Source organism: Canis lupus, chromosome 11, assembly GCF_003254725.2.
Source record: "Canis lupus dingo isolate Sandy chromosome 11, ASM325472v2, whole genome shotgun sequence".
NCBI classification, from domain to species: domain Eukaryota; kingdom Metazoa; phylum Chordata; class Mammalia; order Carnivora; family Canidae; genus Canis; species Canis lupus.
Genome location: NC_064253.1, coordinates 20,465,441 through 20,587,627, shown reverse-complemented (window position 1 = coordinate 20,587,627; position 122,187 = coordinate 20,465,441). Strand labels below are relative to the sequence as shown.

Sequence of the window (122,187 nt, the reverse complement as noted above, 5' to 3'; positions counted from 1 at the left end):
CATCCATCCTATCACCGGATGCCTAGTGTCTATGTCTTATATATTATTGGTGATGTTGACCTTGATTACTTGCTTAAGGTGGTTTGTCAGATTTCTCCATTGTAAAGTTCCCTTTTTACTGAATAGATACTTTGAGACTATGTGAATTGTTGCTTCAGACTCATCCACTAGTTTTAGTGGGTCTTGTCTATAATTATTACTGTGATGTTTTGCAAGTGGTGATTTTCTATTTCCCTATCTCCTTCTACACTAATTGGAATTCTATAAGGTAGAGCTATCTCTTTCCCCCCATTTAAAATTTATTTTATTTTCTAAGATGTTATTTGTTTATTTGAGAGAGAGATAGCACAGGTGCAAGAGAGAGCAAGGGGGAAGGTGCAGAGGAAGAGGGAGAAACAGACTCCCTCCTGAGCAGGGAGCCTAATAGGACCTCCATCCTAGGACCCTGGGATCAAGACGTGAGCCAAAGGCAGACACTTAACCAACTGAGACACTCAGGTGCCCTCCTTCTCCTCCATTTTTTAATCTTAATTTTTTGGAGATGGAATTAGCTTTATTTTTTTAAAAAGATTTACTTATTTATTTGAGAAGAGACGGGCTGAGGGAGAGCGAGAATGTCCAGCAGACTCCAGGGGCTGAGCACAGAGCCCTAGAAGGGGCTCAGTCCCATGACCTGAGATCATGACTTGAGCTGAAATCAGGAGTTGGCATTTAACTGACTGAGCCACCCAGGCGCCCCTGCAATTGGCTTTATTAAGCAATTTGTGAATTGGTTAGCATCCCATCAAGCAAGTAGAGAGAGGCTCTTTCCCTATTTATCTAACTGATTATTTATACTGTGGATTTAGAAGTTTATTTTGTCCTCTGAGTTAAAGTCCAATAATATCACCAGTTTCTTTTGTTGCTCAAATTGTTCCACCTTTGGCTATGAGGAGAGCTCCTTCAGGATAACTTCTTTCTTCTTTCAACAAATCCTCATCGAGCATTTTGTTTGTTCTTAGCATGTCCTTACTTTCTGGAACCACAATATGTTCCAGGTTTCATGTTCCAGGTTCACATCTCCCTGATGCATCTTTGGAACCAACCACATCTCCAAGGGGCCTGCCCTGGTTTTTAACTGAAGAATGGTGTTTACAATCCATGATGTGGGTGTTGTCTTACTATATTTTATGCATTTTGAGTACTAGTGTTCTAACATAGTGAGACAAGGCATGGAACCTTTCCATTAGCTGGAAGAAAGAAGGAGTTATCACCTTCAACCTTTCTTATCTACCTACCTTTACTTTTATATGACTTCCTCAGAAGCAATACTTTCTCTAACAGATGGGTGAGGCAGTCTTTAATTAAAAATTGTTCTTGGGGGATCCCTGGGTGGCGCAGCGGTTTGGTGCCTGCCTTTGGCCCAGGGCGCGATCCTGGAGATCCGGGATCGAATCCCACGTCAGGCTCCCGGTGCATGGAGCCTGCTTCTCCCTCTGCCTGTGTCTGCCTCTCTCTCTCTCTCACTGTGTGCCTATCATGAATAAATAAAAATTAAAAAATAAATAAATAAATAAAAGAAAAAAAAATTGTTCTTGGGGTGCCTGGGTGGCTCAGTTGGTTAGGCGACCAGCTCTTGATTTCAGCTCAGATTATGATCTCAGGGTTATGGGAATGAGCCGAGTCAGGCTCCACATTCAGCATGGAGATCTCTCTCTGCCCTTCCCCCATGCCATGCTCTAAATAAGAAAGTAAATAAGTAAATATGTTTTAAAATTTAAGAGGGAGAATGTGCGAGGTGGGGGATCACAGAGGGAGAGGGAAAGAGAGAATCTCAAGCAAACTTCCCACTGAGCATAGAGCCAGGTGCAAGGCTTGATCTGAAGACCCTGAGATGACAACCTGAGCTTAAATTAAAATAAAATATATTTTTAAAAAAACTTATTATGGCCTCCTTTCCCCTACTATATATAAATTCAGAATGGGCCAAGTAGCCATTTTCTGAAACCAGATTGAGTTGTTGGCAAAAACAAATATTGTGTCTACCGATGACCATACTGCCACAACTTGGATTAGGGTGGCTTAATTGAAAGAAGTTGGCCCAGAGATGCCTGAGTGGCTCAGCGGTTGAGTGTCTGCCTTCAGCCCAGGGCATTATCCTGGAGTCTTGGGATCGAGTCCCACATCAGGCTTCCTGCTTCTTCCTCTGCCTGTATCTCTCTGCCTCTCTCTGTGTGTCTTTCATGAATGAATAAATAAATAAGTCTTTAAAAAAAAAAAAGTTGGCCCAGAGTACTATTTCCAGTTGTATTTTTGGATGCTGCCCTGCAGGTTTTCACACCCTGGGCAAATTGTGCCATAAAAAGATTTAGATGTGGTACACATGCATGAGTGTATGTAATAAAGAGGGAGAGGTGCATCTTTAAAGAGGAAAAGAGAAAGCAAAGCCAATATGATACCTAGGCTGCAGACATTCCTTTTTTTTTTTTTTTTTTATGATAGTCACAGAGAGAGAGAGAGAGAGGCAGAGACATAGGCAGAGGGAGAAGCAGGCCCCATGCACCGGGAGCCTGATGTGGGATTCGATCCTGGGTCTCCAGGATCACGCCCTGGGCCAAAGGCAGGCGCCAAACCGCTGCGCCACCCAGGGATCCCGTCTGCAGACATTCTTAGATGAATTTTAGGAGGGGATACAGGGGAGGTTGAAGACCTAAAAATTGCCAGTGTTCTTGAAAAGTACCCTGAGGGGTACCTGTGCTTGCTCTTAGTCTGTAATATCAACCATAACCATGAGTAAAACACCTGTTTAGAAGGTACTGTACAATAATGTATAGATAACACTTCAACACTGGTTTCCTTGGAGCTCACTATCTCGCTGGGGAGACCAGGCACACACGGAAATGTGAACAATGAAAGGGACTTTGAGTGAAACGTGACAAATTGAACCCATGTGTTTGTTACCATTCCTCCTGAAATCCAACCAAAATGGCAGAAAAAAACATAAACCCATAAGGCAAAGAGAAAAGAACAAGAGGTGAAACATGAGAAATGACAACTATTTCAGAAACTCTAAAGTTGATGGAACAGTGGGTGCTGATACAAGGCCAAAGCATATGCTAGCAGTGAGGGAAAAGCAATAGGAAGAAGCCAGTTTGTGCCACAGAACTCTAGAAATGTCCCAAACTTGGCACCATATGCTTGTTCAACAAGGTTCAGGGAAGGCTTAAAGACAAAAAGACTGGAGGAAAGTTTATGTAAGAATCTGCACCTTTGGGGCAGGGCCTGGGTGGCTTAGCCGGTTAAGCATCTGCATTGGGCTCAGGTCATAATTCCAGGGTCCTGGGATCGAACCCAGCAGGGAGCCTGATTCTCTGTTTCTCCCTCTGCTGCTTGCCATGTTTGTTCTCTCTCTCTTCCCTTTTCTCAAGTAAATAAATAAAATCTTTAAGAAAAAAAAAACAATCTGCACCTCTGTACACAACTCTTCTGTTTATGCTGTATTAGTGATTTGTTTCATAACCCCTTTACTGCAAGATTTCACAAAAAAATGGCAATGAGCACCTGTGTTTAACCTGCCCTGATTAAGAAGCATTATGTTAATTTGAAATTAAATAAAGACAGGGCACCTGGTGGCTCAGTTGGTTAAGCCTCTGCCTTTGCTCAGGTCATGATCCCGGGGTCCTGGGATCAAGCCCCTTGTTGGGCTCCCTGCTCGGTGTGGAGCCTGCTTCTCCCCCTCCCTCTGGCCCTCCTCCCTGCTCATGCTCTCTCTCTTATAAATAAAATATTTTTAAAAATAAACAAATAGAATAAAAAGATGGTTTCTGTACTAGGGAAATCCATTATAAAATCCAGGATCACAAAGCATGTAAGCCAACGCCATTAGATATTTGCGCAATCCCTAACTAGTTAGCTATCCTAAAGGGAATCATGAGTATTTGGACAAAGGAGAAAACACTCATTCATCCAAAATTTAACAGCTATTACTAAATACCCTGTCTCTGTCCTCCAAGAATTCACAGGACTATTAATAAACAAGTATAGATATTGTTTAAGTAATACAAAGAAGTTGATAGAGAGCTTAGAGTCTGAAACAATTGCTAGGAAAGTTTGGATTAGCCTTTCACAGGAGGTATATTTGAGTGAGAAAAAATTGGTGGGCATGACTAGAATCCTGTTTGTGTGGGACACCAGCAGGTTCAGGCTACAAAGGGGAGAAAGGGATTGCTATATTCCCAAGGCTATTACATGTCAGGGTATTATAAAAATTGTATTTTATCTGGGAAACAACAGGAGAGACTCACATTCAAAAAACATTTAAAATCTTTTTAAGAATGTCAAGCCTGGAAGCAGAGAAACCAAGTGAATGACATGATCTATAAGAACAAGCCAAGCTGGGACGCCTGGGTGGTTCAGCAGTTGAGCGTCTACCTTTGGCTCAGGGCTTGATCCTAGAGTCCCAGGATCAAGTCCGACATTGGGCTCCGTGCTTGGAGCCTGCTTCTCCCTCTGCCTATGTCTCTGCCTCTCTCTTTCTGTGCTCTGTGCCTCTCATGAATAAATAAATAAATAATTTTTAAAAAGCCAAGCCCCGAGTCTTCACTAAACCAAATTGTGACTCAAATTCTATTATCTCAGTTTGTTTGAAATAATATTACTAGATCCTTTAGAAAATATCAAAAAAGGAGAAAAGAAGGAAGCAGTAGGACCAGGAAGAGAAAAATTAGTACAGAAGTAATGAAGAAATTGATAAAATCCATGATGTCAATGGTGTGGGTAAATATTTATGTATGTGTCATTAATACTCAATTATATGAAATGCATAGCTTTAATTAATTTAGCACCTTACAATCAACATTTTTAAAAGTTGTAAATTTTATTTAAATTCAATTAATGTATAAAGTATTATTAATTTCAGAGGTAGAGGTCAATGATTCATCAGTCTTATATAATACCCAGTGCTTATTACATCACATGCCCTCCTTAATGTTAATCATCAAGTTACCCCACCTCCTCATCCTCTCTCCCCTCCAGCAACTCTCAGTTCGTTTCCTACGATTAAGTCTCTTATATTTGTCTCCCTCTCTGATTTCGTCTTGTTTTACTTTTTTCTTTTCCCCTATGATCCTGTCCTGTTTCTCAAATTCCACACGAGTGAAATCATATAATGATTGTCTTTCTGATTGACTTATTTCACTTAGCATAATTTCCTCTAGTTCCATTCACATCGTTGTAAATGGTAGGTATTCATCCTTTCCGATGGCTGAATAGTATTCCACTGTATTTATATATTACATCTTCTTTATCCATTCATCTGTCGATAGACACCTGGGCTCCTCCCATAGTTTAGTGTTTGTGGACATTGCTGCTATACACATTGGGGTGCAGGTATCCCTTCAGATTACTACATCTGCATCTTTGGGGTAAATAGCCAATAGTGCCACTGCTGGGACACACGGTAGCTCTATTTTCAACTTTTTGAGGAACCTCCATACTGTTTTCCAGAGGGGCTGCACCAGCTTGCATTCCCATCAACAGCGCAAGAGGGTTCCCCTTTCTCTGCATTCTCACCAACATCTGTCATTTCCTGACTTATTTTAGACATTTTGACTGGTGTGAGGTGGTATCTCATTGTGGTTTTGATTTGTATTTCCCTGATACCAAGTGATGTAGGACATTTTTTTCATGTGTCTGTTGGCCATTTGTATGTCTTCTTTGGAGAAATGTGTATTCATGTCTCCTGCCCATTTCTTGACTGGATTATTTGTTCTTTGGGTGTTGATTTTGATAAGTTCTTTATAGTGTTGGATACTAGCCCTTTATCTGATATGTCATTTGCAAATATCTTCTCCCATTCTATTGGTTGTCTTTTGGTTTTGCCAATGGTTGCCTTTGCTGAGCAAAAGCTTTTTATCTTGATGAAGTCTCTCCATCCCTACACTGTGAAGAGTTTTTTTTGTTTTTGTTTTTTTATTTATGATAGTCACACAGAGAGAGAGAGAGAGGCAGAGACACAGGCAGAGGGAGAAGCAGGCTCCATGCACCGGGAGCCCGACGTGGGACTCGATTCCGGGTCTCCAGGATCGCGCCCTGGGCCAAAGGCAGGCGCCAAACCGCTGCGCCACCCAGGGATCCCTGTGAAGAGTTTTAATCAAGAAAGGATGTTGTACTTTGTCAAATGCTTTTTCTGTATCTTCTGAGAGGATCCTATAGTTCTTTCCTTTCTTTTATTAATGTAGTGTATCACATTGATTGATTTATAAATGTTGAACCACCCTTGCAGCCAGGAATAAATTTCACTTGGTCATGGTGAATAATCCTATTAATAAACTGTTGGATCCTATTGGCTAGTATTTTGGTGAGAATTTTTGCATCCATGTTCATCAGGGATGTTGGTAAGTAATTCTCCTTTTTGGTGAGGTCTTTGTCTGCTTTTGGGATCAAGGTAATGCTGACCTCATAGAGTTTGGAAGTTTTCCTTCCATTTCTATTTTTCAAAACAACTTTAGAGTAATAAATATTAATTCTTCAAACGTTTGGTAGAATTCCCTTGGGAAGCCATCCAGCCCTGGACTCTTGTTTGTTGGGAGGGTTTTTTTTTTGTTGTCGTGTTTTTGGTTTTGGTTTTTGTTGTTGTTGTTGTTGGGAGGTTTTTGATTACTGTTTCAATTACCTTACTGGTTAGGAGTCTGTTCAAGTTTTCTACTTCCTCCTGTTTCAGTTTTGGTAGTTTATACATCTCTAGGAATGCATCCATTTCTTCCAGACTGCCTAATTTGTTGGCATATAGTTGCTTATAACATGTTCTTATAATTTTTTGTATTTCTTTGGTGATCTCTCCTCTTTCGTTCATGATTTTATTAATTCAGGTCCTTTCTCTTTTCTTCTTGATAAGTCTGGCCAGGGGCTTATCAATCTTATTAATTCTTTCATAGAACAAACTTTTGGGCACCTGGGTGGCTCAGTTGGTTAAGTGTCTGCCTTCAGCTCAGGTCATGATCCCAGGGTCCTGGGATGGAGCCCCACATCAGGCTACCTGCTCAGTGGATAGCCTGCTTCTCCCTCCCCCTTTGCTTGGGCTCTCTCTCTATCTCAAATAAATAAATAAAATAAATCTTTTTTAAAAAAAAAAAAAACAAAAACCAACCAGATCTTAGTTTTGTTGATCTGTTCTGTTCTCTTGGTTTCCATTTCATTGATTTATGCTTTAATCTTTATTATTTCTCTTCTCCTCCTGGATTTAAGCTTTATTTGCTTTTCTTTCTCTAGCTCCTTTAGGTGTAAGGTTAGGTTGTGTATTTGTGGCCATTCTTGTTCTTAAGAAAGGCTTAAGAACAATATATACAAAGGCTTGTATATATTGCTATATACTTTCCTCTTAGGACAGCCTTTTATGCATCCCAAACGTTTTGAACAGTTATGCTTTCATTTTCGTTTGTTTCCATGAATTGTTTAAGTTCTTCAATTTCTTGATCCATTCATTCCTCAGTAGGATGCTCTTTAGCGTCCATGTATTTGAGTTCTTACCAAATTTCCTCTTGTGATTGAGTTATAGTTTTGAAGTATTGTGGTCCGAAAATATGCAGTAATGATACCAATCTTTTGGTGCCAATTGAGACCTGATTTGTGAAAGTATGTGATCTATTCTGGAGAATGTTCCCTGTGCACTCAAGAAGACTGTGTGTTGGGGATCCCTGGGTGGCTCAGCGGTTTACCGCCTGCCTTTGGCCCAGGGCATGATCCTGGAGTCCTGGGATCGAGTCCCACGTCAGGCTCCTGGCATGGAGCCTGCTTCTCCCTCCTCCTGTGTGTCTGCCTCTCTCTCTCTCTCTGTCTATCATAAATTAAAATAAATAAATAAATAAATAACTTTTAAAAAATAAAAATAAAACAAAAGAAGACTTATGTTCTGTTGCTTTAGGATGGAATGTTCTGAATATATCTGTGAAATCCATCTGGTTCAGTGTGTCATTCAAAGCCCTTGTTCTTTTGTTGATCTTTTGCTTAGACAATCTGTCCAATGCAGTGAGTGGGGTGTTAAAGTCCCCTACTACTATTGTATTATTATTGATATATTTCATTAATTTTGTTATTAATTGGCTTATACAACTGGCTGCTCTACGGTAGGGATTAGATATTTACAATTGTGAGATCTTGTTGGACAGACCCTTTCTGATATAGCATCCTTTCCCATCTCTTCTTACCATTTTTGGTTTAAAATCTAATTTGTCTGGTTTAAGGACTGCTATCCTAGCTTTCTTTTTATGTCCATGAGCATGATAAATGGTTTTCCACCCCCTCACTTTAAATATGGAAGTGTCTTTGTGTCCAGCATGAGTCTCAGCATATCAATGGGTCTTGCTTTTTACACAATGTGATACACTGTGTCTTTAGATTGGGGCATTTAGTGCATTTACATTAAGAGTAACTATTGAAAGATGAATTTAGTGCCATTGCATTACCTGAGAAGTCCCTGTTTCTGTATATTGTCTCTGTTCCTTTTTGGTCTATGTTACTTTTAGGCTCTCTCTTTGCCTAAAGAATCCCTTTTAATATTTCTTGTAGGGCTGATTTGGTCATCATATATTCTTTTAGCTTCTTTTTGTCCTGGAAGCATTTTATCTCTCCTATTTTGAATGACATCCTTTTTTGGCAGCATCTTTTTCTCATTTAGCATCCTGAATATATCATGCCAGTCAGGTTACAGACCTCTTGTCCCAAACTGTTTTCAGGATTTTCTTTGTCTCTGAGATTTCCAAGTTTCACCGTTTAATGTTGGGATGTTGATTTACTTTTATTGATTTTGAGGGGGTTCTCTGTGCCTCCTGGACTTGAATGCCTGTTTCCTTCCCCAGATTAGGGAAGTTCTCTGCTATAATTTGCTCTAATATACTTTCTGCCCCTCTCTCTCTTTCCTCTTCTTCTGGGACCCCAATTCTTCTAATACTGTTTTACTTTCTGGTATCACTTATCTCTCAAATTCTCCCCTCGTGATCCAGTAGTTGTTTATCTCTCTTTTTCTAAGCTTCTTTATTCTCCATCATTTTGTCTTCCACATGCTCCATTCCTCTAGCCCTGGAATTCTGCAGTTCTCAGTGTTCAGTAAACTTGGTCTTGGCTGGATACTCTCACGGACCTTCTGAGGGCGTGTCTGCCCGGGGGCGGGGTGGGGATTCCACCACTCTCGCCAGGGGCCCGCCTAAGTGGGCTCGGGAAGGCTCCAGGTGGCTTTTGTTCACTGAAGGCTTCCCAGGCGGTTTTAGAGAACTTAGTGATCAGTTGATTTTTAGAGGACGAGCGTGTAAAGAGTGGCCGCCCAATGTCCCTGGAGCCAGGAGCTTGGCGCCCTACTCCTCAGGGCACCCTCAGGGAAAAGCAGTCCCTCACTCCTGTCTCCCTAAATCTGTCCCGTCCCTACTGCGTGCTCACCCAGCCCTTGACCCAGCTTTGCTGTCTCAGGGCGCAGCCCCATTTGGAGTCCCCAAACCCTGCAGGTTCCTGTGGCGTGCTGTCCCACGGGAGGAAGGGGGGCTCGCAGCTTCTACGGCTTGCTTGGCTCCAGCTCCAAGAGTGGTGGAGGACTCTGCCGAGGTCCACAGGGTATGGCCACCCCAGGCTGAGGCTCGCTGATCCCAGGCGGTTTCCCGCTCTGAGGCCGGGGCTCCACCGCACTCAGGCACCGCGCCTTCCTGTGATCCTGAGGGTCCTGAGACCACACAGTCCCACCGACGGTTCTGCCCTGAGCAGATTCTTCACCATCTGAGCACCTTACAGGCAGAGAGTGCCTCACCTGAACCAGCTTCTAAAAGTTCTGATTTTGAACTCCACCGCTCCAGCACTTTTTAGTAGCCCGTGGCTGGAAGCTCCCCCACCCCCGTGGTTCATCTTCCCTTATATCACCTCAGATTCACTTCTCTGCGCTTCCTACCTTACAGAGAGTGATCACTTTTCTATTTGTGGAGTTGCAGCTATTTTTTTCTTAGATCTCCGGGTGAGTTCACAGAAGTTCAGAATGATTTAATAACTAGCTGAATTCCTGGGATCCTATGAAACTAAGGTCTCTTACTCCTTGTCATCTTGGACTCCCATCCATAATCAACATTTGAATGCTCAAGAAAAATGGTCTCTTTATAGGTTGTTAACTTTATTGTTTTAAAACCTTTAACATTAAGTTAAAATAGTGAGAGACATTATTGCAGTTGTCCAGAAGATAAATAAAGATCACTCCTGGGGACATAGGTCATCAGAGCCTTGACACAGTGACTTGTCCCCACCACTAAAGCCAAAGAGAATTCACCCTTTTATGGTAGAATCTATATTATGTGATTTTGTGTTCTTCCTTATAATTTATGCAAATTGCCAAGATATTTATACACACCTGACACATTAACAATGAGGGTGGAAAGGAGGTGACAAATATTAGAGAACTTAGTGATCAGTTGATTACAGTGGATAGGTGTACTTAGGAAAGTTTTCAGATCTGTTGCTGGATGAATACTGAAACAAAAATATCCATTTTAGTACAATTATAATAATAATAGCAACTATTCCCTTGACAGATACCTCATGGGTATCTGATAATGTTGTCTGTAGAGTTCCATGTGACTAAATTGCTAACAGTTTTCATATTTGAGTAGTAAGATTATAGATGACATTTTTTCTTTCCAATTTCTCTTTAAAACTTTAACATGGATGGAGCCAGGGCATATGCTGCTAAGTGAAATAAGTCAGTCAGAGAAAGACAAATGCTATATGACTTCACTCATGTGGAATTTAAGAAACAAAACAAATGAGCAAGGGGGGGGGGGAAGAGAGAGAGAGAGAGAGAAAGAGAGAGAGAGAGAGAGAGAGACAAGCCAAGAAACATACTCTTAACTATACAGAACAGATTGGTGATTACCAGAAGGGGAAGGGGTGGAAGGATGAGTGAAATAGGTGATGGAGATTAAGGACTGCTCTTGTTATAATGAGCACTTAATGATTGATTATAATAAAAACTTAAAACTTTATTGAAGTACAGTTGATAGAATAATCTGCATATGTTTAAAGTGTATAATCTGACATACGTGCACACTTATGAAGTCAACACAAGAAAGATAATTAAATCTCATCCCCAAAGCTCCCTTGTATCCTTTAGTAATCCTTCCCACCCATTCCTTCTAGCTTACTCCACTCCCCCCCACCAATAATCCCCAGGCAACCACAAATATAGTTTCTTTAACTATAGCATAGCTTGCATTTTTTTGTATTTTATATAAATTGAAAAATACAGCATGTTCTTTTTTTGGTCTACCTTATTTCCCCCGTGTAATTATTTTGGGAGTCATTCTTTTTTTTCTTAAGATTGTTTTATTTATTCGAGAGAGAGAGAGAGAGAGAGAGAGACAGAGACACAGCAGAGGGAGAAGCAGGCTCCATGCAGGGAGCCCGACGTGGGACTCGATTCCGGGTCTCCGGGATCATGCCCTGGGCTGAATGTGACGCTAAACCACTGAGCCACCCAGGCTGCCCCGAGAATCATTCTTTTTTATTTTATTTTATTAATTATTTATGATAGTCACAGAGAGAGAGAGAGAGAGAGAGAGAGAGAGAGGCAGAGACAGGCAGAGGGAGAAGCAGGCTCCAAGCACCGGGAGCCGGATGTGAGATTCGATCCCGGGTCTCCAGGATCGCGCCCTGGGCCAAAGGCAGGCGCCAAACCGCTGCGCCACCCAGGGAATCCCCGAGAATCATTCTTATTCTTACATCTATCAACTATTCCTTTCTTTTTAGTAATGAGTAGTATTTTGTTGCATGGATATATCAAATTTGTTGATCTAGTCATATATATATTATATATATATTTAAATATATATATATTTAAAGATTTTATTTATTTATTCATGAGAGACACAGAGAGGCAGAGACACTGGCAGAGGGAGAAGCAGGCTCCATGCAAGGAGCCTGATGTGGGACTCAATTCTGGATCCCGGGATCACGCCCTGAACTGAAGGCAGGCGTTCAATTGCTAAGCCACCAAGGTGCCCTGATCTAGTCATATATTAATGGACATTTAGACTGTTTCCATTTTGGGACTCTTACAAATAAAGGTATTGTGAACATTCATGTACAGGTCTTTGCATGGATGTATGTTTTCATTTCTACCGGGACAAGTCCCAGCATGGATAATGAAATATACTATGAACCCTAAAGCAACCAAAAAAACGACAAAACAAAGAGCTATAGCTAATAACCAAACAAGGAGATAAATGAATCTAAAAAAAAAAAAAGAAAGAAAGTAAAGGAGAAAAAAGACAGCAAAAATCAAAAGGAACAATTAGACCAAAAGATAAGATGGTAGATTTAAACCTAGTCACATCAATAATCTCATTAAATATGAGTGGTCTAAACATTCCAATTAAAAGGTAGGGATTATCAGATTGGATGAAAGCGTAAGACATTCTGCCAACCAGAAATGCACAAATAGACATGCCAACACCAATAAACAGAAAATTAGAGAGCACGTATTATAAAATGAATTAGATTTTTAAAAAATATTTTATTTACTCATGAGAGACACAGAGAGACAGAGAGGCAGAGACATAGGTAGAGGGAGAAGCAGGCTCCATGCAGGGAGCCTGATGTGGGACTCAATACTGGGACTCTGGGATCACACCCTGAGCCAAAGGCAGACTTCAACCGCTGAGCCACCACTGAGCCACCCAGGCATCCCGAATAAGATTTTTTTTTTTTGTAATGAAGTAGATTTAAGAAGAAAACATCACCAGGGCTAAAGAAGATGATTTTATGTGATAATATGATCATCTTATCAAGAGGACATAATAATCCTAAATATGTATGCACCTTATACTAGAACTTGAAACTATATAAAGTAAAATTGATAGAAATAAATTCATAAGTATAGAGATTTCAATATCCATACTCAATAATTGACAAAACAAGCACATGCAAAACCAGGAAGGATAAGGAAAACAAACAACTCAATTTGGTATAATTAGCATTTATAGAACACTACCCAATAATAGCAGAATATACCATCTTTTCAAAGTGCGCTCAGAACATTTACTAAGATATATTTACCAAGGTAGCCCATATTCCTGATCATAAGTCAAGTCTTAAAAAATAGATAAGTATTTAAGTCATGCAAGGTATATACAAAGCATATATGACCATAGTGGAATTATTTTTTTAAGATTTTATTTATTTATTCGAGACACAGAGAGGCAGAGACACAGGCAGAGGTAGAAGCAGGCTACATGCAGAGAGCCTGATGTGAGACTCAATCTGGGGACTGTGGGATCACCCCATGAGCCCAAGGCAGACACTCAGCCGCTGAACCACCCAGGCCTCACGACCATAGTGGAATTAAACTAGAAATCAATAACAGAAGTATTTTTAGAAAATCTCCCAGGGCATGGAAACTGAATATTACACTTTTTAAAAAATATATTTTATTTATTTATTTGAGAGAGAAAGAGACATGAGGGGGGGGGGGGCGGGGGGAATGGGCAGAGGGAAAGGAAGAAACACGTTCCTCACCCAGCAGGAAGCCCTATGCAGGGCTTTATCCCAGAACCCTCAGATCATTATCTCAGCCCAAGTCAGAAGCTTAACCAACTGAGCCCTCAGGCACCCCTGAATTACACTTCTATACAACCCATGGATCAAAGAACTCAAAAGGAAAATTAGGAAGTATTTTTAACTAACCAAAGATGAAAGCAAAACATACCAGTATTTGTGAGATGCCTCTAAAGCAGTCCCTAGGGGAAATTTGTAGCATTAAGTATTAGGAAAAAAGAAAGTTCTCAAATCCATGATTTCAGCTTGCACCTTTAAAAAGTAGGAAAAAGAAAAAAATCACAAAATAAGCAGGAGAAAAGAAATAAGTTCAGAGCAGAGATCAATGAAATAGAAAATGGACAAACAAGAGTCAATAATCCAAATGATCCTACAAGATTAGTCAAATTGATAAACCTCTAGCCAGAATGCTCAGGATAAAAACAGAGAAGGTACAAATTACTAGTATCAGGAATGAGAAAGATGACATTACTACATTTCCATAGATATTAAAAAGATAATAAGAGAATAGTGTAATTTTATTAATTTAATAAATGAAATGAAACAAAAGTTACTTGAAAGCCAAAGAAGTTTCACTCAAGAATGAACAGATGATTTAAATACTCATATTTATAAAGAAGTTGAATTTTCCCACAAACAAAACTCCATTCTTAAAGTGTTTTTATGCTTTTTTTTTTTTTAAAAGATTTGTTCATTTTAGAGAAAAAGAGAGCATGTGTAAGCGGGGGGGAGAAGCAGTGGGGGAAGGAAAAGGAGGAGGGGAAAGAATCTCAAGCAGAATCTGCACTGGGCATGGAGCCTGTGTACGATTCTCTCTTCCTCTGCCCCTCTCCCTCTCTAAAAATTTTTTAAAAATTAAAAAAACCAGAACTCTACTCAGAATTGCTACTGAACAATATATGTTGAATACTTTGTTAAAATCTTCCACATAAATAAAATAATCGTATAATTTCTTTGAGTTTTATTTTTTTTCTCTTATAGCTATATGGTTGGTATTTTCTACTATTTCTCCATTCTGTGCAGTTGATGTACATTCTGGAATATAAAAATAGAGCCAGAAAATTCACTTTTTAAAAATGGATGCATCTGATTAAATACAATGATAGAGTATTAAAATGTTACCTATTGAAAAATAATTCTAGGAATTTTTTTCTCTTATTGCTGAAAGAGAAGGAAATTCTTTTTTCTTTTTAAAGATTATTTATTTATTTATGAGAGAGAGACAGAGATACAGGCAGAGGGAGAAGCAGGTTCCATGCAGGGAGCCCGATGTGGGACTCGATTCCAGGTCTCCAGGATCACACCCCGGGCCGAAGGCAGCACCAAACGGCTGAGCCACCCGGGCTGCCCTCTTTTCTTTTTTTTAAAGATTTTATTTATTTATTCATGAGAGACACAGGCAGAGGGAGAAGCAGGCTCTATGCAGGGAGCCCAATGCAGAACTCAATCCCCGAAACCCATCACACCCTGAGCCAAAGGCAGATGCTGAACTGCTGAGCCACCCAGGCATCCCAGGAAGGAAGTTCTTCTTTGCAGTATATTGCCAAAAAAAGTCTCCATTTTTTATCCTCAGTCCCCCTTTATTGGTTTTTAAGTAAGGTCCTCATTTTGTATTGAAAAGTTATTATGATCCTTTACAGAACAAAAAGCATATTATCATCTGGTTAACCAAATAACATTTATTCCAAAATAAGAAAAGGAACCTTCTTGTAAAGTTTATTAAATATCAGTTTGCATCTTAGTACTTCTTCAATTATTGTATAAAGGGATAATCTTTCTTTTACTTCTTCCTAGGCAAAATTTCAAAGAAAGCAAATAAAATTGGCTCAACTACTATGGAGGACAATTTGGCAATATCTATCAAAATTAAAAATACCTTTTGATCTAAAGGTTCCAGTCTAAGGATTTATTGGAATAGTTGCCCATTATATGCTGTAATTAGTTTCAGTTGCTGCTTAGTTTGTGATAGTATAGGCTTGGCAACAACCTATATGTCCACCTATAGGGGATTGACTAATAAAACAACTGTGGTACTTGCATATAATGGAAAGCACCATATATTGCTAGTAGGAAGAATGAAGCAGTTCTTTATGTAATGATATGTGATGATGTATAAAAGCAGAAAAGAATGTTCACCTTTAGCCCAGAGAGGTGACCTATACCCTGCAGTTTCGATAAGGATCAAACATGGGCTGGCTGCTACATTCTTAAGGGGTCTCATGACTCCCTGTAAATCTCACCGAAAGTTAATATTGAGCTGAATGATAAGCACCAGAGAAAACTTCCAAAACTAGTTTTATGAGTAGAAATTCGAGGAAGACATTTGGTATCTAATACTTCCTGCACATCCCCTCCCCCTTGAGCTCTACACATATCACCATTGGCTTCATATAGTAAAAGTGCAGCTCCCTCTGTCCACAGGTCCCGTACTCATGCTACAATAAAAGCACGTTTTTTTTTTTTTGCACTGAAAACATCTCAAGAATTCTTTCTCAGCCATTCACTTGCTGTCCCACATCAATAAGGAAGGATTCCAGGATATTTTAAACAAGAAAAGGACCTTAACAGTATATGTAGTACATTATCTTTCCTGTAAAAAAGAGGCATGAGCATATTTTCATGTTTATTTATAACATATCTTGGGAGGGATACATTAGAAAATGCTAAATGATTGCCTCCAAGACTACCGAAGTTGAAGGGTAGGGATGGGAGCAGGAATTATTTTTCAATCTTATAGTCCTTTTTGAATTTTGCATTTATACATTTCCTCATGTATATACATATATAGATGAGATCTATTTGAATAGTGAAGCTTAAACAATAATAGGTGGTCAGTTCAGAATTTTTTCTTTAAGATTTTATTTATTTGAAAGAGGGAGAGAGAAGCCCAAAGGGAAAGGAAGAAGCAGGCTCCGGGAGGGAGCCCCATGTGGGACTTGATCCCACGAGTCTGGGATCATGACCTGAGCCAAAGGCAGACGCCTAACCGACTGAGCCACCCAGGCGCTCCAGTTCAGATTTTTAAAAAGAAAAAAAGAAACAAAACAAAACTTCTATTGATGCTGGGGAATTACCAGTCAGGGCTGATAAAAACATTTTCAATATGCACATTCCTTATGATAGTTTATCACAAAGCTCCTCGATAACCTTAAACCGAAAGAAAAAAAAGAAAGAAAGAAAGAAAGAAAGAAAGAAAGAAAGAAAAGAAAAGAAAAGAAAAGAAAAGAAAAGAAAAGAAAAGAAAAGAAAAGAAGAAAAGAAAGACTTAAACCGGGCACCTGGGTGGCTCAGTGGTTGAGCATGCCGTCAGCTGTGATCCAGGGTCCTGGGATCCAGTCCTGCATCAGGCTCCCCACAGGGGAGCCTGCTTTTCCCTCTGCCTATGTCTCTGCCTCTCTCTGTATATCTTTCATGAATAAATAAAATGTTAAAGAAAAAAAAAAATCTTGAATCTTATCAAAAGCAATCTCTAAAATGCTTTTTTCAAAATCAGTAGAAAGTCAAACAAAACGAAACACAGCTTCCTGAGGCCTTTTCACACAAAGAAAACCGGTAAGAGGCAGGAGATTATAAAATGTTTTTCAAATAATGAGCCAGAGGTAGACTCTCTGCAGTTACCAAACTGGGTTCTATGAGACCCTTTGAAAATTCCGTCTGGTCTGTAACTATTATTTTACTCTCAATTAAATTACAGCTTGCCCCGACCGTAAGGACGTTAGGAGACGAAGGAGGAGTGTTGAAATGATATCCTAAAGAACAGTAGTAGTGGCAGAAGATGTTCGGATGACGAACAGGGGCTGGCGAGGCTCCCTGGGTGAAGTTCGAGTGAGGGTCTAACTAAGCCCCGTCCTGCGGCCAGTCCCCGCCGGGGACTTCCTTCCTCGGCCGACCTGCTGAGGGCTGCCGGACTGGGGCGCGGACCTTAGCCCCCGGGAGGCCGGCCGCCCGACCTCCGTCCCCTGGGCCCCAGAACTGGTAGATCCGGCTCGGCCCGTCCCCGCCCTTGCGAACCTCGGTAGCGGCTACGTGCACGGGAGGGGGCGCGCGTCGCGATCTGCAGGCTGGGTCCTGCCCGACCGCCCCGCCTCGCCCTGCGCGGCCGCCGCGCCCGCAGCTCGGGCCTAGGCCCAACGGGGCCGGTGCTCCCGCCCGCCCGGGAGGGCCCGGCCCGCCAGCCGCGCACGTCACCACCCCCGCGTCGCCTCCCGTCACCGCAGGCCCGCCGGCCCCCGCAGCCAGCCCCCCGCTCTCCTGGAGGGGAGGGGAGGGGCGGGGCGGGGCGGGGCGGGGCGCGGCGTCGTCACGTGACGCCTCGCCCCCGCCCGGCCCCGGTCACATGGGTGGCACGGCCGCTGCGTCAGTCCCAGTCCTGGCTGCGGGAGCCGAGCCGCCGTCGCCGCCGCCGCCTCCGCCTCCCGCGGACGGGGCGGGGATCCCGGTGCCAGGTCCGCGTCGGCCCGCCCCTGCCGCCTCAGTCGGCCGTCCCGGGCTGGGCCCGACCGTCATGGAGCGGGGCGGGACCTCCGCATGTTCCGTGTAAGGCGCGTCGCCGCCGCCGCCGCCGCCGCCGCCGCCGCCGCCCCCGCCTGCGCCTTTCCAGACCTCCCGAACCGCCGCCGCCGCCGCCTCCGTCGCCGCCCGGAGCCCGGAGCCCGGAGCCCCTCGCCCTTGGCAGCCTGTCGCCGCCGCCACCCCACCCCCCTTCCCGGGCGGGCTCGAATGCGCGTCCCGTGAAGGTGCAGGCCCGGCGCCGCCGCTGCCGCAGCTGGGAGATGGTTCGGGCCTAGCGGAGCAGCGATCGGAGGTGAGAGGGGCCGACGGAACTGACTGAGGGCCGGGCCGGGCCGGGCCTGGCCGCCGGGTGGGGGCGGGGGTTGACGGGAGAACCGGGTCCGCCTGCGGTTCTGGGAGACCTTCCAGGCCGGGGCTGCTCCATCCGGCTTCGCTTCTCTCCTGCTCGTTTCACCTCCCCCCTGCCCCCGCCCTCGACAAGAAAAAAAAAAAAATAAAATAAATAATAATAATAAATAAGGCTAACCCATCCTAACCGAAATTCCCAGAAATCCTCCTTTTGGCCGTTTCTCCTTTCCGCTTTCGTTTCTCAGTCCATTCCTGCCCTCACAAATGCCGTCGACTGATTTGTTACTTTTTAATACCCTCCTCAATTGGAAGTTATTTCTAGTTAAAGAGAAAATAGGCCTAGATGCTGGCTATCATTACCCAACTAGTTCTCGCTTTCCTTCTCGCGATCCTGCGCACGTCTCCCTCCCCCCCACCCCCACCTTCTCTGCAAAAAAAAAAAAAAGGAAAAATTTCCACCTTCGCGTAGCGAAGGGGATTAACTAAAAATGGGAACGTGGAGGGGGGGTTGTAATACTTGAGTACCCTCCCCCCCTCCTCCTAACTTCGCCATCGGTCTGTTAGCTAGCTATCCCAATAGCTCATATTTGGATATTGATGTTTAGGCCTTTCCTCCAGCTGCCTGTGCCCGGGGTTAATCTCGTAATTGACGTCAGTGCTTTGTTCCTTCCACTTTGCTGTTCCCTTCCACTCTTTGAGGATGGATCATGGGGTATAGGACTTTGAGGAGTGTCCTTACTGCCTTTTCTCTCACAATGGATAGCATCTATAGGAAGTTGAAAGTACTAAGCTGAAATGCTCGTGTGTGGAGTTGAACTAAGACGAAGAGTTCGATTTACGGTTCTCGTAGTCAGTTGCAATTCAGAATCGTGCGATCTCTTTCCTGATGGCCTTGTGGAAATTTTAAATTAGGGCCGGTACCTTTTTCAGGGACCGGTATCTGTCTTGACGGAATCTAAGCTCTCCGTGCCCGTGAATAAGATGTTTGTAAACGTGACGTTTAAAATAGGTGTTGATTTTTGGGGACTCAGGTATTTAAAAGCTCAAAGCTTTGTTTCCATATTGATTCTGCAAAAGCTTTGAAAAGTGCTTTTGTTATTCAACTCTACTGTGACATCAAAATTGGAATATTTATGAGAATTTTCTTAATTAGGCATTTGATAAAGAGGCTTTGTGGCCTCTGAATCTGCTTGGAATCATCTTTGGTCATATGTGCATAAAGAAGTATTGGCAAGTGGCCACTTGGTTTTTAACAAAGCTGGCTTCTTTAAATTTCTCGTGTTGGTTTTCCTTGTTCGTCACCGCGTCTTTGGTTCTCTAAACATAAAAAAAAAAAAAAAATCCTCAAGAAGTTATTTTTAATTATCTTTTAGAGTCACTTTACTTGGACTCGATAATTTTTTATTTATTCATTTTTAATATCAGCAGTTTCATTCAGTTTGTGGTGGCTTGCCTGCTAATGACTTTGGTTTTTGTTAGCTCTGCAGGAACGGTAGGCAGATTCTATTTTAAATAAAATTTTGCGTCAAATGGGGACAAGATAGGATGTCTGTGAATGGCCTAATCTTTACCGTCTGTGTTAATTGGAAAGTGCTCTACAGTTTTGGGGTGTAAAGATGATTGTACGGTGCTTTGCTGAAGCTCTGTGATTAAGAATTCCTAAAGATAGAATATTTTCATTCATGTTCACTTTCTACTTGTGAGATGAAATAACATTCCCTGTGTTCCTGAGTTATTGTATGCCTTTTGTAACAGTTGATACATTCTCTTGTGTTGTAATTTTCTTATAGGTCCGTTGTAGTATGTTTAGAACAATAACTATATTTATATCTTCCGGATCCCCCCAGTATTTAACACAGCTATTGAATTTGAGTGTGATATCCAACCTAAGATTTCATAGGAGGGTATTCTAAAGAAAACTGTATGAGCAAGTGGTCAGTATTACAGGGGAAAAAGTGACTGTCAGCTGCAGAAGATGACAGAAGATGAAGCCTTCTAAAAGTTTTTTATCTTACCTTTTTTGAAGAGTTAAGGTAAATGTCATGGCTTTATGTGTACCTGAGAGGAACAAAGAAAACAGGTATTTCTTCTTTTGTGGCCATCTACTACTGATTTAGAATGGAGTCCAAAATGTATGAGGCCTTCTCTTTGTAGTATTTTTCATAAAATCAAAGAGGCGTTCTTGCAAGTATTGAAGACACACATCGACAATGATCTAGAAGTGCTGTGTGTATTATAAAAGTTGATGACTTAGGTTTTATTTTTTTAATTTTATCTCTATTCTCCAAGTATCTTACTATGAAAACTTTCCTTGTGTCAACTATACTCAAAAAAATTTTTTTAACTTTCCAATGTAATGTAAAGGTTTCCCAGCTTTTAAACTCCCAATCCTCACTTTATTTTACTCATTTCCTTTTTCATTTCCTCTGATAAGTGGAGACGATTATATTTGATTTCTGGGAGGGTGTGTCCCCATTTCAGTTATTGTGAAATAAGGTGTAGTCGGTGATTAAAGACTGCTTAAAGCTAACCTCGCTTTGCTGCTTTTTCCTTTGCTTTAAGAAAAGCACCCCAACTTGTAGTAAGTTTTAAAAATACTCATCATGGTTGTTTGACGTGATCTCTAGTGTAGTACATGGAAGAGGATGTAATAAACATGACAGTTACTGAGTTTTGGCTGATTATCTGCATTCCTGTTTGTCTTGATGTTCATTTTCACTGGCATCATGTTATAAGAATTTTAATGGTCTTGGTGAACAGAAAATATTAGAACCACTGAATTCATTTCCAAAATATTCCAAAAACATTTTAACATTGGGACTACTTATTAATTCTGTTTTTGAAAGAAAAAATGATTTAAAATCTACCTTCTTCAAATGGCTAAAATCGAAAACTCAAGAAACAACAAGCGTTGGTGATGATGAGAAGGAACCCTTGTTCCCTGTTGGTGGGAATGCAAACTGGTATAGCCACTGTGGAAAACAGTATTTCATCAAAAAATTAAAAAATGGAACCATCCTGCAATTCAGTAATCGTACCACTGGGTATTTACCCAAAGAATATGAAAACACTAATTCAGAGGGATATATACACTTCTGTGTTTATTGCAGTATTATTTGCAATAGCCAAACTATGGAAGCAGCCCAAGTATCCATTGATAGATGAATGGATAAAGAGGATATGAGTGTCTGTGTGTGTATGTATGTACACACACAATGGAGTATTACTCAGCCATAAAAAGAATCCAGTCTTGTCATTTGCAACAACATGGTTGGAGCTAGAGAGTATAATGCTAAGTGAAGTGAGTCAGAGAAAGAAAAATACCATCTGATTTCACTAATATATGAAATTTAAGAAACAAAACAAAGGAAAGAGAAAAGAAGAGAGACAAACCAGAAAACAGACTAACTCTAGAGAATAAACAGACGGTTACCAGTGGGGAGGTGGGTGGCAGGAATGGGTGAAATAGGTGAAGGGGATTAGGAATGTGCTTGTCTTTAAAAAAAAAAAAATTCCCATATAGTTAACATATAGTGCACTTGCACATGGTACTGTGCAAGAGGAGTACAGTTGTTTAGATGAGCACCTGCATAATGTATGGAACTGTTGAATCACTATGTTGTATACTTGAAACTAATACAGCATTGTATGTTAACTACAGTAGAATTAAAAAAAAAATCAGTAGATACAACCAAAAAAAAAAAAAAAGTCTATCTGCTTCATCAGCTATACTTTATTTAAAATCTGTAACCTGAGGAATATTCTGAAGGAAGGCATTTCATGTAACTGTGCCTCTTTTGGAGTGCCAATGAACCATGGTGGGAGCTTTTGGGTGAGTAGACAGAGCTTATTATTGGGTACCATTTTAAACTAATTTTTTGGATTATTTCCTAGGATGAGTAAAAGAACCTAATGCATTGTTTTTCCAAAGTTATGTGTGTGTGGCAGGGAAAATGAGGGATTCATGTGAATAGATTGCCCTGGAAAGCCAGTATGGTTTCACTACCAGGTAGTGTCATGATCTATCCTGGGACTACGTTTCCTGGGGCTGCTTTAGGGCTGAATGGGTCTCTTGATTTTGTTAAATAACTTTTTTTTTTTTTTTTTTTTTTTTTTTTACTCATGACACACACACACAGAGGCAGAAGGAGAAGCAGGCTCCACACAGGGAGCCCGATGTGGGACTTGATCCCGGGTCTCCAGGATCAAGCCCTGGACTGAAGGCGGCGCCAAACCGCTGAGCAACCCGGGCTGCCCTGTTAAATAACTTTTAACTTTGACTTTTCTTGTCATTATTATGGTAGTGATAGTTTTATGGAGAGGTGAGTATAGGCCAATGCTCTGGATTGACAGGCCTTCCCACCCCTTTGCAGTTGCTTCTATTTCTTCCATCTGGAATATCACTTTTTTTTTTTTTTTTTGGAATATCACTTTTCCTCTCTTGTTCTCTACATGTTAAAGTTTTGTTGTCTTTTATTTATTTATTTATTGCCTTTTTAAAAAATTTCTTTTTTATTGGAGTTCAACTTGTCAACATACAGCATATAACCCAGTGCTCATCCCATCAAGTGCCCCCCTCAATGCCCGTCACCGTCTTTTAAAACTCAGTTCAAGTACCATTGTCTTCCTAAAGCTTTGCTTGACTCCCCTCACTACTCCCCTTAACATCTACCTTCTTTGAATCTTTCCATCACTTTGTATCTTTCTTGTTTTGTTAACTATGGACTATAGCCTGCTGGGTAACACTAACATAGTGTATCAGGGAAGACATAACTAGTAAAATAAAGACTGTATAATACTATTTTAGTATGTATTTCTAAAAAAAATAAGGATAAAAATGATAATCTAATCTTTCACTGAAGAAATTAATACCAATTTCTTAGTATCAACACATATCTAGTCAGTATGCAAATTTCCCTGATTACAATTTTTGTTTAACAGTTTGTTTGAAATAGGATCCAAATAGAGATCATATCTTTTTGTTCTTTTTTTTTTTTTTCAGGATTTTTTAAAATTAAATTAAATTTTATTATTTTTTATAATAAATTTATTTTGTTCAATTTACCAACATACAGAATAACACCCAGTGCTCATCCCGTCAAGTGCCCCCCTCAGTGCCCGTCACCCATTCACCCCCACCCCCCACCCCCTCCCCTTCTACCACCCCTAGTTCGTTTCCCAGAGTTAGGAGTCTTTGTGTTCTGTCTCCCTTTCTGATATTTCCCACACATTTCTTCTCCCTTCCCTTCTATTCCCTTTCACTATTATTTATATTCCCCAAATGAATGAGACCATATAATGTTTGTCCTTCTCCAATTGACTTATTTCACTCAGTATAATACCCTCTAGTTCCATCCACATTGAAGCAAATGGTGGGTATTTGTCGTTTCTAATAGCTGAGTAATATTCCATTGTATACATAGACCACATCTTCTTTATCCATTCATCTTTCGATGGACACCGAGGCTCCTTCCACAGTTTGGCTATTGTGGACATTGCTGCTAGAAATATCGGGGTGCAGGTGTCCCGGCATTTCATTGCATCTGAGTCTTTGGGGTAAATCCCCAACAGTGCAATTGCTGGGTCTTAGGGCAGGCCTATTTTTACCTCTTTGAGGAACCTCCACACAATTTTCCAGAGTGGCTGCACCAGTTCACATTCCCACCAACAGTGTAAGAGGGTTCCCTTTTCTCTGCATCCTCTCCAACATTTGTGGTTTCCTGCCTTCTTAATTTTCCCCATTCTCACTGGTGTGAGGTGGTATCTCATTGTGGTTTTGATTTGTATTTCCCTGATGACAAGTGATGCAGAGCATTTTCTCATGTGCGTGTTGGCCATGTCTGTGTCTTCCTCTGTGAGATTTCTGTTCATGTCTTTTGCCTTATTTCATGATTGGATTGTTTGTTTCTTTGGTGTTGAGTTTAATAAGTTCTTTATAGATCTTGGAAACTAGCCCTTTATCTGATACGTCATTTGCAACTATCTTCTCCCATTCTGTAGGTTGTCTTTTAGTTTTGTTGACTATATCCTTTGCTGTGCAAAAGCTTCTTATCTTGATGAAGTCCCAATAGTTCATTTTTGCTTTTGTTTCTTTTGCCTTTGTGATATCTTTTTGTTCTTATCCTTAGTCCTATATAATTTGTTGTTAAAGAGGCCACATCTTTGCTCTATGAGAATTCTCAGTCTAGACTGTGCTGATTGCATCCTTGTGGTTTCATGTAATATGTTCCTCAGTCCCTTTTTTCCCCTATTAGTTGTTACATCTAGAAGCTTGATCTGATTGAGGCTTGAATTTTTTTTTTTTTAAGATTTTATTTATTTATTCATGAGAGACACACAGAGAAAGAGAGAGAGGCAGAGACACAGGCAGAGGGAAAAGCAGGCTCCATGCAGGGAGCCTGATGTGGGACTCGATTCCAGGATTCCAGAATCACGCCCTGGGCCGAAGGCAGGTGCTAAACTGCTGAGCCACTCAGGGATCCCTGAGGCTTGAATTTTTAAGTAAACTGTGCTGAATATGGGGCTCGAATTCACGACCCTGAAATCAAGAGTCACATGCTCTACTAACTGAACCAGCCAGGCACCCTGAGGCTTGAATTCTTTTTTTTGTTTTGTTTTTTTTTAATTGCAAGATTACTTCATGGGTGGTGTTGTGTACTTCCTCTATACTCTTAAACCTTCAGCCTGGTTTCTCATCCTGCCAGTGAAATTGTTATTACCAAGGCCACCTGTGACTTCTGTATTTCCAAATTGTATAGTCATTGCTTACTTCTTTACCTCTTTCTCTACTTTTATAAATTTTTTAAAATATTTATTTATTTATTTATTTATTTATTTGAGAGAGGAGGAGAGAGCATGAGCAGGGATGGGGAGGTAGAGGGAGAAGCTGACTCCCTGCTGAGCAGGAAGCCCAATTTGGGGCTTGGTCCCAGGGTCCCAGGGTATTGGGATCCCCACCTGAGCTGAAGGCAGATGCATAACTGCTTAATCACCTGAGCCACCCAGGTGCCTTCTACTTGCTTTTGTTAACCATTTCCTTCCTGATATTTTCTTCCTTGATTTTTATGACTGTCCCTTTTCTGCCTTTCTGCCTACCAGTTGCTTATTTTTGCAGACTATTCTACTAATCCCTTGGTATTGATAATTCTGGATTTTAGCCTTGGCATTCTATTTTCAGTCTTCTGGATGATTTTTAAAAATTTTATTTTTTCATGAGAGACCCATAGAGATAGAGACATAGGCAGAGATAGAAGCAGGCTTCCTGTGGGGAGCCTGATGTGGGACTTGATCCCAGGACCCCAGGATCACAACCTGAGCCAAAGGCAGATGCTCAACCACTGAGCCACCCAGGTACCCCTCTTCTGGATGGTCTTCTCCATTTATGTTGCTTCAGCCACCATCTCTAAGTGTTTGTGGGAACCGGAACTCTTTCATTCAACTGAATACCTCCCGTTAGATTACTCAGTAGGCCCTTTGTCTTAGTTAGGAGAGTGACATATATAAGCAAAAAAGAATTTATTGAGAATGTATCAGGTATCCAGTGAATTCTAAGAATGGCAATCAACCCATAGGAGGATGGCTAGTACTCAGGAACAGGTGGATCCAGAGCCTGTGAATGTGGTTAGGAGTATCTCTTTATTGCTCATTAGATGCTCCTTGTGTGTTCAGTTCTCCTTTGCTACAGACCAACTTTAACACTAATGTCTTTTGAGTTATAAATTTTACGTCTTGGGATCCCTGGGTGGCGCAGCGGTTTGGCGCCTGCCTTTGGCCCAGGGCGCGATCCTGGAGACCCGGGATCGAATCCCACGTCGGGCTCCCAGTGCATGGAGCCTGCTTCTCCCTCTGCCTCTCTCTCTCTCTCTCTCTCTCTCTCTGTGTGTGTGACTATCATAAATAAATAAAGAAAAAAATATTTAAAAAAAATAAATAAATTTTACGTCTTTTGCTATCAGAAAAAGACTGCCATGATTCTCAGTCCCACTTCCAGGAAAAGGACTCATTAAGTTACATGTTCATCTCTGGACCATAACTTTGGTTAGGGGGCTACGCCGTAATAACATGCTCTAACTGCAACATTTCAGAGTGAAGTGGAGTAAAGGACACCCTAAAACATAGTTGTCCCCCTCATTTATCCCATGGCTGTTTAGTACATACACAGTCCTACTTTTTCTTACATATATATTTAGTATTTTTTAAACATAATCTGACTATCTGTATATACCAGCAAATTACTCTCATCTCTTCAATGGAGACAATGCAAATTCTATCTGGCTAACACATCTAGAGGTCATTGTTCTCTGAGTCCAGATTTGAAAGGTGATATCCTTTGTTAATTGGGCCTAGATATGCTTTGTCAGTGTCTGAAAATTGTGGGCTAAATACTAAATTTAATCATTCCTGACCTAATATACAGTTGTTGAAGAAAAAGACAACAGACAAAACTAAAACTCTTAGGAGGGGAGGAAAGGAGGGAGGAAGGTGCCATTGTTCCAAAACTTATACCATATCTTGCTGGGCAAGTGCAGTGTAAGGTAAATGGCAAAACCAGCCAGTTACATGGGTCTTCATTTGCTGTCCTACTTCCTTGCAAATGGGGTGAGTTCTTTGGTAAGCCAAATGAAGATTTTCATTTCTGTCAACTAGGATTATTTTCCTTGGATATTAAGGTTAACCCTGAAGACATCTGGAAGGAGTTTTATGGGAAGGCAGTTCTGTGTTGCCTTAGCACAAGGATCAGTAAAATATGGTTAGGCCCAGTGTTGCCTTTTGTATGACCTGTGAGCTGAAAATGGTTTTTACATTTTTATTTTTAAATCTTATTTATTTATTTTTTAAAAAGATTTTATTTATTCATGAGAGACAGAGTGAGAGAGAGGGGCAGAGACACAGGCAGAGGGAGAAGCAGGCTCCATGCAGGGAGCCCAACATGGGACTCGATCCCGGGTCTCCAGGATCACGTCCTGGGCTGAAGGTGGTGCTAAACCACTGAGCCACCTGGGCTGCCCTGGTTTTTACATTTTTTTATTTTTAAAGATTTTATTTATTTATTCATGAGAGACACACACAGAGAGGCAGAGACATAGGCAGAGGGAGAAGCAGGGAGCCCGACGTGGGACTCGATCCCGGATCTCCAGGATCACACCCTGGGCTGAAGGTGGCGCTAAAGCACTGAGCCATCTGGGCTGCCCAGTTTTTACATTTTTAAATGGTGGGAAAAAATTATAGTATTTTGTGGCCTGTGAAAATGATAGGAAACTCACATTTCAGTGTCCATAAATAAAGTTTTATTGGAACACAGATGACACACCCATTTGTGTTTGTAACGTTTGTAGCTACTTTTGCTACTCCTATGACAGAGTAGACTAGTTGTGACTATAGGGCCTCAAAGCCTAAAATATTTACAATGTGGCTTTAAAAATGTTTGTCAGCTCCTGTCTTAGCATGCCTGTGGTAGATACTTGGGTTTGAGGATTGTTTCAGGATTCAATAGTTAGTCCCTATTTACTGTGGTGGTAGTTAGGGTTTTTTGATTGTAGAATGTGTGTGTATGTATATGAATAGATATAAATAAATTAAAAATATATAGGGGCACCTGGGTGGCTCAGTATTTCATGCATCGAACTCTAGATTTTGGCTCAGGTTGTGGTCCCAGGGTTGTAGGATCAGCTGCATTGGGCTCCACACTCAGTGGGGAGTCTACTTGGGATTCTCCTCTCCCTGTTGCTATGCCCCTTTCCCACCTCACACAGGCACGCTTGTGTTCTCTCTTTCTCAAATAAATAAATCTTTTACATATATACACATACACACATACACATATATGTATGAAACAGGTGTGATCTGGACATTGGCTTAGCTTTTTTAGTTAGGGATTCAAACTTCATGGAACCCTTCAGTTGTACCCTAAAGGTGAGGTGGATAGGGGCAAGAATTTTACAGAAAAGCTGGAGGAGATGTAAGGCTAGAGCTGATTAGATAGTCTCTATAAGTGTTCATCATGTAGAAATTAGCTCTAGTTCTAGTGCTTCTCAATCCCCAACCCCCAAATCCTCCACTTTCCCTGCTTTGGGGAACACACCACTGTCCTTGCTTTTTCAAGAAACCTACAAGTTGTTCTTGATTCTTTTGTTTTACTTCTGACATCTGGCTGGCCCCAAGATTCTACTTCCTTAACATCTTTGAATCTAAACCCTTTCTCTACATTATCTACATTCCTAGTATTACTTCCTAAATTCAGACTTTCGTTTCTCACCTTGATATTCCAACAGCCTTCTTGTTAGCTTCCTTACTTCTAGTAAAATAATCTACTCCACCCTGTATCATAGCACTCTTTCCCTCTAAATTACAAATCTGATTTTGTCATTTCTCTTCTTGAAACTTCTTAGTAGTGTTTCATTTTCTGTAGTATTCCTCTACCTAGGGATTCTTCAACATTAATAAGTTTTTTGTAACTTCTGAAGTACTGCTTTGTAACCAGCTACTCCCTTGGGAGTTTGTTGCTGTGTTTAGATTTTGTTTGTTATTGTTTTGTGCCACGTTATAATGCATTATACTAATGATTTCGCTGTGGCTCAGACAAGGAAGGATGGTGAGTAAAACTGGATCATGTCATGGTGGGTTGTTAATATAGGCAGGCCAAACCCAAAAGAACCCTGGCATAGTACTTAGCCTCATGTTTTCACTGTGAAATGTATCTGGTGGACCCTATCTATGTAATTAATCAATATGAAACAGTTTGCAGTCTCAGTGTTTTGTTCCAAACCTCAGCAGTGATTATACTAGACACATATTTAATGTAGATTTCAGTAAGGTACTAAACCACATATGGACAAGATAGATTGCCACAAGTGAGTCTTCTTTAAAATTGAAATTGAAGGACTGCTACCTGGTATGTTAGTATATGGTTGTATTTCTCTAATCTGGGAAATAAACATTTGCAGTTATTAAGTCCATTTAGTATAACATATTTACAAGTATTTACTGCATTAGTATTATTGAAGTCATGTTATAGAAGAGGTTTAATAATATTGAACCCGACCTGAGACTGTATATTTCCAGGGTTGAATACATCATTGCTCTAGTTTCTGCAAAACAACATAATGTTACATTAATGTTAATTTAAATGTGTATTTTATTTTTAAAGTTTGTTCTGTATAAGAGCTATAAACATAGTGAGTTTATACCTAATTTTTATTTTACTATTATTAACATAATAAAACCCTCATCCAAGATCTAGGAGATTTCATTTTCTTTGAAAAGATATCTTTATATCTTTCAGATATAGAAACAAACCCGACAGGTCTAGTCTGATCCTATATATCTCTCCAGTCTTATCTTTTATTTTGCACTCCTCCAACCCTATTTTCCAACTATACTTGATCTACCTCTTTTCCCTGGATGTGTTGTGCTCTCTCTCCTGGGCAGTTGCACTTGTTCTTTCTGCTTAGAATTAACCTCCCTCCCTTTCTTCCTTTCCTACTTTTCCTTACCATTTTTCTCTAGTCAAGCTAGCTGCAACCAAATCTTGGAGATGAGGGATACTTTTACTTTTTTATATTCTTAGCATTAGCGCAGTGTCTGGCACAGTGTACATTCTGGTTAAGCTATTGTTGAATGAACTAAAATGTTAACATTGTACTGTATACTATAGGTCTTTACTGAAGAGATAGGTTGTGTTTTTTTTTTTTTTCTTAAGATTTTTTTTATTTATTAGAGAGAGAAAGAGAGAGGCAGAGATACAGGCAGAGGGAGAAGCAGGCTTCATGCAGGGAGCCCGACATGGGACTGATCCCGGGTCTCCAGGATCACACACTGGGCTGAAGGCAGCGCTAAACTGCTAAGCCACTGGGGCTGCCCTTTTTAAAGATTTTGTTTATTCATGAGGGACACACAGAGAGAGGCAGAGACAAAGTCAGAGGGAGAAGTAGGCTCTCTGCGGGAACCCAGTGTGAGACTTGATCCTAGGACCCCGAGATCACAATCTGAGCCAAAGGCAGACTTTCAACCACTGAGTCACCCAGGTGCCCCTGAAGAGATAGGTTTTAAAATGAGGATTGTAAAGCCTTCAAAATTCCTTCTGAATTCTGTTTAAATATGTTAAGAAGTCAGTTAGAAACTATTTTGAGGGGTGCCTGGGTGGCACAGTCTTTTAAGCATCCAACTCTGTTTTGGCCAGTTCGGGATCTCAGTTTCATGAGATCGAGCCCTGCATCTGGCTTTGTTCAGCATGGAGTCAGCTTGGAACTCTCTCCCTCTTCCTCTGCCCTTCCCCACTGTGTGTGCACGTGCACACACTGTTCTCTCCCTCTCAAATAAGTAAATCTTTTTTTTTTTTTTTTTTAAGATTTATTATGATAGACACAGAGAGAGAGAGAGAGAGAGGTAGAGACACAGGAGGAGGGAGAAGCAGGCTCCATGCCGGGAGCCAGACGCGGGACTCGATCCTGAGACTCCAGGACCGCGCCCTGGGTCAAAGGCAAGTGCCAAACCGCTGAGCCACCCAGGGATCCCAAATAAGTAAATCTTTATTAAGAAAAATAAAAAAATATTTTGAAAGTGGGTTTACTCGTATAACTCAAAATTTGATCTTTTAAAGTTTTTTTAAAGATTTTATTTATTCATGAGAGACACAGAGAGAGGCAGAGACACAGGCAGACAGGCAGAGGGAGAAGCACACTCCGTGCAGGGAGCCCGATATAGGACTCGATCCTGGAATTCCGGGATCATGCCTTGAGCTGAAGGCAGATGTTCAACCAACCGCTGAGTCACCCAGACTTCCCAAAATTTGATCTTTCAAAGTAAATATTCTTTGTGTCATAATAAATAACTCCTAATTCATGTTTCTATTCCAATGAATAAAGAGCAACAGCCTTAAGTGGCTTTAGCCTTTCTTTTTAAGTTATTTATTTTTGAGAGAGAGAAAGGACGAGCAAGAAAACGAGCTAAGGAGAGGGGCACAGAGAGAAGCTGACTCCCTGCTGAGCAAGGAGTCTGATGTCAGACTCAATCCCAGGACCCTGGGATCCTGAGCAGAAGGCAGATGCTTAACTGACTGAGCTACCCAAGCACCCTGGCCTTAACCTGCTTAAAGCAATATTCCTGTTTACGTTTTAATAGAACCTTATTAACAGAATGTAGGGTGGTTAGGACTGGGACTTGAATATATTATTTTTTCATTCAGTACATTAGCATTTCCCTCCAACATTTTTTTTTTAAATTTTTTTTTTTTTTTTTTTATTTATGATAGTCACATTGAGAGAGAGAGAGGCGGAGACATAGGCAGAGGGAGAAGCAGGCTCCATGCACCGGGAGCCCGATGTGGGATTGGATCCCGGGTCTCCAGGATCGCGCCCTGGGCCAAAGGCAGGCGCTAAACCACTGCGCCACCCAGGGATCCCCTTCCAACATTTTTTATAGTGTTCTAAGGAACTAAATATATCTCAAGAAATCCAGGTACTTTATTATCGGTCTTTCATATATGCAAATGATGAAATTATTGAGATAACTCCTTTTTAGTGTAAACTCCAAGGAACCTTTGCTATATAGTGTTTTTAAACTTTTGATTAATGTATTATGTGCATTTTTAGGTAAAAAAAATTGCTTTTATTTTACAATTTGGACTTACACTATTTTCTTTTGGCTTCCTCAGGTACTACAAATGAAAGCAGTCTCATAGTGTTCTGTTGAACAGATAATTTCTTTCTGGATGTTGTAGACTGAAACATTCAGTTTTTACACCTTCTTAGTTTGCCAAGTATGATTCTGAGATTTTACAGTCTAGCACTTACATTTGGTGAACATTTGAAAGTACAGGGTTTAAATAAAAATAGAAATTGATCATTTCTGTACATGTGTTTTTTTCTTGAACATATGTTGTTTAACTTTTAGATAAACTCTTACAGAAAAAGTGCTTTAAAAGCAACAGATAATTCATTTAGTATCAGTATTAATGCTTTTATTGGATTGATAATATATTGAATGTAATAAATGGAAGACCTGTCTTCTTGGCACGAGATATAACCAAAAGTCTTAGGGAAGAAATGGGAGACTATCTGTGGGTAGAAAATGAGGGGTGACCTCATCTTCTGAAACCCAAATTTTAATGCGTATTCTCACTGACTGACTCTTGGGGCATAATACGACAATTGCGACCTTTATTCATCACATATTTTTAGGATCTGTTGTATGCTTGCTGCTGTATGAAGCAGTGGAGGGGAGATACGGTGGTAAGTCCAGTGATATCTATAATTCTTACTCTCTAGCAGCTTGTAATAAGGAGGTGACTAGGGAAGACAGATAGAATAACAATAAATAATCCTAATGTAAGGCAAATGATAAGGGCCAGATGAGATACAAAGAAATGCTTTGAGAAGTAAATTATTTTAGTGACAAAGGAAACTTGGAGGCTTTTTGAAGGAATGTGGTAAATTTTGAAATGTATGTATTTAGAAATGGGGAGAAGGAAGGACATTCTAAGTAGAGAGACTAGTTTGAGTAAAGATCTGGATCTGAACATGTAGTTTATTTTCAGCTTCAGATAAACCCTAAAGGTTTTATAGAAATGGCTAAGAATTGAACTGTGAATAGTTTTAAATCCTGGGACGAAAACTTTGGACTTAGATTTTTCATAGAGCTTGGAGTTGCTACTGACTTTTAAGCAGGAGAATGTGTTAAGTAGGTCTGTTTTTAAGAAGATAAAGTAATTATCGATGCATACATTACAGAAGTTTCCAATAAGAGACCTTTGTGGGTTTTGAATATTTGCATACTTTTAAAGTGAGACACTAAGTCAAAAGGTTGTTTTCTTCTTATAAAAAGAACTGTAAACTCTCAATTTTAACCATTCTCTCCACCCAGTTATTCATCTTCAAAGATAAAAATAGACTTCTCAACTTATTTGTCCATATGCTTTTAGAATTTGGTAGTAACAATTTTTGAGATGTTTAAACTAGTTAAATTTGGTTTACATAGTTCTCAAATATTAGTAACCAGATGTATATTTGATTTGGTTTTGATTCTGAAATAGCTACATGGCATGTAAAACTGCAGGACTACTGGGAGGAGGAGCATTTAGTGTAATTAGTGAGAGAGACATCTACAGTCAGCTGGTTACAAATAATAGGAATACTCCTTTTCTTTTTTTCTTTTTTAAGATTTTATTTATTTATTCATAACAGAGAGAGAGAGAGAGGCAGAGACACAGGCAGAGGGAGAAACAGGCTCCATGCTGGGAGCCCAACATGGGACTCGATCCCGGGTCTCCAGGATTACACCCTGGGCCGAAGGCGGCGTTGAGCCACCGGGGCTGCCCGGAATACTCCTATTCTTACGCTCACTCTTACATGTGAGCATATTTGCATATATAATAAACAATCCTTGAATCAAGGTTTGAAATTGTCTGATTTTATTTTATTTTAATTTTAAATAGGTACCACACCCAGCATAAGGCTTAAATTCATCACCCTGAGATTAAGAGTCTCTACCAACTGAGCCAGAGAGGTATCCTGTCTAGTGTTTTAAAAAGAGTAAGTTTAAAAAAAAACAAAAAAAAGAGTAAGTTTATAGTCATCAGTTTGGAAACTACTGTTTCAAATTAGTTAATGAACAATTGAATGGCTGCCTAATGATATAATAAACATTGATTGTGGTACTGTGTGGGCCTTAAGATGAGGAAATAAAGTTTTGCTTTATCAGAAAAAGTTTCATAGAGGAAGTAAATGGAATATAGTTATAGAATATATATATAGAATATAGAATTATATATATAATTATATATATAGAATATAGAATATATATATAGAATATAGAATCAGAGTTGTATAGATTGACAGATAAATAAGGAAATGTGTTTCAGTTCTGGTTGATCTAAAATAATGCAAATGTTAAGTATTTACTGAATTAAAATTTTTGCAGATGGTATCTGATTTTAGTGTAATATGAGTATTAATTCCAATTTTGAAATATTGGTATTTGTGATATTAGGTAAAGACTATCATGATCTTTAGGCATTATTTTGTAATAAGTGAGATAACTGCTGCTTTCTAACCAGACCACGAAATTCATTAGTCTGCTAGGTTATGTTCTAGGTATGCATTGCAGAACACAACATACATTCCCTGATTATCCTCTAGTAATAGAGGAAATACTCATGAACATCAAAAGAAGTGTAATTAATTGCGATTAAGTACTATGAAGGAAAAGGGAATTGTCTACATGAACTTCCTGAAGCTGAAAAGAGCACTGTAAGTTCAAGAAGCCAAGAAAATAAAAATAAAAAACCTTTGGTGGGAACTCGGAAGGGAAGGTAGTAAAATACAAAATAAATTTGATAAGATAGGTAGGAGTCACATCAAGTAGAAGTTGGGTCATTGCTTTGTAGGCCATATGAAGGACCTTAATGTTTATCCTAAGGTAAATGGAGAGCTTGTTAAAATTTTTTAAGCAGGGGTTGGGTGACACAGTCTGGTTTGTGTTCTAAAAAGATCACTTTGGCTGCTGTATGAAATATGGATTAGAGAGAGAACAGGGGAACCAAGAATCCAATTAGAAGGCTGTAGCATTTGTTTAAGGTGTAGATAAACTGATGACTTGTTTTGAGCAGTCGCTGTGGAGAAAGTAGTAAACAGATAAATCCAAAATATATTTTGGTAGGCTATAGTTATGGATTGGAGATGGAGAGAGGTTAAAAGGAAGATTGAACAAAAGCATTTGTTTGGTACAGTGAGGATTACTGCACCAGGAGTTGTTGGCAGTAGGGGAAAACCAGTCAGGGAATCAATCTGGGATGTATTAAGATTGAGATCCCTCAAAGAACACGATCAGACAGGTTCTCTATCTCAAAAGAGAAAAGTGTGGTATAGTGTGTATTTGAGTATTCGTAGCATAGGGTATATAGATAGCTTTTTAAGCAGTGAGATTGTAGGGAGAGAATGGAGAATCAGAATAAGACCCAGGGCTGAGCACAGAGAAGTACCAACTAACAACTAGTACTACTACTTCTTTCTTTCTTTCTTTCTTTCTTTCTTTCTTTCTTTCTTTCTTTCTTTCTTTCTTTCTTTCTTTCTTTCTTTCTTCTTTCTTCTTTTTTCTTTTTCTTTTCTTTTCTTTTCTTTCTTTTCTTTTCTTTCTTTTCTTTTCTTCTTCCTTTCCTTTTCCTTTTTCCTTTTTCCTCTCCTCTCCTCTCCTTTCCTCTCTCCTTTCCTCTCTCCTTTCCTCTCTCCTTTCCTCTCTCCTTTCTCCTTTCCTTTCCTTTCCTTCTTTCGAGAAGTACCAACTTCCAAGAAGTCTGGTAGGTAGAATGAAAGGAGACAGAGGTGATAGGAAAACTGGGATGGCTGGAGATACAGAATCCAGGAGTATATAAGGAGCAAGCTTGGATATTTATGTCCTGCATTTGATGCTGTGTGGCAGTCCAAGTTGAGTGAGCTTCCGAGTATCCAGAGGAATGCCAGTGTTTGCTGCAGTAACTTCCTCAGCCCACGAAGAGGGTGAACATTTGACTTGCACTTGAAGTAAATTGGATTTTTTTTAAAGATTTTATTTATTTATTTGAGAGAGAGGATGAGCGGAGGAGAAAGGCAGAGGGAGAAGCAGACTCCCCACTGAGCAGGGAACCCAACATGGGGCTTGATCCCAGGACTCTGGGCTATGACCTGAGCCGAAGGCAGACACTTAACCGACTGAGTGACCCAGACACCGCTAAGTAAATTGGATTTTATATATAAGGAATTTGCGGGCAGCCCGGGTGGCTCAGTGGTTTAGCGCCGCCTTCAGCCCAGGGCCTGATCCTAGAGACCCGGGGTTGAGTCCCACGTTGGACTCCCTGTGTGGAGCCTGCTTCTCCCTTTGCCTGTGTCTCTGCCTCTCTGTCTCTCGTTTCTCATGAATAAATGAATAAAATCTTAAAAAAAAAAAAAAAGGAATTTGCTGTACAAGATACAGCTGAAGAAATGTATGATATTTGGGAAATATGGATCTTTCTGTCACATCTGAGTGGGGAACACGCTCAAAACTAGAAGAACAGCTTATGTGGTCTGTGAAGATTTCTTTAATGCCAAGAATATGTGTGATCACTTTTCAGGATTCGGTGTTTGTAACAGATACTTGGTGGTTCTGTACTAAAATGTCAACAGGGCGCTTTAGAAGATGGACACAAAAAAGAAGGAACACCAATTGAATGAAGCTTCTCAAGGAGAAATATGGCATCAACACATATTCACCAAATCAAATGTCTTCTGCATTTTTATTTTGGACTAAAAGCCAGAAATGACCACCATCACCTTTTTTTTTTAAATATTTTATTTATTGGGGATCCCTGGGTGGCGCAGCCGTTTGGCGCCTGCCTTTGGCCCAGGGCACGATCCTGGAGACCCGGGATCGAGTCCCGCGTCAGGCTCCCGGTGCATGGAGCCTGCTTCTCTCTCTGCCTCTCTCTCTCTCTCCCTGTGTGACTATCATAAATTAAAAAAAATATATATTTTATTTATTCATGAGAGACATACACAAAGAGAGAGGCAGAGACACAAGCAGAGGGAGAAGCAGGCTCCATGCAGGGAGCCTGATGGGACTCAATCCCAGGACTCCAGGATCATGCCCTGGGCCAAAGGCAGGCGCTCAACCACTGAGCCACCCAGGGATCCCCACCCATTTTTGTTTTTAATTGATGCTGAATATTCTGATTTCTTTGAGATTCAGAACAACTGTGCATGATCTTGGCAAAGTGGAGTGTGGGAAGTTGGAAACAATAGAATGTTGAATATGGTTGGATACATTTTGGAAAGCAATTTGTCTATATCTGTTAAAACTGCAGATGCTCATGTCTTGTACCCCAGCAATTCCACTTGTAGTTGTCTATCCTAGAAAAACTCTCACTCATTGGTATAGTGAGAAATGCACAAAAAAATGATCATTACAGCACTATAATGGCAGAAAAAGGGGAAACTGGAGAGTGGTTAAGTAAATTGTATGGATACATAATGAAAATAAATGAGCTATAGCAATATGTATCAACACGGATATAACCTAGTGACATAATGCTAGGAATTAAAAAGGCTTGGTCTTTAGCATATACCCTTTTTAGAAGTTGTAAAACAAGCAAAACTATTCAGTGACTCCTTTAAGGATACGTACATAAATTATAAAAATATAAATGGATTTATGGGAATGATTATCACCAAAATCAGAAGAGCAGCTACCACTTGTAAGGTGGAGGGATCACAGGAGATGTGATCCAATGAGGCTACAGAGTAGCCTTTGCCTATGTTGGCAATGCTGTATTTTCTAAGATGGTTCATGGGTAACCACAAGTGTTTATTGCTTCAGGTAGTTTTTTATATCAATGGTTGCAGAGGAAGTAGAGAATCACCAAGAGTCCTTTTGAGAAGCTTGGCCATGAAGGAGAACAGAGAAGAGAGAGAGTGGTAGCTGGAGAGAGATGGGGTCAGAAAAGTCTCTTTTTAAAGAATATGTTTGAATGCTGCTGGAAAGGATTCGTTATAAGTTGAAATTGCTAGAGAGAAGTCAGGGACTGTTAAAGGTCTGGAGGAAGATAACAAAATGGGCAGACTTTTTCTTTCACAGGAAAGAGAAGTTCTCTATTTTAACCAGAGGAAAGAAGAGAATGGATGCAGATATTGGTAGTTTGAAAGTTGATGGCTGATGGATGAGATTTCTCTCTTATCTTTCCTTTTTTTTTTTTTTTTTTGATAGAGGGAGAGGCAAGCTGGGAGGGGCAGAAGGAGAGTAAGAGAGATTGGAACCCAACACAGGGCTCTATCCTACAACCCATGAGATCATGACCTGAGCTGGTATCTCGAGTCGGGCACTTACCTGACAGTGCTCCCCAGCTGCCCCTCTCTCTCATATTTAATGTTCTATTTTTAGTTTTTGTCAAGTAAGACAAGGTCATTTGTGGAATGCAAGTTAGGGGAAAGAGTCCTAGGAAGATACTGTGAGGAATAGGAAAGATCATTCATCTGTGAAAGATAGTGAAATTTTGGGAAGCTTTCAGGGCCTCGTTCAGGGTGAGTTATGAAAAATGATTATGAGAGATTCAGATAATATATAAAGATATGATGAACAAAGCACAAATAGTATGGAATTCCCTTTGTTTCCATGTGTTTCATGATAGTATTTTAAACCCAAAGGCTATAGAAGTCTCATGACTGATTCGGGGGCAAAGATCCTTCTCTGCAAAATAGTTTTGGGACCTGGTGTTTCACTGCTAGTGGCTTTGATCTCCAGGCATACAATCTTAGTTTCTCTGCCTTTCAGGAATTAACTTCTTCAGATTCTCAAGATAGAGAAATCCTACCAAATGAGGCCAAGAAGGGTTTCGGTACTCATGAGGGTTTTGCTTTAATACAATACATTGTGATAAGGTTACAGTTTAATAGCATTTCTTATATACTGAATCCTGAAATGATTGTGATCTTAGCTCAAGTCTCATTTAGACTTTTGGAGTTTAAATCATTTAATAGTCTGGTAGTGGAATGGCTCTGTCAGCAGTTTAGTTCTAAGACAGTACTTGAAAAAAAAAACATAGTAATAGGTTCTGAACACCACTAAGAGGTAAGTTAAAGGTCACATTTTTAAAAAAATATTTTATTTCTTTATTCATGAGAGACAGAGAGAGAGAGAGAGGGAGAGACACAGGCAGAGGGAGAAGCAGGCTCCATGCAGGGAGCCCGATGTGGGATTTGATCCCGGGACTCCAGGATCATGCCCTGGGCCTAAGGCAGGCGCCAAACCGCTGAGCCACCCAGGGATCCCCTAAAGGTCACATTTTACTTAAACTTTTTGTAAATAAAAAAATGTAAGGGGTGCCTGAGTGGCTTAGTTGATTAAATGTCCAACTCTTGATCTCAGCTCAGGTCTTGATCTCAGGGTCATGAGTGTGGGGCCTATTTAAATTTAAAATGTAATAAAACTAATAATGTGTTTTTTGAAAGATTATAGAAGATTAATTTCTGGTTCATTTGGGAATGCACATTAAAATTTTTTACTGTGTGCTTTACTGTAATTTTTTATTGTGGTAAAATGTATATAACACAATTTATTTAAACCATTTTAAGTGTATAGCTCAGTGGCATTAAGCACATTCACAATGTTGTGTAACCATCACCATTATCAGTTTACAGAATTTTTTATCATCCGAACAAACTCTATACTTGTTAAATGTAGTCCTCTATTCCTCCTTATCCCCAGCCCCTGGCAACCACAATTCTACTTTCTCTCTTTCTGAATTTGCTTTTTCTGCGCACCTCATGCATGTGGGATCATATAGTATTTGTCTTTTTGTTACTGGCTGATTTTACTTTGTATGATATCCTCAAGGTACATACATGTTGTAGCATGTCATTCTTTTTTAAGGCTCAGTAATGTTCCATTGTAGGTATATCCCACATTTTGGGATGAATGGATTTTGTTTTTTCCATTCATCTTTTGATGGGCATTTGGGTTAATTCTACCTATTGACTCTTGAGGATAGTCTGCTATGAACATAAGTGTCCAAGTGTCTGAGTCCCTGCTTTCAGTTCTTTTGGGTATAGATGTAGGAGTGTAATTGCTGGATCACATGAAATTGTATGTTACACTTTGAGTAACCACCACAGTGTTTTCCACTGCAACTGCACCATTTTACATTCCCACCAGCAATGCACAGGGTTCTAATTTCTCAACATTCTTACCAAGAGTTATTTATTTATTTATTTTTTTACTTTTTGAAAATAGCCATCCTAATGGGTGGTTATATGGTATCTCATTGTGGTTTTGATTTGCATTTCCCTAATGACTAATAATGTTGAGCATCTTTTCACGTATTAACTGGCCATTTTTTTTCTTCCTTTTCTTTTTAAAAAATTTAATTCAGTGTAGATAACATACAGTGTTACATTTCTTATTAGCCATTTTTATATGTTCTTTGGAGAAATATTTAAGTCCTTTTCCCACTGTGTTATTATTTACCTTGGCACTTTTTTGGAAAATCAGTTATAAATGTGTGTTTCTGGACTCTTGGTTCTGTTTGATTTATATGTTTGTAGTAAGTTTTGAAATTGGAAAGTGTGTATCTTCTAGCTTGCTTTTGCAAGACCGGTTTTTTGTTTTGTTTTGGTTTGGTTTGGGTTTTTTTGGCTGTTTATGACCCTTTGAATTTCCATACTAATTTTAGGATCGGGTTGTCAATTTCTGCATAGAAGTCAGCTGGGATATTGATGGAGATTGTGTTGAATCTGTAGATGAGTTTAGAAAGTATATCCATCTTAACAATAATTAGATCTTCCATTCCATGATATGAGATGTCTTTGCATTTATTTTGGTCTTCTTTCATTTCCTTGATTTTATAGTTTTCAGAGTATGTTTGTTTTTTTGTTAATTTCTGAGGGCTCTGGGTGGCTCAGTTGGTTGTGACTGCCTTCAGCTCAGGTTATGATCCCAGGATCTTGCTCAGCACAGAGTCAGGTTCTCTCTTTCCCACTCCCCCTGCTTGTGCTCTCTTTTCTCTGTCAAAGAAATAAAATCTTTAAAAATTTTTCATTTCTGAGGATTTTATTCCTTATGATGATACTGCACTTTCAAGTTCAAATCCTAAGAGACTATAATGTTTGTCCTTATTTATATCCTTTATCTCTTGAGTAACATCTGATTGTTGTTTTAATGGTATGAGACCTCATTTGTTTCTGATAGGGAAACACACAGTTTAAGCAAAAGGTGAGGAGCCTGAATTATTTAAGGGAATGCACTGGTGTTCAGCCCATCCGTAAGGCCTTGAAGATGGAGGAACAGTTGACAAATGGTAGTAATCAAGGATCCTTTTCAAGTTAATATTCGTTTATTCTTTTTTTAAAAGCAGCTTTATAGAGATAAAATTTCATAAAATTCCCTCATTTTTAAGCCTACAATTGAGCAATTTTTAATCATTTTATAGAATATGCAGCTATCATCACAGTTTATTTGTAGAACATTTCCATCACCCCAAAATGATCTCTTGTGCTTGTTTGCAGTCACCTTTCGTTCTTTGTTTTATCCTTTATGCGTGTGTAGTCGTAAGTACCCAGTACATTCAAATACTTTTCTCATTTAATCAATATCATCAGAGTAGTGTGGACATTTTATGAGAGACAAAACTGAAATTTAGGGAACTTACTCAAACCTAGTATATTATATAACCAGGACTAAAAATCTGGTACCCTTAACCTGTTCCAACTACTAAATTACATGCCTCACCTGTTTATAATTCAGTTAAAATATGGAATTTACATTACTTTGTTAATTAAGAGGTAATTGCCTGTGTTGGTTTTTGATTACTAGACATTTTATATTTTAGAATGTTTATTAGCCAGGATACCATGCTACATCTAGATTATCAAATAAATCCATGATTATAGCTAAACCACTTGAATCACCTACAATTTAAGGTACTGTGTATTGGGAGATAAAGGGTCATCTTGAGAATTGATACCCTAGCCTCTTGATGGTGATTACAGAGAAATAAAGACCTCTCTTTTGCCCCCAAATATTCATCCAGCAGATAGTTATCACACATGTATCATATTATTGAGTTATTCTTGATGTTCTTCTGAGATTGCTATTCTTTTTTTTTTTTTCTTTAAGATTTTACTTATTTATTCACAACACACACACAGGCTGAGAGGCTGAGAGGCTGAGACATAGACAGAAGGAGAAGCAGGCTCCATGCAGGGAGCCCGATGCGGGACTTGATCCTGGGACTCCAGGATCACATCCTGGGCCAAAGGCAGGCGCTAAACCACTGAGCCACCCAGGGATCCCTTGAGATTGCTATTCTTAATCCCTCTCTCATTGCCTGCCTTTTTCCCCAAGAGGTCCTAAGGATCTTCAGAGAAATTTAAATGGCTGAGAAGTAACCTCTTTCTAATTTGCCCAGTTCTACTATAAATGCAGTTTGACTTGGCTGGAGCTGCTAGTCGTGGGTGGATGAGACTTTTGTAATAACTGCAGTGGGTGGCAGGGGCTGCCAATGAAAGCCAGCTGTTTCCTTCCTTAAATACTCCAATCCCATGTTGTCCCTAATAGAACTCATTTTTGGTCTTTTTGGATACCAAATAACTGAGAATTAAAGATATAGATAGCACAGTATCTGTAGCATTGGAATTTAAAATTATTTAGATTAATTTAGTTACCTCACAGAAATAAAGAATGGAAAATTCCAGAGAGGCTGAGCAGTTGCAGATCAGGGTGAAAGGAAGGAGGCAGACAGAAGAAATAAATCATGAGACTTGGAGAGATAACTGACAAATTTCCACAACTGCAGTATGCTTTACTTACTGTGAAGGGATTGAGGAGAGTTTAGGCATGGCTTGCCAGTAGAGTTTGGGAATAGTCTTGGAGAAGGAGGCAGAAGATTTGAAAACAGGTAGTCAGTTAAGTTAGAATGCACACTTAAGTATAAGATTTAATTCTATATTGGTATTCCTAAAAAAGTAATAATAATAAAAAATAAATTGGTATTCCTTAGTTAAGATATGTGACAAATTGAGAAAGCATAGGTACCACATAATCAAAAGACTGTCACTTTAATAGAGAAATGGACAAAAGATGTGAATACATAGTTTACAGAAAAAGAAATATAAATAGCTAAGTGACACATGAAATATGTGCAATCGGGGATCCCTGGGTGGCTCAGCAGTTTAGCGCCTGCCTCTGGCCCAGGGCGTGATCCTGGAGTCCAGGGATCAAGTCCCACGTTAGGCTCCCTGCATGGGGCCTGCTTCTCCCTCTGCCTGTGTCTCTGTCTCTCTCTATCTCTCATGAATAAATAAATAAAATATTTTTAAAAATATGTGCAATCTAATTATCAGGAAATTCGGAAGAATGCAGTTATTAACTGTGAGATCGGCAACGGCTATCTCTGTCATCCACCATTTTATCCCTAGCTCCTGGCACGGTGCCTAGCAATAGTAGATAGGCTCATATATTGGTTGAGTAAATGAAATAAACAAATGAAGTTGGGTTTTTACCCTCTTGGGTTGGTGGCACAATTTAAAAAGATTCCTAATGCCTAGGATTGAGAATGGCATGATTAAAGAAAGGGCAGTCTTGTATTTTGTTGCTGGGGTTGTCTGTGATACAGTTTTTTTGAAAAGCAGTCTGGTGATACATATTAAAAGGGTATAACATGTACTCTTTGACTTAGCAATTGTACACTTAGAAATCTATCTGAAACTAAAATAATTTCACATATAAACATTCACTGTAATGTTTATGATACTAAATTTTGGATATAACCCAATTATCAGGGGTTTCTGGTTAGATGAATACTATATAGTCAATAAAATAATGAAAATTCATATATATTGATATGGAATTATGTTCATTATGTATTAAATGAAATAAGAATTATGTAGTATTTTTTGCATGATATGACTGTATGTGACTCCACATTATTGCTTATTTCAGGGGATTGAAATTGTTGATTTTATTTTTTTTTATTTTTTATTTTCTTAATTTTTATTTATTTATAATAGTCACACAGAGAGAGAGAGAGGCAGAGACATAGGCAGAGGGAGAAGCAGGCTCCATGCACTGGGAGCCCGATGTGGGACTCGATTCCAGGTCTCCAGGATCGCGCCCTGGGCCAAAGGCAGGCGCTAAACCGCTGCGCCACCCAGGGATCCCATGAAATTGTTGATTTTAGATTTCAACTTTATATTAACCATATTAGAGTTTTTAAGCAAAGAGTATACTTTTATATTTGGAAAAACAAAACCATTTAGGTTTATCTCTTTGAAAAATGCATAAGTGGAAGAATATTTTTCATTCACATTTACAGAACCAAAACATTTATTGAGGACCAAGAAAGAAGATATAGCTAAGTAGGGAGACATGCTATATCTTGTGTATGAAAACTGTATATTCAATTTTCTGGTGTTTAGCTTGTCAGAGTATTCGTTGTCACATTTTGATGTTAGTTGAGTTAGTTGTATCTAATTCTTATCTATGTGTTCAGCACCTAACAATTCTACTTATGAAGTTGGGCAGCCCAGGTGGCTCAGTGGTTTAGTGCTGCCTTCAGCCCAGGTCGTGACTCCGGAGACCTGGGATTGAGTTCGACATCGGGCTCCCTGTGAGGAGCCTGATCACTCCCTCTGCTTGTGTCTCTGCCTCTCTTTCTCTTTGTGTACACGTTCTCATGAATAAATACATAAAGTATTTTTAAAATATAATGAAGGATCAGTCATATTATATATATTGTGTTATATCTACTTATTGTCACATAACAGCAATTATGGAAATCCCTTCAAGTTCATGGGCAGAGGTCTGCTTCTTTTGTTTTAATAAACTGGCTTGTTTAACTGTTAACTATTTTTCTGTTCTTGGTCATGTAGTTATTTTTAGTTGTTTTGCCACTAACAACAGTGCTTCAGTAAATATTTTTATAGCTTATGGCAATATAAGCCATAGCCTTTGGGATATAGCCCTGCAAGTGAGGCTCCTGGATTGAAGGGTTTGTGTATTTTTTCTGAGTTTGAAACATTGCTTCACCATTTTAATGACTCATTTTAGGAAAAATACTTGGCTTTTACTGTTGTTATTAAATAGAACATTTTATTTTATTTTTTTTCAAATTATTTTTATTTACTTTTTGAAAGTAATCTCTATACTCAGTATGGGGCTCCAGCTCATGATCCCAATGGGCTCAATAGTTGCATTAGTTGCATGCTCCACTGACTGAGCCAGCCAGGTACCCCTAGAACATTTTAAATAAAACATTTTTTTCTCGGGGATCCCTGGGTAGCTCAGCGGTTTAGCGCCTGCCTTTGGCCCAGGGTGCGATCCTGGAGTCCTGGGATCAAGTCCCACGTCGGGCTCTGGGCATGGATCCTGCTTCTCCCTCCTCCTGTGTCTCTGCCCCCCCCCCCCCCGGTCTATCATGAATAAATAAATAAATCTTAAAAAAAAAACATTATTTTCTCATTGAATTTGATTTGTGAACTATTAAAATCCCATATATCTTTGAGTTCATTTCTGGTTTCGGTTTTGGAGATAATTTCGTTCATTTCTGTGCACTACCATGCTATTTTGATAATGATGATTTTATAGTAAATTTTAATATCTACTGTGACAAATTCTTGTTTTCTCTCTGGTACTAAGTATATGATCAATACTTCTTGCATGTTTATTAAGTTAATAAGTAAACTTAATAAACATAATAAATATTAAATATTCAGTCTTGGCTTTAGATAAATTTGACAAGCCTATTTACTTTAGGGAAACTGAAGCATGGCATGTTGATGGTTTGCCCTACTAGCCAAGAATGATATTACACTTTCTTAAATGTAATAAACAGTGATGTAGAGGAGGAGTTTAGAATTGAATGATCAGTTTGAACATGGTAGGCATGAAAGAAAACTTGAAGCCCTAGAGAAGAGATAGTTTGATTGTAAATCCCAAGGCTGAAAACTGCTGGAGAGTACCCATAGTGCTCTACTATATAAATTTTTATCACTCTTTTCCTTCTTTTATTTTAAAAAATTTCAAACCCATAATATGGTATATGTCCGTATTCCCTTCCATCTGGTTATACCAGTTGTCAGTATTTTTACTGCAATTGCTGCTGCTCTACTGTTCGCTTCCTGTCTTTTGTCCCTCCTTCCTGTTCTCTCTCCTTCCTCTGCCCCCGAGTGTGTGTGTGTTTGTGTGTGTACACACACACACATTCTGTTTCTTTTTCTATCGCTCACTCACTGTCTACACATACTAGATCTATATTCAGATGGCTACCGAACCATTTGAGAGTTGCAGACATGATGATATTTCACCTGTGTATGTTTTGTACATTGTAAGACCCCAGAACATTCTCCTACATAACCAGTTATAATTATTATAGTTCAAAAACTAAACATTGATATAGTTATCTGAAATACTGTTCATATTCTGATGTCCCCAAGTTTCCCTGTAATGCCCTTCACAACCATTTTTTTCCTCTCCAGATCTAGTATGTGAATCATACATTATTGCCCTTACTCGTCGTTTTTCCTTGCATGTAGAAGAATATAGAAGTAATCCCCAGCCTCTTTTGTTCGTTTTCATGATACTGGCTTTTTTTTTTTTTTTTTTTTTTTTATACTGGCATTTTTGGAGAGTCCAGGCCAGTTTTGCAGACTTAAGGTTTGTCTGCTTATTCCTGATTGGATTCAGATTAAATTTTTAGCAGGAAGAATACCTAGGTGGTGATACGTCTGATCAGTTGATTTGAGGATATTGTTTATTGTACTTCTCTGTTTTAAAGATTTTTTTTCTAAGTTTGTGGGGTGATACTGAAGATTCCATTCCCCCCAACTTTTTTCCCAATACTTCTAGCTTTGGTTTATTTTTTTTTTATTTTTTTTTCATTGATGATTCTTAGTGGTCACAAAGTGATTTTCTAATTCTTCTATTTCTTCTGCATTTATTAGTTGACATTCTTCTACAAAGAAGGCCTTTTGCTCCCTGCTTTATCTCTCTTCATTTTATTTTTACTGTGGACTCAAATATTTGTGTGTATTTGTGTGTGTGTGTGTGTGTGTGTGTGTGTGTATTAACTAGGCTCCACACTTGCATGGGATTTGAACTCAACCCCAAGAGCAAGAGTAGCCACACTCTACTGACTGAGCTAGCTAGGAACCCCTCGGGGAGCCTTTTTTTACTCATTTGGTTATATTCCATTCTTGTCTTTATTTTGATGCGTGTGTTTCTAAATCTGACCAGTGAGAGCACCTTCAGGCTGGTTCCTGTGCCCTTTTGCTATCTCCATCTGTTTTTATACATTTTCTTGCTGTTAAAACAAGATGTTTTAAGGTCTTTTTGTACTTCCTCTACTGCAGTCTTCGAATGAACTATTTGTCCAAGAAGTTTATTTCACTTTAGTAGGAAATGATAATAGAAATCAGAATTTGCATGCTTAGGGTGCTTCTTTTTTCTGGTATGTCGCTGCTCCTAGAATTTCAGTATACAGAGATGGAGATTGTATCTGTCTTTCTGGAAGTAGATAGATCGATAGATATATTTTTAAAAATATAAGCATGTGTTCATAGTGCTACTTCTGGTTCCCAATGCCCAAAAGTTCTTTTCTCTTTATTCTTTTGTATATTTGTACCCCTCTTCTCTCACAGTAACATGCCTGGATCCCCAAAAATTTCAGTATATTTACTCATTTGCTTCCTCTTGTAGCAATGCAATTGCTACACCATAGAATATTATTTGTAATAAATGTATCAGCTTAAGTACTTCATGGGTACTTAAAACCGTTTACCTTAAGTAATTAAAAAAATTTAGATGGAGAACTCTCTTTTCTATTTGCTAATATTCTTTTAAAAATTATTTTGTCTGGTGGTCCCACAGATTTTGTTTTGATGAGGCAGTTAGCTAATTTTAATGGAATCCTTTTTCAGTGTAGTAGTTGCAAATGTCCTGAGGTGTACATGCTGTAAAACAGGTTTGTCCATACAACACAGGTGTACTTCAAATTGACTCATTTAAATTTTAATTTTAGGGGAACTCAGGTTTGATCACTTGATTACTGGAATTATTACTTTGTGTGAAACTTTATCCTAGGCAGAAATACTCATGTTTAAAGACACAAGAGAAAAATGCGGATCTGATAAATTAGATGTGAAAATAAGGCACATCAGAAAGAAATTAGAGAACAAGAGCTATACCTAGGATATTAGTTATTATAAACAGTCATTTAATTTTGTTCTGCTTCTTGGCAGTCTTTTTAGAATGAAATATTCAGTCAGATGACTTACATTGCTTAAGAAAAGAAAACACTATGAATTGTAGGAGGAATTTTATTGTGGGAATCATATCTGTTCCTACAATAAATGTACAAGTGTTCTTGCATGAGTATTTTAGTGGTTTAATTAAATTATAGGCATTTCTTTTTCAGGAATTGAATTTAGGAAATACAAGGAAATTAATATTTAGCATACTCTTTAGACTCTTAGGATACGAATAACCTCATATGCAGTAGCACCATAGCTGTAGAGGTCTATCTGAAACCTGATTGTTAGTGATACACAGTTATTAGTTGGTTCAAGTGTATTATAATATATATGTTCTTTGGTTTTACTCTTTGAATACCAAAATGTAGATGTTTTCTAGTATTTATTAAAGAAAGAATCAGGGATGCCTGGGTGGCTCAGTTGGTTAAAGGTCATGATCCCTGGGTCCTGGGATTGAGCCCCCAGTCAGGTTCCCTGCTCAGCGGGACTCTGCTTCTCCCTCTTCCTCTTCTGCTCCCCCTACTTGTGCTCTCTCGCTCTCTTTCTGTCAAATAAATAAAATCTTAAGAAAGAATAAAATACTTTAAAAGATTTATTTTAGTGAGAGAGGAAGTGGGGTTGGGGATGGATGAGAGGGGCAAAGAGAGAATCCCAAGCAGATATGGGACCGATTTCACAACCCCAAGATCATGACCTGAGCTAGGATGCTCAACAGATTGAGCCTCCCAGGTACCCCAAAAGAATCAAATAATTTTAGTGATTCTGTATAGTGTTCTGTACCAGGGAGGCCAAAGAAAGCACATACTATTTCAGTACCTCAAAATAGCTTATATTCTTGTCTAAATTTATTTTAGAATACAGACAAATTGAAAAACCTGAATATACATTTAGAGTACTTAGAATATTTTTTAAATATTAGATTGCTTTGATAGATGTTTATTTTTTTATTTTTATTTTTTAAAGATTTTATTTATTCATGAGAGACACAGAGAGAGAGAGAGGCAGAGACACAGGCAGAGGGAGAAGCAGGCTCCATGCAGGGAGCCTGCGTGGGACTTGATCCCAGGTCTCCTGGATCACACCCTCAGCTGAAGGCAGCGCTAAACCGCTGAGCCACCAGGGCTGCCCAGATTTTTATTTTTGAATGTTTACTTGCACTGTTCTTACCATATAAAAATCTCCGAGTATATTGGTTTTACTGTCCATTCTCTTGTTTGTTTTAAAATTTTATTTATTTGAGAAAGAGAGAGAGAGTTCACAAACAGGGTGAAGGGGAGGGAGGAGGAGCAGAGGGAGAGAGAGAAGCAGACTCCCCACTGAGCTGGGAGCCCAACGTTGGCCTCAATCCCAGTACCCCGAGATCAACACCTGAACTGAAGGCAGATGCTCACCTGACTGCACCACCCAGGCACCCCTGCTGTCCGATTCTGATTGTAAAATTACAGTTTCTTTCCAATCTTGATTTACATTAATTTTCTGGATAGATTTGATTCATGAATCATAAGGCTAGAAATGCTCTACAAGTATAACCTGGTTTTTCCCCTTTGGTCTCCAGCAGGAGTTTCCCCTATGCCCCCCTTTAAACAAAACCAAGACAGATGATTTACTCTATTTCCAAGGAAGAATGTTGCAGAGTCCCTGGTAATCCCTCATCCCAGGGTTTGACAACTTTTTTATTATCTAACCATAAGTCCCTGCTACTATAAATAAACTATCTTCTTTGGTTTGTTCTTAGTACAAATACAACATGCTATAATGTTCATAGAAATGACACCCTCATTTTCCCCTCCACCCCAAAAGACTTTCTTTTTCAGTACAATTTTGACTACTATTACTAACCCAAGTTAATTTTAGATTCTATTACTGAAAGCCTCAGTTTTGCCATTTATTGAGGTATTAATTGAAATATTAATGTATTTAGAGCAGAAATGTCGTTTTTTAGGGAATCTAGAGCAACAGCAAAGCTGAGGTCAAACTGCCATAAGGATGGACACCAAGGAAGCTGTGTTTGGGACAAAAAGAAATCAAGATAAGGTAGATGCAAAGTAGAGAAAAAGCACTGGACCCCTGGGGGGGAGGGAGTGGTAGGCGGGAGTGGGTTTGTGTGCCTCTAATGGCAAAGAATAGTTAGATTTCTGAAGAGGAAGCCGTGAAAGGCTTATAGGAAATATTAAGGATTTGGGTTTAACTACATCTGTCTGAATGTATAAGTTTTAACTGACTTTTAGTTAGCTTGACTACTTTAGAAATTGCTAAGGTTAAGTGTTTCAATGGGGTGGATCCTAATACTCTGGGCTAGTGTTTCCTGTCTCTATAGTTGTGCAAGACACTATTGATATTAGTTGATAAAATAATTACCAATACCCAGCTTCAGCACTAGGCCTGTTACTACTTGGAAGTCGAAAGGGACTCTCGAATGAAACATTAAACTCACAAAATGAGTACAGAACATTTAATTTTTCCTATCCTTTTTGTGATACAAAAATTGTGTTTCTCTTCTTAGCAACATGAACCGTGAAGACCGAAATGTGCTGCGTATGAAAGAACGGGAAAGGCGGAATCAGGAAATTCAGCAGGGCGAAGACGCCTTCCCACCTAGCTCTCCTCTCTTTGCTGAGCCATACAAAGTTGTAAGTCGTCCTGTGAATAGTTTTTTTCCCTTAACAGTGTGACATTTTTGCTTTTTTAAGTGTTTAAACTTGATTTTTATAGTAGAAAAGAGTTCCTATCATATATGCCATTTAACATTTTTCTTTTCCTCTAAGTAAGAATGTACTTTTGGGGGGTAAACTTGTCATTGAAGTATAACATACATACAGAAAGGTACACAAAACCAGTGTTTTAGCTGAAAGAATTTTCACAATATGAACAACCTTATATAATCAGTACCCAGATTAGGAAACTGAGTATTGTTAGCATACTGAAGTTGGCCTCAAACCCAAACCTCCACCCCTCCCCCTGCTGCTATCTAGTATTCTTGAAAATGTGGTCCAGATTAGCTCAGACAATAATCTCTGCATCCCAGGCATTTCACCTTTCTGAATTAAATTAAAATTTTGAAGATTGGTGTGTATCATCTGCTATTTCCTAGGTTCTTTTGCGTATAACATTAAAGACAAATATGTCAGATTCTTTTGTTTCTCACTTATTTCTTGCCATTTGCTTACTTAGGTTTTTTTTTTATTTTTTTTTTTAAAGATTTTATTTATTTATTCATAGAGACAGAGAGAGAGGCAGAGACACAGGCAGAGGGAGAAGCAGGCATCATACAGAGAGCCTGATGTGGCACTCAATCCAGGGTCTCCAGGATCACGCCCTGGGCTCCAGGCGGCGCTAAACCGCTGCACCACCAGGGCTGCCCCTGCTTACTTAGTTTATTAAGTATCAGCAACTGCTACTGTGTTTGAATAAATGTGTCTTCAGTATCAGTCTGGTTCCTTTTTCTGTTATATACTAAATTTATGGCTTTTTTTAATGTGCTTAATGAACCATATCCATTTTAGATTAAGAGCTTGTTGTCAGATGTTCAATGAAGTGAACCAGTTACTATTTTTATAACTTATCGTTGTACTTGATTTGAGATCACATAAAACACTGAATGGTATCATCACTTCTCATGACTCTGATGTGGCCACAAATGTCTCTAATATTTGATTTGGCTTTGGATTTCATTTGATCTACCTTTAACATTTTAAAAGCTTATACTGTGTATAATGGTATTGCAGCAGTAATGACCATTTTTGGTTTACAGTGTGAGACTGAGAGTGTTAGACCTTATAACATTTGGTGTTTGTAGAAGCCATTTATGAGATCTATAAAAGCCATTTTTTTAGAGTTTTTAAGGATTTTCATTTAAAGGCAGTTACACTGACATCATTTATTTTTATTTTTATTTTTTTTAAAATTTTTTTTAAAATTTATTTATGATAGAGAGAGAGAGAGAGGCAGAGACATAGGCAGAGGGAGAAGCAGGCTCCATGCACTGGGAGCCCAACGTGGGATTTGATCCCGGGTCTCCAGGATCGTGCCCTGGGCCAAAGGCAGGCGCCAAACCGCTGCGCCACCCAGGGATCCCCACTGACATCATTTATATGAGTGTAACATAAAACCTAGGGTTTGGGATTAGGAAGTAAAGGCAATTTAAAAAAAAAAATACAAAACAGGAACTTGGTCCAGAATCTTTGAATCATACTACCATTTATTTTGTTATTACATTGTAATCAATTAGATTCCTGATCTTTTTTTTTTTTTAAGATTTTATTTATTTATTCATGAGAGAGAGAGAGAATGAGAGAGAGACAGGTAGAGACACAGGCAGAGGGAGAAGCAGGCTCCAGGTAGGGTGCCTGATATGGGACTCTATCCCGGGTCTCCAGGATCACGCTCTGGGCTAAAGGCAGCGCTAAACCGATGAGACACCCGGGCTGCTCTTGATTCCTGATCTTGATGTTATCTACAAATTGCTATGTATTTTCCTCTCTTGTTTAATAGAGGTCAGACTGATTTTTCAAATAATCTAAAGTCATTATCAATTCATGCCAACCTCAAAATAAATTGTAGTTCTGTCTTGATTTCCTCTTTAATGCAATCAGTAAGCTTAGTGTCTTTCATGTTTATGAATGTGAAAGAGTTCTTAAGCTTGTAGATATTTTGGACTGTTTTTTATTATCCAAGACTGATTTTTAAAACTTCAAGTCTCTACCATTGACTTCAAAACTTGGAGTGTTTCTTGGTCAGAATTAATAGAGTTAATATTTGAAACTTTATCAATGGATTTTCCATCCTTTTTTTAAAAATTTTTATTTATTTATGATAGTCACACAGAGAGAGAGAGAGAGAGGCAGAGACATAGGCAGAGGGAGAAGCAGGCTCCATGTACCGGGAGCCCGACGTGGGATTCGATCCTGGGTCTCCAGGATCGTGCCCTGGGCCCAAAGGCAGGCGCTAAACCGCTGTGCCACCCAGGGATCCCGGATTTTCCATTCTTAATTTGTGATTGACTTTTATTAACGTAGTTGGTCATAGTAACAGAAGGAATTAAAATTTCATTTCTCCTTTTAATTATATCATTGAACTCTAGGAATATAATGTTTTCCTAGATGGCCAGAATAATGAAGAGTTGGCTAATCTCACCTAGAACTTAACTACATAAGGGCATATTACTTCTCTGCTCTTCAAAAGATTTTTATTACTGTTCAGTATATTTATTGGTGAAATTTTTTCCCCTCTTGGAATCTTGTACATACTTCTCAGTGTCCTATAGAATATTTGTGTCTATGCATGAATGTTTTTCACTTTCACTGCATTTTTTTCACTATAAAAATTAGGTATTTGGAATTTGCTTTTGAGATGTTAACCTTAAGATAGAAGATGAGGCCTCCTGTTGAAAAGCCTCCTTGAATTTGAAGTTAGGAAAGTCTGTTTAGAAGCATTATTTCCATTTATGCTAATTATATTGTTTTACTTTACAATTTTTTTGTAGACTAGCAAAGAAGATAAGCTATCAAGTCGTATTCAGAGTATGCTTGGAAACTACGATGAAATGAAGGATTTCATAGGAGACAGATCTATACCAAAGCTTGTTGCAATTCCCAAGCCCACAGTACCACCAACAGCAGATGAAAAATCTAACCCAAATTTCTTTGAACAGAGACATGGGACCTCTCATCAGAGTAGCAAATGGACTCCAGTAGGACCTGCACCCAGTACTTCTCAGTCTCAGAAACGGTCTTCAGGCTTGCAGAGTGGACACAGTAGCCAGCGGACCAGTGCAGGTGGCAGTGGTGGCACTAATAGTAGTGGCCAGAGGCATGACCGTGACTCATACAGCAGTAGCGGAAGCAGTAGTCGGAAAAAAAGCCAGCATGGATCAGAACACTCCAAATCACGCTCTTCCAGCCCTGGAAAACCCCAGGCTGTTTCTTCATTGAGCTCTAGTCATTCCAGGTCTCATGGGAATGATCACCATAGCAAGGAACATCAGCGTTCGAAATCACCTCGGGACCCTGATGCAAACTGGGATTCTCCTTCCCGTGTACCTTTTTCAAGTGGGCAGCACTCAAATCAGTCTTTCCCACCTTCATTGATGTCAAAGTCCAGTTCAATGTTACAGAAACCCACTGCCTATGTGCGGCCCATGGATGGACAGGAGTCCATGGAACCAAAGCTGTCCTCTGAGCCCTACAGCAGCCAATCCCATGGCAACAGCATGACTGAACTGAAGCCCAGTAGCAAAGCACATCTCACCAAGCTGAAAATACCTTCCCAACCTTTGGACGTAAGTCTCACATTTAGAATTTTTTGTTTGCTTTTTTAATTTATACATTTGTTTTAGAGAAGGAGAGAGGGAGAGAGAGAAGGAAAGAGAACCTCCAGCAGACTCCCATCACCTCGAGATCTGGACCTGAGCTAAAATCAAGAGTTGAACGCTTGATCAACTGTGCCTCCCAGGTGCCCCTGGAGCCTTTAATATTATGACTCTGTGAAGCAGTTGACTATGAAATTATATTTGAACTTGAACTGTGTCTCTGTTTAAATAATAAGATATATATAAGTTTAAAAAAAAGACTTGTGGATTGACTCCCAAGTGGATCGGTAGACCAGTTAGCTTCCCCTATTGGACAATAGAAGAAATGTCACTCACTGTTTTGAAATATTCACATGATAATCAGTTATCGAATAAAAGTATTATCTTTGAAATCAAAACTTTATTTTATTTTTTTTTAAAGATTTTATTTATTCATAGAGAGGCAGAGACACAGGCAGAAGGAGAAGCAGGCTCCATGCAGAGAGCCTGACGTGGGACTCGATCCAGGGTCTCCAGGATCACGCCCTGGGCCGCAGGCGGCGCTAAACCGCTGCGCCACCGGGGCTGCCCTGAAATCAATACTTTAAATTTCCTCCTTTTGATTATACAAAAGAATACATCTTGACTTCTTTTTTTTTTTTTTTTTAAAGATTTATTTATTTATTCATTCAGAGAGAGCTAGAGAGAGGCAGAGACACAGGCAGAGAGAGAAGCAGGCTCCATGCAGGAAGCCCGATGCGGGACTCGATCCCTGGTCTCCAGGATCACACCCCGGGCTGCAGGCGGCGCTAAACCACTGCGCCACCAGGCTGCCCCATCTTGACTTCTTTTGTTTAAAAAAGTTATCTTCTGTATTCTCATTGGGATAATTATGAGCGTGATGTGGGCCGTGGATCATTGTAGGGAATATTGGGATTTTGGGAGGGGGCATCCATCAAAATGGTAATATTGATAATTTTCAATGCCATGATCTTTTTCTCTGGTTACACTTAAGGGTTTGAGACAGCTGCTCTAGATTCATAGTGGTGGTTTGAAATTTACAGTATTTATAACTGCATACCAAAGCATCAGAATAACCAAAGAAATTGAGGATTGACTGTGAAATAGTTGAAGTTTTATCTTTTAACGTAAGTCTTAAAAGTGGTGTCTATAACTGATAATCATAGTTCATAGCTTTTTTTATTTTATTTTATTTTATTGACTTATTTGACAGAGAGAGAGTGCACACACAAGCAGGGGGAACAGCAGGTAGATGGAGAGAGAGAAATAGGCTCCCCGCAAAGCAAGGAGCCCGATGTAGGGCTCAATCCCAGAACTCTGGGATCATGACCTAAGTGGAAGGCAGGCACTCAACCAACTGAGCCACCCAGGTGCCCCAGTTCATAGCTTTTAAAACAGTGGCAGAAGGGATCAAGGATAGGTAAAATGCTATTTTGAGAACATTTAAACATTTTTCTAGTGGCCTTGAGAAACTCATGTTCATGGCAGTTGTCATCTAATTATTTCTCTCAAGAAAACAGTGAAGTGTAGTTATTTGTACTTTTTTCAAACAGTGTGATTGTTGGAGGTAGACTTATGTTCAAACTCTAGCTCTTTAATTCCTGATTGTGCTTTAGAATAAACAACTTTTCTGTGATTTTAGAAAAGTAGTGTAAAATGTCCATCATGTTCCAGACAAGTGTTCTTTCAATAATAATGGTTTTATTCTGATTGTTAGTTTATGTGAAATGATGTTTTTCAGTATCATGGTATATTTTGTACATAAACTCGAATTTTTGACAAATTGCTCACCTGCAAAATGACATTTAAAAATTTATTTCTAATCTAAATATAAGAAAGATAAAATTTTAAAAAAAAGGAAAGATAAAATTTTTCAAAAATTTTGGAAAATACAAAGTTCTTCAAATCCTGTATATTTGTTGATTAAATCTTTTTAGAGCTTGAAAAATTTGTATTTAAAGAAATTTGTTGAAAGATTCTAATTAGTGTTGTGATTTAGAGTTGTGGGATCATAAATATGTCTTTAAATTTAATTCGTTTTCTAACAATGTTGCTGAAATTGTGCAAGAAATGATAAAAATCTAAATAATAAATGACTCTAAGTCTAACGTGTATTTCTTTTCCTTTTAAGGCATCTGCTTCTGGTGACGTAAGCTGTGTGGATGAAATTCTTAAAGTAAGTTGTTGTTATAATACTTTAGGTCTTTTTTGTTTATGATACTCTACTATATTCTTGTCCTCTTTTCCCTGATATTTCACAAAGGTTCTAGGGCAGCAGATTGCTTACATGTGAAACCATATTACATCTATGAAAAATAATGCTGCTGTGCTTACTTTCATACTTAGTTTCTGAGTCATTTGGTTTATGTACTCTCTGCCCTCAAAGAACTGGTTTTGTTTGTTTTTCATTTTTAAGTGAAACAAGTTCCAGTCATAATAGTTTGCCTTGAAAAGAGAAAGAAACCAAATACAACAATACTTTCTAAGGCTTATCAGTAAATTACCAGTCCAATTATTTCACTGAAAATAGCTTGCTTTGTAATTCATCTGTACACACTGGTCAACTCCTACAATGAAAGACCTCCTCTGAATACTGCTCATTTTGAGTGTTGGATGGAATATTTTTAAAATTGATACATGACCGAAATGTGCATTCCTCTTTTGGGAGAAGAAAAAGTTGTCTGTTGGAAAAAGAGAAAAGTCCAGTGGGTTAATCAGTGGCAGTGACTGCTTTTGGCTCAGCAGTGAAAAACTGTCAGTCATACATTACTTGTGTTTTTACATAAGCTCCTGAGTTTTTTGTGTGTATATCTGCATTTCACTGTGGATACTTATGAAAGACTACTTTTGTTGCTACTTATGCACTTTATTCCCTCCTTCCTTTCTTCAGCCCAGCACAGTCTCATTTACCTCTGTCATTCTGCTGAAGCTGTTTCTGTAAGGTCCTGATCTTCCCCTTCAGTGGTGGCTTATTTGAGTTCTTTGCTCTTTCTGCTATTTCATCGAATTTTTAGTTTTTCCTTCTGGAAACCTCATTCTTCCTTCGTTGCTTGTTGTTATGCTTTATTTATTGTTTTTATTTCCATCTACCTTTCTTGTCTCTCATTCTCTGCCTTTTGGGAACCTTTGTGTCTTCTTTTACCTTTTAAATATGGTTCTTTTCTCTCAGTTTCTTTCTGCTCTGTCTTGATTTTCCTCCATTGTTAACGGCTTCACCTGTTAGGTAACTGTTTGGTCTTTCTCTCCTTCCTGGCCTCCTCTGAGTTCTAGTTTATGTCTCTTCTTTGCTTCGTAGTTGTGTGTCCTTTGCATTTCTCCTTGCTTCTTTGGACTCAGTGTATCTAAAGGCAGATTTCTCAGACTTCCTTCTCTTAGTAGTGCCTCCTGTGCTTATAACTGCATGTACACTTCGAATATTCCTTGAAAATACCATTCCTTTATTTCCATTTTTGTCACCTTGAGCTTTAAGAATTGTAATGTTATAGTCCTCACTTTGCTCATCTGTCTTCTGCATTGCTACCAGATTCTCCCTTTAATCCATTATGTTCCTAAGTTAATCTCCACCTTAGAAATTTCAGTGATTCTGTAAGCCTCATAGAACTTTGTAGACCTTTCACAGATTGATTCCAGCCTCTCTTGCTGTTGATTCACCACTTTTGTCAAATTGTCACACACTTTCTTTCCCTTTTACCTTTTTAAAGTAAATTTAAGTGAAATAGGTTTCTCCTTTGTCTTCATATACAGATTCTGTTTTTTCTTAGAATTCCAGTGAAATCCTTCTTTCCCCTGTGTCAGACCATCAGATCACAATAGTAACTCTTTCTTTTGAATCTCATACAGCATGCATTTCTCAGTTGCCACGTATATAAAAAGTGTAACGGACTGTTTATCATTTCTCTCTGAAACCTCAGGAACGCATAGCATTGTAATACCTGGAAGAATCTTTTTCTTGCATTTAATTATCTCTTTGATGATACTGACCATTTATTCTACATTTTATTTATGCAGGGCTTGGCACATGGCCTTGGATGTAGTAGGTCATTTAATTTAATTTAATGGAGTTAAGTAGATTTTCCTTTGAAAGTACTTTGGTATTTGAGGTGTAAAATGCCATCACTGAAAACCTGGAGTGTTTGAGTTTGTTTCCTTTCCCTGTATGCAGTACATAAGGAACTGCAGGCCCAAATTACTTTCATGTTTTCTTGATGTTTATAATCAATACTGTTTCTAGGAACTCCATAATGAACTTAAAGAAAAAACTTTTAATCTAAAAATGACATATGTTTATTGTAAGAACAAAAAAGGTTAATTTGCAGCTTTCTAATAAGGAAGCACCTGCCATGTATCAAGCTCTTTGGATACAGTACTGATAATGATAGTGTTGCACCTTTGAGCTGACGTTCTTGCTGCATATTGGAAATAATTATGCAATATTTCAGAAAATGAAATGCTATTAAAAAAATAAAGCATTGTAAGAAGAGAAAGCGCAATTACTGTTTTATGAGATTCCAGTAGTAGAGATTGTATCAAGTGCCCATGTCTCTTTCCCCTTCTGTTGTTCTGTTGCCCAAAGGTAACCAGAGATTTTTTTCATATATATTTTTTCATATTTAAACATTTACTAGGACATGGACTATCAATTAATAGTATTTTGAGGACATCGTTTCACATCAGTAGTTAAGTCCCTTATTTTACTATCTGCTTGGTGTTCCATTGTATGGCTTTCTGGTAATTTATTTAATCTGTGCTATGGATATTTAGGTTGTTTCCATTTTTTAAGTGTAGGCCCCTTGAACATGTATCTTTACATAACTGGGTGGGTATAACCACAGGGTAAATTCCTAAAGTTAAACAACCTTTAATTTATTGTATTTTCTTAGTCTTCCTAATGGCTCACTTTGAACCACATGACAGAAATAAAACCCTCCCTCCTTATTCTAGATCTGATGTTTCTCTTTGCTCCTCTAACATATATATTGTGATCTTATCCAGATCTCCACTTGAACATAGTTGGCATGTGATTAAACAAAGTGTTGAATGAAATCATACTTAAGACCTTGCTTGTCTGTCTTCCTTCTCATGTGTTTTTAATCTCTCTCTTCTGGTTTCCTCCACCTGACCAAAACTTGCGAATGGGCTCTGCAGCCAGACTTCCTAGGATGAAATTTTGTGTCCATTTGTGTCCACAAATATGTGATCTTTAATAAATAACTTCTGTGCTTCAGTTTCATCACACATAGAGTTAGGATAATGATGGTCTCTACCTCCTAATATCATTGTGGGAGCTAAATGAGTAACAGACATGCAAAACGGTATCTGGCCCATTAAAGGTCCACAAAAAATGTTAGCTCCTTTTCTTATCACTATCCCCTCCTCCTGTTCTCACAGCACGCTCTTCCTCAGTAGCATTATACTGTGCACCTTGTATTTGATTACAGGCTGATTTCTGTGACAATTCACAGGTTTCATCATCTTAACTCTAAGCTTGAAGCCAGGGAGGGTATATTATTTATCTGACTACTTCCTACCCCATAGTACCTTGCACACAATTGTGCTTAATTAATATTTATTGATTAAATATGTATACTTTTGGAGGAGCTATCATGAAACCAGCATTTATAATAAAAATCTGGTTTTTAGCTATGTAATTTTTATCCTTGAACTGGTTGAAAACAAACTGTAATAATTACGTTTCAGGAGATGACGCATTCATGGCCTCCCCCTCTAACGGCTATTCATACACCATGCAAAACAGAACCTTCCAAATTTCCTTTTCCAACTAAGGTAAGTAAATAACATGTGTCTTTGGTACTGTTAGAAAACTCTAAATGGCTTGACTGAAATCATATAAATTCAAAATTGTCTTGCCATTTCCATTCTAGTGGGAGACAGACAATAAGTGAATAAATACATAAGTTCAAATAGTGGTAATTGCTGTGAAGAAAATAAAACAAGATAATGGAATCAAGAGTGACTTGGATTAAGAGGTTCTTGAAAAAGCTTTGAAGGCAATTGGGAAGAGAATTAAAAGGCATCGGGGTTTATTGCAACCTGTTACAATGTTCTAGGCTGCAGGTGGTAAGGGCTTCTCAAACTTTTGTCTGAGGACCCCTTTTCCATTGGACGTAACAACCATACTAATGTGCTGTGGAAAGAGGTTCCACAAACAACAATTCCAAGTGTGACTGCAATTAGAAGATGTGTTTTTCTTTAACATTAATTTATATTTACACGGATCATGCAAGAATATATTCTCCTTGTGGGAGTTTGACCAGAACTCCTAATAATAGCCTTCCCCAGTGTTGCCTCCTCCATCTTACCAGAGCAACTTCCACGCATACCTTTGCAAGTCTTTTCACATGGATTTGCAGACATACGCATGTGATCATTGTATGTAAGCACTCTCTCATTGACTTTGTTTCTGCCCAGATCTTTTGTTCTGGTTTTTTAATCAGCAACAGGTCTTAGAGACCATTCCATGTTATTGTGTCTTTATTATAAAAAGATCTTAGATTACATATAGAGGTATTTCACTTCTTTATTTACATCCATAGTATAAGTGTATCTTAGTTCTATTATTTTCCTTTGGTATTTAGGTTGTCAAGTTTCATTTCTGTAAACATTGCTTTTGTGGGTATCTTTTTGATGCCTTCTTGTGTGCATATGAGTTTCTTTTGGGTAAAGTAAGAAGTAGAATTGTTGAGTATTGAGACTATATACTTAATATATATTCTCAAATTTCCTCTGTATCAGTTGTACCAGTCACCACTCCCCATTTGTATTCCCTCTTATTCCTCACATGCACACCACCGTTTATTACTCTAAGCACTAATCTTTTGAGTGCAGAATGGCATTTCATTTCCTAGATTGCTAGCAAGGTTCATCATCTTTACACATTTGTCATCTGTGTGAGTAAATTTACCTGTTTCTTCAGCCTTGGGGTTGCATCCTTCACCTAAAGAGTTTCCGGAGGATTTGTTTTTGTGTTTGAATTGTGGATTCTAATATTTTCTTCTGTGTGCTGCTACAAATACATCTCCCAAATTAGAGGCCTTTTAAGTATTATGGTCTGGAAGGTTTTAATTTTGTTTTTTTTTTTTGTTTTTGTTTTTTTAAGATTTTTTTTTTTTAAATTTTTATTTATTTATGATAGTTACAGAGAGAGAGACAGAGGCAGAGACACAGGCAGAGGGAGAAGCAGGCTCCATGCACCGGGAGCCCGATGTGGGATTCGATCCCGGGTCTCCAGGATCGCGCCCTGGGCCAAAGGCAGGCGCCAAACCGCTGCGCCACCCAGGGATCCCTGGAAGGTTTTAATTTTGATAAATAAGTAGATCATTCTCTTCTGTGAAGCTTTTACTTTTTTTTTTTTTTTAATTTTTATTTATTTATGATAGTCACAGAGAGAGAGAGAGAGAGAGAGAGAGGCAGAGACACAGGCAGAGGGAGAAGCAGGCTCCATGCACCGGGGCCCGACGTGGGATTCGATCCTGGGTCTCCAGGATCGCGCCCTGGGCCAAAGGCAGGCGCCAAACCGCTGCGCCACCCAGGGATCCCTGTGAAGCTTTTACTTTTTATAATGTCTTGTTAAAGAAGGTTTTTCCTTCCCCAGGATCATAAGCATACCCTTTTATTTTTTATTTTAATGTAATTGTAATTTTGTTTTCTATGTTTATCTTTAGCCCAATTTATTTTTGTGTATAATGTAAGGGAGACATGTAACTTTCTGCCTCTATGTGTGCCATCACATTCTTTTACTTTTTAAATCAACCTTATGGGTGCCTAAAAAATGCACATGTATTTAATGTACAGGTGTGTAAGTATATGCACCTGTGTAACCACCATCCTAATCAAGAATTAGAATATTTCCATCACTGCCAAAAGTCCCCTCATGTTTCTTTGCATTCTACCTCTCACCCCCATCATTGGCCCCTCAGTTACTGACCTGTTTTATGTCTAGAGAAGTTGTACTTTTTCTAGAATTTCATATAAATGGAATCCATACCATATGTACTCCTATTGTATATATGTTTTCATTCTTTTGCTCAGCATATACTTTTGGAATTCTTCCATGATTATGAATGTATCAGTAATTTGTTCGTTTTTACTCTTGAGTTTTCTTTTTATTTGTGTTGTATGAAAATATCAGAATTTGTGTATCTATGACCTGTTGATGAACATTTGGGTTTTTTCCAGATTTGGGCTATTAAGAATAGACTATAAAACAAGCCTTTGTGTAGACTTAAGTTTTCTTTTTTCAAGGATAAATATTGGGTTATATGGTAAAAAGTAGAATTGCTGAGTCATATATTGAATTCATGTTAAATTTATACTACAGTAAAAACTATTTTTCAAAGCAGTTGTGTCATGCTCCTGCCTCACTCCACTCACATCCCTCAGCAGTATTTGATTTATTCTATATCCTTTTCTACTTTTGGTATTGTCTTTTTAGTTTTAGCCATTTTCCTGGACATGTAAAGGTGACTCATCCTGGTTTCAGTTTGTAGTTCCCTGACAACTAATTATGTTGAACCTCTTCTTATGACCTTATTGACCATTCTTTTTGAGTATCAGTTCAGATCGTATGCCTGTGTGTGTGTATGTGTGTTTGTGTGGTGGTGGTGGCAGGAGTAGGAGATTTTGTTTCTGGTTTTCTTTAATATCTTTGGTTCTGGTATCAGGGTAGCTGTAGCTCTTTAAAAGGAGCACAGAAATGTTCTCTTCATCTCTGTTTTCTGTACGGTTTGTGGAATTAGTTTTCATCCTTCCTTGAACATTTTAATATACTTCCAACAGTGATGCCTTCTGGGCCCATCGTGTTCCTTATTAGAAGGTATTCAATTATAAGTTCAGATTTTTCCTTAGACATGGAGCTATTCAGATTTTCTTTTCCTTGTGTTAGTCTTGTAATTTTTCATTTCATCTAAGTAGTCAAATTTATTGACAAAGTTATTTATAATATAAAGTTATTCTTTTAATATCTGTGTAGGATCTCTAGTAAAGTCATTTTCTCCCTGATAATCAGGGATTTGTATTTTCTCTTTTTTCATTTTCCTTGATTAGTCTAGCTAGAGGTTTGTTGCTTTTATTGATCATTTCCAAGAACCATCTTTTAGTTTTTTCAACTATTTCTTTGGTTTTTCCTTTATTGCAGTTGCTTTCTTTCAGCTTATTGTGAGTTTCATTACTTTCTTTTAACTTCTTCAGATGGAAGTGTAGGTCATTAATCATAAACATTTCTCGTTTTCTGTATTTAAAACTATCAGTTTGCCTCTGAGCCCTACTTTAGATGTATCTCACAAGATTGTGATATATTGTGTTCTTATTACCATTTAGTATGTCCTATTTATTTCCTGTGTGACTTCCTCCTTGATCCATGGGTTATTTAGAAGCATGTGGTTACATTTTCAAATATTTGAGGATTTTCCACATACTGTTTTATTACTGATTCTGATTTATTTGTATTCTTGTTAGAGAATGTAAACAGTATAATTTCAGTTTTTAAAAATGTACTTTAATGTTTTACGGCCAGTACACAATCAAGTTTCTTGGTGAGTATTTTATGTATGCTAGATAGAATATGTTCTGTGTCTATCAGATCAAGTTGGTTGAGAGTAATTAGTTGTCTACATTTTTTACTGTCTTTCTGTTTGTCCTATCAAATAATGAGAGTGTTGACATCTGCACCTCTATTTGTGGGTTCTTCTGTTTTCCTTTCTCAGTTTTGGCCATTTGGGATTCATGTATTTTGACGTTTTGTTATTAGGTATGTACACTTTCAGGATTATGCTTTCTTTCTGATAAATTGATCCCCTTTTTTCATTATGAGATGTCCATCTTTATATCTGATATTATGCATATTCTAAAATCTACTTTAGAATTTTGATCTTCATATAGTCACTCCAGGTTTCTTTTAATTTACTGTTAACACAATTTAACGTTTTCTATTCTTTTTATTTTTAATCTATTGGTGGCTTTATATTTAAAGTGAGTTTCTTATAGGCAGCATTGTTGGGTCTTGGTTTTGCAGTTTGCCAATCTCTAGCATTTAATCTTGGAGTGTTTAAACCATTTCTTTTTAATGTAGTAATTGATATTGTAGGGGTTTTTTTTTGTGGAGTTTTTTTTATATTGTAGGGTTTAAATATACCATTTGCTGTTTGTTTTCTCTTTGTCTCAACAATTCTTTCTTTGTTCCCTTTCTTGAGATTGTTTCAGATTAAAATAATTATTTTTAATATCCTACCTTGAATTATTTAATAGGTATACATCTTTTTTTAATTGCAAAATTAAAGCTTGAGTTCATTAGAAGACTTTGAGCATAAGTTCATAGTTCTGGCTTATGAATGCAAGTCCATTCATAATTTTTTTTAGGTAACAGTTTTACTGAGGTATAATACACCATATAGTTCAGTAACTTAAAATGTACAGTTAACTGGTTTTTAGTATTTTCATAGTTGTGTAATCATCACCACAAATATTTTAGAACATTTTATCACCACAAAAAGAAACCCTATACTATTTAGCAGTCACTTTTTTATGTCCTCCAGCCCCCTACCCTGGCCCTAAAGCCATCACTAATCTACATTATATCTCTATTTATTTGTCTATTCTGAACATTTCATATAAATCAAATTAGACAATATGTGGTCTTTTGTGACTGGGTCTTTTACATCTAGCATGATGTTTTTATTTTATTTTATTTTTATTTTTTATTTTTTTTAGCATGATGTTTTTAATTAGCAATAATCGCACCTCGGATAAACCTCATTGGTTCTGAAACTGCCACTGGGCAAAGCACTAGCACGATGTTGTTCCATATTATGGCTAAATATATTCCATCGTATGGATATATCACATTTTGTTTATGTTTAGCAGTTGATTGACATTTGGGTTGTTTTCAGTTTGGGGCTATTTTTTTTTGTTACATTTTAAAAATTTAAATTCAATTTTCCAACATAGAATTTAAGACCCAGTGCTCACCCCATCAAGTGCCCTTCTCAGTGCCCATCACCCAGTTATCCCATCCCCCCACCCGCCTCCCCTTCTGCCACCCTTTTTTTGTTTCCCAGAGTTAGGAGTCTCTCATGGCTTGTCTCCCTCTCTAATTTTTCCCACTCAGTTCTCCTTCTTTCCCTTATATAGTTTGGGACTATCATGAAAATTGCTGCTGTAAACATTAGTGTGTAGATGTAGATTTTTAGTTCTCTTGGTTATTCCACCTAGGGGTGGAATTGCTGGGTCATATAGTAACTGTGTTTAATCTTTTGAGGAACTGTCTGATAATTTTCCAAAGTAGTTGTTCCATTTTATATTCCCATCAGTAGTGTATGCGAGCTCCAGTTTCTTCAAATCCTGGCTGAGTAGTTACCCTTCTTTTTGACTATAGCTGTTTCAGTGGGTGTGACATGGTTTACCATTGTGGTTGTGATATCCCATTGAATCTCCTTGGTACCTTTGTGGAAAATAAATTGACCATAAATGTGAGGGGTATTTTGTGTACTCTGAGTTCTTTTTCACCGATGTATCTGGCCTTATGGCATTACTACACTGTCAGGAGTACTATAGCTTTGTAGTGAATTTTGAAATAGGGAAGTATGAGTTCTCCAGGTGTGTGTGTGTGTGTCTGTGTGCCCGCTCTAGGGTTTACAGCATCACATAGTACGATTACTTTAATACATCATTTCGCATACAGGTTAATTGTAACAGTTTAACTTCATTTCCTTTTTATTTTTTCTGCTTTTATCATACATGTTGCTGTCTGTATGTTATAAACCGCACAATACATTATTATCCCTTACATTTTAAACAATCAAGTAGGGACGCCTGGGTGGCTCAATGGTTGAGCATCTGCCTTTGGCTCTGGTCGCAATCCTGGAGTTCCAGGATCAAGTCCCACATCAGGCTCCCTGCATGGAGCCTGCTTCTCCCTCTCCCTATGTCTTTGCCTCTCTCTTTCTGTGTCTCTCATGAATAAATAAAATCCTTAAAAAAACAAACTATCGGGCAGTCCTGGTGGCTAAGTGGTTTAGCGCCGCCTTCAGCCCAGGGTATGATCCTGGAGACCCGGGATCGAGTCCCACATCAGGCTCCCTGCATGGAGCCTGCTTCACCCTCTGCCTCTGTCTCTGCCTCTCTCTCTCTCTCTGTGTCTCTCATGAATAAATAAATAAAATCTTTAAAAGAAAAAAAATAAACTATCAAGTATATTATTTTAAGTAGCTTTATTGAGTATTATATTCAATAAACAGAACATGTTTTAAATTTGATATTTTGACTTATGTGTAAACCCATTATGACAGTACAATTAACATATCAATTACTCCAAATATTTCTCTTAAAAATTTTTTTGGGGGGATGGGTACCTAGGTGGCTCAGTCCCTTAAGCATCTGACTTTGGCTCAGGTCATGATCTCGGCATCCTGGGATTGAGCCCTCTGTCGGGCTTCCTTCTCAGTGGGGATCTCTTTGTCCCTCTGCCCTGACCCCTGCTTGTGCTCTTTCTCTTTCTCTCTCTCTCTCTCAGATAAATAAAATCTTGAAATTTTGTAAAAAATTAATTCCTCTATAATTAGTATAGTGCTGTATTAGTTTCAGGTGTACTGTATAGTGATTAAACAATTCTGTACATTACTCATTGGTCATCATGATAAGTGTACTATTAAATGCTTTCACCATTTAACCCATTCCCCCCACCTCTCTTCTGGTAGCCATCTGTTTGTTCTCTAGATTTCAGAGTCTCGGTTTTTTGTCTCCTTTTTTTGTTTATTTGTTTTCTTAAATTCTACATTTAAGTGAAATCATATGGTACTTTGTCTTTCTCAGACTGACTTGTTTCATTTAGCATTATACTTTCTAGACACATCCATGTTGCAGATAGCAAGATTTTATTCTTTTGTATAGCTGAGTAATGTTCCATTATATGTATATATTACGTGTGTCACTACAACTATTTTACATATATGTGTATATATGCATATGTATGTATATATGTGTGTGTGTGTATATATATACACACACACATACATACACTACATCTTCATCCCTGCATCTATTGATGGACACTTGGGTTGCTTCCATAATTTGGCAATTGCAAATAATGCTACAGTACATATAGGGGTGCTTATTATCTTTTTGAACAGGTAGTTTCATATTCTTTGGGTAAATACCCAGTAGTGTGATTATTGGATCATAGAATAGTTCTATTTTTAATTTTTTGAGAAACCTCCACACTGTTTTCTAGAGTGACTGCACCAGTTTGCATTCCCAGCAGCAGTGCACAAGGGTTACTTTTTCCTCCACATTTGCCAGCAGTGCTTGTTGTGTCTTGTATTTTTTATTTTAGCCATTCTGACAGGTTTGAGGTAAGATCTCATTGTGGTTTTGATTTGCATTTCTCTCATGAGTGATGTTGAACATCTTTTCATGTGTCTGTGAGCCAACTGTATGTCTTCTTTGAAGAAATACATGTTCTTGTCTTTTGTCCATTTTTTTAAATTTATTTTTTGGTGTTATGTTGTATAAGTTGTTTATATATTTTGGATACTAACCCTTACTGGATATATCATTTGCATATATTTTCTCCCATTCAGTAGGCTGTCTTTTTGTTTTATTGTTTTCCTTGCTATGTAAAAGCCTTTTATTTTGAAATAGTCCTAATAGTTTATTTTTACATACTTGGAAAAATGTTACTATAGCCACTGTCAGAGAAATTATTGCCTGTACACTCTTGTAGGATTTTTATGGTTTCAAGTCTCACATTTAGGGCTTTTAATCCATTTTGAGTTGGTTTTTGTGTATAAAATAAAAATAAAAATGGTGTGAAAGTGGTCCAGTTTCATTCTTTCACATGTAGCTGTCTGGTTTTTCCCACATCATTTGTTGATGAGATTGTCTTTTTTTTTCTTTTCTTTTCTTTTTTTTTTTAACAGATTTTATTTATTTATTCATGAGAGACAGAGAGAAAGAGAGAGGCAGAGACACAAGCAGAGGGAAAAGCAGGCTCTACACAGGGAGCCCGATGTGGGACTCGATCCCAGGTCGCCAGGATCATATCCTGGGCTGAAGGTGGTGCTAAACCACTGAGCCACCTGGGCTTCCTCTTCTCTTCTCTTCTCTTCTCTTCTCTTCTCTTCTCTTCTCTTCTCTTCTCTTCTCTTCTCTTCTCTTTCTTTTCTTTTCTTTTCTTTTCTTTTTTTTCTTTTCTTTCTTTTCAGATTTATTTATTTATTCTAGAGAGAGAAAACTTTTTTTTTTTAATTTTTTTTATTATTTATTTATGATAGGCACACAGTGAGAGAGAGAGGCAGAGACACAGGCAGAGGGAGAAGCAGGCTCCATGCACCGGGAGCCCGACGTGGGATTCGATCCTGGGTCTCCAGGATCGCGCCCTGGGCCAAAGGCAGGCGCTAAACCACTGCGCCACCCAGGGATCCCAAGAGAGAGAAAACTTTTGCATGAGTGGAGGGAGGGGCAGATGGAGCCACTCTTAAGCAGACTCCCTGCTGAGCACAGAGCCAGATGTTGGTCCCAACTCATGAGATCATGACCTGAAACCAAGAGATTTGCACACTCAACTGGCTGAGTCACCCAGGCGTCCCCCACCCCATTGCATATTCTTGCACTTTTTGTTGTAAATTAATTGACTGTATAATCATGGGTTTATTTCTGGGTTCTCTATTCTGTTCCATTGATCTATGTGATCAGTGTGTCTTTTTGCCAGTGCCATGCTGTTTTGATTACTATAGCTTTGTGTAGTATATCTTGAAATATGGGATTTTGATACCGCCAGTTTTATTCTTTTTTAAGATTACTATTCAAGGGGCAGCCCGGGTGGCTCAGCGGCTTAACGCCGCCACCTTCAGCCTGGAGACCCGGGATCGAGTCCCACGTCAGGCTCCCTGCATGGAGCCTGCTTCTCCCTCTGCCTGTCTCTCTGCTTCTCTCTCTCTCTCTGTCTGTCATGAATAAATAAATAAAATCTTTTTTTTAAAAAAAAATTGCTATTCAGGGGCTTTTGTAGTTCCTTACAAATTTCAGCTTATCTGTTCTAGTTCTGTGAAAAATGCTATTGGTATTTTGATAAGGATTGTGTTAAATCTAGATTGCTTTGAATAGTATAGACATTTTAACAATATTTGTATTAATCCATGAGCATGGATTATCTTTCCATTTGTTGGTGTTTTCTTCAATTTCTTTCATTAGCGTTTTGTAGTTTTCCTAGTACAGATCTTTACCTCTTTGATTAAATTTATTACTAGGGGGATGCCTGGGTGGCTCAACGGTTGAACATCTGCCTTTGGCCCAGGACCTGATCCTGGGGATCTGGGATCGAGTCCCACATTAGGCTCCCTGCACGGAGCCTGCTTCTCCCTCTGCCTGTGTCTCTGCCTCTCTCCCTCTCTGTGACTCTCATGAATAAATAAATAAAATCTTTTTTAAACAATTTATTACTAGGTATTTTATTATTTTTTGGTGCAACTGTAAATGAGATTGTTTTCTTAATTTTTCCTTCTACTTTGTTATTAGTGTATAAAAATGCAACAGATTTCTGTATGTTGACTTTGTATCCTGCAGTCTTACTGAATTCATTTATTAATCCTAGTAGTTATTTGGTGCAGTCTTTACAGTTTTCTGTATATGGAATGTCATCCACAAATAGTGAAATTTTGACTTCTTCCTTACCAGTTTGAATATTTTTTTCTCTCTCTCTCTTTCTTTCTTTTCTTTCTTCTTTCCTGATTGCTGTGGCTAGGACTTCTAGTACTATGGTAAGAGTGGACTTGTCTTGTTCCTGATCTTAAGGGAAAAGCTTTCAGTATTTCCCCATTGAGGATGATGTTTGCTGTGGGGTTTTCATAATATGGCCTTTATGTTGAGGTATGTTTCCTCTAAGCCTGCTCTATTGAGGGTTTTTATCGTGGATGGATGGATGGATGTTGTACTTTGTCACATGCTTTTTCTGTGTCTTTTGAAATATTCATATTTTTTAATCCTTCCTCTTGTTGGTATACCCCAAATATTCCTTGATACTTTGTAATGTTCTCTTCCTTGTAATCTCTGCCCTTCCCATCCCTAGGCAACCACTAATTTGATTTCTGTCACTAAACATGTACAATTCAAAAACTAAATAGAATGATTATACATGTACTCTTTTTGGTTGGTTTCTTTCACTCAGCACGATTACTGTTTATTAGAGCGCAAGCAAGCATGAGTTGGGGAGGGGCAGAGGGAGAGAGAGAAGGACAGAAGCCGACTTCCCTCTGAGCAAGGAGCCCCGTGTGGGGCTGGATCCCAGGATCCTGAGGTCATGACTTGAGTCAAAGGCAGATGCTCAACTGACTGAGCCACCCAGGTGCCCCTCAGCACAATTGTTTTAAGATTCATTCATCTTATCAAATGTTTAAATCATTCTTTCTTATTGCTAAGTAGTATTTGGTTTCATAATTATACCAGAGTTAGTTTACCTGTTTAACTACTGATGGACATTTGGGCTATTTCTGGTTTGTAGTTAAAAAATAAAGCTACTGTGAATATTTGTATACAAGTCTTTGTATGGGCACATGCTTTTATTTTTCATCAGTAAATACCTTCAAGTATAGAGTGAATGTACATTTAACTTTTAAGAAACTCTCATATAGTTTTCCAAAGTGATTGAACCATTTTATATTCCTACTAGTGATGAGAGTTTCAGTTGAATCACATATTACAAGTGTTTGGTATCGTTAGTCTTTTTAAATTTTAGGCCTTTTAGCAGTTGCATAAGAGTGCTTCATTTGGTTTTGATTGGCATTTCTCTATGACAGATAAGGTTGAACACCTTTTTATGTACTTGTCATTTGTGTATCTTCTTTGGTGCACTGTTTAAAATCTTTTGCCCATCTCTTACTGGATTGTTGTCCTCTTTTTATTGAGCTTGAGAGTTTATATTTTCAGGAGGCAGGTCCATTATTGGATACAGGATTTATACATTTTGCCCCCAGTAAGTAGCTTCCCTTTTCATTGTCTTAGCTTTATCTTTGGAAGAGGAGAAGTTGCTAATATTGATGAAGTCTAATTCATCAGTTTGTTTACAGATCATATTTTTGGTGTATAAGAAATTTTGCCACAGTCTCTTGTGTTTTTGTTTTGTTTTGTTTGTTTTTATTTTTATAGTATTAGGCTTTACATTTAGGTCCATGATCCATTTTAAGGTAATTTTTATATATGGTGGCACGATATGGTCAGTTTAAATTTTTGTGTAATATACCCATTTCCATCATCATTTGTTTAAAAAGCTTGTTTCTGGAGGCTCGTGGGTGGCCTAGTCAGTTAAGTGTCAGACTCTTGATTTCCAGCTCAGGTCATGATCTCAGGGTCTTGAGTTTAACACCTCCCCTCCCTCTTATGGGCTCTGTGCTGGGTGTGGACCCTGCTTGAACTTATCTCCCTCTTCCTTTGACCCTCACCCCCACCTCTTAAAAAAAGGAAGCTTGTCTCTGTATGGAATTGCCCTAGCAATTGCAGTTGATCGTGTATTTCTTTTTTTTTTTTTTAAGTTTATTTATTTATTTTTAAAGAGGGGGATAGGGAAGGGGCAGAGGGAGAGGGAGAGAATCTCAAGCAGACTACCCCACAATGAAAACAGAGCCTGATCCCCTTTCCCATGACTGAGCCGAAATCAGGAATTGGACACTTAACCATCTGAACCACCCAGGCACCCCTTGAAGTTTTCCAATTTTCTTGCTCTTCTAAAAAACTGCTTTTGTTCCATCATTGTTTTTCAGTTTTATTGCATTGATTTCCATTGTCATCTTTATTATTTTCTTATTCTGCTTTCATGTGGTTTAATTTACACTTCTTTAAAAAAAAAAAGTCTTTTTTTTTTTTTTAAGATTTTATTTATTTATTCTTGAGAGACACAGAGAGAGAGAGAGAGAGAGGCAGAGACACAGGCAGAGGGAGGAGCAGGCTCCATGTAGGGAGCCTGACGTAGGACTCACTGGATCCCAGGTCTCCAGGATCACGCCCTGGGCTGAAGGTGGTGCTAAACCTCTGAGCCACCCAGGCTGCCCTAAAAAAAAAAGTCTAGAGGAAGCTAAGGTCATTGATTTGAGATCTTTCTTACTTTCTCATACAAGCTATTAGTGCAATGAATTTTCCTCTTAGTAAATGTTTTATTTGCATACCACAAATTCTGAAATGTGTTCTCTTTTTTATTCAGTTCAACGTACTTTCTGATTTCTTCTATATTCTGAGGATTGTTTTGGAGTATCATTAAGTTTTCAGATATTAGGAGATTTTCCACCTATTTTCTATTACCGAGTATATTTTGTCACTTGTGGCTTAATTCCATTGTGGTCAGAGAATGTTCTTTGGGTTACTTGAATCTTTTTACATTTATTACAGCTTATTTCATGATCCATAATATTGTTTTTTTTTTGGGGGGGGGTAAAAGTTTTGTATACACTTGAATATGTATTTTACTGTTTGGTAAGTGGAGTATTTTGTAAGTGTTGGTTAGATCAAGTTGGTTTATAGTATTAGTCTTCTATGTTTCTACTCATTTTAATTCTACTTGTTCTATCAATTGAGAATTATAGTTAATAGCCAATTATTTTGAATTTATGATTTTGAATTATTCATTTCTTCATAGTTCTAGGCGTTCTTTTTTTAAGGTGCATAAACATTTGGGATTGTTATTAGTTCTAGATGAATCAAGAACTTTACTGTTCTGAAAATGATCCTTTTAATCCTGATGATAATCTTTACTATAAAATTTACTTTTTCTGATATTAATATAACCAGCCTAGCTTTCTTTTGATTAGTGTATATATTGAATACCTTTTTCCATTCTTTATTTTTAACTTATCTATGTTCATTTAAAATACATTTCTTTTAAGTGGCATTTGCCTTTTAAAAAAAAAATCCAGCCTGATACTCTGCTCTTTTATTGGGGCATTTATTTATTTGGGGCGTATATGTAGGCTATTTACATTTAATGTGGTTATTGATGTGCCTGGGTTTAAATCTACCATCTTACCTTTTGATATCTACTTGTCCTATCTGTCCTCCCCCTCTTTAGCTTTCTTTTGGATTGAGTATTTTTTATATTTGCATTATAGTTTTGGCTTATTAAATTTAACTGTTTTATTTTATGTTTGCTCCAAGTCTTATAGAATATGTCTTTGTCAAAGTCCTTCTTCAAGTAATATACCATGCCTTTCTGTTATATAAGAATTTTGGGATCCCTGGGTGGCGCAGCGGTTTGGCGCCTGCCTTTGGCCCAGGGCGCGATCCTGGAGACCCGGGATCGAATCCCACATCGGGCTCCCGGTGCATGGAGCCTGCTTCTCCCTCTGCCTGAGTCTCTGCCTCTCTCTCTCTCTCTCTCTCTCTCTCTCTCTGTGACTATCATAAATAAATAAAAATTAAAAAAAAAATGCTATTAAAAAAAAAAAAAAGAATTTTCAACATTGCACTGTTTCTCTCTTCCCAGCATCTGTTCTATTGTTTCATACATTTAAGTTATAAACCCCACAGTGTTTGTACTGTTTTTCATTTAAACAGTCTATTATATTTTGAAGAGATTTAAATAATAAGGGAAGAGAGATTTTGTTTTTCTTAATATAATTACCATTTCTTTGGCTCTTTATTTTTTTGTGTTCATCCAGATTTCTGATTGATGTGTTTTCCTTCTACCTGGAGGACTTCTTTTTAACGTATCTTTTAATACTTGTCTGCTTGTGATGAATGCTTCCTGCTTTTGTGTGTCTGAAACTTTTACTTGACCTTTTTTCTTAAGATATTTTTTTTACTAGAAATAGAGTTCTAGGTTAAAGATGTTGTCCACTATCTTCTGGCTTGCGTTGTGTCTGATACATAATTTATTGTCCTTTTTTTCCTTCTCTGTATATAATGTGTCTTTTTTCCTTCTGGCTGCTTTTAAGATTCTTTTTGTCTCTGTCACTGATTTTAAGCTGTTTGGTTTTTATGTGTCTTGGTGTGGTTCTTTTCATCTTTTTTGTGCTTGGAATTATTTTTAGTTTCTTAGAACTTTGGTTTTATAGTTATTATCACATTTGGGAAAAATGTTTCATATTATTTTCTCAAGAGAATTTTCTGTATTCCCTCTTTCCCTTTTCTCCTTTACTTTTGGGGCTCCAATTACATGTATATTAGGCCTCTTGAAGTTCATAACTGTTCAATTTTTTCAGTCTTTTATCTTTTGTTTCATTTGAGGGTAGTCTGTTACATCTTCTCTTTTGGTAATCTTTGCTTCTGCAGTGTCTAATCCGCTGTTAATCCCATTTAGCATATTTTTGATCTCTGGCATTATGGCTTTCATCTCTATTAATTTGATAGTTATTTGTCAAACATTTACTTAATAAGTTCTTAATATGTTCCAGGTATCATATTTAACAATGTATTCTTTATTGATGATACACTTTTAATTAGAAAGCTGAGGGCCAAAGAATGATTGCAGAGGCACAAAAGATACTGGAGACGGTGAACATGTAAACGAAGATTTTCTTTTGAGGCATTGTCTGTAAAAGGGAACAGAGAAATGTGATGGTGCCAAGAAGGGTATAGTGATGTTGTCAGGTGAGTATTTTCATAAGATAAGAATATTTTACCATATATACATACATCTGTAATATGTATATATGTTGATCATGATGTTTTAGTAAAAAAGAAAAACAAATGATACATGGGAAAAACAGAGGGTAACTTTAGGAAATCTCCAAAAGAGAAGTTGAGATTCAGTGCTCAAGTAGAGAATATTGACTTTAGAATAGAGCACAGTTAAGTCATTTTCTGTCATAGAGGGAAAGCAGATTAGGTGGGTATAGTTGGGAGATAGGTTGGTAGATTTTCCAGTGACAGTTTGAAGCCTACTAAAGCTTTTAACTGCCCTTGCACATATTCAGTGTATGTTTGAAACAACAACTGGCCGTGTTCTAGGTGCTTCAGAGGTATAGCATTAAGTCATTTGGATGTTACCCCTATTCTAACTAAGATTGGTATTTTAAAAAACAATTAGGATAGTATGTGCCAATGCCTAGAATAGTTACTGGCGCATATAGCTGTTCAGTAAATGTTTGTTTACTGAATTTGGATATAAATACTCAAGTAATGTGGTTAGATTTTTGGTTTTTCTGAAATACATCAGTTAGCTACTTAGTGATCATTACTTTGATTGGGTTGCTTTTACAAGTTGGGTTTTGCTTTTTTATACCCCATCTCACTCTGACTTTCAGTGAATATACCTTTGTGTGTGAATATAGTTCATGGCTTTATACAAAGCTTTAATAGGTATTTATTCTCTGGGTGTGCCAACCATATGAACGAAGTCCACTGAGAGGACGGAGAAGGGAATAAATTTTGATACGTAGGGAATTTGGAGATGGCATCCTAAGATGATGATACCAACTGGGCTTAGAAGAACTATAAGATGCTAGAAGCACATGGGAAAATAAGGAGCACAATAGGAAGATTTCACACTCATTAGCAGATCTGAAAGATCAGTTCACATATGGCTTGTGGTGAGTGAGAAATTGAGTTTAGGAGTATGTTTGGAGAGCTGGTTTGGTGAATCCATGCCATTGACTTAAACATCCTTGATCTGTCCAATTTACAAACACCATCATACATACATACAAAGAAATAGATCCCACTATTCCATGTGATTCTCTAGCCAGTCCTCCTCCCTAGAGTTAAACTTCCTGAAAGAGTAGTTCCTCATTGCTCTTTGTTATTCTTTCCTCAGACACTCCTCAATCTAGTCTGGTTGATCTTGCTTTTTACCCCTGATACCTCACCATAAGGATTTTCATTATGACCACATTTTGTAAATCCAATTAATGTTTTTCATTTTTTATCTTCATTTGGCTTCTCATGAGCATTAAATACTATTTTAACCTATTTCTTCCTTGTCTTCCACTATACGTTGCTCATCCAGAGTTACTTTGCTTCTCTGACTTTTCCTTTTTCTCCTCTATCTTTGCCTCTACCAATGTAACTTTTCTAGGCATTGTGCTCAATGCTATAATAGAATACAAATGAAATGTGTTTTGCTTCAGTCTGCCCAACATTGGTTGTGGAAATAAAATAATACAAAAGAATGAAAAAATTACATATTACTGTTTATGTGGATGCGTAGTTATACATACCATGCTTAGACCTAGATTGTTTTGTCCTTTGTATCCTATTCCTCTTTACTTAATGTGTTCCACAAATTTTTATCTTAATAAAATTTTTTATCTTAATTCCAGATACATATATCCAGCTGCATAGTTGACAGTTCTTAGATGTTGAGTTTCAAGTCCTTTGAGACATCTTCCAGGGAAAATTTGTGATTCTCCCTGCTAGCTCCCAACCAAAAGCATGAGAAGACAAACATAATTGTCTTTTACTGTTCCCTGTCTTAGTGAAGCTAGGAAAACCTTGTTGGAATTATCTTTAGTACTTACCTCTCTTTCATACCCAATAAACTGTCACCAAGTCCTAATGATCTTACCTCCTTGAATGTGCTTTAATTCTATTCATTTTTCTCCGTCTTTATTCTCACTACTATGGTAAGTCAGTGATCTCCAAAGTGGAAAGCATATACTCCAGTGTTGTGTGTATTAGAGATTGAGGGTGGTGGTGGGGGAACAGGATGAAACTTTATTATTTTTCAGTTCTCAAATTCTCTATTTTTCAGTCTCAGAAAAAAAATCCAAGTAGTATTGCTTGTCTTGATCTGAGTGGCAGCTGGTCACATTTTATTTCTGAAGTATTGCAAGAGAAGGTTAGGTCTTCTCATTATGGAAAAGTTGATAGTTGATTGTTCTCATTGATTTGCTCTTACTGGCTCCAGCATATCACAGTTTTAAACGGGCTTGGTTAAGATGATTTGCAGATTATTTTAACTGGTTTTAATTCAGCTAATCTTCACTAAATGTGCAAATGGTTTAAAAGATAGACCTGCAGTGAAACTACCCAGTGGAAAATAACACTAAAATGCATTTCTAAGCAATCAAGAAAATGACAGAGCTGAGATTTTTCTTCTTCTGGTATGAGCTCTTTATCTGTCACTGTACAAAGTAGAAACAAGGATGCCCTAAGCTAAAAAAAAAAAAAGAAAATATCCAGATTATCAACAGTAGTTTGAATGTGCATATATGTCATTAGCCTTGCTTTTAGTGTATAATGTACCTCGAGATACTAACAAAATTATGAGGGCATCATGATTCATAGTCACTGGTATTTTGAGTTGTGTGATAATTCAATTCAGTCCTTTAACATTTAAGTTTAGTAAGTTGTATTAAAAACCTATTTTGAGATTTCTCCCAGTGTTCTATATCTTTGTCCAAAAACTTGGTCTTTCTGCTCTAGTGAAAAATGAGTAAAATCTAGTAAAGAGAGAATATATTAAAATGCATTTCTTTGTCTGGAACCACTTTTGAGGCAGTTTTAGAAAACGTAGCTGAAGATTCAAGAAACAAATACTAGAATAAATCATTCATTGTATAAAATTAGCTATATAGAGGTCGATGAAAGTGCAGGTGCTTCTAATAATCTCAATTTGTGATTTTTGTTAGATTCTTTTCCAGTTATAAAACATTTGAAGAGCTACTACTTTGTGCATCTCTCAAAGAAAGATAAAGATAACAGAGACAATATAAACTCTCAAGTATAATGTAAATAATTTATCCTCCACCCTCCTCTTTTTCCCATGGAGAATCTACATAGTAATAGTACTCTTGAATCTTTTTTACAGTAATATAGAAGTTCATATCTTTTTTAAAGATTTTATTTATTTATTTGAGAGAGGGGACATGCCCATGCGCACTCACACACCCATGAGTCAGGGAGTGGGGGGGAGGGGCAGAGGGAAGAGAGAGGAAGAGGGAAAGAATCTCAAGCAGAGCTCCATCCCAGAACTCTGAGATCATGACCTGAGCTGAAATCAAGAGTCAAATGCTCAAACAAGTGAGCTACCCAAATGTTCCAGAAGTTCAGATTTTTTACACTAACATAGAAGCACTGGTTGCTTTGTGACATGTTACCTTATGTGAAAATGAGTTAAACCTTCCCCTTAACCCCCCTTCCTCTCTGTCCCTCCCACAAGTCCCCAGTTTTACTAAATAGATGTGGTTGTGTGTATATATATATAAAGATTCTTTAATGTAATCTCTAAAGTCTGCATGCTATAGGATCTAGCCTTTTTAGTCTTGAGTCTCATTTCTCACTACCCTTCCTCCTGTACCTTTTCCTCTCATGGACTGCCTTTCGGTCCTTTATATACTAGTTGTGCTCCTATCTTTTCTGGCTTTACACGTGCTGTTCTCTGTACCCTGAACACTTTCCCAGTTTACTTCCTACCTACACTTCAGGTCTTAACATGAATGGTACTTGCTCAGGGAAGCCTTTGTTCATCTTCCTGGCTAGATCTGTCTGTCTCTCCCTCTCTTGCTCTAAACTCACACATTCACTCACATGCTCACGTACACACAATTATAAGCTCTTATATAATATACTGTATGTATTGCCTTTCATTGTGTACTTACCACAATTACCATTTTACCTTTATGTGCATGAATAGTTGCAGAGATAGTCATTGACATTATTCAGATGAGTGTTAAGTTCCATGAGTTACAAGGCCCTTGTCTGTTTTTGCTTATTATTCTTTTTTTCCAGTTCTTAGATATATGAATGGATAACATGTAAAGAGTTTGAGTTTCATCCCTAGGAAAAACAAAAAGAGCCATTGAAGGCTTTATGAAAAAAGAGTAGTGGTAACTCATACTAGGATTTGGGCTTTAGAAAGATTAATTAGAGGCTATGGTTGAGTGAAGGAGAAAGATTAGAGCCAGAAAGACACACCCACTAGATGGCCTATGTAGATTTAAAAAAATGAGGATGGGGTGCCTGGGTGGCTTTGGCTTGGGTCATGGTCCCAGGATCCTGGGATCCAGCCCCATCGCTGGCTTCCTGCTCATTGGGGAATCTGCTTCTCCCTCTCCCTCTGCCCTGCTTGTGCTCTCTTTCTCTCAATTAAATAAATAAAATCTTTTTTTTTTTTTTTTTTTTTTTTTAATGTGAGGACCAGAAAAGTCTTTGCAGTGTAGGTGGAAAGGAGATGGTGTTGCATTAGTAGATGTTTTGGAGACAGATCCACTAGCATTTGGAGACCAGCAAACTGACTTTTGTCAGAAGTGTGAGGAAAAGGGGTCTGAGATTAATTGAAAGTTTGGGCTATTAACTTTTAGGCCATTTACCACTAAATGAATATAAAATAATTAGCAATTCAAGGAAGTAGAAGATTATTTGCATCTTTAACACATTTCACAGGCATGAGCTTGGCCACTGCTCTATTTGCAGTTTTTTAAATAGTTTGATTGAAATACAATCCACATACTTGCCTCCCACCCATTTAAAGTGTACAATTACATGGTTTTGAGTATATTTATAGGTATGTGAACTATCACAACAGTGAATTTTAGCGTATTTTCATCACCTCAAAGAGAAACTCCCTCTTCTTCTATTACCCACTGTCCCTCTGTCTCCCTCCCAGCCCTATGAAACCACTGTTCTTTGTTTCTGTAGATTTCCTTTTTCTGGACCTTTTGCAAAAATGGAATCTTAACCATAAATGGCCTTTTGCACCTGGATTCTTTCACTTAGCCCAATGTTTTCAAGGTTATCCCACATTGTAGCATGCATTAGCACTTCATTTCTTTTTTTTTTTTTTGTGGCCAAATACTTTTCCATGTATGGTTATATATCACGTTTTGTTTATACATTCATCAGCTGATGAACATTTGAGTTGTTTTGAGCTTTGGGCTATTGTGAATAATGCTGCTGTAAACATTTGTGTACAAATTTTTGTGTGGACATAATGTTTTCTTTTCATTTGGCTATATAGCTAGGAGTAGAATTACGAGGTCATACAGTAACTATATGTTTAACTATTTGAGGGACTTCCAGAATGTTTTCCAAAGCTAGCTGCACCACTTTATATTCCCACTAGGCTTTCATTTTCTCTTCATCCTTGTCAATACTTGCTGTTATCTGTGTTTTTGATCCTAATCATCCTAGTAGGTGTGAAATGATATCTCATTATGGGTTTGATTTGCATTTTCCCTGTGACAAATGATATCAAACAACATCTTTTCATGTGCTTATTGACCATTTGTAAATCTTCCTTGTAGAAATGCCTATTCAAATCCTTTGCTTATTTTTTACTGGGTTGTCTTTTTATCATTGAGTCGTAAGAGCTCTTTATATATTGTAGTAAGTAGTCTCTTATCAGATATATGATTTGCAGATATTTTCTCCCATTCTGTGGGTTGTCTTTTCACTTTCTCAGTGGTGTCCTTTCAAGCACAGAAGTTCTTAATTTTGCTGAAGTCCATTTTATCTGTTTGTTTCTTTTGTGTTTTATGCTTTTGGTATCATAAGTATAAGTTCTTTGCCAAGTCATTAAGGTTTGACTCTAAGTTTTCTTCTAAGAGTTTTTTGAAGTTTTATCTCTTACATTTAGGTCTTTGACCCATTTTGAGTTATTTTTTTAGTACTGTCTGAGGTAAGCATCCAACTTCATTCTTTTACATATGGCTATTCAGTTGTCCCAGCACCATTTGTTGGATGCTCTTCTCATACTTGATGAAAATCAATTGACCACAGATGTAGGTTTACAGTGTTTTTTTTTTTTTTTTTTTTGTTATCAGCAAAACTGTATATTTAAAAATTCATAGTATGTGGATTTCTCTTTCACAGATAATTCTATCATTAAAGTAAGATTGTGCTTATTTTTAAGTGGGTTTTTAGGGATGTTTGTGTAATTTTAATACTACATTGTGTACTACAGACTTAACCTAGAAAAATGCACAATTTGCACATGTATGAAACAGGTGTTGTGATCATGAAAGTTGACTTTGGAAAGCCATGTTTGTTTCACTGACAGTGACATTTGGGCTTGCTTTTTTACTAGTGCTTCCTGAGTGCTAGACACTGTACCAGTGCATGGCATACAAAGAAGTACATGACAATCTTTTCCTCAATTTGCTAATTATAAGATATTGGGAGTGGAAAAAGGAAGGTAGTAAAATGACATGTGAATACCATGTGAGGTTTTTAGTTCATGAAAGTGGTATCTTTGAGTCTATATAGGCTGCACAGCTATTTTCTAGTGTAGGTTTTTATTTTGATTGATTGATTGATTCATTCATTCATTCGTTCATTTTAGAGAGAGCATGCCGGCAAGCTGAGTGGGGATAGGCAGGCAGAGGAGAGGAAGAGAGGAAGAGAGAGAATCTTTTTTTTTTTTTTTAAGATTTATTTATTTATTCATTCAGAGAGAGCGAAGAGAGAGGCAGAGACACAGGCAGAGGGAGAAGCAGGCTCCATGCAGGAAGCCTGATGTGGGACTCGACCCCAGGTCCCCAGGATCACACCCCGAGCTGCAGGCAGTGCTAAACCGCTGCGCCACCGGGGCTGCCCAGAAGAGAGAGAATCTTAAACAAGCTCCATGCCCAGAGCAGAGCCTAACACAGAGCTCTATCTGATGACCCTGAGATCATGACCTGAGCCAAAATCAAGAGTTAGACACTTAATCAACTGAGCCACCCAGGCACTATTCATTCATTCATTCATTTTTATTTATTTATTTTTAGTTTTCTTAAGACCAAGAGTTTTCTTTTTTTTTTTTTTTTTAAAGAGTTTTCTTAAGACCAACATTTTCTTAAGACCAAGAATCTTAAATTGAAATCATTTGCTTTCCCAGGGCTCTAAATTAGGATAAGAGTACCATGGGTGCTGCTGAAAGAAATGAATAATAAAGAGGAACTATTAGGTAGCTTGATGCTTTTTTTTTTTTTTTTTTAAGATTTTATTTATTCATGAGAGACAGAGAAAGAGATAGAGAGGCAGAGACACAGGCAGTGGGAGAAGCAGGCTCCATGCAGGAAGCCTGACGTGGGACTCGATCCCGGGTCTCTGGGATCCTGCCCTGGGCTGAAGGCAGCACTAAACTGCTGAGCCACCGGGGCTACCCGCTTGATGCTTTTTGTAATGAGCTTTGGGAAAGTTTATTGTTGACCACATGATTACTGAGGCTGAGCAAATGTGATTGTGAAATTCTTCCATTGTTTTTTCTTTTATGTGTTCTTAGGAACTCAACAGGATCTTTCATTGAATTAGCTGGAATTGAATAGTTTAATTTAAAGCATATGTCACTAATGAACGTTTCTCTTAATGCCACTGTATAATTTTATGTCCCTTTTTCTTAGGAATCTCAGCAGTCCAGTTTTGGCCCTGGAGAACAAAGTGAGTATTACTTTTCCTCTTGGTTTTCAAGTTAAGCTTTTTATTGAGCATTTATTTCTCAGGCTCACATGATATATTGCTTTCATAATTCCTTCACTTACCTTATCCCAGTTTTTAGTATCTGTTGATTAGTAATGAGTTAAACCAAATCTTGATATACTTAAAAAATGAAGAGTTACAGATCATTAGCAATCAAAATTAACTATTTTTATTAAATATTTGAAGTAATAGTTCAGAATTCATAAATTCAGTTTGATGGGCCCCTCTTAAACCCAAGAGCCATTCTTCTGTCTTCCTGTCTCCTTTGTGAAGAGTTGGTTCTTTGAGAGTTAAACTAATAAGCAAGAAGGGGTTGTAGCTTTCCGTAGCTCTTCTCTTCCTATGTCTGTATTTATTCCTTTTTCCCAGGCCTTTCGATCTGGGAAGAAAGTCCACTGTCCATCTTCTGTCTTTTGGTTTCTGAGAAGAACTTAAGGAAACTATAGCCTTAGAGAATTTAAGTGTGGTCTCAACAGACACCAGAGACTAGGGGGTAAGGTCAGGAACCTTGCAGGTGTCTAGGCTTCCCCCATATAGCTCTGTAACAAAATAAATGGTCTTTTTGCCAAGAGTAGTAACTTCTTTAATAAGGTAGATTTACACTGGTTCTGCCTTAAAGCTATAGTTGTAGGAAAAAGTGACCTGCCATTATTGGTATGTAGAAAATAGCTATAAGCTAGAAAGTATACATTTTCTCTCTTAAAATGTTTTAAGAATGTCTCATTTTTAGTTCTGTCCTCCTCTCCCCATAACTAATAGTAAATGGGATCATAAACTGCCCTTACTGTTTATTGCTGTGTTTTCCACTTTATTTTATTTTTTAAGATTTTATTTATTTATTCATGGGAGACACAGAGAGAGAGAGAAGCAGAGGTACAACCAGAGGGAGAAGCAGGCTTGCAAGGAACCTCATGTGGGACTCGATCCCAGGACCCCAGGGTTACACCCTGAGCTGAAGGCAGGTGCTCAACCACTAAGCCACCCAGGCATCCTTCACTTAATTTATTTTAGAGCTGTGTCTGTATCAGTATAAAAATTCTGGTTCATTCTTTTTAACATGAAAGTTGTGTTATATTATATGAATGTACCATAATTTTAGTACCTCCTGATAGACATTTGTTTCCAGTTTTTGCTGTTACAAACCATACTGTGATAAACGTCTCTGTGTGTGTGTGTGTTTATGTATTTTTCCAGAAACTCCTGTAAGGTAAACATTTTTTTTTCATCATAATTGCTTACATCAGTGTATACGTGCATTTCCAGTATCAGTAGGATAATATTACCAGATTGCCTGCCAAAAAGATCGTATGAATGTATAGTCCTACAAACAGCTTCTGAGCATGCCTGTTTCTACCCATATCTCATATTTATTGGACTTTGTAGTGTTGCCAATTTGGTGGAGGGAAGAATTCTGACTCATTGTTTTGATTTACATTTCTTCCAGGGTATATTGCTACATATTTTATAATCTATATAGCCATATTGTAGTTGTTAATTTTTGCATTCTTTTTGTTCTAGAAAGATACAATCCTTCTAAAACTTCAAATGGACACCAGTCTAAATCGTAAGTTTATTGCTTAATAAGTTTGTTTTGCTAAAAGTCTATCTGTAATGTGTACATATTAGCACCACACTTAAATATGTGTACTTAATCTTTTAAGGAAGGGGCAGGCAAACTTTTATGTAAAGGGCCAGATAATGAACTATTTTAGGCTTTAGGGGCTTAGATGGTTTTTTTCCCAGCTAGTCAGCTCTGCCATGGTAGTATGAAAGCAAATATAGGCCGTGGGTGTGGTTATGTTCCCATAAAACTTCTTTATGAACAGATAGTAGTCTATATTTGACTTGGAGGCCATAGTTTGCCTATACTTCCTCTGAGATTATAGTTTTTTCTCATCTCTTAGAGATGTATTTGTGTTTGCAGGTAGGTTGGTAGTTTGTTTTTAATAAAGACCCAAAAATACAGGATTCTTCTTAGTACGCCCTCCATTTAACTGCTGTATATAGTATTTTAAGTCAGCATAGCATAATTGTACCCTCTTTAAGTTTTCCTCCTTCTGTAAGTGGAACAGGGCGGGAATATATATCAAAATGTAATTAGGCTAATATATTGGACAATAATAAATTCCAGCTTATGGGATGAGCTCCTCAGTTCCTGAGACCACATGTTGACTCGCTTGATTAAAATAAAAATTCTGAAGAAATTGTGGTCACAGTGCTAGCTTCTCAGCTCTAACCCACAATCTGTACTGATAACCTCTTCTGCTGAACAGAGGGAGAACTGCGTGAGAATGACCTTATGTGAATGCAAGAAGTCCCTCTCACTGCTGAAGAATTAAAATTATATTCATATTTATCATATTTATCCATATGCAAAGAACTGGTAAAAGCCTACCATATATGTGCGAATCACTTTGGTTTGCTGAGGAAACAAAAGCATGCAGGACCTTGAACAGTCTGGTAAAAACTTTGACATATCCACATGTGTGAACAGGTTCATTGAGCTGCCATTATTAAATCACAAGGGCTGAGAGAATTCAGAGTAAGTACATTTCCTTACAGGATATCAGTCATAGAGATGCACTAAGCCCTGTCCAAAAGAAAACTCTTTTTTTTCTGTCCCACTTAATTGGGCCAGCCTTAAAACACTTTTCATAATTCTGTAAACATCTGGTTACTTTGTTTCAAGGTGATCTTTTAGGGGATAATCTGACTTTGGGGTCAGATTTAGAAATTGAGGTTAAGCTTTGAGGGGAAACTATTAGTAGTTATTGGAGTGAAAGAAGATTTCCTTTCCACTGATTGGAGACTGTCATGAAATTTTAAGAAGAAAGGTAATGGAACTACTAGTAATGAGAAATTAAACATTTTTCTAGTGGTTTTTCTATTAATTTTTGCTCTTCTGTAAAAAGGCAAGGAGTGTTTTGTGGGTCATTACTCAGGTTCTCTATTTTAATGTTGATTTTATGGCCTTAAGGAAAATTTAAATCTGTAATTTTACTTTGAAAAATGAACTTCAGAAACTATCAGTTTATGGTATTTATTTGTGTTTTTTTTTAATTGATTTGAACTTTGATCACGGAAGATGAGGCTGGAGCTTATTTTTCTTTTTAAAGATTTTATTTATTTATGAGAGAGAGAGAGGCAGAGACACAGGCAGAGGGAAAAGCAGGCTCCATGTAGAGAGCCTGATGTGGGACCTGATCCCGGGACTCCAGGATCAACGCCCTGGGCCTAAGGCAGGCACTAAACCTACTTAAGCCACTCAGGGATACCCTCATTTCTATTTTATATAAGGTTCTTACTCCAAATTATTACTTCTCCAGAGGGCAGTCATCTTTCAAAGCAAGGCATTTAGGAACCAGTGCTTTGACTTTGTGTTCTGGTTTTCACAACCACTTAGTTGTATGAATCTCTTTGTGGAGCATGAGGAACAGTGAAAGAGAATTGCTGAAACTTTCATTTTATCTTCCTTCTTTTTAGGAGTTTTATCTCTCTAGGGGACTGTTGGGTATGAGTATGGTAATTTGTTTTACTATGAATGAATGGGTATGGATACAATTAGAGAAAAATAGAGATAACTGAGTATAAGAGTTTGTAGAAGGTGACTTATTTAAATTAGAAAAGATGGTTACATGTTTAACTTACGGAAAAGTGAGAGCTTATGAAATGTTCACTTCCTCCTTTCTCAGTTTTTACTCTGGATGTGAAGCACACCAGACAGAGTAAGACGTACTGGTTCTTTTCCTTGTTTTTTAATTAAATCTTTGGCTGCCACCATGATTATTTCTAGAATGATTAGTAAATATTTAATACTGTGGTGTGCCATGATAAACTGTTACAAAAATACTAATTCTTTCTGCCTTTTCCCTCTAGTATGTTAAAAGATGACTTAAAACTAAGCAGCAGTGAAGACAGCGATGGGGAGCAGGTGTGTCTACTGCTTTATGAGTTTGCCAGTATCATACAGTATTGATTTGCATTGTATTTTTTAAGAATTATAATTGAATGATACATTTATGATTCATTTATTTAAAATGAATTACTTAAATTAAGTTCCTTAACTTATGACAGTGAAATGTTGTCATGTTCTGGTCTGTCTTTAAACCTGCTTTTTTTTTTTTTTTAAACTGGCTTTTCCTTACTACTTATGGATCAGAGTGTACTCCTGAAGTATAAGATTGTTGCCAAGAAGAACTATTAACAAAGCTTTTCATCTTAGCCTGGAAGTTAGTTATTCTTTACGTAAAAACGGTGTGTCCTAAGTGTTAGGTAAACTAACACTTGATTGATGTATACATTAGAGCTGCTAGTGTTCCTTTTAGGGGTTCATATATTGTTCACATTAAGCAGATAGAGTCCTACTTATTCGTTCACAGATTTCCTCTCGTGTTTTATTTTTAGGATTGTGATAAGACAATGCCAAGGAGTACACCAGGAAGGTATGCATCCTTTTATTTTTAGTTTTCTTTGGAGCATTGTAGTAATATAATAACCTTATAAAGTAAATATGGTTGGAATGGCGATTGTAAAATCTTGTAAATTAATTAAAAATCATTGAATTGTACACTTAACATGGGTGAATTCTGTGGTATGTATATTATACCTCAGGAGAACTGTTTTTAAAAGATAAGTGCTAATGGCTGAGCAGCATATTAGAAACTTTTTAAGGAAGCATTTTACTTATAAATGGAAGTTCTGGATTCATAGAGCTGTAATAGCGTAACAAACCATAAATATTTTAAGTGGATTGTCAGATTTGGATGTTTTCCTGCTATCGCTGTAAAACAACTTTGGTCATTTATATGTTTTATGTCTTTTTAGTAACTCTGAACCTTCACACCATAATAGTGAAGGAGCTGATAACTCCAGGGATGATTCTAGCAGCCACAGTGGATCTGAAAGCAGCTCTGGATCTGACTCAGAGAGTGAAAGTAGCTCCAGTGACAGTGAGGCAAATGAACCATCCCAGAGTGCATCTCCTGAGGTGAGAGGGAGGCAGGGGTACCTTCCATAGGCCTCTCACAGCCCCTGCTGATGGCCAGTTAAGACCTGATTAGGAAACAAGGTTAAGAAATTGAACTGTGTGTCTTGGAGAAAACTTAGGTACTTCAGTTTCCTTGTTATTTGAGCACATGTTCAGTCTACATTAGGAATTAGTTGAGGTCATATTTCAGGTCCCTAAAATACTGGATTTCTTTAGTCTGTGCTTCTTTTTCTGTCTCAGCATGGTAATTTATATTATGTAGTTACTTTGGTAAAAAGGAGTATTAAATTATACAGTTTTACTGTAGGTTGATAAAATATGGTTAAAAATCTCTTATCAGTACCTAAATCATTTGTTTACTTTCTGGAATTAAGTATACCCCCATTGTCATTTACCCCCATTTACCTTTCAAGCTGGGTTCCTGACAGGAATCTTTAATGTTTGAAGGCCATATGTAACATCAAGCTTAACTTCTTATTCAAGTGATGAGAGCTCTGATGGTCAATATTCAGCCCTTTGCTTTAGTTCAGTCAGAAGTGGGAACAACAAATGCCTTTATGGCCTTAGACATTGTGCTTTTTTTCTCTTCCTTGAGATTGTTAAGGAGGGAGAAAGCTTCAGTATTGAAAAAAAACATATTTATTTCTCTCTTTTTCAGCCTGAACCACCACCAACAAACAAATGGCAACTTGATAATTGGTTAAATAAAGTGAACCCACATAAAGTGTCACCAGCTTCTTCTGTGGACAGTAACATCCCGTCATCTCAAGGCTATAAAAAGGAAGGCCGAGAACAGGGCACTGGGAATAGCTATACTGATCCAGGCGGACCTAAAGAAACAAGTTCTGCTACTCCTGGACGAGACTCCAAAACTGTACAAAAGGGATCAGAAAGTGGGCGCGGGAGGCAGAAGTCCCCTGCACAGAGTGACAGCACAACACAGAGGAGAACTGTAGGCAAAAAACAACCCAAAAAGGCTGAGAAGGCAGCCACTGAAGAGCCCCGGGGAGGCCTGAAGATAGAAAGCGAAACCCCCGTAGACATGGCTACCAGCATGCCTTCCAGCAGACACAAAGCAGCCACCAAAGGCTCAAGGAAACCCAATATCAAAAAGGAGTCCAAATCTTCCCCTCGACCATCTGCAGAGAAGAAGAAATACAAGTCAACGAGTAAATCTTCCCAGAAATCAAGGGAAATCATAGAAACAGATACCTCATCCTCAGATTCGGATGAAAGCGAGAGCCTTCCTCCTTCCTCACAAACTCCTAAGTACCCTGAGAGTAACAGGACTCCCGTGAAACCCTCCTCAGTGGAGGAAGAAGATAGCTTTTTTCGGCAACGAATGTTCTCTCCTATGGAAGAGAAGGAACTTCTTTCACCCCTCAGTGAGCCTGATGACAGGTATCCACTTATTGTGAAGATTGACCTGAATCTTTTGACCAGAATACCAGGAAAGCCTTACAAAGAAACAGAGCCACCCAAGGGGGAAAAGAAAAATGTGCCAGAAAAGCACACAAGAGAGGCTCAGAAACAAGCCTCAGAAAAAGTTTCCAACAAAGGCAAGAGGAAACATAAGGTTTGTAAAGGGTTTTTGTTGTGTTGTTTTTAAACATCAGAATCTGAAATGCAATGGAAATCTCAGTAAGCCAGAAAATACCTGATTGAGTCATAGCTATGAGAGAAAATAGAGGGTGAGCCTAAGACTCAGGGGAGGCTACAGACAGAACAGTCTCTTACGGAGCCCTGAGCCTCTACCTGTCTCCTTTACTGTCTAATCCAATAAGAAATGAGCCAGTGCTTCTCTTCAGTGTATGTGTGCTGGCCAGGGTGGAGGTGAGGGTGAAGCAGGGATTGCAAAGTGGCCTTCACAACACTCTTAACATTTTGATTTTAAATGTCTTTAGTTGAGGGGCATCTGGGTATCTCAGTCGGTTAAGTATCTGTCTTTGGCTTAGGTCATGATCTCAGGGTCCTGGTCAGGAGCCCCTGCGTTGGGCTCCCTGCTCAGCGGGAGCCTGCTTCTCCCTCTCCCCTCTGCTCCTGCTCTCTCACTCTCTCAAATAAAAAGTCTTTAAAAAACCCAAAACAAAACAAAGCAAACAAACAAACAAAAAAACCCAAAACACTGGGCTATATATTTTCCAGGTTGTCACAGTTTTTAATACTCTCTTCTCTTTTATACCCCAGGCCAAGTCACACTTTTTAAATTACTAATTGCAGCTTCAAAATTGACACCAATTTTGACACATCCTTAAGAACTTCACTAGTCCTCTGTACATATCTTTTTTCCCTTTTTGAAAACCGATGTCTACAAGTTCAGAACTAAACACGTTTGCTCACACACGGCCAGCACTTGTCCTTAAATTCTTCTGGAATGATTTGAGTTGAGAGGTGAAGCTTGGTGTATATTTAAGATCAGCCTTTTTAAAGACTTAGGAGATGGGAAGACTCACACATGTCTCTGTTGGGAGGACAATGGACAGAGGATGAAAAGATCTGAATAACTCACATGTGTAGATGGAGATTCTTTGGGGAAAACACCATGATCTTTCAGCTCTAGTAAGAATTTTTTAGAGGAAATTTTAATGATTTGTATTGAAGAATAGTATGATTTCTCCTGGTGAATATGACTGTGTAATACCAAGGTAGTGAGCACGTGGACTCAGAGCAAAACCTCAATCCCAAATGACCTTGAAGATCTCATAGTAGAGGATAGGAAGGATAAAATATTTTCTTAAAAGGAAGTGAGGAGGAGATTTTTCCTCCTCTTCTTAAGACCACAGTGCAGTGTGTGCAGACAATGATGTATATTTGACAAACTAGAATAACCTTTTTTTTTACTTAAAAAATTGGAAGATTTTTAAAAATTTGAATTTCAAGAAAACTGAAGCTTACTACTTTGGGCACTGTAGCGAATGAGTTTCCATTATTGTAGTATGGGGAAACTTTTTCAACCAGTAAGTTCAGGGCTGCTACCCCTATTAAGCTACAACCTCAGACTGCTGGACTTGGTTATGTAATTTAACTTATAGGATTACATGAAGTGAGAGCTTATATATGATGGACTCTGCTCTTTAGAAAGCTAAGGTACTTCTTAAAGAATTAAGAAATGGTCCTTTTGTGTTTGAAAAGTATTACATATTCTTTGTAAGATTCTATATAATACAGAAATACAACATAGAATGTCCTTTTTACTCTTTGGTAAAATTGTCAGGGGTAGTTCCTGAAGATAAAGCAGATGGTACTGAGAGGAGTCTCACCCAAGGGTAATGAAGGATGATGTAGATTCTTTTGTCTCATGTTTTTATGTGTCTACTTTTAATGATTTGTGTAGGAGAACAGATTTTTTGTCATGGCACAATGTTTTAGATTCTTGGGCCCTGAAGTTTAAAGCAATAGGAAAAATTAGGATCAATCAAGAAAGTAGCTTTGGCAATGATGGCTCACAGCTTTTGTTTCAGCAAAAAGAATTTTTCAGAATCATCAAGCTTGGCTATAATAAAAAATATGGACAATAACAAGTATTGGTGAAGATATGGAGGAGTTAGATTTTTAATTACAGTGCTGATGGGAATATACAATGATATGTAGATCAGATTCTAACTGCTTTAGAACACAGTTTTGACAGTTCTTCAAAAAGTGTACCTGTATGACCCAGCAATTCCACTCCATTCCACTTAGGTATAAACCCAAGAGAAATGAAAACATGTCCACACAAAAACTTATAGGTGAATGTTCACAGTAGTATTATTTGTATTATCCAAAAAGTAGAGACAACCCATATGGTCATTAACTGATGAATAGATAAATAAAATGTAGCATATGCATACAATGGAATAGATTCAGCTATAACCAGGAATGAAATCCTGATACATGCTGCAGTATCAATGAACCTAAAAAATATACTAACTGAAGAGAACCAGAGACAAGAGTCCACAAATGTGATTCCATTTATATGTGAAATGTCTAGCATATGCAGATCCAAAAAGACAAAATACAAAAAAAAATTTTTAATTTTAAAAAGGACAAAATACATAGATTAGTGACTACCAGAGTCTAGGGGTGGAAGGAATGGGAAAATGCCTGCTGAAGGGTCCAGGTGTCTTACAGATGATGAAAATGCTCTAGAATTGTTTGTGGTAATGGTTGTACACCTCTGTGAATATAGTAAAAGTCATTGAATTGTGTACTTTTAAAGAGTGGATTTTATTGTATGTGAATTATATCTTAAGTATAATTTCACTCATCCCCAGAATCATTAGGATGAAAAGATGTCATTTTAAAGATTATAGGAAATGTGTTTCAGTGTTTGGGCTCTGTTTATCTAAAATAGGAGACTTAGTCTTGAAACTCAGTTTACTAAACATTGTTTAAATGAATTATTTCACTTCACATTTATCTTCTTTCTGAAACTTATCAGGGATAAATTATTTGAGGGTGACTCATGCTGGAAACTGAAATTAGATGAATAAAAAATCAACCTAGTAGTTTCTTTTTTTTTCTGTTTTTTTTTTTTTTCCAGAACGAAGATGATAACCGAGCCAATGACAGCAAGAAACCCAAAACAGAGGACAAGAATTCAGCAGGTCACAAGCCATCCAGCAACAGAGAGTATGTCCCCAAAACATGTTACATGTGTGTTAAAATGTGTATGTTGTTTGCCAGTGGGTACTTTCTAATGTGTTCTGAGAATGTTCCTCTCAGTAAGTGTATGTCATATGCATGTATACATTTACATAGACCAACGAGATGGGAGCTTTTGCTGTCAGCTAACAGGGATAGAAAGTTTTTAACATTCAGTCTCTCCTTCCTTTCTTCTTGTAGTGAAGTAGGATTGAGTAGAGGCTAAGAGTTCAAGTAAAGCTTTACCACTTTCTAGTTAGATGACAAGCTTATCTCTATCTGTCCAGAGGCCAGTTTCCAACTTAGGAATTTCATATCTTCATCATTCCTCTTCTCATTCACATAACCAGGATTTATGGAATACTTGCTGTGTGGCAGGCCAGCATTTAGGTGCTGGGTGTACGTACAGCCAGGGAGTGGAAAACAGAGATGATGTCTGCCCTCAACTTTGTTTTGTTAGAAACCATGTGTCCTAGTACTCAGGGAGAAACAGACTTGTTTTGAGAGCAGGCAAAGAGAAAAAGAAAAAAAAAAATCTATCACCCCTATATGACTTGGTGGAAAAGTGAGAGCATTTGTTTGGTTTGGCAGGTCATCTAAGCAAAGTGCTGCAAAAGAAAAGGATTTGTTGCCGTCTCCTGCTGGGCCCGTTCCTTCAAAAGACCCCAAACCAGAGCATGGCTCTCGGAAGAGGACTATTAGTCAGTCATCATCATTAAAGTCCGGTGCTAACAGCAACAAAGAGAACAGTGCGAGCAGCAGGAACAGCTCCTCCACATCCAAGCAGAAGAAGACTGAGGGGAAGACCTCCAGTAGCTCCAAGGAGGTCAAGGTGAGGCGTTGGGACTCTGAGCCTTCTGAAAAGTACTCTCATTGCCACAGGAATTCTCCAAGGTGACACTGCTTTGACAGTCTTGTAAAGCTCTCATTAAATTTATAGACCTGTGCATTTTTGCTCTGAGAATGTCATAATCTTGATAATAAATGTACGGGGTTGGTCTGAGACTGTAAAAGCAATGTTTCACCTGGCCACGTGCATACTAATTAAGACAGAAACCCTTAATTGGAAAAGTTGGTTTTGGAAGAAAGTAGTTGATACTGATCTACTTATAAATTACTCCAGTTGTTAGGATCGAGTTGTCTGTGGCTTGAAATTGGCTTCAGATTCTTTAGAATTAGATTTTACAAGCAAGTGTATTACACAAAGTGAGAAAGTAACCAATTTGGCTTAGATTCGTGAAACAGAGAAAATTCTTTAGCTGAGGTAGCACGGGAACTATTTCCAGGGCATGATCATAATGTAGAGGAATATTCTTCATATTTATGGATGGAGAATTGGATCGCAGAAGCTTTTTCAGGGGTCTGTTTTATTAGATTCTCACTCTCGCTTTGTTTTCTCGGTTATTTGCATTTCTAAACCGTTTTGATCAGGAGCAAACGCTCCAACAAAACTAGGAAAATACGTAGTTTTTGTTTTTTTTTTAAGATTTTATTTATTTATTCTTGAGAGACAGAGACACAGGCAGCAGGAGAAGCAGGCTCCATGCAGGGAGCCCGACGCGGGACTCGATCCCGGGTCTCCAGGATCACGCCCTGGGCGGAAGGCGGTGCTAAACCGCTGAGCCACCCGGGCTGCCCGAGTTTTAAGAATAGATTTTTAAGAATTCACTGGGTTGTTATTTGTGACTTGAGTAAGCAAAGTTTTGAGAGTTGAAAAAAATTGATCATTAAATATAGTTACTCATGCTTATTAAGTGTGGTAGTTTAAGTCTTTTAGATTGAGTTGATTTTAATTATGAACAGTGGCTCAAATTGAGATATACAGATGACTTTTTCTCCAGGTAGACACCCTTCTCTAGTAGCTTAGAGAGTTAGTCCTAGTGTCCTTAAGGAACTTAAGTGTCCTTGTGGTCTCCTTCACCATCCTAGTTCTGTGTCTGCTTGCTAATTGGCTTTCTCTATTTTCCATCCTTTACCTGTAGGATTTCTCCCTCTCCCTCTCTCTCTCTCTCTCTCTCTCTCTCTGTCTCTCTCTCTCTGTCTCTCGATTTATTTGAGAGAGAGAGAGAGTACCCAAGTGGGGGCAGGGGAGAGTGAAGTTCAAACAGACTTCCTGCTGAGTGCAGAGCCCATTATGGGGCTCAATCCCACAACCCCGAGATCATAACCCCACGCTGAAATCAAGAGTCAGAGGCCTCACTGAATCACCCAAGCACCATCCCCCCACTCCTCTGCTTTTAAATGTATTCTTTAAATGAGCTCACCTGTTCATTTGGCTTTTGCGATCTCACAGGTAAAACTGTCTCCCTTTATTGGCTTGTCAGGTCCTTGAAAGCAGGGATTTGTATCTTGTTCTAGGTTTTCTCCATTTTCTGACTTAATAGGTAATCAGGAAATATTTGTTGGATCAAATGTAGTTATTTGGTACTCTGTTATTGACAATATAAAATATAGGCACTGACTACTTTGATTTCAACATCTTAGGGCATGTAACTGTTAGAATGTTTTTTTGAGATTTTATTTATTTATTCATGAGAGACAGAGAGAGAGAGGCAGAGACACAGGCAGAGGGAGAAGCAGACTCCATGCAGGGAGCCCGACGTGGGACTCAATCCCGGGTCTCCAGGATCACACCCTGGGTTTAGGCAGGTGCTAAACCGTTGAGCCACCCAGGCTGCCCAGCTGTTAGAGTTGTTAATGTTAGTTTTGGCAATTTCCAATTTAGGCAATTACATATGGGTTTATTAAGGAAGAATCTATAATTTAGTTGGAAAATACGTTTTTTCTTATTTTAACTAAAGAAAAATTAGGTAATATGGAAAACCAAAATTACATATACTTTTTTAAAAAAATTTTTATTTATTTATGATAGTCACAGAGAGAGAAAGAGAGAGAGGCAGAGACATAGGCAGAGGGAGAAGCAGGCTCCATGCACCGGAGCCCAATGTGGGATTCGATCCCGGGTCTCCTGGATCGCGCCCTGGGCCAAAGGCAGGCGCCAAACCACTGCGCCACCCAGGGATCCCACATATACTTTTTATCTTATGTTCTCTACATAGTCATATTATCAAATATTCAAAATATGTTGGCATAAAGTTGTTCATTACAGTCTTTTATGCTCTTTTTTTCTTTTATGCTCTTGATATCAGTAACATCTCTACTTATATTCCCCTTTTATTCTTTTTTTTTTCCCTTTTATTCTTAATATTAGTTCTGTATGCCATTTCTCTTTTTCCTTGATCAGGCTCATCAGAAGCTTATTAGTTTTACTTGTCTTTTCAAAAAATAGCCTTTGTTTTTGTTGATTCTGCATGGTTTATTTTTGTTTTCTATTTCATTAATTTATTGTCTTGATGATTTCCTTAGTCTTTCTTTCTGCTCTACTGTTCTATTTACTGACTCCTAAAAAGATGGATACTTAGCTCATTAATTTTTAAATTTTATATATATATATATATATACACACACACACACACACACACACACATATATATATATATATGGAACCTGGTTCCTTTTCAGATTTTTAAGCACAGGAGTAAAATTAATTTTATATTAATTGGGTTTTTAAATGTTGAAACATTCATGCATTTATAGGATAAATTCTGCTTATTTCTGGTGTTTTATTGTGGGAAAATGTGTATAGGAAAGCAGTTGGAAAGACAGGAGCAGTCCCTGCATAAAGGGCTATGTAGATAGAATACAGATTAAGAAAGTGGCTAGCCTTTTAAAATGTGACAGACCTGGATTTAAAAGCCACATTCCAGGAATGCCACTTAAAAGCTGTTTAAACTTGGCTAAGTTACCCTCCTTTGCATTGCTCTTTATTCTGTCCCAATAGCAGTATGCATTCCAGAGGGTTGTGGAAGGGTTTAACCACTGTGCCCAATATGCAGTTAACTTACTGTCAGGTAGGCAGGCAGTAAGCATGGATTAAGTGTTAGATCTTATTATTGCTGTTTTCATTGACCAATAATTTTCAGTAAATTTTGTCTTAAGCAATACTGCTATTGTGATAGTAGGTTTGTGTCTTCCTTATGTTTTTATTTTTTATTTTTTAAGATCTTATTTATTCATGAGGGACCCAGGGAGAGAGAGAGAGAGGCAGAGACACAGGCAGAGGGAGAAGCAGGCTCCATGCAGGGAGCCCGATGTGGGACTCCATCCCAGGACTCCAGGATCACACCCTGGGCTGAAGGCAGGTGCTAAACCGCTGAGCCACCCAGGGATCCCCTTCCTTATGTTTTTAAATAGTGTCTATTTCAGTGTCTGATACATAGTAGATCTCTGCTATTATTATTATCATTATTATTTTTATTTTTATTTCACACATATGAACCAAGGAAAGCTTTATTTATTAAAATTTTGAGAACAGGGACAAAGTATTTTCTTTTGTTTTAAAATATTTTATTTATTCATGAGAGACACAGAGAGAAAGGCAGAAACATAAACAGGGAGAAGCAGGCTTCTCACAGGGAGCTCGATGCAGGATTCGATCCCTGATCTGAGATCATGCCCTGAGCCAAAGGCAGGCACTCAACAGCTGAGCCACCCAGGTGTCCCAGACCTCTAATATTAGAATGAATATTTTTGGTTATATAAAGTGGACCCATTCTGTTAAAAGGGTTTTTACATTCTGAATTTTAAAAATTCTGTAACAAGGAAATTAAATACTAAAGGCAGTGGAATTTTGTTTCCTTTTACTAGTGGTTCAAGAAATATTTTCAGTTTAATATTTATCACCTCCGAATTCAACATTTTATATTTTCGATGTTATATGTTTCTTTGGTCAGGAAAAGGCTCCAAATAGCTCCTCTAACTGTCCTTCATCTACACCAACTCCTGATGCTTCTAAGCCTCGGAGAACAAAGCTTGCCTTTGATGACAGGTGAGAGAAATGTTTTTTATGTATTGAAGAAATCATCCCAGTCAGCATATAAGAAACTCATTTAAATTTCTATCAGTGACCAGAAGAATTCATACTTGTGTTGTGATCCCCAGAACATTTGGATTTTAATTTGAAAGGCACCCGGTAGTCCAAGTATTGCTCCTTTAACTGAACTTCATGACTCCTGGGGGATGTGAGTAACATGACTTCATGTAGAACCTGACTCCTCCTACCACTGTTCAAGATGGGGGCTTTCTTAAATAAGGAAGAGCAGTGTTGAGGTTTTCCTCCATTTCGTAAAGAGGTTATTTCCCTTACCCACATTCCATTTATTCCAAAATTTTCAAACAACTTAGCATTTAATACTAGGGAGCTTGATTTCTCTTTTCCTAAGGTAGAAAATTTGCCAGTTGGCCAACAGGAGTTATGCTCCTAACCCAATAAAAACATTTGTCAGAAAACATGGAACTAAATGTTTAGTGGTAGGTCATCTTCTTTACTTGAGGACATGAAAACTGAGGGATGCTAAGACTAAAATGAACAAGCAATATGGAAATATTTACCATTTTTATTTACTATAAAAATTTACATTGCAGAAATTATTCAGCAGACCATTATTTACAAGAAGCAAAAAAGCTAAAGCACAATGCAGATGCATTGGTATGTAAACATTCTCACATTTGTTTAATCAAATTAACTTAAATTCTCATTTGTTGTTTGTGTTCCCATAGTACCTCAGTGTATCTCTCATTACCTTTATTCTCCTTTCTTCAGTCTGATAGGTTTGAGAAAGCTGTATACTATCTTGATGCTGTGGTATCTTTCATTGAATGTGGGAATGCATTAGAGAAAAATGCTCAGGAATCCAAATCCCCATTCCCTATGTATTCAGAGACAGTGGAGCTCATCAAGTAAGTGGGAAAACTTGCTGCCCCGTCATTGGCACTATTATTTCTTTGGTTCATTTTGGAAGGGGCTGACAGAGCTGTATACAGTAAAGCTATGGAGGGTCTTAATCCTTTCTTGTCCTGGGATAAGGAGAACCAGATACTTCAGTGGGTATTTTTGCCTTTGTTTAGGTTGGGTTCTAACGTTCTGAGGACTAAGGAAGTCCTAAGATCAAGGTGAAGTACTGTGTTTTGTATCATTTGTTGCTCTAACTCACAGATACACTATGAAGCTAAAGAATTACTTGGCACCTGATGCTACAGCTGCAGATAAAAGGCTCACAGTACTTTGGTAAGTGTTGTGTCCTAGCCTCTGCTAGATGACCAGCTGTTCCCTGGGAAATTTTGCTGTTTGTGCCCTTCTGAAAGTTATTCTTGAATCAACCTTTCATAACCCAGGCATGAATCTATTCTTGATGGGTAAAGTAGAAAATAAGTCAAAATTCCTACTGAAAGATTTTAGTTGTTGTCAGCTCCGATCCATTATGCTCACGGCAGAAACATTGGGATCTGACCTTAGAACTCCCAGTGTCCCTTTTCTGGGTTCTTCTTTTGATATCTTGCTCCTTATTCACACGTAAGTGTGATAAGTACCTTTCCTTAGGGAGCAAATGTTGAGCTTGTTCAGAGTGAAGAATGTGGCTTGTTGGCTTGGTCCCAGGGAGATATTATCAGATCATTTGTTAAAAGTATTTATTCTACCTGGCACTGGGTTTAGCAACTGGGAACGTAGCTGTGGATAAACTGACATAGTCTTTTTTGTCATGGGATCTAGTGTCTGGTGTGAGGAGACACAAATTAAGTCATCACACAAGTATATGAATTCAGTACTTTTGAGAGAAAAGAATAGTAACTGTAAGAGTAAAGTGTAGGGACACCTGGTCTTCAGGTAGGGGGGATATGTGCAAGGGCTGGACAGTGGAAAGAAACTGGGAATGACTGAGGAACGAAAGAGAAGACCAGAGAGAAGGGAAAGGTAGGCAGTGGTGATCATGCAAGGTTTTTGTAAGCCATAGTAAGGTCCCCATATGTCACATCAGAGATGTACTATGCATAGTTGAGTTTCCTAGTTTTTGTTGTTTAATTTTAGATATTTAAAATTTGACATAGAGATTCTGCTTCTCAGTGATTTCTTTTAATGCATATGTTATGATATGTTGGTGTCTTGTGGATGAGGTTTTTATTTTTTATTGTCAGCAAATAGAGTAGCCCTGAGTCTCTTAACCCTCCTTTGGGTGTGCACCGTAATAAACGCATCTTGCAGTTTTACCCGAGGGTTAGTGTCATTGACTTTATAGTATGTGTTCACATGAGCCAGTCCTGTATTCTTGCACAATACAAAAGTTGTCTGTGCAAATGTGGCCAGAGTCTGCTGTGCTGGTAAATAAGCTCCCTTTTCCATTGGCTAGCCTGCGATGCCAGTCTTTGCTGTATCTGAGGCTATTCAAACTGAAGAAGGAGAATGCTCTGAAGTACTCAAAGACACTGACAGAGCACCTGAAGGTAAGTGTGGAAAAGAGGAAGGGCCGTGGCCTAGGAAACAGATTGGTAGTCTCCTGTCCCAGCCCCAGAGTGCCTCTTCATATTTTGCCTACCACCATGAGAGAGGAGCTACTGTTCACTAACTTTCACATGGGTTTGAGATTGCTCGGAATGTTTTTTCAGTGCACATACATCTGATTGTAGAATCTGTGTAGCCATATGCAGGGGCTCTTACTAATATTTCAGTAGATGTAACCTCTATCAGGAGACCTAGTTTCTACTTCGCAGATAGCATTCTGTTTTCACTACCACCCTTCCTTAGACTGTTGTATTAGTTTCCTAAAATGTCTAGGTTTTTTTCCTCACACCACCACAGAAATCTTAAAATCTGCCCCTGGTTCTGAGTTGGAGCCCTTCAGTGACTTACTGTTGCTTTTGCCATGTCAGGTATAAACTTCTTACCCTGACCTCAAACCATCGAGGTCTCTGTCTCTTGTTCCTTACCTCTGCCTAAGGGAAGCTGTATGGGTCACGTCCTTTCACAGCCTTTGCATATAGTATGACTCAGGTTTTGTCTGAGTGTTACGCATGCTTTAAGCCTTCTGGAACCCCCAGCTCTCACATCTTTGTCGCACATTTACACACACAGGCACACACTTTGTCTCGCTCTCAATGATTATACTTTGTGTTCTTAAATGTGTAAAGCTTCTTAAAGAGCAGTTTAGCCCATTGCTTTTAAATATATATAGTTCTTCAGGAGTCGTGTTTTTTTTTTTTTTAATTTAAGTACATTTTATTTTTCCACAGAATTCTTACAATAATTCTCAAGCACCATCACCTGGCTTGGGAACGTAAGTAAATTTTATTTTATAAAATATTTTTTTTGTGACAAAATTACTTGTTTTTGTGTAAAAGTGGAATGGATAGGGCCCAATTTCCAGAAATGGAAAGGTGACACTTTAAAAAAAAAAAAAAAAGAAAACCATCTCTAATAAAGTATTTTTTTAAAGTTTCATTTTTTTCTGTTTATTTTTTACTAAGTTATTTTTTACTAAGTTGAAAATATTGGTAATGAACATAGTTTTAGAAGGAGTAGAGAGGGGACATTTCATTTGTAGAAATATGAGTTTTTATGACAGCATTTGAGTCCTTCTTAGAGTTTAATTTCTACAGCTACTTGGGTTTTTATCAGTGAGCTTTATTTTACTCAAGTCTTGACACTGCCAGAAATTAATAACAGTGGTGCAGTTATGGTTTCTCCTCCATCCCACATCACCCCCTAAAGGAGGAAAATTACCATGACAGCTTTTGGGTTGTGATTTTTTTCTGTTCAGTTATTATTTTTATGTTAATTGACTTTCTGTCTTTGCCCTTGTGTATTTTCCTAACCAAATTTATGGTGCCAAAAGTGAAGATAAAAAACTATTCATAACAAATCATTTTTGTCCCCCCAACTTTTGTTTCATTTTCCTTTTTTTTTTTTTTTTTTTATGGCCTTGGACATTTCCACAAATTTTAGTACTGCTGAAATGAACCTGTCAGATTTCAGCATGTATTTCTTAGAAATATTTGACAGGAAGCTTGAGATAACGGCAGTTGATTGAAAAAGCTGTACCTCTTTGTCAGCTTTGAGTAACTTGGTTAAACAAGGAAAGTACCAGAAATAATGGAATCAAATTAAGATGTTCCTGTCTACCACAATTTTCTTGTGTTAAATTGCAAATTCCATCCAACTTGCTACAAAACAACTTGAAAAGTACCTAGTTACATGCCAGAATAGAGGGAAAGTGTGTCGAGCTGGGAGTGAGGTGATCTAGCTTCTAAGCCTTGGAACTACTGCTATCAAGGTGTGTGACTTGTCATTTCTTTGTCGTCTTTTGTTCTTTTGCCGTTGTGTCCTTCATTAAAACAAAGAGTCTAGACGTGATGATTCACTGTGGGCTTTAGTGAGCCTTATAAGTGTTTACTGAGAAGAAATTGTACTTCTCTGGGAACTCTTCTGGTTTAAAAGAATCTTTAAATTGTAAAAGCTTTCATGGAAGAAGAGCCTGTAGAACATTGGTTTCATCCTATTCACCATATTCGTATGAATAAGCTTCCTGTTTCTCTGTGTGTAGCAAAGCCGTTGGGATGCCTTCCCCTGTTTCTCCAAAGTTGTCGCCAGGCAATTCAGGAAATTATTCTTCAGGGGCCAGTAGTGCTTCAGCAAGTGGTTCTTCAGTGACCATTCCACAGAGGATCCACCAGATGGCAGCCAGCTATGTTCAAGTTACATCTAACTTTCTCTATGCCACGGAAATTTGGGACCAAGCTGAACAGCTTTCCAAAGAGCAGAAAGGTAGGAAGGTCTCTAGAGAAACTTTGAAGGATGAAACTGTTAAAGGAACTTTTATGATCTACGTAAGTAAGAGTCTGATTTGCATTTGGTTTATTATGTAGTCTAGAGTTGGCGGTAAAGAGTTTCCTAATCATCATTGCTTACCGGTCATACTATATGTACTGAATTTAGTCAAAAATATCTTTCACTGTACCAGTGACACACACTAAACCTAAAAATAGCTTTTTCCGGGATCCCTGGGTGGCGCAGCGGTTTGGCGCCTGCCTTTGGCCTAGGGCGCGATCCTGGAGACCCAGGATCGATTCCCACGTCGGGCTCCCGGTGCATGGAGCCTGCTTCTCTCTGCCTGTGTCTCTGCCTCTCTTTCTCTCTCTGTGACTATCATAAATAAATAAAAATTAAAAAAAAAATTAAAAAAAATTAAAAAATTAAAAAAAAATAGCTTTTTCCCTAAGACACATATGCCTTTGTTCTGGCATGTTAAGTGCAATTCCAATTATAAGAGTAATAAAATATATGTTCTACTCTAGGATGGTAAACAGTAAACTTGGCTTAGGCGTAGGATTATGTGCAGACATCTTGTATATGTGAGATATTTAATATATAGGAAAGCACATTCAGGGGCACCTGGCTGGCTCATTCAGAGAAGCGTGTGACTCTTGGTCTCAAGGTCGTGAGTTCAAGCCCTAAGTTGGGTGTAGAGATTACTAAAATAAAACTTAAAAAAAAACAAACACAATCATATTGGATTTTTAAGTGAATTAGAAAACCTATATGATAAAGGAGACCACAAAAAAATCAATTTCTAACCACCAGGGCACCCCAACTATACTGGATTTGAAATTTAAAATAATAAGTAAACAGAAGATCCCAGGTAAAAGTACTATATAAACACCATTTTATTTTCGTCATTGTTAGTAGCAGATGTGTGTGTGTGGCAGCTATTCAGGTAGATCTTTTGTAGAAAAACACGATACTAGTAAATCAAGTGTCTTTTTTTTTTCACAGAGTGCATTTAAATATTTATAATATAAACAGGTAATCACATGAAGGTGAAAGATTCCTATTCCTAAAGAAGGAAAATAGTGAAAGGTAGAAGAGGAACCCCAACATCTAACAGAAAATCCTGTTTCTCCTTTCCTAAAACTGTATTGCTCAGGAAAAGTTACAAAGCAGAAATTCTAATTAAATCACTCCTGCTTTATTTTCCATTTTTCTCCTTGATGCCAGTTTTCTAGGCTAATTTTTCCTTTTTAAAATATTCTTTTTTATTTTTACTTTTTTGTATGGTACTTTTCAGATGTTGACAACAGGAAAGATAATGGTATAACAATCCCCGTGCACCTTTCATTCAACTTCAGCTTTAGCAACGCATTTTGCTAATCTTGTTTCATCTCTTTCTTTCTGAATCATATTTTTCTCCCTGCCCCCCAGAGTATTTAAAGCAAATATCAGTTATTGGTGATGTTTCACCTGAATATACTTAGGTGTATGCATCCTTGGGTGATAAGGATTTTTCAAGAAAGTGATTGCTGTGCCTTTAACACAGTCACCAAAATTAACAGTAATTCCTTTCTCGTACCTGGTCTGCCATCCAGTTTCCCTATTGTTGCAAATACACCTATTTTTTCCCCCCTTTCCAGTTCTGTGTTTCCAACAGGATCCAAACATTCCTTCATCAGTCTCCAGAGTCTGTCTTCTTCCTCCAGTTTTTGGTGTTTGAGGGGACAGGGCGCTGCGCCATTTATTTTGAGGAGAAAATGAGTCATATTGTGATTTGACTGACTCCTTCCTTATAGTATCATTTAGCTTCTCCTCTGTCCCCCTTATTTCCTTCATACTGATAGTTTTATCTTGAGATTTGATTAGATTCATTATTTGAAATAACATTTCGTAGGTGGTCCTCTAGATTGCCAATTATATGATACTATGAGGCATGTAATGAATACTTACCTCTTGTTTAGTGATAGTAAGATTCGACCCCTGATACAATTCAGGAGGTTTCAGCCTCATCAATTTGATGTAAAATTCCCCATTAAACCTTAATTTAGGTTTTAGCATTGATTGATGGTCATTTCCTACATCCATTATTCCATTAGGAAATAGGAATTTTCAGAATGCCTGGGTGGCTCAGCCGGTTAGGCATCCAGCTCTTGATTTCAGGGTTGTGAGTTCAACCCCCACATTGGAGCCTACTTAAAAAAAAAAAAGGAAATTGGAATTTTCTATTCTGATACTGCATCTGCATTTATTATCTGGAATTCTATAAAGAAGACCCTTTTCTCTTCAATTCCTTGATTGCTTCTTGCATTATTTGAGTAGGCTGAGGTCTTTATCATGAGAATGACCCCCTTTTCTCTGCACGTATAAAAACTCCTTACTGTCTGAGTTCTACATGGGGATCAAATGTTAGGATACTGTCGTTCCCTCCTCCTCTTCTGCACCCACCTCACGTGCAGATCAACCTATATTTGTTCAAATAGGAAGAATCCTTTGATCTCCATCCTTTACATTTTTAAATTATACTCTCTAAAATGTGGGATTTAATTTATCAGTGTTGCATGGTATATGATTACAGCAGAAGGTTTGGGGACAGACTGTCATAAAGGAGCTCTTAGGGATGGAGAAACGTACAAAGAATCTCCTCGTTTCTTGTACCACTCACTTCTTACACAAAAACAGTACACAGGGGCACCTGGGTGGCTCGGTGGTTGAGCGTCTGCCTTTGGCTCTTGTAATGATCCCAGGGTTCTGGGATCAAGTCCCATATCGGTCTCCCTGCAGGGAGCCTGCTGCTCCCTCTGCGTATGTCTCTGCCTCTCTCTCTATGCCTTTCATGAATAAATAAATAAAATCTTTTTTTAAAAGAAGTACACAGACTGTTTGGAGTAATAGTACAATATATACATTGTCTCCACTTTAGTAATGTTTACTGCATACTAGCAATTGATAATTTCCATCAGTAGAATTCCATTTTTATATATAACAATTCCTAACCATACAGTCTGTTTGAAACATTTCATGATTACAGGAATAATAGAACTTGAAAGAGACTAGGGAATGGTTTGTTCTGAAATATGGATGGGCATCATATAGTGCAGGAGGGAGTGGTTTTTTTACTTCATTTGACTACTATTTATAATCTAGACTAAAATTTTAAAAGCAGTGGTTCAGGAGAGTGTGTGCATCATTTAATGACTGTTTTTGATTTTCTAGAATTCTTTGCTGAACTGGATAAAGTGATGGGCCCTCTCATCTTTAATGCGAGCATCATGACAGACCTAGTTCGATACACCCGGCAGGGACTGCACTGGCTTCGCCAGGATGCCAAGTTGATATCTTGAACTGAACACATTCTCGTTGCCTCTGATTTTCTCCACAACACTGTGTCACATCACGAAGGAAAACTGCCATAACATGCCACCTAGTCGACACTAAGAATGAGGAATGGTTTTCTCCTCCCTGGTTCATGTGTTCTTGTTATTTATGACCCAAAGCCATGATGTCAGTTGAGCCCTTTAATATTCCCAATATGAAAAATTATTTAAATGTTTTTAAATCTGCAGCACATTGATAAGATGGTTTTGGTGATCTGTAATAAGATTGAAATTCCAATTGCAATTTATAACTGATCAATTGAAATTCTATTTATTTTAATTTTTTTAAGTTCCCAGATTGGGGCTAGCTTAAAACTTAGTAGTTTCTGCCTATAAATTTACTCTGTTGAAAATTTAGCGTAAATTTAATGTAGGCATTTTTATTTATATACTTGGGGAGCTTTGTTACCTAATGTCTTTTTGTGGTAGCTCTTCTAAGAGTAAGAGTGGGTTCATCTAAAATATGGACATGTTCTTTCTACACCTACTACCTGATATTATTTTAAATCTTAACTACAATTTTATTGCAGAATTTATGCTTAGTATTAAGGATACTCTTCTACACATGAAAAATCATTTAAATATGAGAAGATGGCATTCTACAGATAGAAGATGAAATGTGTCTGATTTGGTATGCATTATTTCAAGAACTGTGAATGTGTTAATAACACTATAGCAATCACAAGGTGACTATATCTTGCATTTAATGCATTACAGAAGAGGGCAGGCAAACTTTCTAGGAGAAGGATATTTTGTAAAGGGTTTTGTAGATGGACAATCTTGAACTTCATGGATTTTATTAGAACCATGTGTTCTTTGTTGTTGCTAATAATTTGATGGTTAATTGAAAGAGAGTAAGTTACTGTGGAACGAAGGGTGATCCAGCTCCTGAGGGCTGCTGCCTTGATCTCTTTCAGTGATGATGTTTGAAGGGTTAAAGTTCTCTTCAGAATTCTTATTTTTAAAATGTTTTTGCCACACTAGATTATGATGCTCTCATGGGAGCATACAGTGACAAATGCAGGAATGGGCTGGAGCTTTGCTGTGTGTGCTTTTGCTCTACAACTTACGGTTGTAATGCCTGAGGTAGAGATGAAGTTCTTCTTTTAAATCTGTCTTGTACTGACTCCTTTTGTACTATGAAGGCCCTCACCAATGATTTATGTTTCTGATGATATCAGAAGATTCACACTAGGAAAGTACCTGTTTGGTTCATTGTTAGCTCTCTTGGGCAGGGGAGGGGAGCAAGAGTAGAGCCGAAGCCAACTCTGTTAGGAGTTGTATTTCAAAGTACCTTTCCCTGTAAGGTGCATATAGGAGTCAAAGGTGAGAAATGTACCCTCGATCATGCCCCGATCATGTGCCCCTATCATGTCTGGTGTGCCTTAAATCTTACCTTTGAATGAAAACTCTATGGATTGTTTACAGATGAAGTTTTACACTAGGACCAGATCACCTGTTACGGTTGGTCTTTGGCAGTAGTAATGTTAAATTCTCTTTTTTAATCTTCGTTTAGGGTCACATAAAGAGGAATTATTTCAGAAAAGTTAATGCTTTGGTTACATGACTTAGTCTGATTGGGTAATGCTGCTCCAAAAAAATAGTTTGTCCTTCTCCCCATTCCAAAAATGAATTAATCCAATCAGGAAAAACAAAAACAAACAAAAAAAAGGATTGCCCTGCTATTCATAGATGGTTGCTAAAGCTTGAAATGGGAAAGAAAGGATAGAACTCCCAGGCCCAGTGGTGCAGTGAATCCTCTGTGTTTGAGTCTTTTGTACACTTATTTCTGAAGCTTGTGAACCTTCCTTGTCCTGTGGCTTCATATTTACAGAGCTTTTGTTTTGTTTTGTTTTGTTTTTTTAACTGTTCTGTACCTCCGGCTGTTTTTGCATGTCACTGGGGATTGGAATCTAGAAATTATGCTGAAGTTAATCTTTTTCCCTTGGAGAAATTGCCTTTGAAATCTTTCTAACTTAATCTTACTAGTATGTTTTAGGAACAGTTTTCCTTAAGAAGACAACTTCTTGGTGATTAGGGTAGTTATTTGGTAAGAAACTTGCCCCTGTTAATCAAGTAGATGTATGTCCTGTCCTTCTCTGGTTGCTCTTACTCTGATTCCTTAATTTGCAGTGATATCTTAGAAATGGATAAAGTATCCTCCGAGCTTTTATGCTTTCAGCAACAGCAGCCAGTGGGGCACCTCTGAGTTCCAGCGTGTTCTAATCTCTTGTGTGTCCTGAAAGGCAGCAGGAGTGTTTCTGGGGTCACACTGATTTTTTGTTAAGACAATTTCCTGCATGTTTTATGGTGCTGTTCTAAGTTAATTCTCTCTAAAACTGTGTTAATTCTTATGGAATGAATTTTTTCAAGCTTTTCATTGTGGAGGGATTTTCCCACGATGGTAATGGGCAATGGATCAGAATCCTATCCTAAATAATTGAATTTTCAATGTAATAGTCTGTGGAAACACCACTCCCCTTCCTCTGTCCATCTCCTCAAAAGTTGTCTGTGTCTTCATCTGCTCCAGCACATACTTTGGATTCCCCTAATAGGCCACCATTCCTCCTTCCTCAATAGGTGTCTTCAGTGTTCTCGAACCATTTAAAACTGAATTTGACAAGTGGCTAAAAACTTTACTTCGTCTGAGACTTGTACTTTAATATATAGTTAATTATAGAAATAGCAACTATTTAAAAAAAATCACTCTGTTGACTGCTCTTTCCAACCACACTTGTATGCCAGGAGGCAGCAGCCTATACCACTGGACTTCCCAGGCAGCCAGTGAGCAGTTCTGCCCAGCCTGGGCTGGGCTGTGGGGGGCCCTCCCCTCCAAGCCATTCAGCTTCCACTGTCCAGCCGGGGTGCAGTCTGGCTGGGGAACACTCAGCCCAGTTCTTGCCTCAGTGCCACCTTCTCCTGGGCAAGGAGCCAAGAACTAAGTTTATAAGCAACAAGTACTTTAGATAAATCTTCGGCTTTAGTTGCCGAAGAGTGGAGAAGGTTGACCCTCACTGACGTAATTCTCCGGTGCAGAAGCAGTGTAGCGTAACGTGTGCAAGTGCCCACACATGCCTGCGCTCTGGGTAGCTCTCCCCCTGGTGGATCCATAGGCACCTGGGCTGCACTTTGCATTCACTTGTGGCTTTACTAGACTCACTGTTGTTGTTTTTTTTAATTGTTGTTTGTTTCTTTTTATTAAAGAAAGATTTAATCAGCTAAATCAGACAAGCATCATTTTGTATTTAATGACAGAAACTTTGGGAAATTATCTTCATTGAGCGAGCTTGCATTGTGAAGCAAGAGCCTACAGAAGGCACCTGTTCTGAATGAAAGTTCCAGTTCTGGAGTCTGTGGCAGCACTGTGGAGCTCCAGAGCAGCCAGTGGTCGCTCCAGTCGGTGATGCCTCATTGTGTAGTGGAGAGGTATGCTGTGCGCTCTTCTAGGTGTGAGGGTATGCAGCTTTGGATTTTAAAATTATGTACACATACACACTTTATATATATGTATGTATGTATGAAAACATGAAATTAGTTTGTCAAAAATGTGTGTGTTTAGTATTTTAGCTTAGTGCAACTATTTCCACATTATTTATTAAATTGATCTAAGACACTTTCTTGTTGACACCTTGAATATTAATGTTCAAGGGTGCAATGTGTATTCCTTTTAGATTGTTAAAGCTTAATTACTATGATTTGTAGTAAATTAACTTTTAAAATATATTTGAGCCCTTCTGTAGTATAATAGGGCTCTTACAGGGTGGGAAGGATTTTCATTTTCCAGTTGCTAATTGAACAGAATGGCCTCATTATGTATTTGAATTATAGGAGTTTGCCTCTGGGTCCCAGGAACATCTAATGGGAATGACTGTTTTAGGCAGATTGTGATGATTTTTTTTTTTTTTAAGCTAAGTAAATTGGGAAGCAAAGCATTTCACATTCATGTAGACTCCTATCACCCATATCCTCTAATTATGTGGAGCACAGATTTCATTTTGATTTCATGTATTAATGTGTTGGAGAGGCAGAATTTTTTCCAAAAATAAGTAATGCTGCACATCTAAGATTGCTATTCAGTAAAATTAAGAGAAGAGATAAGTATCAAACGATTTGGAGTATCCAGAGGAAGAGGCCAAGTTGGTCATGTTTTTTTGTGTGCTTATCTTTCCTGTACTCAGTAATGGAGAAATTCAGTTTAGACTTCTAGACCCTAGAACCAAGCTGGCAAGTGACAGGAAGTAAGTTATTACCAGTAGGTAAAGCAGATGCTGAGTCTCTTCATTTGAACCACATGGTTAATTAAAAAGAAGTCACTGTCTTTAGAAAAACAGTGAAAAATATCTAAATCTTTTCCTTTCAATGAAATCTGGTCACAGATTAAGAGCATTAGAGTTAAGTCTAAAACAAGTCTTCTAGATGTTTAAGCATCCTGAAATAGCAGCCTAAACATCATGTAATGAAGCTGACTTTGGGACTGTCAGCATTGACCTCTCCGTGCCACCATTGCTCAGCTAAGCATAAATTGCTATTCTTAAAAAAGAAACAAACAAAAAAGCTCTCTAAATGAGCATTGGGGAAAAAAGTTCCCACCCAGAAATTCTAGTGGTCTGCAGTTTTGACCTGTTACTGCTTCCATGTGGGGTTTCTTTTCAGCTTTTAACCACTGGAACTTTCTACCTGCTATGTTCCTCTCTGGAAAATACCTGTTTGGAAATGCTGCCTTTCATATCTATGCCATGGTTATCCATACTGTTGAGTTTGTTGTTGCTGTTCAAGAAGTGTCCCCATTTTATAACTTGATGCACACACCTGGCAAATCATTGACATGAGCGTTCAACAGTACTGGGGTTGGGAGGGGGGTGGGAGGGCTCACCAACAAAGCTGGCCCAATGGGCAATGCCTGGAAAGGCACTACCTTTGAGGACCAGATGTGAGGTTGGTTAGCGTGGTTATGGAAATTTCTATCTAGCCTCCGTTTTGATGGTTTTAAGAAATTTTGTATATGGAGGATGGAAATGCTTATATATTTATTGAATCCTTTTATCTTATTTGAAATTAAAATTATTTGGTGAATAACAGTTTGATATTTGGGGAGGGTTTTGGAGGGGAAGTAATGTCACTGATAAAATAAAAGCCTTGTTGATTTTGCAGAAAGGTACTGTTACTGTCTGATAGGATGCCTTTGTTTTGTACATGATCCAAATCTTTGTTTTACATTTCTTTTATCCAAAATATTTAGGCATCTGACATTTTCAACCAAAATTTCAATTATATACTGTGATTTTTATTTGTTGCAATACATTAAAATTTCAGAGGTACTTTGGGGCTCAAAAGCTAGGATTTCTAAGTATGTGCATTTCACATAATAAAGCTGTTAATGGTGAGCAAAGTATTATATACTAACTAGATTTTTCCACATCTGTATAGTATATTATATGTATTTTGTGGTATTGAGATTATAGAAAGTTTAGAGTGTCAAACATGCGTTTAATGTGTATTTTTAAACAAATTTATGGCAATTAAAATATTTGGAGACAAGGGTATCACATTTCAATTTGTAAAGATCTTTTTAACTCTACTGTGTCATTAAGATGCTTTGTATAATGCCAAACCATAGCTGGAGAAACTAAGTTTAATAAATATCAAATAGATTTTCTGTATTAAAGTTTATAAACACTGTGCTCTTTAAACTTCTTCAACTCTTACTTTGCCTTTTCATGTAACTTCTGTTTTGTATCTTAGTGTCTGCTGGTAGCTACTCTGCTTGAGAAGTCTGGTCCCCCAGTCCACCTCTCATTTTCTGATTACAGAAATTCTGAACTTGCTGGCCATGAGTCCTTTTGCATAGATCAAAGTTCGCCCTATTCCAGCAGAAATCTTCAAAAAGTCTTTTCTGCTGTTCTTGGGGGCTTGGGCTTTTATTGTTTTTATTAAACTAGGTTTCTCGTGCAATTCTCTGCCTTCTCTTCAGTCCTAGACAAACTCGGGCACATCATCAGGTCGCACATGCCAACACTGCCCACCTTTGACACCTCACTGAAGAGTTCTGACACAGCGCAGGGCCAGGATTCAGAGCCACAGCTTGTGAATGTGCCAAGGCAGATCACATGGCTATTACTAAACTTTCATCTTTCAGTCGTCATGTTGTTTCTTAAATGTTCACTTCACTGTACTTTGCAGATTGAGAAGTCTGCTCTTAGGCAATGCTGGGTTGGTTTGTTTGTTCTTTCTTTTTCTGTAACATACAGAATGAATCATTTTCTCCTAAAAAGCTTGAATTCCAGACTGAAATTTTTGAGACATTTAATAGTATACATAGAAAAATAAACTCTAACAAAGTTTAGCAATGCATATCCACATAACATTCTAAGAAGAAACGGAAACCAGTTTAAAGCACATATCTGTCTTTAAATATTAAAAATACAAGATTGCTTCATTTAAGTGTCTCCAGCCAAAATGCAGTTAATCAATATTCCATAGAACGGAGCATTGTGGTAGGTAAGTGCTGTCCTCCTTTCCCCTGGTTGGACATCATTCCTGGGCCACACTTAGGGAACAGCGTCTTTTTCTAAAGGAAAAGAAAAGGTGGTTTTTAAGACAATGGTTTAGCAGTGCCCAGAGCCAGCCACCTCTGATGCATTTCCTGCCTCTGTTTGCTCTATCCAGCCTCAGGACAAACTGCAGAAAGGAAAAGCACCATTCTGGTGGTATCTGTATGGAGCTGTTCTTGGTTCTGCAGTCCTGGGGGATTTGCCATGGAGCTCCCCACTAAAGCCCAGGCAATCGCCAGCCCAGTTTTATTCTTAGGTCTGTGTGTGTGCTGCTCTTTCCTCTGCCCTGCTCTCAGGTTTGTAGAATACCTGCACAGCCTCGTGATACACTCAGAATCGTCCCGGCAGGAGGATCCAATGGGCCTTAGGGAAACCCCTCTCCAAAATGGGGTCATTCTCCGTGGCCTTCTCTTGGTTGAACTCAGTTCCATTATGGGGGAGCCATCTACCTGTAGGGCGAAGACCAATCAGCCTCAGGTATGGAAACATACACCCTCCCACACACCCTGGGAAAAGGATCACCCCCAGGAGGCTGTAGACTCCAGAGCAGAGTCCCCCCCTCCCCCAACCACAGTCTTTGCACATCCATCTCTTACCTGGTTCAACAGCAGCAAGCAGATCATGAGCACTGCAAAGAGTTTGAGGTGCCACATCTTGACTAATGGAGGTTGTTGGATCCCAAAATCCAGCGGCAGCTCCCACTTCCTTTTATAGAGTGAAATTCACTTCTTTTATGGTTGCCAAGTGAGATGGGGCAAAGTTTATATTTGCCATCAGGGTCAATTTAATAAGTTAATGTCTACCAGAAGAATGTGCTCAAGGCTTGCCTTTCAGGCACGTTGTATTTACTGATCCCTCATCTGGACTTTGGATGATGGTGTTGCTGGCTTGGACCCTTTCACCAAAAGTCAGCACAACCCCCTACTTACCTTTGAAAGCCACGTGAAGCCACTGAGGGAAACCAGGCACCTAGCCACATTTTGATTCCAAAATAGCTCAGTGAGATCACTGTAATCAAAATAGAATTCTCATAATGAGGTTGACCCCTTTCAGCCTTGTCTGGGAAAGAAGCACCAATCTCTTGTGTTGTAGGCAACTGGATAGGGCCTTACCTCCCCTCTGTGGGACGTTATGCCAGCCAAGTGTGATTGAACAGTGCCGCAGATCCCCCTTTTGTATAGATGGCCTGTCATGCTAGTTACCTGCTCCAGATCGTCTCCCTAGAAGAATGGACCCAGCTGTGGCAAGTTGAAAGTGTGATCTACCTGCCTTCTCCCAAGGGAAAGGCCATCATGAGTGGTGTGGGACTTGAACTGTGGGTGAATAGAATGAATGATAGTACTGGTGGATTCTTTGTTTTTAAAAATGTGAATGAGGAGTTAAGGAGCTCCTAAACCAGTGGGATTGTTTGATGGTGACAAGTCACAATGCAATCCTTGAATTATGGGCTCTCCTCCCAGTAGTTGGCTGGGGTCCCCTGTGGAGCATAGCCTTCTAGCAGCTTTGGGGGGCTAACGTAGGGCTGAACTTCAATCACTACAGCCCAAAACGTCCATCAACTTAAGTAGGAAGTGCTGCAGATTGCTAAAACAAGAAAGTGCATGTACCTAAGTCAGGAGGAGGTGTGGGTACTCATTAAATCACATGGACATTTTAATAAATTTGGGGGAAAGGTGTAACTTCTCAGGAAGATTTATAGGACTTCAGATCTTCCTATGACCTGGAAGAATGAGCCAACAAGACAAATGTAACAAGATTATTTCTCTAACTGGTGTCTTTCTCAAAGCTTGACTGATAACTTCTTCGCAAAGCCCTTATTTTCAGAAGTTGGATATTTAGTTTGAGCCTGCTTGTTCCACAAGGTGAAGTGGAGGAGATGAGGCACAACTGAAGGTGGAACAGGATGGTCACCAGTCCTCTTGTCAAGGGAGAAGAGGTTGGTAAGGTGGACCTCAGAACTGGGACAGGAGGCAAGGGTGGTATGACTCCACAGTTCTGTCTGTCCTGGTTCAGGTCCATTAGGACCGTGGAGCCAAGCCCAGAGGCAGACACCACTGCTTGCACTTAAGGAACGTGGAGAGGCAGGAGGAGTCAGCTGCTCTTTCTCTTTACCCCTGAGCTTGGATGCTCAATCACCCCACTTAGGGGCTTAACTAGGAGCCTTTGTGGGGTGGAGAAGAAGCTATATGTGATGACCTAATGAACATTGGGTAAGAACACAAACCTGATTAGATAAGAGACTGAACAACGTGATGTCCTAGACACAGCTGGGTCTGCAGCCACAGTGCCAGCTTGCTCTTAAGAGGGAGATGCCAAATGGCATTTGGAAACTAGTTCCAAACATGGGTACTTTCTCCCCATGTTTAATCCTTTCTGCCTTCCTGTACTTCAAGCAAAATCAAAGTAGCCTTCTGTGTTCATTTATATAGCCAGTACCCCAGCCAAGGAAAGGGCCTGAGGCTATGGTGTGCATAGGGGGAAAGAAGTACCATTCATCATCACAAGTGTGACAACACTGTGGAAGCCTCTGGGGTTTGAGCCTCTATCTTGCATGCCGCCCCAACCCCCAAAAGAAAAAACCCGTTACTGTCCAAGGAAGGAAGCAGTTAGGAAAAGTATTTCAACATAGGTCTATGTTACCTGTCATTGTTTTAAATTAAACGTGGAGGGGATCCCCGGGTGGCTCAGCGGTTTAGCGCCTGCCTTCAGCCCAGGGTGTGATCCTGGAGACCCCGGATCGAGTCCCACATCGGGCTCCCGGCATGGAGCCTGCTTCTCCCTCTGCCTGTGTCTCTGCCTCTCTGTGTCTTTCGTGAATAAATAAATAAAATCTTAAAAAATAAAAAATAAACATGGAGCAAAAATCAAAGTTTTAAAAGCAAAGTAGCATCCAGACAGTATTAGCTGAAGTAACAGCAGTTGTCCACAGCCATCCCATAGCCCTTGAATAGTTGTGAAATCCTATTCCTGAAATTAATGAATATGAAGAATTCATGGGCTCTCCACAGTCAAGTATTTTGCTGAATGAACACAGCTACATACTCCTTCCTCCAGCAGAAAGGTCTCAGCAGCCTTTAACAGTTTCAGGCATAGGAGAAAGAATGCCTGGCTGAGAGGCAAGAGGGGGCGTCTAGGTTAATTGACCACAAGCCAGCACTTTCCCTTTGAGCTTTAGTCTTGTGTTCTCTCAACGACATGGGAGTAGATCTGAGGCCTCTCAGGCACTGACATTAGGTGTTCAAGTAATTAATTTACAGGAAGGAAATGAGAAGCATGTTTGATAGCTTCTAGCTTAGTAACTCTAGGATAACACCCAGGGATTTCTGCTGTTAAGTGCATAGGATGAAATGGGAGGAAAAGGGTGTAGCTACCTGAGCAGTTTGAAATACATTCCAGGTGGAGAGGAGACCATTAAAAGCTTGGCAGTAACTGGAGACGTTTTTTTGCTATCCCTGAGCAGGATATGCCTAATAAAAAATTAAAGACTCTGAAATGAAAAACTTTTCCAGGTAAAACTTCAAGGGCCAAAGTGTATTTGCTTTTTTGCTGGTTGGACATGGCACAGACTTTCGGGCCTCCACAGGCGATGCCTGCGTCGCGAGAACTTGGTTGGCAAACTGAAGTTCACTTTGCCACCCTGTACAGCCCAGAGATAAAAGCCCTGCTGGGGGCAGGGTGCTGCTGAGGTCAAAACGGGCTAAATGAGTAAGTGGCTGTGGCCGGGAGCAGAGAAAGGAGCCACACCCAAGCCTGGAGGCTCCAAGTGCAGGGTTCTAGGCTTTGGGACCCACAGCAGTGGTCCCCTTCTTCCTTGAGACTTCACCCATGTTTTTTTCTTTATGGATTTTGCCAGATCCACTGGTCCCTGAAATAATCCCAGATCCCCTATCACGTACAGGAGCACTAAGCTAGGACAACTCCCCACATTCTAGCCTCCCACCCACTTCATTATCCCACTACACAGGCTCCATGCCTCCCCTTCCCCCCAGCTCAGAGAACAAAGCCCTTTGGTGAGAGACAGGCTTAGGATTGACTTTCACCATTTTCTTCTAAAGCAGCTCAGCACATAAAAGGGCTTACAGCAGGGTCTTCTCAGCATGCTCCTAGGAGAAAATGGATTCAGACCTGGACTCGATGCCTGGTCAGAGCTGAGAAAGGGTGTTTGCTTTTGAGCTGTAATCTCCAAAGGCACCAAGGAATCAGGAATAGTCTTGGGGTAAAAATGAAGCCAAAATGGGAGAGGGTAGCCATCTCCCCGAAGCTTGGGGCTAATCAGAGAGAAAGAATAATGTCCCGTCAAGGCAGGGCCCTTCCCTGGCGCCTGAACCTGCTCAAACTATGCAAAGTGAAGGATGGGTGGTACATTTACATCTTCAGGTCCACAGCTTCATTGGACTCTCAAGTCTATGACACAAACATGCGGTAAACCCTGGCAACAAACTTGGATGGAGCCCAAGAGAGCCAGACCATGCTGGGTGAGGCTGGAGTTTTTATTATAGCGGTCCTTTGTGACGCCTGCCAGACCTACAGATCACTTATTTCACCATTACCACAACCCTAGGGTTTTAAGATTACCTTACCTGTGAAAAGGTCAAAGCTCAGGAATGCAGGTTACTTGTATCATAGTGAAGCACAGGATAAAGGGAATGGACCCAAGGTCACCCAACTCAGAAGTTCTTTATCCTACCTCCCAATCAATACAATTTTTTAAAGATTTTATTTGAGGGCAGCCGGGTGGTGGTTTAGCACCGTCTTCAGCCCAGGGTGTGGTCCTGGAGACCTGGGATCAAGTCCCACGTCGGGCACCCTACATGGAGTCTGCTTCTCCCTCTGTCTGTGTCCCTGCCTCTCTCTTTCTGTCTCTCATGAATAAATAAAATCTTTTTTTTTTTTTAATTTTTATTTATTTATGATAGTCACACAGAGAGAGCGAGAGAGGCAGAGACACAGGCAGAGGGAGAAGCAGGCTCCATGCACCGGGAGCCCGATGTGGGATTCGATCCCGGGTCTCCAGGATCGCTCCCTGGGCCAAAGGCAGGCGCTAAACCGCTGCGCCACCCAGGGATCCCTAAAATCTTTAAAAAAAAAAAAAAAAAAAAAAGATTTTGAGAGACACCATGAGCATGAGCAGTGAGGAAGCAGAAGGAAAAGGAGAAAACAGACTCCCCGCTGAGCAGGGAGCCACAAAGCAGGGCTGGATCCCAGGACCCAGGGATCATGACCTGAGCTGAAGGCAGACACAATCGAATGACCAACCCAGGTGCCCCTCAATGCAATTTATAGCACCATCTTTTTGAAGTATTTTAACTCTGGTTCCTAAAAGATAATAATCATTAGAATAAGAAAAAATATACAGACAGAAACTTAACTACACTGTAAAAGTTGCTGTTCCGGCCCAGCAAGCAGTTGTCTGAAGTGAGGAAGTTTCTAGAAATGGAGCAGGGAACCAGAAGTATAAAGCTACCAACACCTACTTCTACCATCTCCTGGTGATGGAAAAAGGGTTACCTTTCTACTAAAAAGGTAATTCAAAGGCTCTAGAACGGGTGTAAACTTTTCAATAAAGGGCCAGAGTAAATATTTTAAGCATTATGGACCATATGTGACTAAAACCCACTATGAGCACAACCTGGTACAAACACAGGCAGTTTAACTTAAGAGACCAAGGGGAGACCTCTCCCCTCCTTTATAGCTGACTTCCTTCCCCTCAGATTAAGAAAGGCCTGTCTAGGACAGCTTTAGGAGCAAAAACTTCAGGGGCTCCTAGGTGGCTCAGTGGGTGAGAGTAGGCCTTTGGCTCAGGCTGTGATCCTGGGGTCCTGGGATTGAGTACCGCATCAGTCTTGCCACAGGGAGCCTGCTTCTCCCTCTATGTCTCTGCCTCTCTCTGTCTCATGAATAAATAGACAAAATCTTTAAAAAAGCCAAAACTTTAGTAACAGACTCTACCATTCGTTAGCTGTGTCATTTTGCTCAAATTACTTACTCTCACTGTGCTCGTGTGTCCTCATCTGCAAAAGGAGTACAATGATACTTAATGCAAAGGCAGTTGTGAAGTTTAAAAGCACTTATTTGTGTAAAGGGCTGAGTACCTGACACATGGTAATTACAATATAGCTACCGGATTTTATGGTTACTATAGGAGCAGACCCCTGGGAACCAACTGCACAGCTGATGCCACCCACAAGTGACCAGCTGCAGGAGTAGCTGCTGCTTATTTCCTGCAGATTATAGAACAAACACTAAGCCCAAATCCTTCACCCAACTCAGAGAGTAGCCAAACTTTTCAGGACTCATGCGACAAGGGGAGTTCATGAGCTTGAGCAGCAGCAGTCACACCAAGGACTTGCTCACAAAAATGCAAAATCACAACAGTGCAGTCCATAATAAGTTTATTACTTCTTCAAGTCGTCCAGACACTGGGAACTACGATCCAGATGAGTGGCTCATTTGTCATTTTCATAGGCAGCTGGATTCTTCCTCTTGGATTTCTCAAATTCCTGGGTTCCCCATGTGTAGACAAGGTAAAACGCTATGAACGCTTTAAAAATCAAAAATGACAGGAGTGAGCCCAGGGTGTCAGTCTTTTCCCACTCACTGCACGCTCTACCCTACTGTCTCTAGCTTCCAAGAAGCCACTTTGAAACCAGATGGTCAAGGAAGGTTTGGGGCACGAGGGCGGCTCAGTGGTTGAGCCTCTGCCTTTGCTCAGGTGGTGATCCAGGAGGCCTGGGATGGAGTCCCTGCAGGGAGCTGCTTCTCCCTCTACCTCTGAGAGTGGCTCTGCCTCTCTCTGTGTGTCTCACGGATAAAAAAATTTTTTTAAAGATTTTATTTATTCATGAGAGACAGAAAGAGGCAGAGACATAAACAGGCTCCATACAGGGAGCCTGACGTGGGACTCGATCTCGGGTCTCCAGGATCCCGCACTGGGCCGAAGGCGGTGCTAAACCAAGCCACCCAGGCCGCCCAAATCTTTTAAGGTTACATCACACACCCATTTTACAGGCGACCAAAAGAAAGGGCCAGCCCAGGAAAATCTGTCACCCAACCTTTCCTCGCTCTTCCATTGCACACACGCACACAAAAAACGTTAACGAGATAATTCAGGTAACATGTACCTGAATGTAACATTTACATTCGGGGCGCTTCCCCTCTGCCACTTAACAACTAGCGGTCACTTCTGTGGCTTTTGTGTGTGTGTGTGCCGATTCACAACGCTGTGCTCCCGCCATCCCTATCCGCTAACGCCTAACAGTTCATCGCTACGAAGTGGCCACCTCGGAGGGAGATGCTGGCACCACACAAGGGACCAAGTGTTGGTCTGTGACTCAGTTTGCTCCCTTGTAGGACGGGCGGGGGGCGGGGGGGAGGAGAATACACTAGGGCGAGGGCTTCCAGTGAGAAACCGCGTGTGCGGGGCAGGCTGCAGAGCGCCGGCGCCACGGAGGCTCCCCGAGGGAGGGCTCCGCTGTCACTCAGCATCCCCCGACCCGGCCGAGGCACTCACGGGGCACGACGCGAAGGGCGCACGCCCGCGTACGGCGCAGCACGTTGGGGATGCCTTTGCTGAAGTAGTGCGGGAAGGCGCGCTGCTCGAAGGGCGACAAACTGTAGGTGATCACATGCCGCATCCGGGTCAGGTTCCCAAACTCGCGGCCCATGGTCGCGGCGGCGCCTGCAAGACCGAGGGTGGACGGGCGCCTGCCTCAGCCCCCGCCCCCGCCCGCGCCCCCGCTCCCGCCCGCGCCCCCGCTCCCGCTCCCGCCGCCGCGGCGCCCCCACCCTCCCTGGTGACCACCCAGACCCCGCGACCCACCTCACTCCCGCACAGGGGTCACTTCGCCCTCCACCGTCGCGGGAACCGCCGGCGTCCGCCCGTCACTTCCGGGAGGCCGTGAAGTCACTTCCGGGGGATACCAGTTTCCGGCCGTCTCCGGGGGGAGGCGCCGTTGCTCCCCGTTCCGCAGAGAAGTGTTGTGCCCGGTGGCCCCGGGAGTGGGCGGGGCCGGCGCGGGACGCGGAGTACGGAGCGGGCTTTGGGGCCCGGGGGCGCTTCCCCTCTGCCTCCTGCCGCGCTGGAAGCGGCCGGGGCCGCGGGGAACAAAGAGACGTAGTGACCTCCGGCCGCGCCCTCCGCGCTCCAGTCCGGGCGTTGAAGGGGCTCCGTTCTCTCCAGGACAGCGGCGACGCCGGCACCAGGAGCGCGCACGTGATGTGGGGCCTTCTCGGCGGCCTCGGGCCGACAGGCCTCTGGCGGGCGTGCGCTTGCCTGGGTAGAAACGTCTCCCCCGGTGGCGCCCCCGGAGTCCCCGAGGAATGGCGGGGGCGGGGCCGAGGCCACCTCGGAGCCGCGCAGCCAGTCCGGCCCCGACGCGCTGCGGTGCGCCCCCGCTTCTCCTCTGCCCCGGCGGCCGCCTCGGGATTTCGGGAAGCGCCCTGGGCGGGAGGCTGCTGCGGGCCCGGCCGCTCTGCTCGGCGCGCGGAGTCTGTGACTTGCCCGCCCGCCGCGTGTGCTGTCGGAGCACGCTGTCACTCAACAGGGGGCAGGTGTTTTATGGGACCCTGCCTCCCAGCCGGGGCTCAGGGCGCCTTGGCACGCAATCGAACTGAAAACTCGCAGACTTGCCTCAGTTTCATGACCCTAGTAGGTACCGCACAGAGTGCCCGTGAATCTTGTGCCCTGAACGCGGGTTGACGTCCTTCCAGCACGGTCTCCTTACGGGTGGCACCGGATAAGCCCTCGTTTCAGCCTTTCACGGCACAGCTCAGTCTCCTGTTCCTAAAACATCAGCTCTAGCTTTGTCTCAGCTGCAAGAACGTGAGTCCTTAAAACAAAAACACCCTAGCAAGTTAAATTAAAAATTAGAATTTAAGTTTAAAAACAAAACAAACAAAAAACCCTGCAAACATCTTCAAATCTTTCAACCCAAGTCTATGTAGATGAATGTGTGGACCAAAGTAAAGGATCAAGATCTTACATTTAAAGATGAGTCAAGGTTAAAAGTGATGTCCTTTATTAAAACATAGTGCAGGATTCCAAGTACATAATCCATAGGAAGCTCCCTGAGAATTGGGCAACCCAAAGGTTCTCTGCTCTCTGGAGTTTTAATGTCAATTGTGACTTTTTTCCTCACTCTCCAAAGCAATATGCAGTAAGTAATTATTCTAACCACCTGGCAGTGGGGGAGGTGATGAGGATGAAGGGAGAGGAAGAGGGAACAACCCAATAAATTACATAGCAACAGACCTTCATATCATCATGAATAATTAGCTTCCCCACTTGCTTTGGAAGTCCCAGCAAGTACCTAAGGAACTTTTTAAGAATCCTAATCTCAAAAAAATGGTTGGTTTTATGATCATTTCTCAATTCCGTTGGCCTTTCAGTTTGCATAACTAGTCCATTGGCATAACAATAACTGAAGAGGTTTTAAATAAATGCCTCGAAAAGGGAGAGAGGAAAGTGAAATAACAGATACATTTGTATCTAATGAGGACAAATTAGATAAATAGGACGTTATCAGCAGTTTGATGCACAGCTGACAAAAATTGTCTTCAGCTAGGCGTCCTTGAGGTTGATTACAGAAGTGACCCTAGCCTACCCCCACACCTAAAATTTATTTAAGAGACCAACCTAGGTACTTCCGGGCTTTTAGGAAGAAGACTGATATGGGGAAATGCATCCCTGGCTAGCTCTTCCAGGCCATGGCACTTCTCAGCAACTTCTTCCTTTGGTTTTTCTGCTTAACGTTGCTGTGTTTTCCTATTAGTCTTGGTTCTCAAGTTTCGAGAGGAGAAGCTCGGGCGGCGGCTGGAGCTGAGTCGGAATCTGTGGCTGAGCCTTGGTCATTGCTGCGGCCTCCAGATGGAAGAGACAGATCTGGCTTCCTTTCTCCTCTTTTCAAGGTTCTATATGATGGGCAAGGTGGCACGCCTAGAGCTTTGCGCTACATGAAGAGGCTCTATAAGGCCTATGCTACCAAGGAGGGGATCCCTAAATCCAACAGAAGCCCTCTTTACAACACTGTTCGACTCTTCACGTCCTGTGCCCAGCACACGCAGGCTCCTGGGGACCAGGCGACAGGTGTGTAGGAGCAGACTGGTTAACGGGTGGTGGGAAGATGATAGACTTGTCTGTGTTGCAGTTATTAGAAAGGAGCTGGGCCTTGCTCCTCGAATTACATATTACTTTGC

General features: G+C 39.1%; 4 protein-coding genes and 1 long non-coding RNA gene across 13 annotated transcripts in view; 2 read left to right on the top strand and 3 right to left on the bottom strand.

Moving 5' to 3' along the window:
* The first annotated feature begins 17,919 nt into the window (after positions 1-17,919).
* Positions 17,920-111,107, top strand: AFF4 (ALF transcription elongation factor 4). Of its 4 annotated transcripts, XM_025433162.3 has the most exons (22): positions 17,921-18,361; positions 50,104-50,195; positions 50,665-50,791; positions 53,644-54,438; positions 56,600-56,644; positions 60,166-60,252; positions 82,725-82,761; positions 84,319-84,364; positions 86,677-86,731; positions 87,205-87,242; positions 87,625-87,787; positions 88,446-89,363; positions 92,310-92,398; positions 93,002-93,242; positions 97,204-97,298; positions 97,895-97,958; positions 98,073-98,209; positions 98,466-98,537; positions 99,655-99,748; positions 100,535-100,578; positions 101,845-102,065; positions 105,282-111,107. In XM_025433162.3, exons 3-22 carry the CDS (start codon positions 50,669-50,671, stop codon positions 105,407-105,409), a joined length of 3,492 nt encoding a protein of 1,163 aa, XP_025288947.1. In that variant the 5' UTR covers positions 17,921-18,361; positions 50,104-50,195; positions 50,665-50,668; the 3' UTR covers positions 105,410-111,107. The 4 variants fall into 4 exon arrangements, with proteins under 4 accessions (XP_025288949.1, XP_048972022.1, XP_025288947.1 ...); XM_025433164.3 differs by lacking the exon at positions 60,166-60,252 and having other exon boundaries at positions 17,920-18,361; XM_025433163.3 differs by lacking the exon at positions 50,104-50,195.
* On the bottom strand, positions 74,694-85,297 carry LOC112650449 (uncharacterized). Its single transcript, XR_003130183.3, has 3 exons — positions 85,196-85,297; positions 79,002-79,179; positions 74,694-77,556 (listed from the first exon to the last, which is right to left on the bottom strand). It is a non-coding gene; the product is annotated as an uncharacterized LOC112650449 (long non-coding RNA).
* Positions 111,108-111,728: 621 nt separating the features above from the next.
* On the bottom strand, positions 111,729-112,928 carry LEAP2 (liver enriched antimicrobial peptide 2). The gene is made up of 3 exons (XM_025433165.3): positions 112,590-112,928; positions 112,303-112,442; positions 111,729-112,010 (listed from the first exon to the last, which is right to left on the bottom strand). The coding sequence occupies exons 1-3, from the start codon at positions 112,644-112,646 to the stop codon at positions 111,974-111,976; spliced, it is 234 nt and encodes a 77-aa protein (XP_025288950.1). The 5' UTR covers positions 112,647-112,928; the 3' UTR covers positions 111,729-111,973.
* A 5,440-nt stretch (positions 112,929-118,368) lies between these two features.
* Positions 118,369-119,952, bottom strand: LOC112650058 (cytochrome b-c1 complex subunit 8). 3 transcript variants are annotated; one of them, XM_025432693.3, is made up of 3 exons: positions 119,813-119,952; positions 119,504-119,671; positions 118,369-118,534 (listed from the first exon to the last, which is right to left on the bottom strand). In XM_025432693.3, exons 2-3 carry the CDS (start codon positions 119,655-119,657, stop codon positions 118,440-118,442), a joined length of 249 nt encoding a protein of 82 aa, XP_025288478.1. In that variant the 5' UTR covers positions 119,658-119,671; positions 119,813-119,952; the 3' UTR covers positions 118,369-118,439. The 3 variants fall into 3 exon arrangements, with proteins under 3 accessions (XP_025288478.1, XP_048972025.1, XP_048972024.1); XM_049116068.1 differs by having other exon boundaries at positions 118,369-118,525; XM_049116067.1 differs by having other exon boundaries at positions 119,818-119,926.
* Positions 119,953-120,208: 256 nt separating this feature from the next.
* Positions 120,209-122,187, top strand: part of GDF9 (growth differentiation factor 9) — a 4,759-nt gene continuing 2,780 nt past the window's right edge. The window contains exons 1-2 of one of the 4 annotated variants that reach the window (XM_025432688.3): positions 120,209-120,640; positions 121,900-122,077. In XM_025432688.3, the coding sequence (XP_025288473.2) occupies positions 120,209-120,640; positions 121,900-122,077 (610 nt within the window). Of the gene's footprint in view, positions 120,641-120,676; positions 120,815-121,763; positions 122,078-122,187 lie in introns of those variants that run through there. The other 3 variants (XM_025432692.3, XM_025432691.3, XM_025432690.3) reach the window with 3 other exon arrangements.

Bases quoted from the DNA above. Each gene is read 5' to 3' on its own strand.
- AFF4 (XM_025433163.3), top strand. From the start codon at position 50,669: ATGAACCGTGAAGACCGAAATGTGCTGCGTATGAAAGAACGGGAAAGG. The intron at 54,439-56,599 runs GTAAGTCTCACA...TTTCCTTTTAAG, and splicing joins TACCTTCCCAACCTTTGGAC to GCATCTGCTTCTGGTGACGT. The intron at 87,788-88,445 runs GTGAGAGGGAGG...TCTCTTTTTCAG, and splicing joins CCCAGAGTGCATCTCCTGAG to CCTGAACCACCACCAACAAA.
- LEAP2 (XM_025433165.3), bottom strand. From the start codon at position 112,646: ATGTGGCACCTCAAACTCTTTGCAGTGCTCATGATCTGCTTGCTGCTG. The intron at 112,443-112,589 runs GTAAGAGATGGA...TTCGCCCTACAG, and splicing joins GCTTGCTGCTGTTGAACCAG to GTAGATGGCTCCCCCATAAT. The intron at 112,011-112,302 runs GTATTCTACAAA...CTTTTCCTTTAG, and splicing joins TGTATCACGAGGCTGTGCAG to AAAAAGACGCTGTTCCCTAA.
- LOC112650058 (XM_025432693.3), bottom strand. From the start codon at position 119,657: ATGGGCCGCGAGTTTGGGAACCTGACCCGGATGCGGCATGTGATCACC. The intron at 118,535-119,503 runs GTGAGTGCCTCG...TGATTTTTAAAG, and splicing joins CGCCCTTCGCGTCGTGCCCC to CGTTCATAGCGTTTTACCTT.